This window comes from Lissotriton helveticus, chromosome 1_1 (assembly GCF_964261635.1).
Source record: "Lissotriton helveticus chromosome 1_1, aLisHel1.1, whole genome shotgun sequence".
NCBI classification, from domain to species: Eukaryota; Metazoa; Chordata; class Amphibia; order Caudata; family Salamandridae; genus Lissotriton; species Lissotriton helveticus.
In genome coordinates this window covers 1,201,505,654-1,201,649,832 of record NC_136057.1, presented here as the reverse complement: position 1 = coordinate 1,201,649,832, position 144,179 = coordinate 1,201,505,654, and positions in this window count along the sequence as shown.

Sequence of the window (144,179 nt, the reverse complement as noted above, 5' to 3'; positions counted from 1 at the left end):
ATGACGTGAGCCTGGTCGGCGTCTGAAGGAGCACAGTTTTCATTCTGCTTAAAGTATCAACTCTAATGGAAGAAATTTTCAAATTCGGCCATAACCTTGCCTCCCTGTCTGGCATTGCGCTGGGGAACAATACTCGTTCACAGCACATGACCTTCGCAGTCGTAGTTATGAGATAAGCTATTCCGGGCACTAAGCTACAACATCTGCGGTCTACAATTATAATGTAACTCCCGTTCGATAGTCTCCTAAAGAATGGTTCTATTTGTGTCGCAGGTGTGCCTAGCTGGTGACATGAAAGGTTATTTGAGGACCCTTCACATGCTCCGTGTAAACTAATACCATTACACAGAAGTGTACCGCTTAGTGACATTGCACAATTATTGCCACTAAGAAACACTTTCCGGCCTTTATTACTGACACATGCATGTGAATAGGGCAAGTTCCATGTTGACTTAATGTACCCTTTACCCAATTTTTCGTACATGCCAGCCTGTATATATTTTTGGCAGTATTGAAACCTGAAAGTAGATATTGGAATATTAATTATTCCATGTATTATCCACTCACTGACAGGTCGTTCTGACATTGTCAATGGTAATCTCTCGAGTTTCTCAATGCTCAGGATTGTATAATCAGCACCCTTCTGTGCCATACTGATTTGTTTATCAGTAAGGTTAAAGATATTGAACAGTGACGTTGTGTTGATTAAACGCCAAGGCACATAGCCTGAACGCAGATTTTGTAACGTCCAGCCAAGTTGTACAATAGAACGCAATTGGGACTGACCGTGTTGTAATAACAGTAAGTCCTGCGATATTATGTCGATTGCTGAAGACACAATGCTGTCCAAAGAGTATATTCTGGAGGACAGAGTCATTAACCCATTGTCCACTACAGAAAGTGATTTTTCCAAATTAATACGGTCAATTTCCCGTATTTTCTCTGATGTTTCAATTTGAGTTATTTTCCAGGCTTCGTTATAAGCTGCATATACAGAGGCTGCTATGAAGCGTTTTTGACGCTGTTTGCGCGGTCCCATAATGAAATCACGCAAGTCAGCACCATCAGTAAGTAAAGTTAGGTGTTGCTTAATTTCTGACAGTGTGGATGTTTGTAGCCATTGAAGGCAGAGCTTGCCCACACTGTACGTGGTAATTATCCCTGGGTGTTGTCTTTGGGAATATCTAGGGTCTGGCCTGGTCAATTTGAACCCCTGGATTTTGTTCAGGAATCTGTCTTGACAGTTATTAGTATCTGTGGGCCAGATCAACCACTTTTTCCAATCTGGATGTGTTCTGTTTTGACTTAATACATGGTTTACGTCTATCTCCTCATCTGTAGAGCTATTACTGTTCATTGTTGGCTTTGGAATAGACGGTTTGTTTAACTCTTTGATTTTGGCTAGGCCAAGACAGGTAGTTTGTTGAATAGTGTCATTCAAAAATATAATTTGTTCTGGGATCATGCAGGCTCTAAACAATGATTCTATACCTTGTACTTGCCATTCCTTTGTACCCCAAACACTTTTTACTTCAACATTTTTGTCCCAGTAATCAAAACCAAATGTACTAATTTGTTCAAAAAACGAGTCTGAATATATCAATTTAGTGTTTGTAAGCATGGTCTTTGTACCTGTCCTATTTGATAATTTGAAATAAAATGTTTCTGCATTACTTGTGTTGAACCCTGAAAAATATGAATATTTGTCATAAAAAGTTCTTGAGCTACCTTTTGGAGGGGTTGCACAGTGTTCCCATTGATTATAATTCAAAACATTTCTAGGTTGTGCAGATCTATGCAGATAATGATTACTATAGTGATTATAGCAGAACATTTTATCATAATTAGATGAACCCTGCAAATAATCATGTTTTGTAAATTTAGCAGACATCACTAGGTCAGACATCATATTATTAATGCTTTCAACGTCCCAATCATCAGTAACTGAGCTTGGTTTTACAAAGTCACTCAATGAGATCTTGATTTGATGTGGATATTTCAGGATTTCAACCGGACCATAGATTTCATAATCAGTATTGTCCCATGCTACACCGCCTGGTATAGGATTGGCTGTGAAGTTTACTGAAGAAAGTTCTCTTTTCTCGACGTGCGAGGACGTGTGTGGTTTCAGGATCAAGTTGATTTTCTGGCTTGCTGTGTCCATTTTAGCATATTTTCCCTCAATGAAGTGTCCCAAACACAGTACCATGATGAGCCAAAATATGAGGATAAGTGCACCTAAGGCCACCCAGAATTCAATCCATGGAGAAATCAGATAGGTTTCTTTCAGATGTTGAAAAAGTTCCTTAGCTTTATTTTTAAAGGTTTTTGTTGATGTTTGTTTCTTTGATTCACTCAGGTTTTCAGATGAATCGCTGAAGTTGATGAAGTAACCGGATGCCGTTCTGTCTATTGTTCCAATTGCTTCAGGATTGATATTTGCTTTATCAGTTTTTTTTGTTGCAGCAGAATAGTCATTTGTTACTTCATTGTAGATTGGTGTGTCTCTGCTAAATGTTTTTATTTGGGTTTTTAGAGGTTTAAGTTCCATAGCATTGTTGCATAGTCCTTGTTGTTGTTCTTTTGGCATTTCAAATGTGAGTAGCCTCTTAGATTGAACCTCTGTGTTTGTAGCAAACCTTGGTGTTCTACTACTCATCGGGAGTCCACTTGGCCTACTGTTTGTTATCGGCCACAAGATTGTGGTTTTATCAGGTCGATTGATACAACCCTGTTCTCCTTTTTACCAGCAAGGGGCGGTAGTACTACTGATCTTGTCCCGTTGATAGACAAGACAGGAACTGCTTTTCTGTAAGAAGGCCCAAATTCCTTCTTTACCGCGATCTTTTCTCTGACTAGATCCCCGACTTTTGGAATCCAGACAGGTCTTGCTGGGACAGGTGGTTTTTCTTCAGTGGTCGTTGGCTGTTGTTTCAACTTTATGTTGCTCAGGTCTTTCCTTGTTTCGTTTAAGTCCTGTAAAATAGCCAAACGATCTTTGATATCAAAGCTTTTTTCTTTAACCACTGAAGTCTGACTGTCAAGATCTAAGACCATCATTCTAGTTCCAAACAATAATTCGTACGGACTGAATCCCCTCAGAGAATTTCTTGGCAGGTTATTTAGACTACGTTGGACACTTATTAGATGTTTGACCCACCCAGCTCCCGAACCTAATACCTTCGCTGTTATAGATTGCTTTATGTCACGGTTTTTTCTTTCTACGATTCCGTTTCCCTCGGGATGAAATGGACAAGAATACCGCAATGCAATGCCCATGCTGGTCATGGCCTCCTTATAAGCTCGAGAGCTAAAGGCAGGACCCTGGTCAGAATGCAGCATGCCAATTGCGTATGTGCCGATAAAGACTCGCTGGGGCCACATCCATATGAATCTCGTGCATGAATCCACTGCAACCAAGATATATTTATAGTTACCATCCCTTTGTAAGGGACCACAGTGGTCCAGGTAAACACAAGCTAATGATTTATCCGAGATTAGAAGGGGCGTCTGAGCTGGTCGTCTCACTGTTGATACTTTCATTTTTTGACATATTTCACATTCTAGAACATAGTTCCGTGTTTGTCTTCTCATTTGTGGCCACCAGTATCTCTGTTTTAATAACGATACTGTGGCTGAGACCCCAGCATGTACAGAAGCAAGTCCTTCGTGTGCCGCTATGATAAGTCCTAACCTATGTTCCATGTTTGGAATTGCCCTATACCCCACTCCAGGGATTCGAGCAAACGGAACATTGTTTGTATCAGTCATATATGAGTATTTCACTGGAAAGCCTTTCGGGAGTGTTTTTATCGAATCTTTTCCTGTAGCGCTGACAGCTTGTAATATATCGCTGTCTATTTTTGTTTTTGACCGTGTGATGGCGGCTACGGAAGCCGTTTGCACCGCTGCCTTCGCTGCCTCATCAGCCAATGAATTCCCTGCAACGTGAACGCCATCACGTTGATGACTCAGTGTATGTATCACGTGAGTCTTTGGTAGTTCTTTTTGCAAATGAACTACTTGTTCCCAAAGCATTTTATGCTTGATTGTGCCTCCTTTTGCATCCTTAAAACCATTCTGAAGCCAGATCTGCAAGTATTCATTGTAAGACTGAACGCAATAATACGAATCGCACACTATGAGTGTGGGGAATTCTCGATCGGTATTTTCAAGCGCCATCTTGAATGCTAGTAGTTCAGCTCGCTGAGCTGTACAATCTCCTAGAGATTGTGTTTTAGTGACCGCTGGTTTAAATTTCCCTTCGTGCCAGCGACCTTTAACAATCGCGCACGCAGCACTGTAAGCTTGTTTACCCCCTACTGCGGGTTGTGCTGACCCGTCTGTATATATTATACAGCCGTAGTGTTCTAGAGGCAGAATTTCGATTGGCGGAGGACATTCAAATTCGTATTGGAGAAATTCTTGTGTTTTTAAGTTGGGATCAAATTCGTATACCACGTCTGTTGCAGCAAGAGAATTAGCCCACTGTATCCACCTTGGATGGAGTGCTTTAGCATTCGGAATGCTTGCCTTTGTTACCGCCTCCAGAGCTGGTATCGGTGTCACGATGATTATTCGTTTACCTTGTGCTAGGGCCCGCTCCTTTGCTACAGCAGTCTGTACCGCGGTCAGAATTTTTTCCGTTGGACTAAATTTCATTTCAGCCTTTGTGTACAAGTGTGATTTGTATGCAATTGGTACCTTTTCTCCCTCATTAGAGGTCAGGTATGTGAATCCACATCTTCCTGGGATGACTCGAATCACAAGATTACGTGTGTTATCACGTGTTTCTAATTTTGTTTTAATTAGCATGTCTGTTTGTAAAGATCTCAAAATTTCTGTGTGTTTTTGAGTCCAATTGATTCTTTTAAAATCTGGTTATATTAGATCATAAAGGGGTTTGACCCTTTCTGCGTAATTTGCAATGTATGTTCTTCCGAAATTTAGGAAGCCTAGAATTGATTGTAAGTTTTTTAGTGTTCTAGGAGCTTGGAGTACAGCACATTTCTCTGGGAAATTGTCAGCCAGGCTTTTGCCTTCACTTGATAATTCATATCCTAAAAACAGGACTGTTAGATGGGCAATTCTTGATTTTTTAAAGTTGAATTTGTAACCCTTTGCTGCGAACCCAAGTATTATGGTGTTCACTCTCTTCAAGTGAGTATCCAAGTCATCATCTGTTAGGTAAATGTCGTCGACATATGATAATGCCTCGTCATCGTATGTCTGTAGTAATTCTGTTACTCTCTTTGAGAATAATCCTGGGCTGTTCTTGTGCCCCTGGGGTAAACGGCAGAAACTTTTTTGAGAGCCATTTACCGAGAATGCAGTCAAATATCGGCTCTCTGGTGCTATATTTTGACAAAAAAATCCATTAGAGATGTCTAATGTTGTTTTGTATTTTTTTAGATCCTGTGAAAGGCCACCACAAATGTGGTAATTGCATATCGTGCCCCAGTACTATCGAAGGCACAACTTTCGAGCACAATACCATCAAGTGGACCCATGATGAGTTCACAAATTGTAAAAGCAAGAATGTTGTTTATGTAATAGTTTGTCCTTGTGACAAACTTTACATTGGGAAAACTAACCAGCAAGTTAGTCAAAGACTGTCCCAACACCGGTCAAGAATCAAGCAAAAAGTGCTGACCGCACCCATGGTCCAGCATTTTATTGATCTTGAGCACACTGAAAAAGATCTAAAATGGTCCGTCTTGTCAGGGGTAAAGGCTCCCCCACGTGGAGGCAATGTGGAGAGATTACTGTTAAGACGAGAAGCGTATTTGATTGCAAAGTACGACTGCGTGAGTGCAGGTTTGAACGAATATGGAGAGTGCTAAAATCATATATAAGGATCCGATGTAATATGACCACTGTTAACAATGCCCCCAATAATTCGAAAAGTGAACTGTAAATAACTTGCGTTTTTGGAATAAATCCCTGGACTACAAGTCCCATAACTACCAGCACACATGTCCCAATATAAACTCGGTCATGTGACCACCAACAAACACTCCCTTGAATGGATACCTGACTAGACGTTAACAGCGATACCGACACAGTGCAGGTAAACCAGGCAACTATTAGTGAATAGCGTGAGCAGCGCGTGACAAACAACCTTTCTAAAAACTTGCATTACCCTTTACATTCCGCAGCGCCCGCGGGAAGCAACATTTAACCAAACAAAAGAGGCGGTGACTCCCTCGATATGATGAAGTCCTGATAACCCACAAAAGCACGAAGTAAGTAAAAGTAAAAATAAACTATGAATAACGGGTTGATGAAATCTTTTAGAGCGCCAATCTGAGATCTCTCTGTTTAAACGTTGCAGCACTCGGTGATCGTGGGGGAAAGAGCAACTAAACACTAGAGACTGCGCCAGCTCCTAAACGATGGCGTCCCGCTAAACAAACCAAAAGCCAGCAGTAAGTAAAGGGGTTGAATATAAAAAGATGCACACGTTTAACATTCTGAGCTCTTTAACTAAAACCGCGCTGTTGTAACATTACAGCACCCGATGAGCTTCCCAACATTAGAATCTGCACCTAATTCAGCTTAAAGGACATGCGGTGGCAGAAACAAGAGTCATTAAAAATGTAAGTTATTCCGAATATTCCGGGCAATTAAACAGAAGCAGCAACACAGTGTCCCCAATGCAAAAAAAGATACATCCCTTGTGTTTTACTTTGCAGATTATAATAGTAACGCCAGTCAAGAGTCTTAGACAAGCTCAGCAGACTCGGTCATACAGTGCAAGAAGGTAATAAACAAATGTCAAACAACCTTCTTGAAAGTGACATGATATGTGAAGGTTCCACATTAAAGTATGTCCTCCCCTTGCTTTAACACAGGTACCCAACTAAGAAGCCCTGAAGAAAAGTCCGATAAATGAATTACGGACTTGGAAACGCGTCGGCTTTGAGACATTCCTAATTAAACGAATGCTTTGTTCCACATAAGGCTTGGTTAAACACCTCCATGAGTGTAATGGTATAAAAGAACGTATATTAAGTTCAAAGCCTTTGTGTGACCAGGTTTATAACACATATAAAAAGTTTTTCTTTTCAAACCTGGTAGAATCATTCAGTAGGGTACAACCTTGAAGTTAGAAACACTTTTGTTATTGTTTGTATAAATTGTGAAAAAAAGAAAAAAATAACTTATTTATAATTTTTGTATGTTATTGTGAATAAGGTTATAGTATATGTAAATATATGTTCTGTGCACGGCAATGAACAAACCTCAGACTTTGTTTCAAAATTTCCTTAAAAAAATGTGTTGAAATTTGTAATTATTCGAAAAAATAAAGCCAAAACATCCAAGGATTAATCAACCTTAGGGTGTGATTCTGCGTAAAATAAAGTATAAGCAGAACAAAACAGTGACCGGGTCCTTCTTATTCTATAGCACCTGTGGTAAACGGCAGAAACTTTTTTGAGAGCCATTTACCGAGAATGCAGTCAAATATCGGCTCTCTGGTGCTATATTTTGACAAAAAAATCCATTAGAGATGTCTAATGTTGTTTTGTATTTTTTGCGCACTATGTTATTCATTAGTGCAGCACTATGCGAGTTTTGCACTGCAACGGTTTTGCAACATGAGTTAAGGTGTCTGTAATCCAAAACTAGACGATATGAGTTGTCTGGTTTGGAGACAGGAAACAAAGGATTGTTCATTTGTGAGGTGCAAGTTTCAATCACCCCCTGGTATTCAAGTTGATCTAGGATCTCTTTTACCTGTTTTTTTGGCTTCTTGCTTAATTGGGTACTGCCTCTGTGCAGTAGGTTGTGATTTTAACTGGATTTTGTGAGGAGGAGAGTCCTCATCCCATCCTACATGATTTTTATATAAAGCAGGAGCTTGAGCTACTGCCCACTTTCTAGCAAGTGTATATTTTTTATGAATTGGAATATGATTTGAGAAGGCAGGCATAATTATTTCTTCGCCATGAGGGCACTCCCTGACAAACTCGGGTGGCCAGTCTCGTTCAGCTAGGAGGATGTCATAGCCCTGGGAGAGATTATCCCAAAAGAGACCCCTTATTTTTCTAGTCTTATCCCCCTCTATACGCAATGTAATTTCATATATTTTATGAGGTTTGCTAACTCTGGTATCTGCAGTTTCCACCTGAATGTATTCATTCGTGTCCACTGTCTCCAGATGATTCATAAGGACTTTGCGAGCTATGCTCACTTCTGCTGCGCTGTCTAGCATTGTCTGAGCCCATTCTCCGTTTTTCAGCTGTGTCCTCAGTATTCTCGGCATCTTTGACTACTTTAATACTGGCTACCTTCTTTTTTGGAAATTGTAACTTTTTATTTGGATGAGCAGGTTCCTTGTCTTTGGACTTGACGTGCTCGTCCCTGTGTTCTGATCGTCCTCTTCTTTCCGATTTCTGCGAGGAAGTCTGAAAAGATTGAGAGGGACGTGTATCATTATCTTGATATCTATCAGGTTTCTTTATATTATCCCTATTTCTAAGGTTGTATTTTTTCCCAGAGGGCTCACTTTGGGGAGACCTGCGTCCTTGGTTCGGAGATCTTTCTCTCCGCCGAGGAGACCTTCCTCTGGACTGGAATCTTTTTTCTTTAGGATTGGATTGTTTGTTTCCATCCCAGCTCTTTTTTTGAGTGTTTAAATTATTTTTAATAAATACCTTTTCAGGATTTTCAATCAGTTGAGGTTTTACCGGTATTCCACCCAGACTATCCCTTCCTAGTTCTTCATAGGATTTCTCTATGATTCTGGCAATTTCAGTTGGTTGGTCTGCTATGTCTGTCTCTTTTAACCTTTGGCGGATCGCCACGTTTGCTGCTTCTCCCTTTATGTTGGCTAATAATATAGCCGAGACCTGCTTGAAGTCTTTCAGTAATTTCATACCAAGAGTTAAAGCGGGTTCTGGACCATATTCATCTTGAATTTGTTTTAGCACATCTGGTATTACTGACATGGATGGTACACCATGTGTTTTCGTGTATATGGAAGCAAAGACTGTACCCCAAGTGTCACAGTCCTCCACGTGTGGTACGATTCCCGTTGGAAGACAGATAGTCAGAATCCTGTGTTTATCTACAGGGGTGCTGTCTGGAAACACCGCCTCTATTTGAGTGATTTTTTGTGCTAGCCAGAAAGGTATTTGTTCCCGTTTTGCGGGTACTTTACCTAGACAGGACTGTATGTTCTGTGGTGTAATTTTATTTGTGTTACCCTGATGAGGGGTCAGCTGTGGAATTTTACTTGCTGGTTGGATTGTTGAAGTCCGCATTACATATTGGACTAATTGTCTATGTATTTTGATTAGTTGTTTTAGCTGTATTAAAAGCTCTGCTGCAGACATTTCTTCAATGTCTGGATGTGGTGTATATCCGGCTAGGACCGGCCACGTTGCTCCTGGTCTACCTAGTGGACCGAGCCTGGTGATGTGATTATTATGTTTTAGGGCGCCATCAAACAAGAGCAGGTGCTCTTGGAATTTGAGTGGTACTTCCACCTCCTCGAAAGGAGTGTAGGTATCCGGTGGTTCCTCTATTTTATAATAGTGGAACTCTTTTGTTGCAGCGTTTGCTGCTGGAAAGTTCATCCATGAATAGAATACCTCTGTCTGCCGATATTCGTGTGCCTCAATTACGAATATGACTGTACCACCTCTCGATGTCAGTCCATTTTCTATAAGTTTTAAAGTTATAGATTTTCTTATGTTGACCGGGATGAGTTTTATATCCGGGTCATTTTGTAGCAGAGTATTATCAGCTGCTAGGAGTTCAGCTGCTAGTCTAACTGTCTCCCTTTCATCATCACTGTCTACCATTTTACCGACAGGAAGGTTATTCTGTTTGTTTGCAGATCAGGTTTCTATGGAAACAAAGATTAGATGCACAATATTTTGGAACAGTGTATCCTTCAACGTTGACTAAACCAAGAACCATACATAGGAGTCTCCTCCTGCGAGGTTTGGCGGATATGACCTTTCACCCACTCCAGACGTCTTTGGAGTATTATGGGAAAAAAGGGGTTCTGTGTGAAAAAGCACGACTGAGTTACTCTAATGTCTTGCGTTAGTTTTATCGCCTATCCAAACGTTTGGGCGCCATGTAGTGTAGTTCCTATTATCCCAATAGGCTCTGCGCATTGGAATAATATCTTCAATAGTATAGACCTAGGGTAGAGGTTAACTAGGTCTTCTACTGACGATATTAGACTTAAAGTTTTTGGTTTTGCCAGCTAGCTCAGAGTTCACTAGAAACTTTCTCGAATAGGCAAGGAGGAGTTTAACTTCCCTGGATAGACAAGAAGGGATTTAGTTTCTGACAACCATAGAACATGACAACTTTGCTCTCCCCTAATCAAGAGTGTATCTCTAGAGTCGTGTGAAAACAAAAGACAACTTATTTTACTCAGTCAGTACGTGCATTCTTAGTTTCACCAGATTGTAGAGAAAAGGAAGAGACGGGCGTGTTCAATAAAAGATGGTATTTATTGATCAGTCTCTTTTCTCGTACAAGAGAAATGAATCGATATTATTGCGATACTTATGGTTAAGTAAAGTGCATACAATAAAAGCAGAAGTATAAAATAATACTGCAGAAGCATTGATATGGTTTCTAAGCCATATGATATTTAAAATCGATAAAATAGATATATACATATATACATTGACTAATCGTACTCACCTGGTGCTTCTAACCACGCCTACCCCAGTGTACCTGACCTAAGCCTAATACGTGGGCGGGAGTAGATAAGTAGCAGTTTAAGTTAAGTTTGTTTTGCCAAGTGACTGACTGAAGAATTCTCTGTAAGGGGTTGTTCAGTTCTGTACCTGAGATCTAGAATGGTTGAGGGCTGGTATCTCTCGTCTCTGGTCTTGAAATTCCAGCTGCCTGCGAGGGCTGCTTGGAAGTGCCGGAGCTGGATTTCTCGGCAGGAGAAAAGCAGCGTCTCGTTCTCAGCGCGTCAGGAAGGCGGGGCAGCGCGTGTGGGCTTCGCTCTCTGCTGGGCTCCTCAGCGCGTCTCGCTGCTCCGATCTCGTCACCACCGCGTGTGTTTGCTTAAGGCAATGTCGGTAATATTTATACCTGTAAGGTGTCGAGATTGACGTAAGGATGGACATAGATACGTCAATAAGGATGTCATACGAACGGGCTTCTTCGCACATTCTTTTGCTGAAGTTCTCGGTGAAATCAAAACAATGGCCGCAGGGATTTTCCCAGGTTGTCATAGGTTTGATTTGTTTTGAGAACTCCGTATGCCTTATCAGGGGCTGGAGGAATAGTGCTTGTCTAATTAGATGGCATGCGTTATGACCTAATCAGATAACACGTTTCTGTGCCGTGGTGTGGCTTAATCAGATAACGGTTTTTTGCACCGTGGGTTGGCTGCTAGTTAATTATTAACCAGAACAGGGTCAGGAATAGGGGAATCGATACAGAACCTATAGGAATACATCACACTTGTTCCATTAACAACTTATTCGGTGCTGAGACACACTTGTCCTTGTAGTATGAGCAAACCCCCTTTGTCTACATACTGTCTAGCACGAACCATACACCTCTTTCGACTACTTGCGAGGTCCCTACGGTCTCTTGTTTTATAAATATAACTAAATAGACCGGGATCTTAAACCTTTCATTGTTTTACATCCAATTTTGTTGCCTCCCATGATTTCTAAGTTACGGCCTGTTTTGTTAAAAACGTGGGATATTTCACCGCTTTGCCAATGACTCCAGACGACATAATAATAGCAATATTAATATGGCTTTTGTACAAGCTTCCACCTGATACATTGCTCTGGGCACACTCCCCCCTACTTAAATTATCCCTTCTAATATGGCCGCCACTGTAGGGAAGCTCCATCCCTTCACGGATGTTTGACACGCGCTCACGCTACTGCGCATGCGCAGCCTGGGTGGTTCGGCCACGCCCACTGACGGGGCGCAAAGCGGCAGGTTCACGGCTTAACAGTATTTAATCCTGCCGGCCCCTCCGGGACTGGACCAGCTGTTCCGCGCTACCGGTAGGAGCGCCTCGCGTGGGGGGTAGGTCTTTCCACCCTTGCTGTTCACCGATCCAGGTAAGCGTGTTTGCGTGTGTGTGGGGATGCACGCAGTGGACACTGCGATTACGTGAATGGTCCTACCGGTGAGAGTGACATTGCGGTAATCCCTTCTCTGTGGTCTGGTGGACATGCACCTGACCGTCGGGTGCCCAGCAGAGGCGGCACACATTGGGACCGGGAGGGGCATTACCTTCCGCACCTTTGTGCCGGTGTGCGGGCGGGGACCACCCTTCCGGACCCAAACTGCCCCGAGCGCGGAGGCGGGGTTGGTCACACTCCTGATCCTCCTGCTGCATGCTGTGCAGGGCTATCCACTGGCAGGGCTGGCCGGCGGGTCAGGGAGGAGGGGGGACTGAGATGGTTCTCTCTGGTCCCTCCCTTCATTTACTCACAGTCCTTCCAGTCAGGCCGAGCGTCCGGTTACCCACCTGGCCTCACTGTGATAAACTATCCTTTTTTTGAACAAACCCTTGGGGTTCCTGTATTTGTTCCTCCTTTTACAGGTATTCTACCTCCTCGAACAGCCCCACGGGAACAGACTGCGGGGCCCTTCAGGGTTGTTTTTTAGGGTAAGCTCAAAACCAGTCATTAATTATTGTTGTGGTAACCTCTTTTTGTTTAGTGTTATTGGTTTTAACCCTGTATTGCACTGCCATAATTTTCATGAGTGGACATGTTACTAAAACCATGCCCACTATTGTGTAATTGGAGGTACATACCTCAAGGATTATTGATGCATGGGTTATGGAGCACTTTTTTGGATCCTAGGTTTAGTAGAAATTGTCTCCACTTAATGCTAAAGTGGTCTTCCTCTACATATTTCTTCTAGGTTCCCCCTTAGAGTAGGACCTGTTGGCTTGCTCCCTGATTGACCCAGTGAGGTTGTATCTTTTACTTCTAATTTTCATTAATACTTTCACTGTGTAGTACATAACTATCGAGGTCCTGAAGAATTGCCAGACAGGCATGAAACATGTCGACCTTTTAGAGGGTTGAGTCAGTCCACTGTCATTTAAACAGTTCCTTTCTCCCCTCCTACCCTTTTAATAAGGGAGTCAGCCACACGAATAAAAGTCCCTTGTGGACTGACTCACCTCCTTTTAAACCTCACTTTCCCCTCACGACTAAACTACCACCAGACCCCTCACACGCACTCAAACTATTGGCTGGAACAAAAGATCTCCAACAAAGAGTGCCTACGGCGCCCGTCAGACATTGCAGCGCCAGTCTGACGAGGAGCAGGAGACCAATGATGAAGCATGACACCTAGATATCTGGGTGTGTGAGGTCCCCTAGTTCCAACAAGGGAACATCCAGTTCCCTGACTTTGTTTTTGTCTCCACATTCCCATACCTCCTTCTTGTCTCCGGGGAACTTAGTATCCTTTTTTGCTTATAAAACATCATGGTGGCTGTCAATGTGGCTCGCAAAGATACACACCTGCCAAAAGTCTTTCCACTCAAGTACTCCTACAATTTAGAAGCACAAACCATTCTGTATGCTCACGTTCTAGGAGTGGGGATAGAGTTATACCACACACAGATTGGGATTAATACTAGCTGCACACAAGGGCCTGGGTTCAGCACATGTAGGGGTTACTGCTACAATTTCATTATTGAAGCAGCACTACTGGGGGCCTGGTCTAATTAAATAGACCAAGGACGTTGTCCTTAAATATGGCATCTGCTAGGGCTCCGGGTTCTAGCGGCAGTCTCTTTCTTTACGCAGGTGGTCCACGGAGAAACCCGAAGCCCTAGACGGACTGCGTAAAGAAAGAGACAGCTGCTAGAACAAAGACACCATGACCATAGAGGTGACTAGAAACTTAAGGATTACAACCATCTGACGAGGGTGCTTGGCACCATCACTTGACCTATGTCACTATTGGTTCAGAGAGACGGTACAATTCGGAAAATTGCAGTGTCCCACATGAACTCTTTTCCACCCTGATGAAGACCTTCAATCAAACCAATGTCTAGTCCTAGTATGAAGGTTGAAAGCGTTGGCATTTTCACCTTGAGGCCAAGACTAACCACAAGGGAATAAACAGACAGAACAGCGTTGGGTCTGGGTTTGATCAAATAAGCGCAGATATAGAGATCTAGATTAGCACTCTGACCTCATCAGGACCTTGAAAGCATACAGCATCGAGAATCTAAATACAATGGGTCCCGGTACTATACATAGGTTTGTAGGACAGAGGAGTCTCTTTTGATTTGTTTATGTATCATGTCCAACACTGTATCAAATTTGCAGTAGACCATTGATTTCTTCACATATTAATCTTGTCTCTAAACACTAGATTAATTGTTTGTGTGTCATGTAAATATTGTAATGTTTGTCTACACTGTTTTTTGTGAGTATCACAAATGATAAAGAGGTGTATTTTTAATTCAAAATATGTGAAAAACTGTATAAACATGAGGAAGAATATGAATTGATGAAGCTCAGAGTTAATAAAAAGGATTTCTAAGGCTAAACAATGTATGTTTTATCTATGGATGCAGAGGCATTTTTTGTATTACTAATATCATTCATTATTAGTAGCACAAGTGGCATAACCTGCCTCCCACACTTACATTTATGTAACATAGAATGACCAACCATCATGAGAAGCATGTCCTTACCCTAATATAACAATGATAAATAACCCAGATTGTGGCCGTGTGGGTTCAGGAAAGGCCAGTGACAGGCCTCATTACCATATACCCATGTGCATCTGAGGACAGATTTTGATATATGCTGTTCTGAATACATGGAATGTTACACATAGTCCATCTATCATATGAACCAGAGTACATTGTCTTCACAAATTCTAGGCATTGTTTGTATGTTGGACCTGTAGCACAAGGCACAGTTGGAATGCCCTTATGTTATTTCATGGTCCATTCACAAGCATGTTTCATGTAAAATAAATGTACACAATATGTTAACATGTGCGATTGCCTGCAGCTGTATTCTGGATGACTTGAGTCTTTACCTCCTCCTCTTCATCATCTTTCTCCATCGGGTCCTGCAGGGGTGTAACAAAGGCCCCCGCGGTGCAGGGTGCCCCGAGCTCCAGGGGGCCCCTTCAGTCCAGTACCCTGTTAGCAGAGCTTCTTGAGTGTGGTTTGAGGGGGCTCACTTCATACACTTTGCAGGTGGGCCCCCTCAAGTTTTGTTACGCCACTGGGGTCCTGAACTTGTAGGTCACAGTTCCAGGGAACATTATCCCATGCACAAATGTTTTGCCATATTGCACAGACCAAGGTGATCTTGCAGACCATTGGGGAGTCGGGCAATCTACCCCCCAAATCTACCCCCCGCCTGCATGCGGCCACGCCCCTTTTCTTGTGTGGCCTCCCCGCTCCCGCCTCCCAGCTGCTCCTCCCTCCCTCCCACTTCGCCATAAATGGCGACCGAGCGTACGCGCAGCGGGTGCGCCGATTGTGCGCCGAAGGCGTGCCAAAGGTAAGCCCGTCTGCGCCCGTCCGCGCCTGGACTGCGCCCAGTGCCAGGACCCCTGGCCCCCGCAGACACCAGCCCACCCGCCGGACCTACAGCTCCACCGACCTCAACGCACTCAACGCCGGCCGACTCCCGGATTGCTACCAAGCCACCCCAAGACGCACCCACGGACCCTTCTGCTGCCACTCCTGCAAGTTCACCTGCATCCGGACCTGCACCACACCAGCACCCACCAAACCGAGCACCAGCAGCAACCACCTGAAGTGCATCCTGCTCAACACCCGATCCGTCCACAGACACGCCGTCGAACTCTGGAACCTGCTCGACACTACATCACCAGACGTCGCCTTCCTCACGGAAATCTGGATGAACGCCTCCTCAGCACCCGACATCGCCATCGCGGACGGTTACAAGATCACCCGGAGGGACCGCGTTAACCAGACAGGAGGAGGCATCGCCATCGTCCACAGGAACACCATCCGCATCACGACCAACACCGACGACGCCCTCCCAACCGCCGAACACCTGCACTTCCAGATACACACCGACCCCAAGACCACCCTCAGAGGCACCCTCATCTACAGACCCCCGGGACCACGCACACAATTCAGCGAAGACATCGCCGACTTCATCAGCCCGCACGCTCTCCCCTCCGCTGACTACATCCTCCCCGGGGACCTCAACGTCCACCTGGAGAACAACAACGACCGCAACACCACCACCCTGCTGGACAACCTCGCCACCCTCGGCCTCAAGCAGCTGGTGACCTCCCCCACCCACTACGCCGGACACACACTCGACCCCGTCTTCTCCTCCAGCAAAGACATCTCCTTCAGCCACGCCACCGGACTCCACTGGACGGACCACAGCTGCGTCCACTTCAGCTTCAGAAGAACAACGGCCCACCAGCAACAGCTGGCACGCAGAAGCTGGAACAAGATCACAGCCGACCAGCTCGCCGCTTCCCTGAGCCTGGACCCTCCCACCAGCACAACGAACCCCAGCCAGGCCGCCAACAACCTCACGAAGTGGATCAGCAACTGCGCAGACGACCTCGCCCATCTGAGGACCCCGCCTAGCAGACCCGGCAGCAAGAAAGCCCTGTGGTTCACCGACGAACTCAAGAGCTCCAAGAAGAACTGCCGAGCCCTCGAGAAAGCCTGGCGCAGACACCCAACACCGGACAACATGACCACCCTCAAGCTCGCCACCCGAAAACACCACCAACTGATCCGCGTCACCAAGAAAACCGCATTCAAGGAACGACTGGACAACAACGCACACAACAGCAAGGAACTCTTCAACATCGTTAAAGAGCTCTCCAACCCCAACGCCGGAAACAACGACATCACCCCTTCACAAGACCTCTGCAACTCCCTCGCCTCCTACTTCCACAACAAGATCGCGGACATACACAACAGCTTCAACACTCAACCGACGCACGCCACGACCACACCATCACCACCCTCCGCGCTTGGACCCCGATCAGCACCGAAGACACCATCTGCACGATGAACTCCATCCACTCCGGATCTCCAACCAACCCCTGCCCTCACTACGTCTTCAACAAGGCCGACTCTGTCATCGCACCCCACCTGCGGGACATCATCAACACCTCCTTCGACACCGCTACCTTCCCGGAGAGCTGGAAGCACGCTGAACTCAGCACTCTACTGAAGAAACCATCAGCGGACCCCACCGAACTCAAAAACTACCGCCCCATCTCGCTCCTCCCGTTTCCAGCCAAAGTCATCGAAAAGACCGTCAACAAGCAGCTGGCCGCCTTCCTCGAGACAAACGGATCCCTCGACCTCTCGCAGTCTGGCTTCCGGTCCAACCACAGCACCGAGACCGCCCTCATCGCTGCCACCGATGACATCCGAGCCCTGCTCGACAACGGAGAAACAGCGGCCCTCATCCTCCTGGACCTCTCCGCGGCATTCAACACCGTCTGCCACCGCACCCTAGTACAGCGCCTCAGCAACATCGGAATCCAGGAGAAGGCACTGGAGTGGATCATCTCACCGGAAGGACACAGAGAGTCCGACTCCCCCCGTTCAGATCAGAAGCCACCGAAGTCATCTGCGGCGTCCCTCAGGGCTCCTCGCTCAGCCCAACCCTCTTCAACGTCTACATGAGCCCCCTCGCAGCCATCGCACGCCAACACAACCTCAACATCATCTCCTACGCCGACGACACCCAGCTGATCCTCTCCCTCACCAACGACCCCGCCACCGCCAGAGCCAACCTACACGAAGGGATGACAGACGTAGCCAAGTGGATGATGAACAGCCGCCTGAAACTGAACTCAGACAAGACGGAAGTCCTCATCCTGGGATCCTCACCCTCTGCCTGGGACGACACCTGGTGGCCCCCCGCCCTGGGCAGCGCACCCAAACCAACAGACCACGCACGCAACCTGGGCTTCATCCTGGACTCCTCTCTCTCCATGACCAGACAAGTCAACGCCGTCTCCTCGTCGTGCTTCAACATCCTGTGCATGCTCCGTAAGATCTTCCGGTGGATCCCCACCGAGACCAGGAAGACGGTCACCCAGGCCCTCGTCACCAGCCGACTGGACTACGGCAACTCCCTCTACACCGGAACCACCGCCAAACTCCAGAAGAGACTCCAGCGGATCCAGAACACCTCAGCAAGACTCATCCTCGACATCCCTCGACACAGCCACATCTCCGGCCACCTGAGAGACCTACATTGGCTTCCGGTCAACAAGAGAATCACCTTCCGTCTCCTCACCCACGCACACAAAGCCTTACACAACCAGACCAAAGATACCTCAACAGCCGCCTCAACTTCTACGCTCCCACACGCCAGCTTCGTTCGACCGGTCACGCCCTCGCCGCCGTCCCCCGCATCCGAAGAACCACCACAGGAGGAAGGTCCTTCTCCTACCTGGCAGCCAAGACTTGGAACTCACTCCCGACCCACCTCCGCCTGACCCAGGACCACCATGCCTTCAGGAAGCAGCTCAAGACCTGGCTGTTCGAGCAGTAGCGGACCCCCCCTCCCAAGCGCCTTGAGACCCTCCGGGTGAGTAGTGCGCTATATAAATGCTTGATTGATTGATTGATTGATTGATTGAGCAGAACCTGGCCTACAGCAGTCCAAATGTTCTTTCAACAATGTTCTGTATCCTGCTTAGAGCCTGGTTATAGGCCTTGATGGGCTCAGTCTGGGGGCGTCAAGACCCACGGCTGGATCCCATATCTTTGGTCAGCTGAAAGTGACTGAGCAAGGCATGATAGATCATACACTTTTATATCATGACTGTGATGTAGATCCTGTTATTTTCTGTGATCTCTCTTTGGAGTAGCTTGTGACCACTCAATGTTATATGTGCACACAACATGTGTGGACTTGCCGATTGTAGTACACATTTGGGTACTTGGTCCTAAGTGAGTATATGTTGACATAGGAGACGTGTCTTTCACTGACACATGCATACGTACATGGTTAAACATAGGTGTGGATTTTGGGATACATGACATGCCTGATGAACCATGGAAGGGGCATGTAGACACAACCACATTGGTAACTTGTGGGTTTGCCTGACACATGCACCATGATACATGGTGCATGATGAGTCCCACCCCTCTTACTTCTGTTCCTATCTGTGCCAACAGACGCAGTCAAGGGTATAATGTTATCCATTTCTAACTGTTTGTGGGTGTGCTAGGTATTTGACTATAGCTTATCTACAAGTAGGCCGTTCCCATGTTGTCCGTTCTGGAATCCGTCATTGATGATGCAGTGCCTGAATATGCATGCATCATTCACACTTCCAGAGTATTTGGCCAGCATGTTGGTAAAGTGGCCCTGATTGTACAAAATGGCCTGGATATTTATGGAGTGGGTGTGCTTCCGGTTTCTGCAGAGAAGGGATGTGGCTGCGGGGGGTACCAGTTGCACATGATTGCAGTCCATGGCACCCAGCATATGTGGGAAATCAATGATGACATAGAAGACTTGTTTGGCCTCCAGCTGCAGTTCCAGGGTGTTGGGAAATGTATGAGAAGAAAGATAGATGGGAGAGTCAGTCTACCCTTGCAGCTGTGGTCTGGAAGGAGCTAGAGGCCAGCATATGTAGTACCATTATGAGCTTCATGTTGGTAACCCGGTCAGTTGTTGGCTGAAGGCTTGGGGCAATCAGGTGCATCAGGTCTTCAAAGGACTGCCTTCTCAGCCGGTAATAGGTGATTACCTCATCCTCCCTGAGTCCTAATAGGTTGGTCCTCTGGCAAAATATATGCTCCTCCTCCTGTATTGCAGTAGTAGTTTGTGTGGGATGGATGATGGTGGTCAAGTCTATGCGACTCTCAGCTGCAAAATAACTACCTCCATGGTGGCAAAACTGTCCTGTTGAGGTTCTCTATCTATATTCAAATTGTCATTTCCTATGCATGGGTTTCACAGGAATTTTTAATTTACCATACCGCTGGAACACTTCTGTAGCCACTTCGTCACTTTTCAAAAATGTCATAAATATCCATGCATCACTTTTATCCTGGAAATTACGATGGAATCCCTATCTTGAATATATTAATTCTTATGTTGCACAGGCAATTCCAACGCAGGTTCCTTTTGGCTACAAGTCAAATAAAATGACACATCTTAAAGATACATCACCTTGTAAATATGGAGCAGTGATTGTGCCACCAACGCAAAAATTATGATGCAATGGTGGCACAAACTCCTCATAAATAACCCCTAAGTGGGCTCTTTCACTTTCTGCTTGCAAGGCTATAATCCCTTACATTAGGTGTGTCAAGGAGGGTGCTACTCACATCAGAGTTTAAGAATATTAATATAATATTAATTTACGTGTAATTAATCACAAAAGTTCTCATTGAGGAGTCAGGTACTATCCTGAAAATATGTCAGGCTTATCTGGATCTATGAACATATGTGTTTTATTTATGTTATTCTCAGGATACCAGTGTTCGCAGCTCACCAAGAAAAATCGGGGCATATTACCAACAACTAGCGATAATTTTTGTCTCTAACTTGTTTAGAGACAAAAATTATCGCCGCACATCGGCGATTTTTATCGCAGATAAACCTTGCTATCAGCAAGGTTTATCGCAAATGCGATAAAAAACGGCCGCAATGCATGAATATCGCTGAAAAGTCAGCGATATTCATGCATTACCGAGCTAATGCTCTTAGCCATGTTATCCACCTCCCATTGGATAACATGGTGAAGAACTGCTCAGGGCAGGTGTTAGCTTTTGGAGATATTCGCGCTTAGCGCGAATATCTCCAAAAGTTGGTAATAGTAGAAAGCGATGTTAGCGACTGTTTCCAGTCGCTAACATCTTGGCACGCCCACTTTGCATGTCATTAGTGATAAATATCACTGATATGCAAAGCGGGGCCCAAGATGGTCGCTATCTCCTATTAGCTGTCACTAACTGGTGTTAGCGACAGCTTGGTAATAGGGAGATCATTTTATCTCCGCTTTCTTGGCTTTTAAAGCCAAAAAAGCGGAGATAAACCCCCTTGATAATATGCCCCATCATCTTTTAGGGGGCCTTCCTATCAGAACTATCCAAGAATTTGTCTATACCACTGCATACGTGCTTTCAGGCTAGTCAGATCAATATGATTTATATAAATAACTTCCGTATGTGTGGCAGAAGTAGTGATGAATTGTGCATGGCCCAGTGTTTTGCAAAGCTTCATTATCTCCTGAAAATGTGCCTCTCTATCCAAATAATGTAGTTTTAAGTGACCTGCATTCACTTCACGTGACTACAACTAGGGAGGTGCCAAGGTGGTACTCTGTAAAACGTGTTCTCCCTCAAAACTCTGCAAAGTCATTCAACTTCACCAAGAAATTGTGAAATCAAAACAGGTTTCATGAGAAAAACGGCTACAAAATTAGCTTTTATAGGTAGGAATGCCTTCAAAAACTACATCTTAGAGGCAGAAATCGTTTTTATTGGAAGAAAATTCTGCATAATTGACACTATCCTCAAACAATGCCAAGTCTCTTAACTTCTGTGCAGTGGCATAATTTTAATTTATAATAAATGTTTTACTACTGTACACTATATTTTCTGCAGCCTCATTAAAGCTCATATCTCACCCTCCCACTTTACCAGTACGATTTTTGCAGTTAATGAAAATCTTGTGTCGTAAATTGGATCAGTATTTCAATATTAATTTTTACCTAGCCCCCTAAATTGTTAAGAGTTTGGACAGAACACAGCTGGAGTAGTATGTGTTGGTTTCTTGGTATTTTTATAGCGTTGAGGACCCAGCTTTGTGATAATGTTTGTGTTATATTTCACGACAAGATTTAGTGAAATACTTAAGTGATGTGGCATCACCATTCTGGATTCTCTCTCTCTCTCTTGTTAAAAACAGCTCGTCTGAACTCTCTGTTTAGGCGTGGGCACGCCATTCTTAGAATAAAAGGTGCTTCTTTGTGTCGAGTTTATGTAGAAAGGCCATAACTTGCACATAGTTTAGGGCCTATTGGATGCGTTCAAGGCTAGTTGGGATGAGGATAGGAACCCTCAGCTCATTGATCCCAGAAAACCGTCCTGCGACATCAACACACATGTCTCATCGTCACACACATCATTTGCTGCTGTACAGAATTATTGCTCCAGGACACAACACCCGGCGTGACATATAGACTGAATTATATTATTTTGGGATCTGGTAAATGACTACAAGAAACTCAAGCAATGAAAATCTTTATGCTTGATTCATAACCCCCCAACAGCAGCTCGCTACCAAGCGTTATCCACAATAACCAGTTACAACTATTATCCTAGTTCCCAACATTCTATAAGATTACACATGTCAGGGGGAGGAGACAAGGGGAAATGCCACACATTTCCTTTCATATATCTTACAAACATAAACTTGAGAATAACCAGCAAAAGTTTAGTACCATAAGAAGAAGAATTTAAACACAAGAAAAATAGAACTACATACTATTACACTTCAAAAAAAGCGATATACGAATCATAACATAAAAGATATTAAAAAAGGCTAAATAGTGCAACATGTTTAACAAGCAACTGACAAACTAAGTATACAAAATATTTACTGTTACTCTAAGTAATATAGGGCCAGATGTACAAAGCATTTTTGTGAATGCAAATGGTCTGACTCGAGGATTCATGCAGTTTGGAACCACAAAATCAAATTCAAATCCTGAATCGTTATGTTATACATGACTGTTTTGCAACCAAGTTCTGGTCTCAAAACAGTAATACTTTACCACCAGTTTAAAAGTGGTGGTAACCCAATTGCAAATGGGAAGGGGCTCTCTTGGGACTGAGAATGGTAAAAAAATTATTGCCTGCTCTAAAAAAAATTAACGAAAATGTTTACTTTTCTTTCTTTAAACTCATCCAGTTTCCTTTAAGGAAAATGGACTGTATTAAAAAAAATAAAGATTGATTCATTAAAAAGCAGTCACAGATATCGTGGTCTGTTGACCCCAGCAAGCACCATCCCTGTGATGGCTGTGATTCCTAATGGGTCACATATTGCAACTTTTGGCATTAATATTCATTATGTAGGTCCTTTTGAAACCCACTAGGAATAGCTATTTTAGAGTGGTATGTTTTCTTACATTAGGAAGTGCGATTTCTAAATTGCAATTTGGTAAGAATTGCAATTTGGAAATCACAATCCCTAAATTGTGTACATCTAGTCCATAGTCCTTAAAATTTCTAGGAGGTTGAGTAGGTTTAATACTTACTCTGCACAGTCAATCTCATAATAAATTTCCATCTGTACTCTCATCCACCCTTTTACTGTCACATGCCTTCTGAGAGTTGCTACTTCTGAATGTGTTTTTTCATTGACTCTGCCATGCCAGTAATGACACTAGGGTAATTAAATGTAACTACCCTCTACAAATTCCATATCTTTCCATCTGTAGTTTTCACAGCATTTAGAAACAATTTGAGTTCTCTCATGAGCTTGGAGAATTTTGACCATTGGTTATTACCAACAGGGCACTTCAGCACTTCATTTTTACCCAATATCGTGCCTTCAAATTTATCAGTTTTGCGTGATGATCCACATTATATGTCTTCTTCCTTATTCTTTGAAACCTTAATTCTCCCTGTGGCTAGGATTTTCTAGTTTTAACATCCATCCAGCCTTTCTGCCACTTTATCCAGGCTGGACTAATTTAGAATATTTCTTTGTAGTTGAAATGGTTTTTGTTGTTGTTGTTAGGTGTAGTATTATATGGAAATCCATCACCCTTGTAAATATTTTGTCCTTCCTACTTTCGCAAGTTGAATCCCATCTTTTATAATTTTAGTAAGTCTTTCCACCACAACATTGTTTTTGGGGTGGTAAAGCGCGCACAGGCGATGTTTGATCACAATTCTCTTAACTACTCTTGCATTTCACTTGAACCTAATTGTACCCCGTTGGCTGAGAAAATTGAGGATGATAACCCTTTCCTTTCAAATATCTCTTCCAGAAATGTTATTTTGCGTTTTAAGTTAATGTCACTTTTGGCCACCTAGAATATAAATCCTTCAGACCCACTATATACAGTGTGTTAACTTACTCTGTCATTGGGCTTATAATGTCAATAGTTAGATCATGACAGGGCTCATCTGGTAGCTTGTTGGAATTCGTTTGGGGTTTTCCAGTGCCCAGAAATGTATCGCTATTGTTGCATAATAAACAGTCTCTGATTATTCTCTCAATTTGGATATCCATGCCTGTTCATCAGAAATCATGTCTTAGTCTCTCCTTCATTTTGCAAACATCATAGTAGCACTCATATGCTTTGTCAATAAGTTTTTCCGGCATTTTCTCTGGAAGGATTAACTTTGTCCGATTAAATAAATAACCCTCCACATCTACTAGTTCATCTCTGATTATTCAATACGATCTAATCTTTTCACAATCCTTATTCCGATGTGATCACCCATTCGCTGTCATAAATCTCTATTGATCTAGGAAGTTATTGTTCTCCAATTCCTCAATCCAATCAATTTCTGTTGCCACAACATCTGTTACCTCACATACACTTTCTGGGAGAATTCCTCCTCATCTATTAACTCCATTCCACTTCCTTTAAGAGATGCTTCATCTTTAACCTAGAAAGACAATCTGCAGCCCAGTTCTTAATTCCCGGCAAATAATCTACTGCAAAGGTGAATTCTTGTAGACTAATGACCCACCTCCTGCTACAGCTACAGCTAGAGGTGAAATCCAAAACCTTTCTTCCAAATATTTCCTTGGCAGGCTCGTGGTCAGTCCCTATTTTAAAAGTGCTCCCCCAAAATAAAATTTCTAAACAACTTCATAGCCCAGACTGTAGCTAAGGCCTCCTTCTCAATTATGGAATTATGGAATTTTGCCTTACATAATGATCTGGCGGCAAAAGAAATAGTACTTTCTCCAATATATGTCTCTTGTGATAGAACAGCACCCAACCCATTAGACCTGGCATGTGTGGTGATCATATTTTGGTCCCAGGAACAAATGTTCCTAATTAGGGGACATCTTTCAAATTCTTTTTTATATTCTGAAACTCTTGTAAGTGATCACAACATTAAGGTTTTACATGCTAAATCCTGAATGAAATTCTGTTAATTGTTTTTTGTTTTTGGGTGCTGCCATCTTCACAATGGAATTTACAAGATCCTCTTTGGTTTATTTTCCTCTACGCTGAATTTATGGCCTAAATATTTGGGCTCTTAAAAACCAATTTTACATTTATCAATTTTTTACAGTCAGACCATACTCTCTGAGTTCTTGTAGAATGAATTTGACTTTTTCAGCAGGTTGTAATCTTGTATTACCACGTACCAAAACATCATCCTGATAATAGAAAATACCAGGTGTGGATTCCAACATAGAGGTCATGGCTCTTTGACATACTGATGCCGTGGACACCAAACAAAAGGACATACGCTTGAACCTGAATGCTCCCATGCATGTGATGAAGCAGGGTAGATCTTGGGAGTCCGGGTGAAGTTGTTTTGTATAACATGTATGTGCTACGTCAACGGTTGAGAAATTTTTGATACCCGCGATTGCTATGAACATCTCAGAAATAGTGGGCAAGGAAAAACTATCTACAATTAGTTATCCACTTAAAGCCATCAGGTCGACACACAGACATACTTTGTTATCCCCCTTGTGTGCCACAAAAATGGGTGCAAGTCATTCAGTAACTTCAACTGGTTCAATGATGTCTTGACTACACAAATATTCTAATTCATCTTTTACTGCATCCCATGTGTTTATAGGTAATCTTCTGACTCATGAAGCTACTGATACTGCTCCTTCCTTGATGTGTACATGTTGTAAGGCATCCAGGTTTCTTGCAGAACATGTCTGGGAACTTATTCACAAAATGTGTGTCATTTTATGCAGCATATGCATAGAGTCCTTTTGAACAGTGCAGCCTAGTATATTGTCCTCGTTATTGAATTGACACATATACTTTTGAGTGGGCTCTCTATCTCTGTACTTAATTTTACCTTGGAAATACCCCATCATAATCTCCCAGCTGTATATCTATATCATGCTAACCAAGTTGCCTTTGAAACCATCACTGTAAACCCATTCTAATATTATAGTCAACCTTGAGCATGAGTCTTCTACTTCCGCATTGTCTATTTGAATCAAATCCTTAAGCTTCCCTGCATAAATTGCTCATCTGTAACACAATTTTATTGCAAACCTCTGTTTCCTTTCGACTGCTAATTTTCTTGATTTTTTTTCACTTTTACATCATATCATATAATCTACCTTCTTCCCAAACTTATTGCTTGTAGCTTAACATGTATGACACTCTCTCAGGTTGGCCATGTTCCCTGTCTTGTCATAACTATATCACAGTCCCTACATACTCACTTGTTTTAAAGTGTTCTTTTTCCTTTCTCTGACAACCTTCACCTCTCCTAGTTCATCACTAGATTTATGCAGTTTCTTTTTTATCTCGTTCACACATATCAGCATATGCTACATCTGTTTTGACACTATAAGAACTTGATACAAAGGGGAATTGTCTTTTAGCCAGAGTTCTTAGTTTGTTCTGACTATATTGCATGTTAGTAAGAACTGGTCACATATGCATTCCTTTGTAGCCACCCCGAAATTACACATATGGCAGCTAGTTTCATTAGTGCTGAGACAAATTCTTCCACTGTCTCACCTTACTTTGCATACTCCTACCAAAATGTTATCTCTGTAATATTGTGCTTATACATGGTAGAAAATTAAGGTCTAACCGCTATATGTATCAACAAACCATTTTGCATTTCCTAAATAGCGAATTTTAAGGAATCGCTATTTAGGAAATGCAAAACGGTATGTATGTACAAAATCGCTTTCCAATAGCGATTCCTTAGCATTCCTAATTTGAGATTAGCAAATTGTCATTCGCAAATTACCCCTTCATTTCCATGGGCCAGGAGGCCCATAGGAATGAAAGTGCAATTTGCAATTAGCAATTTGCTGATCGCAAATTAGGGATTTTTCCAAGGGTGCAGGGGTGTCTCAAGAACACCCTGCTGCACCCCTGAAAAAGACATTTGGGGGCATATGGCGCACATACATGCCCTAAGGGCATGTATGGGCGTCATATGGCACCTTTAGTTTTTTTCAAAAAAGCTTTTTGATAAGAATTCGCAAATTACCACCAACTAGAAGTTGGTGGTAATTTGCTAATCCTTAATGGCATTTTTTCCATAATATTTGTTTGATACATTGCATTTAAGGAATCGCAAAATTTGCAATTCCTTAAGTGCAATCGCAAAATAAGGATTAGCAAATTTTGCTAATCCTTATTTTGCATCAAACTTGTTTGATACATTCCATTTGTCTATTTAGCATTCGCAAAGGCCGAAATTCGCAGAATTTCGGCCTTTGCGAATGCTAAATAGCTTGATACATATAGCGGTAATTTCTTTAAAGAGATTTCAAATGTATTTAACTCTCTTGAATCATCCCCACTTAACTTAGGTAAGTTTTCCAAAATGTCTTGCCCTTCCACCCCAAACAGTAGGCTAAAGTGCTACTTTCCTTTATATACCTAAATGTGGACTACACAAAGCTACATAGTTGTTGAAAATGTTTTTCCATTTAATCCATACTGTTGGCGGGTCTTTTGGATTACCATACAGAATGGTGGAGAGGTCATATTTTGCAGTGTGTTTTGTACGGAAATTTTTAAGTAGAGAGTAAGAAAATAAACAATCCTGTTGATAAAATGTAAAATTAATATTAGAGTAATCCACAATGACAATATGGATCACTGGATTTCCTAAATGTCGAAGTACTTCCCTTAACTCGTATTTACTGATGTACTGATGCATGGATTCAATCAAATAGTCATCTCACTGATAATCAACTGTAAATTATGGATCAGTGAATTTAGCAAACAAGTTGTTCAGCTCCAATCTTCCAGTAGATGGTGTGCACTTGGGTATTATATATGAAATCTCTGTGGTCATAGAGTTTTATAAAGTCATGTGACTCCTGAATGGGTGGAGGCTGTTGTGAGATGAACTGAAGAAGGTAAAATCCAATACGTATATTGTGTTGTGAAAGCTCCCAAATGAATGTAATATAAGCTGTCCTATCAGCGTTTGTCTACATACATGCACGTCTGGGGAAAACTGTGTGAGAGAGGATCGGCGCTTACTCTAGAGGTGTCGCACTTCATTGTACATCCCTGCACTTCTGAAGGAAATATGCAGCTTGCTCTCTCACTGTGGCATGCTGAAGGGAAGGAATGAAGGGCGTTCTTCACCTAAAAACAGTTTTTCCCTATTGGTGCTGAAGTTACACTTTTTTATACTTGAATTGTTCAGACGGAATGACCACTCAGAGTATAAAGGTGGCACCCAGATTAAAGTGTTGCTGAGCTGAGATCAGCACAATACCCCAAGTCCATAAATTATGACACCGAGGAGGCCACTTCAGATTGTGTTGCGTTTTCATGATGTCGAACTTCGCATAACGTTCCTAGTCGGCAGTGTGGGATCTGGTAAATCACTACAGAAAATTGAAGTGATAGAAATTCTTCAAGCGTTTTTCATGACACCTCAGCCGCAGCTCATTATCAAGTGCTATCTCAACAGGCTAGTTCCAACTGTCATTCTGGTTCCCAACATTCTATAGCCTGTGCCAGAAAATTCCACATGGAAATACCACATTTCTCTTCAGAACTGCTGCAAAAACTCGGCTTTTAATTAGTACATTTGGAAAATTGTGTTTAAAAAATGTGGTGTTTGGTCCTTTTTTTAAAATTTATCTTAGGGGAACCCAGGACCTGCCCACAAAACCTTCCTGGGTTCCACCACTTAGCTAATTCTGGGGACAGCTTTGATACAGTTATGCAGCTGCCTTATCATATAGAGGAGTTGGCATGTTTTGTATTTCAGGAAAAAAAACTGCTCTGTACCCAAAATCAAATAAATATTCAATAGCCCTGGTGTGCAGGGAGTTTTTCCATGCGCACTGGGGCCATTAGTGTATTTTCATGGCCGATACCACCATCCTTCTCATACTGGTCCAGGGAAAGAAAAATATGCATCGGAGGGCATGGCCCAACTACGACTGGGCTTCTGACGTATTGTACTTGGTGGTACAAAAGTGTGGCAGGGTATGCTCAGACGTGAGTCCCTTGCTCACTTTGCCACTGGATTCAAGCAAGCCGGGCTGAAGACGGCTGGAATGCCAGAAACCGGTCCTCAGAAGCTTGTTTCCGGCCCAGGGAAGGCATGGCTTGGCAGTTCGGGCTGGGCTTTTCCCATGAGGCACAGGGTCAGACTGATTTGCATATAGCCATGTCTGAACTGGGGTGGCAGAGTGGGCTAAAGAACGGTGATGGATTTAACCCAGATCTTTTGACTGGGTGTGAGTGTTTGATTGGTTCAGATTAACCCTGGGCATAGTGGGCGTAGTGGGGCTCCGCGGAGCTACGCGGAGTGGGCGAGAAGCTACGCCCACTCCCGCACTCCGCGTAGCCCCACTACGCACCTCCCTCCCGCTCTCCTCTACATACATTATTTAAGCAAACTACCATTAATAAAACAATTTTAAAGCACTTACCGTGTCCGTGGCTCGTCCGGAGCTCCCTCTTGCAATAGCGTCCCTTCATAGATACCAATGCGCATGCGCGGGCGGCCGCACATGCGCATTTCTCCCGAGAAATGCGCATGCGCGGCCGCCCGCGCATGCGCATTGGTATCTATGAAGGGACGCTATTGCAAGAGGGAGCCCCGGACGAGCCACGGACACGGTAAGTGCTTTAAAATTGTTTTATTAATGGTAGTTTGCTTAAATAATGTATGTAGGGGAGGGCGGGAGGGAGGCGGGTGGCGGCCGACTCGGCTACGCTCACGGAGTGGGCGTAGTGTTGCCGGCTACGCTGTCTACGCAAAATGCGTAGGAGGCAACACTACGCCTACTCCGTGGGCGTAGCCGATTCGGACGCCCAGGCTTAGTTCAGATGCCCCGTCCATCACCACCATCTTTTGTACCGCTTTGGCCGCCATAAGTGTGGCAGGGTATGCTCAGATGTGAGTCCCTTGCTCCCTTTGCCACTGGATTCAAGCAAGCCGGGCTGAAAACGGCTGGAATGCCAGAAACCGGTCCTCGGAAGCTTGTTTCCGGTCCAGGGAAGGCATGGCTTGGCAGTTCGGGCTGGACTGTTCCCATGAGGCACAGGGTCAGACTGATTTGCATATAGCCCTGTCTGAACTGGGGTGGCAGAGTGGGCTAAAGAACGGTGATGAATTAAACCCAGATCTTTTGACTGGGTGTGAGTGTTTGATTGGTTCAGATGCTCCGTCCATCACCACCCCCTTTTGTACCGCTTTGGCCGCCATAAGTGTGACAGGGTATGCTCAGACATGAGTCCCTTGCTCACTTTGCCACTGAATTCAAGCAAGCCGGGCTGAAGACGGCTGGAATGCCAGAAACCGGTCCTCGTAAGCTTGTTTCCAGTCCAGGGAAGGCATGGCTTGGCAGTTCGGGCTGGACTGTTCCCATGAGCCACAGGGTCAGACTGATTTGCATATAGCCATGTCTGAACTGGGGTGGCAGAGTGGGCTAAAGAACGGTGATGGATTAAACCCAGATCTTTTGACTGGGTGTGAGTGTTTGATTGGTTCAGATGCTCCGTCCATCACCACCCCCTTTTGTACCGTTTTGGCCGCCATAAGTGTGGCAGGGTATGCTCAGACGTGAGTCCCTTGCTCACTTTGCCACTGGATTCAAGCAAGCCGGCCTGAAGACGGCTGGAATGCCAGTAACCGGTCCTCGGAAGCTTGTTTTCGGTCCAGGGAAGGCATGGCTTGGCAGTTCGGGCTGGACTGTTCCCATGAGGCACAGGGTCAGACTGATTTGCATATAGCCATGTCTGAACTGGGGTGGCAGAGTGGGCTAAAGAACGGTGATGGATTAAACCCAGATCTTTTGACTGGGTGTGAGTGTTTGATTGGTTCAGATGCTCCGTCCATCACCACCCCCTTTTGTACCGCTTTGGCCGCCATAAGTGTGGCAGGGTATGCTCAGACGTGAGTCCCTTGCTCACTTTGCCACTGGATTCAAGCAAGCCGGGCTGAGACGGCTGGAATGCCAGAAACCGGTCCTCGGAAGCTTGTTTCCGGTCCAGGGAAGGCATGGCTTGGCAGTTCGGGCTGGACTGTTCCCATGAGGCACAGGGTCAGACTGATTTGCATACAGCCATGTCTGAACTGGGGTGGCAGAGTGGGCTAAAGAACGGTGATGGATTAAACCCAGATCTTTTGACTGGGTGTGAGTGTTTGATTGGTTCAGATGCTCGGTCAATCACCACCCCCTTTTGTACCGTATTGTACTTGGTAACACCCGGGCAGATGAGCTGTCTGGAAGGGTTTTCCTATACTAGTGCAAACTCCACACAGCTTTCATATTCTAGGGATGTCTGGCAGCAAAATGGCGCTCACCTAGACAGTCTGCAATTAAAAGTAGCACAGATTTTTTGGGAGTTCTCCTGTAGAACAGGCTCGTGAGAATTACGCCTATTTATTTGCAATGTGGCTTTAACAATAATCTCCAAATACGGTTGCTTCTCTTATGTGAGACTGATGAAACAATGTTGGGAATCGCTGCACTGAAACTGATTCTGTCAGACTTTTAATGTGCCTTTCCTGAGATGCAAATCTGTGAAGCCAGTACATAGATTTTTGATTTTCTGAAGTTCTACTTTCTTTAACCCTGCTGCCTCATGACATCTCATCAGAGCTGTTTTTCCGAATTGCAGGAGTGCTATCAGATCACACCCCCACCAGTGACTTTGAATGCTGCTAAATACAAGTTTAACAAATCGCCAGCATACTGACCTTACCAAGCATTCTAATTGCAATATATATTGATTGGCACCAGTGTAATCCGTTGCCCTTTGCATAGCTATTAGCATAACAATGCTTCTAAGAATCTTTGGGTCTGGGGCTTGTTGCTACAAAGATAAGTTGCTTATTTTTCATTAGCTCTGACACTAATCTGTTCCAGACAGCTTAGCATTGACTTTGACAAATGGTGCTCCACATTTGGAAAAAACGACTCATGTTATATTTGGATGAGGCTGTTAATATAATTGTGAATATGATTCATTCATTTTGCTAGTGTTGGTTTATTTTGTAGACACGTGGAGGCGTTGCCTATTGAAGCAGGTGTTTGTGGGTAATTTCCCTACATGGAACTTGGCTAAAAATTAGGCAATGAATATCAGTCCTTCAGTACAACATACCGTACAATGTAATGTTGCAAGAGTTCGAGAAAGAGGGCAGAGTGGCTGTTTCCTACTTTTTGCCTTGCCATCTGGGTGATTTCACTCCAGAACAGGTGTTCACCATGGCTTGGAAGACTGCACCACAGCATCCGCGCATGTTGTCTCTAAATAAACTGCCTCTGCTATGTACGTGCACGTTTAAGTCAGACATGAACTGCATGAGATAATGAAAGACAAGCATTTGCAATGCAATAGGTCTTGCATTTGCGAGAGTTTGAGCTATTGGCATTGTAAATGACAATACTTTTTAATTATGTGTTTTGAAAACCTGCAAGGGTGCTTAAACAAGCACTTTGTACATATAGTCCTTGCTTACAAGAAGCAAGCTGGCAGTAAAAGAGGCAAAGCAAAGGTACTGTCAGCCTTGCTTATCGTAAGCAACTACTATAACTACAAAGTGTGTGTTTACACACTGCTTGCAGGTTTCCAAAACACATAAATAAAAGGCATTGCCATATACAATGCCAAAAGCTCTTACGCTTGCGAACATGAGACCTATTGCATTGCATTGACAAGCATTTGCAATGCAATCAGTCTCACCTTTGTGACCTTATATGTATTTAGCTATGAAGCACTTTCGCCTGGCTGCTGAAACATCTAATGTGCTTTGACACCGAGGAAGAGTAAGCATTAAACTGTGGAACATGCCAGGTATGGGAACACATGGAGAGAAATACTGCTGTAGGCTCCACTTATTATAAATGTAATTAACCGCATGCGTGCGGTGCAGATTTCCGCGCTGCGCTGCATTCCGCGGTTCATGACGAGCTCAGCTCGTCATGAGTGTACGAGAGGTGTACCTCATGACGAGCTGAGCTCGTCATGAGTGTCGAAGGGGTTAAAGTTTATCAATAATTTAATTTAATAATCTTTAGACCACTCCTAAGAGCTCAAATACCAGGTTCACTGCCTAATCTACTGCCATACTTATAATCACTGTGACACAGTCCATTGCAGTAATGTGCTATAATATAATGCATGGCTAAATACTTATAAGAGCCCAAAGGTGAGACCTATTGCATTGTAAATGCTTGTTTTAAAATCCCCGGCATTGTGTGGTGTGCTTGGCAAAGTAAAAACATTTACAAAGAAGTATATGCAAAGCTCTCAAAAGAGAGACGTTTTCGGTGCTACTGATGGGTATATTTAAGTTTGAAACAACACGTTGTAGCCATCATACCACTGCCACACCACCCCATGCTAATACAGCTACACACTTTCTTCTCGCCTTACAAGTGCATCTCCAACTCATGCCTAGGCATGTAGGCACCACAAGCCCCCTCATGCACAGTGAAAGCCGTGGACGTCGTCCCTACAGGAGGAGACCGAATAGCACTGGAGCCTTCTCGTCCTGCGCACTGCAAGAGCACATTGCAAATGAAAGAAGCGCTGCAGCTTCCCCACAAAATCTTTGCTATTTTGGAGAAAGTCTGTGGAAGTCATTTCTCCTAGAAAGGGCTCAGTTTCCGTCTCAGACCAAAAGCTTCCACTTTTATCGGAAAGCACACATTTTTATTACCAAACAAGTGGCCATTCCGGCGCATCTCCCGACAGATCAAAACACTTTCTTTAGTTGTGAAGCTCAGGGTGCGGTAGCGTCTCCTTTCTCTGCCCACTTTTCCAAGCCACTTTGAACTGAGAACCTGACCGGTGCCCGGGTGGAACACTAAAATAAATGTGTGCGCTTCTGAATATATGTGTACCAGCCAGAGGTTGCATTGTGTGTGTTGTATTGTATTGTATTGTATTGTAATTGCATTTATATAGCGCTTACTACCCCTGACGAGGCGTCAAAGCGCTTTTTCAGCGAGTAGCACGCTACTCCGGGCCCCATAGAGGATTAGTGTTGAATTAGTATAGTGAAACATGCAAGTACATTTTAAGTGGTGGATAGGTTAATCAGTTATTTGGAATGATAGCAGAAGGATAGAGGAGGACAAAGGTTTGTATTTATATAGCGCTTGTTGACACAAGCTATTCAGGAAGCCTGTAAAGGATTAGTGGTCGATTAATATGGTGAAATATGAAGTAATTTCAGTGGTGGACATTAGTCAGTTACTTGGAGTGAGAAGAATAGCAGAGGGATAAAAGGGGAAGAAAGATTTGCATTCATATAGCACTTGTTCCCCTGAAGTGTGTTGAAGCGCTTTTCTGGCGAGTAGCACGCCCCTCCGGAACCCATAAAGGATTAGTGTTGAAAATTAGTATACTATAAATATGAAGTAATTTGAGTGGTGGATATGTTATTCATTTCATTAATCTTTATTTCGGTCAATTACAGCCATAAAAGATACATTTTAATATACAATGTTTACAATATCCAAAATGAATCCAAGAGTTGGGGTACAACAAAAAAGGGCATCAATTGCTATGCAATTTATATGATCCATTCCAAATATGCCGTAAAACCTATCTATAATCATAAATACATTTAAAAAGACATTTAAAAGCTAGGCATTATATTCCATGTTAAAAGTTTATCCAATCAAAAACTACAAAAATGCTGTCAGAGGGAGACGAGACATCAGTCACAGTAAACACAGCCAATTTGGAATGTGGAAGTGCAATACTCTTCTACACAACATTTGATAGAGGAGTATAAGCTTTTAACGCTAAAGCTTTAACCCAACTTTGTTCCAGGTCAGGTATACATTGAATAGAAACCTGATTACACAAAAGACGACCAGTTGTGACGTATCAGTCTTCAGTATGCGTTAAGCCTCACTGCAGCTTCTAATGCCCAAGTTCCTACAGAGAGATCTAATCCATTGTTTCCCTGTTGATTTATATGCGGGACAGAAAAAAAGTATATGCGCATCATTGTCTTTAACCTCTTTTGTGCATAAAGAGCACCAATCATGACTACTGTCCTCCTTGTTTTTGCCCCATCTAGATATATTTGCATTTGTTTGTAAGACCCCATATCTAAACTGCAGAAATAGGGATTTCGCTAGCTGGCTATGTACCTCATCCATGAAAGGTTCAAATTGAGCAACATCTTTAAAGGCTATAAATTTCAAAGTTAAGGACCCAACAGAAGAACTATGTAACATGTTGTTGTTTATATAGGTTCACAAAGTGGACTTTAAATGTTGCTTACAGGATGTCCTTACTTCGGTCAATCTTCATAATTTCCTCTAGGCCTTCTTTATAATGAGACAGCTCAGGAGTTGACCAGATCCTGACCCAAAATAGTAGTAGTCTTAATACTGCATAGTAGTCAGTACGTTTAATGTTAAGATCCATAACTACTGGGATTAAGGGCGTTCTAGTTGGGAGTTTTAATAGTTTCCGGACGAAATTATTTTCTTCCCGTTCAAAATTCATTTTGCAATATGGCCCCCAAATCTCTGCTCCGTAGAGCGCGGCTGATTGAGCTTTAAACTTAAAAACCTCCAAAGCAGGAGAAACAGCCTTAGAAACACTAGCCCCGTGTTTTTTCAATATCAGCAATGAATTTTGGAGCAACGTTATCCTATTCTTTTCCAATTGCTCCTTCAAGGACAGTTTACTATCCAAAGTAATCCCTAAATAGTTACAACTTTCCACATATTTCAGTTTTTAGTTGTTTAAAACTAGATTCTTCTTAAACGATTTGTGTGGGTTTATTGACATGTATTTAGTTTTACTTGAATTGATTTCAAGGCCCTTCGTGGTGCAATAAGTGTTAAAGGAATCCAATAGGCATTGCAATACCTTTGGAGTTTGCGAAATTAAAATGTATATGTTATTCAGTTATTTGGGTAGTATATTAGTATAGTTGAATATGGATTTTTTTTAGGTCTTAGCAGAAGGAGGAGGCTTTTGGATGAGTAAAATAGAGTTTTGGAGGGGAGGAGTCAAAAGGAAGAATTTAGAAAGGTTTGTTTTAGGGGATCGGTATAGTAAAATGAGGTGTCAGATGATGCAAGGAGGGGTAGAGTAGGAGAGAGTTTAGAAAGAGTTATTTTGGCGATCATAGTAGTGGTATGGGGTTTGGGATAAATGAGAGAGTGGATGTAGAGGATGTATTGATAGATGAATAGGATGAGAGATAGGGTAGTGCATTGGAAGGATTAGTAGAAAGAGTCAGAAGGTTGGGCTAGAAGATATATTGAACGAAGTATAGGCTGAGAAATAGGGTAGTGCCTTGGAAATGCTAAATTAGAAGAAAGTGATAAATATATGGATCCAAAAGTACATTGAAAGTGTATAGAGACATAAAGGAGGTACGCATATGTAGATTAAAGATATTGATAGAGACACAGGATGAGAAATAGGGTAGTGCATTGGATATGCTTTTTCAGGAGAAAAGTAACAGACACACAGATCCAAGTACATGGAAGGTACATAGATGCACAATGGAAGTATGTACATGTAGACCAAAGATGATTTTTATTTATTTATTATTATTTTTTCTCTTAACATATTATTATTTTACATGTTTATACAAAGTAATACACAACGATAGGTATATATCTATAGTGAAAACAAATGCCTCTATACAGAGGGATATGCTGTAAATTTCTGTTTGCGTATGGTGCTTATGTGGTGGAAGAGCCAAATCTTGAGTAGTTTTCTGAAGATAAGGTGGTTGTCGGTGGACCTTATGTTGGGGGTAAAGAGTTCCATAGTTTTGCTGCTTGAACAGAGAAGGATGTGCCACCCTGGTTTTTTTTCTTGTATGGTGGGATTTTGAAGCGAGATTCTCCTTTGGAGTGGAGGTTCCTTTGTTGAATGTGTTTGGTGATTTTATTCCTGATGAAGAGTGGTCCTATTCCATGTATTTTTTTGAGGGTGATACAAAGCAGCTTGAACGTGGATCTTCTGGCAACCGGTAACCAATGCAGGGCTTTCAAGGCAGGGGAGATTTGGTCTCGCGGTTTGATATGCAACAGTAGTCTGGCAGCCGAGTTCTGAAACCGTTGTAGTCTTTTCATGGTCGTTAAAGGTGATCCGTGGTAGAGGCTATTGGCGTAATCGAGTTTGGACAGAACAAGGGAGATGGTAGCTTGGACCTTGTGTGGAAATCCCAAATGAGGGAAAATTTGTCGCAGCGTTTTTATAGTAGCAATGCTTGATCTTGGTAGTTTATCCACTTGGGCATTCATCAACAGCTTGGAGTCCATGGTCATTCCGAGGTTTCTTACTTCCTTTAATACTTTAGGCAGTGATCCCAGTTCATCAGGCCATGCGGCAAGCGTGTTGTGATGTTTCCAATCGCCACACGTGAGTATTTCAGTTTTTGAAGCATTCAATTTGAGATGGCTCCGAGTCACGGCTCTGAGACAGCTGAAAATTGGTGATTTCCCAATGTCTGTGGGGCATTCCAGTTGAAGGAGTATTTGCATGTCAGCTGCATAGTTATAGCACGTGAGGTGAAATTTATTGATTAGTACTGGTAATGACTTCATGTACATGCTGAAAAGCATGGGCGAGAAGATAGAACCTTGAGGGACCCCTGCTTTTGTGGAGTACAGTTTGGATGAGAAAGGTGGGGTATGGATGACATTAGTTCTGTTTCGGAGGTAGGACGTGATCCAGTCTAGAGTAGTTCCCTCTATGCCGGCTTCATAAAGTCTTTGTTACAGAGTGTCATGGTCAACCGTATCAAAAGCAGCTGAGAGGTCCAAGAGAAGTAGCGCAGCAACTCCGTTGCGGTCAACTGTATTCTTTTGGTCATCCCAGATGGCAAGGAGGGCAGATTCAGTGTCTCTTCCCAGACGGAATCCTGTTTGGAAGTCTGAAAGTATGTCATTCTCTTCAATGAATTGTGACATCTGGGTGAACACTGCTCTTTCTATCAGTTTGCCCAGGAAAGGTCCATTTGTAATGGGTCTGTAGTTATCAGGGTTCAGCGGGTCTAAGTTTGTTTTCTTCAGTAAAGGGTGTATGTATGACTTTTTGAGTTCTTCTGTAAATATTCCGGTAGTTAAGGAATCGTTGATGATTCTTCTTACTGGAGTGGCAGCAGAGGTTGTTAAAAGAATTGTCTTGAAAGTTTGTGGCGGACAGGGGTCAGAAGGGCTGCCGGCAGGCCTGCTTGCTTTGACCAGGTCCATAAATTCATTGTGTGAGATGTATTGGAAGGAACGAAGAGGCTTGATTAGAGCATTCTTGGATTGTTGTTTTGTACAAGGGTTAGTGCTGGTGCTTTGTTTCTGTTTTAAGTACGAGTCCAACGTGTCTGCTTTATCCGTGTAATGATTTGCCAGTTTGTCTGTGAAATCTTGAGTAACAGGATGAGTTCCTTCTAGGCAATTTGGTTTGCGAATTCATTGAGTATTTTATAGAATTCTTTATTTGCACATTTAGCGTTTTGAATTCTGTCTGAATAGTACCTTTTCTTAGCTTTTTTGACAGCCGACTTGTATAATCTGTTAATTTTCTGTAGGTGAAGTTTGTCTTGTTTGGCGTTTGTTTTGAGCCAGGTACGTTGCAGCTTTCTAATTTGTTGTTTTATGTCTTTTATTTCTATGTTTCTCCAAGGCGCATATTTTCTTTTGTTCTGTTGTGTGGTTTTGAGTGGTATCAGGATGTCAAAAGCTTCCTGTAGCCACTCATATAGATTGTGAACAGAATTTATGGTTTCCAGATTTGTACTGGATGTTAGTTGTGTTTCCAAGTGTTCCAAATTGAGTTTGTTCGACGGCCGATAGGTGGATGGGTGTAAGGTAGTTTTAGGTGAGTCGCTTAGCCTTGTTTTATGTTGGAATGCAAGCAAGTGGTGGTCTGACCATGTGACTGGAGTTATAGTTTGAAAGGTAACTAGTTCAGTATTAGCAAAAATGACATCTAGGATATGTCCAGCGGTGTGTGTTGGATTGTGGACAATCTGATGCAGGTTCAATGCGTCTTGGCCGGTGATTATTGTTTTTGGATGGGTCATATTGGGTTTATTAAACCAAATGTTAAGGTCACCCAGAACGCATAGGTTGGAGTGTATTGTTATCAGGTTTGAGACTGTGTCTAGAAGTGCTTCTGGGAATGTTGCCTAGCTAGAAGAAGGTCTGTAAAGGAGCAGGAAGTTACAGGAGGAAGACAGTGTAGGAATGCATCTTGTTAGAAGAGCCTCACAATTCTTTATGGAGATAGTGTCAATTTTGGTGATATGTATTGTTTGCCTGAATACAACAGCTAGACCACCTCCTTTTTTGGCTATACGATTTTGGGTGATTATTTGAGAGCCTATAGAAATGGCTTCATGCAGGACTGGAGCCATATCCTCTCCCAACCATGATTCGGTTATGAATAGTATGTCTGGTTTTGCATCTGTGAGAAGGTCGTAGATGTTATACTTGTTTTTAGAGAGGGATCGAGCATTAAATAGTAGACAGTTTAGTGAGTGGCCTTTGGTGATAGTGGGACTTTGTTTTGTAGAAGAGTGATCAGTATTGTGTGGGTTTGTAGCAGGTGTATTTTTAGTGCTGGTATTAGCTGTATTAGGATAGCAATCGTGTAGCTGTTCTGTATCGTGTTCCTCATCCAGCATGTTAAGAAGGGATTTTGATGGGTCTGCATGCGTATAAGTTGGAGATGGTGTTTGAGAGTGAGTTGGAGTGCTGTGTTGCTTTTGTGGTGTAACATTGTTGTGAAGTAGACATGGGGAAGCAAAGTTGTGAGGTGTGGAATGTTGCTTATATTTTTTGTATGTGTTTAAGGCAGAAGGTGTATGAGTCAGGGGAGGTGAAGCAGCATGTGGGTCATGTAGTAGTGTTCTAAATTGTCCAATGGATAAGAGGCGGTTAGAAGAGAGGTGCTGTATTGCTGTATCTGTGTTAGGTGTGGTGGAAGAGTGAAAGCTTGGCATTGGAGTTTGTTCCTTTGTGTGGTTTTAAAGGTGGGTATATGTTTGTATTTTCTGATGGTAAGTATTATGAGGTGTTGCGCTTTGGAGATCTTGTTGTGCTGGTGTGTGTGATATGTTTTGCTTTTGAGGAGTAGTGAAAAGGGGTGCTGATGTATATGTTTCATGCAATGGATTTGGTTGTATAGTATTGTTTGTGAGAGGAGGTTGTGAGATAGAGGGGGTGGTGATGTGTTTATGAGTAGAGTGTATGTTGTGTGTAGGAGGGAATGAAGTAGAGGTGAGTGTGTTTATCTTAGATTGGTTTGTTGCAAGAGTTACAAAGTGTGGTGGTGTGCAGTGTGTGTGTTGTGCGTTAGTGTTATTATGGTAGAAGGGAGAGGAGGGTGTTTGTTGGACAGCTGATGGAAGGATGATTATATGTTTGTTAGTGATAGAAGGTGGTCTGTTAGGTGTAATTTCAGCAGGGAGAGTGTGTGTGAATCGGATGTAGTTATGTATGGTGTTGATTTGTGTTGTGTTTGTGATGAGTGTATTGGTTAGTGGTATAGGATAGAGTTCTGAACTGTTTGTAGGTGATGGTGGATATTTGTGGTAGTTGGGATAGTAGGGTGTGTAGGTGTGGTTTGGTTGGGTTTGTGGTGCATGCTGGTACATTACTCTGTGCATAGTGTTGTGCATGGTGTACATTTGGTGTGAGTGTGTTGCTCTGTTTGTGGCTGTGGATGGTGTGGGCTGGGCATTGCTAAATGAGAAAAAGGGCAGCATTTCTGGCCCTATTCCCGACCAGTCTCAAACAGGATAAACCAGGCAACTGCCCTTGTCCTCTCTGCCCTTAAGAGGCTCAAACAGGCAACTGCCCTTGTCCTCTCCGCCCTTAGCCTCGACGCCCGGGCTGTGACGCCCTAAACCTGGCCTCTTATAGCCCTAGTAATCAGGTGACCCCTTCAGCCAATGGGAACCCTAGCCCTAACACTATCCAATCACAACACTAGCCCTAACATCTACAACCAATAGGAGACCAGGACCGTACAGCCAATGCTAGCCCTAGTCCAAGCACCCAATAAGCTCAAAAACCATAATCTATACTTCCAATAAATGCCCTAGCCCTACCAGTAGTCCCAATCCACGTCCAAGCAACCAGTGGCACAGGTAGCCCTAGTCCCTACTTCCAATAGTTTGTGTTTGAGCGTGTGTTTTGTGTATGTGTGGTAGTGTGTGCATGTGTGAGTGTTAGATTGTACTGTGTTGTGCACGTAGCTGTCAGTGGAGGTGTTTTTGCCCGTTTCTGTATGTGTGCTTGTGTACAGGTGTGCACTTGTTGTGTGTGTGTGTGTGTGTGTGTGTGTGTGTGATATAGTCCAATGGGAATGAATACCCCACCCAAATGATTTGAGCTCCAACAGCATTCGCACCAGAATGTCTTGCCTTTTCTTAATAAGAATTAACCAGCACAAACACACCTCCAGGTGTCTCCCCTGTCCCTGTGCACCAATAATGCAGTTAGTATATATTGCCATTACTAAAATAAAATTACTATCATGGTTGGCTTGAATAAACTGCATATTTGTGAGATGTAAATACACTGTGAGAAGGGGCAGTCGATGACACATACGCAACTTGTTTGTAGCAGCAGGAGCTCGATGGCATCAAAGCAGCCCTCCTCACAGCCCCACAAACTCATAATTCTAAGCAGTCACCTCGCCACCTCTGGAATACACCTCCATTTCGGGCCAGGGATCCTCCAGCCCAGCAATTGCCATTCCAGGGCTGGCCAGGCATTGCCACTGCTTCTCCCTGCTGCCGCCACCTCCTCCAGTCCGTGAAGCAGCAGCCCTGCAGCACAAATAATTAACCACAGCAGCAGTGGCCTGGGAAAGCCGCCTTCTTCATCCAGGGTCATGCAACTCTCTGCCCTCTACCCCGCTGAATATGGCCGTGGCACTCCTACCTGTAGATCTAGTTACAATTGAAGTTATTTGCATGGCGGCCCGTGAAGGTTTTCATGCTGATTTTAAAAAATATATAAATAATGGAGGAAAAGCTTTAGCCCCGATACAGGAGGACAAAATAACGCACAACATAGAAAAAAGCGTGCGCCGTGCTAAGTTATGGGCATCACAGCCCATGAAGGGCGCCATACTGATAAAAAAAACATTAACTGAGGAAATTAAAAACAACAAAAGACAGAAGCGGCGCTGTGCTAAAACATATAGCGCGGCGCTCGTGCTCATTAAAAAGTTATATGCAGAGTGCCATGGTCATGGCATGGCGAAAAACAGGAAAAAGAGTACTCCCAAAAACCAGATTAGTAATGCAAGCAAAAGTTAACTGTAGTTGGTCGGTGCTGCTCTTCAGAAAATGGAAATGAAGTATCGCTACGTGAACCATTAAGGAAGCAGCAAAGAAGAGTTCCAATGCTTTGAACCAATGGGAAGGGTGCAGGCGGGACGTAAGTCTTTTTCTGACTACACCTGGTCTTCCAGACAACGCATTCACTGTCTAGGCTCGGCCTAAAAAAGGGAACTTGCTGCAATTTAGGATGCCTCCAAAAGATACAATCAAAATTGTTCTGAACACATTTTCAGCGTTGCTACAAAATGTAACAGTTTAAGCATATATATACGTTTTATACATTTGGACAGAAACGGATTTGCAACAAAACATGCAATGTAATGTCAGTCTCCAGTTCATATAAGAATTAAAATGATTTCCCTTTTTAAAATAGCGAGTTCCAAAGAGCAATTTGCAGCGAGTTATAAATAGTGAATAGTTGTATTGGAAAGTGCTGCTGACATCACTTACATACCCTGTTACATTTTCTGAATTGTAGTCAAGAAGTAGTACTTCTAAACATTCTAGAAAACAAAAAGCAATAATTGTCAGGCAGAATAATGCTGACGGTGGTAGAATGAGCAGGGCATGGGGGGGGCGTGGCTTGCGCCCGAAGGAGATGGCGGTGTTTCTTTAGCTCTCCCGTGAGGCGGAGACGGGGACCGGCCCGACGTGACTCCTACCTCCATGAACGGCATTTAAATCGAGGGATATGCCGTGGGAAGGTATCCTGCCTTTATCGTCTCCACCTGAAGGCTCTTGCTGGGCTTTCCTATGTTTACTCGACAAGTGAGTGCTGCGCGACGTAGCTGCGTGACGTAGCTGCGTGATGACCGCCATTATGTGCTGTCCGCTGACGGAGCGCTGCTCCATGCGGTCTTCTGTTTCGAGCTCCTGCCGCACTCCTGCCTCCTCAATTACCTCACTTTGGTTGGAACCTACGCCCCAATATATCTTTCCTTCGTGGGGCAATCTTCATACTTATTTATTTGACATGGTTGCTGTTGTTCAAACGGACTACCGCCATTTTGTTTGCCCAGAGCTGGCGATATCGTTTCAGATATAATGCCGTAATTTGCCCACGCCTTTGCAGTGCTGACGCATTTTTCACCTCTACTAATTTTCACACTCTATCTCTTCAGAGAATTGTTTGATGGACTTTTTATGGCCCAATCCTCCCTTATATAATGCTTATGCGACGCAGTGACTTCCTGTTACATATCCGATACTGCTGCCATTCCCCCCAACGCTCAAGCAGTTTTTTGTCAGTGATATTCCACCACGACCTGATTTTAACATGATTCAAGGATTGTGACTTTAATCTCCACAGACTCACTGCATATTATTGTTTTGATTTTCATTCAATTGTGCCTGTTCTTTGCACTATTATGCTTCGCTGTTGTTATTATTTTATGGGAAGGTTTCACCTAATTCTCTAACTAGTACAGGTTTGCTTCTGCATGTGTTATACAGCTTTATATACTACTTCATGAGTTTATTGTGTCTCTGAGCCTTCAGTTCCAATGTTATTTGCATATGCTCTTCTCTACATTCCTCATATTTGCTTCTAACATTTCTTTATTTCAGTGTTGATCTATAACCCATTCTTGCCTCTGATAATGTGGGTTTTATTGTCATAAATACCTATTATGCCTCCTTTACTATCGCATCTTCATGTTGTTGATCTTTTCAATGGTGGAAATGTTATTTACTCTTTAGGATTTTTGTTATTCCTGCTCCTAAGTTTCAATTATTTTTGAAGTGTTCAACTTCTGCATGGAGAGACCTCCCAAAGACCTACACAAACCCTCTTCCTCTGTATGAAAATATTTGGTTCACACGAGCTCTCGCTACCAGTGTTTATCAATGGAGAACCTACCTGACACTCCATCCTCTAAAGGATCGTCAGCATCCTCTACTCCATCGACATCTGGTACCAACAAAGGCTCCATTAAAAGAAAGCTCCTCCCTCTCCCCCTAAACAGTCTTCCCCAATCACGATGGATATTTTGCTCGACGAAATAAGGGCCTTGCGTCCTTTCATTGAGGAGACCAAATCTACACTTCAATTGCTCTTAGATAAATGGTCTACTGTTGATGAACGAGTCACCGTACTAGAACAAAACGTCGCTTCACTTGAGTCTTCTGTATCCAAGGTAGACCCGTTATGCTCACAAATCTCAGTTCTGCACAAACAGATTGAGAATTTAGAGAACAGAAGCAGAAGGAATAACCTTCGCATTCATGGCCTTGTGGAAGGGTCGGAGGGATCCTAACCTATTGCCTACTTCAAATTCTTCTTGCCAAAACTTCTTCAACTACCAGAAGGCACCAATCTCAACATACAGAGAGCACATCGCTTGGGTCCACTCCGTGGCATGATGTCTGCTTCGGCAACAAAGAGACCGAGAGGTGTTATCCTATATTTCCTCGAATATACCGACTTGCTTATGGTTTTATCTGCGGCAAGAGCTATGAGTCGCATTGCCTGGTCAGGTAACCCTCTGTACTTCTCACAGGATTATGCTAAATCAACGGCAGATCGACGTAAGGAGTTCTTGTCCTTTCGACCACAGTTACACTCTATGGGGGCACGCTTTGGACTCTTTCATCCCTGCCTCTTTAAAGTGACTTTCAATAATAAGACCACTACTTATGATGACCCAATGAAGCTGAAAAGTTTTCTTTACTCACACAACGTTGACAAAATGGATATCGCTTCTACATCGAGCTTTAAGTAGTCTCCTTTTCGTGAAGGTTTTACAATTCAAAAGTTTTGTAGTTACTATTCGTGCTTGCTACTCATATGTTCCATGATGTATTGTTCACGTTTTCTATTTGTTGTTCTTCCATTTTTTTGAGTCTCATAGTCTTTTCTCTCCACACAGATCTCCTTCCCGCACGTCCTTTTCCTACCCTATGTTTTTGGAGTCTGTTGGGATCGCTCTCCCCTTCCGTCCTCCCCTCTGAGCTTTGGACACGTCATTGTTCCATGTGGCCTCCACCCTCCCACCCCTTGTATGTTCTGGATGTTATGTAAGTTAATTTCTCTCTACTTTATCTTCACGTTTTCTGTCATTTTCCTTCTTCTCCTTCTTCTTTTTTTATTCATATTTCCTCATTAACCCTTTTTTCTATTCAGCTATGTTTTGCATCTTACCAAATCTTCATTTTCTTTCCTTGCTGCACTCCTATCTTCTTTCTCTCTTCTTTTTCTTGCTATCTTTTCTTCAATTTCAGTTCTCTCTTATTTCATACAGTTGGATGGTTGTAAAATTCAGTTATTGCTTTTTATGGATATGCTCTAATTGGCTTTTGCTATATTTTTACGATTTTTTCTTATGCCTTTAAAAATTGTATCTTGGAATGTTAGAGGTTTAGATTCACCTATTAAGAGACAAAGAGTCTTAACGCACCTAGCCAAACTCAACACAGATATTGATTGTATACAGGAATCTCATCTGTCGACTGAGGAGTCTGTTAAGTTGAAAAGGAGTTGGGTAGGGGAGGTTTTCTTTTCCCCAGGTGATGGTAAACGTAACAGTGTTCTTATTTTATTTCGGAAATCCCTTCCTGCCAAAATATTAACGAATTGCACTGAGCAATCAGGAAGATGGGTTTTAATTAAGTTCATAGTAGACAATATTCCTATTTCCCTTTTTAATGTTTATGCTCCTACGACTGGTGACGCCTCCTTCTGGACCTCCTTAGCTCCTCACATCACACAGCATTATGATGATAACTTTATCTTAGCAGGCGACTGTAATGAGGTTTTTGATCCTTTTTTGGATAGACATTCCTCTCGTATATACATTCCTCACAAATCACATAAATCTTTTACCCAACTCATTGATCAATACAAACTCATTGATGCTTGGAGGCTCTGTAATCCTACCCTACGAGAATATTCTTTTTACTCACCTCCCCATCAAACTCAATCTCGTTTAGACTATTTTTTCATTTCACACCACTTTTCCCAATCCCTTACTGCAGAGGATATTGGCTCTATTCTGATATCTGATCATGCGCCAGTTGCTATACATTTGGATATATTACATACACCCACCCTCACTCAGAAATGGCGTTTTAATAATTCCCTCCTTCTAGACTCGGTCTTTGTCTCTTCCTTTACTTCTTTTTTTCATGAGTACTTCTTGTTGAATGAATCTGATGATATTTCCTTTTCTGTAGTTTGGGATGCATTCAAGGTATCTGCTAGAGATTTCATTCTTAGATTTGTCTCACGTAAACGGAAAGAGCATAACAAATAACCAATGACTTATTATCTAAAAATTAAACAATTGGAGCATTCCTACTACACCTCTAAGTCAAAAGAATGTTTAACTGAACTCCTTGCTACTAAGTTTCAATTCAATAAAGACTCCACAAACAATGCCTCAAACTTTTTATTAAGATCTGGCGCTAAATTCTATGGTGGCCAGAATAAAGCTGGACAAATATTGGCCAGCTACTTCAAGATAAAACAAAACAAAATTAACATAGATTCCATTTATGGCCAAGATCGTTTACTGAAAAATAAAGATGATGAAATTCTAGATGAATTTCTTCAGTTCTACAAATCATTGTACTCTTCTGAAACTTCTTCATCTGATCAATCCATCTCCCAGTTTTTGTCCAAAATTCAGCTTCCTTCTGATAATCTTCCTGATCTTTCCCCATTGGAAACAGATCTTACACATAAAGAACTCCTTCTTGCACTAAAGACTCTTAAAAAGGAGAAAGCTCCGGGCCCGGACGGCTTTACGTTAGAATTTTTCTCATTTTTCAGATTTGCTCATTCCCAAATTACACACTGTTCTATCCACTTTTCTAACATCTGGCACTTCTTCCGGCTCCTTCTCGGACGCTCTCATCTGCATCATACCTAAACCTGGTAAAGACCCGCAATTCTGCAAAAATTATCGACCCATCTCTTTGGTCAACATAGATTACAAAATGTTCTCAAAAGCCTTGGCCCTACGTTTGGAATCCCACTTACCTGACCTTCTAGGAAAGGAACAGTCTGGCTTTGTTAAGGGCAGATTGCTTACAGACAATACACGATTATTTTTTGACATTCTCTCTAAAACTTCGCATTCCTCCCTTCCTCTTGCAGCCATAGGTTTGGATGCAGAAAAAGCATTTGATAGGGTTGAATGGCCTTATCTTTTTCATACGTTGAAGTGGTTTGGTTTTGGACCAAAAATTTCTACCTTGATTTATCTTCTTTATTCCCACCCAAGAGCGGCGGTTTCGGCAAACGGAGGCATCTCTTCATATTTTTCTCTTGGCAGAGGGGTGAGACAAGGATGTCCGCTATCTCCTTTTTTGTTTAACCTTGCTCTAGAACCCTTTTTATTGCGGATCCGCCAGAATGATAAAATTCATGGTTTCAACTTTCAAAAGACGACTGTTAATTTGGCGGCATATGCTGATGATGTTTTATTGTTTTTATCTCAACCCAAATTATCCCTTCCTGCTTTCCTAGACGAAGTTAACTCTTTTGCACAAGTCTCTGGTTATAAATTAAATAAAGATAAATGCGAGATTTTACCCCTCACTAAATGTACTTATAAAACTGACTTTACTGATTCGGGTTTTACATGGAATCCTAATTCTATTAAATATTTGGGTCTCTATTTTACTTCTTCCCTTTCGGGTACTGTCACCCGTTGTATGGAAGACTGTATACAAAAAATAACTACTCTAACCTTGAGATGGCATCCTTTATATTTATTCTGGTGGGGTAGATTAGATACAATTAAAATGATGCTTTCACCCATAGTTCTGTGTACAATTTCTAATATTCCATTTTCCATCCCTCTAAAACATTTCAAGAAAATTAATTCAATCCTGTCCGTCTTCCTTTGGGGTCACAAAAAAACACGCATGTCTATCTATGAATTGATCCGCCCAAAAACAGAGGGAGGGGTGAATTTTCAAGACTTTCCCCTTTATCATCAATCCTTTCTATTAAACCAGGCATCAAGGTGGTTATCCGACCCCTCAATGCCCTCTCCACTCTGGACTACCCTGGAACAATCTTTTATTTCTCCTTTTTCTTTCAAAGAATATCTTTAGTTTTCCCGCAAACGACAATCCTTATCTACTCCTATCCTCAAATTCACTTCCAAGATCCTTCCACCTCCTCTTTTATCCTCTTTTCTCAAGCAACCTCTTTGGCATAATACTTCTATTTTAATAAATCATAAACTGATCTTTTGGAAATCTTGGAGACAACGAGGCCTCATTTGGGTGCATCAATTGTTTCACCAAAAGCAGACTATTTCCTATTCACTAGCTGCTACCTCGTTTAATTTTCCTCCCACCTTTCGCTCAGAATATTCTTTGCTAACAGAGGTACTTCAACTCGCTTATACAACTCACATCAATTCCCCTTCTCCCCCATGTCTGGAACCTCCCAACATATCTACGTATGTCCCTTATTACTCCATAGTGCCAGAGCTTCCAAGATTTACACACTTCTCCATGCTCCATTAACACTATGTCCTAAAACGAAGACAGAAAAAGACTGAGAGGACGATTTGGATGTCTCTTGGTCTTTTGAGATATGGGACAAATTATGGATAAAATTACGCAAATCATCTAGAGCTGCAAACACCACTCAGACACTCTTTTTTATTTATAACCGACTTTTATTGTCACCACTTGTTCTTAGCAAACGACACTCTGATATTTTAGATAACTGTTGGACTTGCTCCTCACCATTTGCGGATTTACACCACTTGCTCTTTAATTGTACCCCAGTCCACATGTTTTGGGTTAAAGTATGGTCTCAAATCAACGCTATTTTTTCCTCTAATCACCCTTTTTCTACCTCTCATATTTTCATAGGTAGCGTTTCTCCTATTTGGAATCATTGTACTTTTAACATAAGAATAAGTGATCTGCTATTAGCAGTAGCTTTTCAGCAAATAACCAAACATTGGAAGGACTTTTCCAAAATGATCCTATCAATCGTGGTGGTATGCTGTTTGCTACAATCATAGATTAGACAAAACATTTGTTTACCCGATTAATTTGGCTCCAAAGCGAAAATACCTATGGGATCCAGTTACATCATTTATTGATATGAGTGCTAGACGTTACTTGTCTCAAACCCCTTCACAACAAGAAGTTGCTAAACCTCCATAACTTCCTTTTGGTTGATATCTTTTTTTATGACTTTATTCCTTTTTATTCTATTCAAATGTTTCTTATGTATTTAATTGATATGTATTTATTACCTGCCGATTATTTCTGCATATTTTTTTGTTACCCTTAATATTTCCTTTGCTGCCAATTTTAACTGCTATACTGTATGTTAATCTTATCCTTATTATTACTTTATTCTGTATGCTTTTATCTTATTTGTATCAATACATTTTTCTTGAACTCAAAAAAGAAAGAGCAGGGCATTCTTCAATGAGGAGCGTGAGAGCTTAGTTGAGGAATGTGTAAATGAACAGATACTTTATTTGGGCAGGCATCGGTCATTACACTTTCCAGCAGAGACTTAGTGGTAAATATTGCAGCGGGTCCAAAGCCATGTGACGGAGCACTGTGTTGTGGACGTGCTACGAAAGGGTTGGTGTGATGTCCAGGTATTGCAAAGGTACAACTGTCAGGATGACAGACGGAAACTATGAGACATTTAAAAGTGTTTGTATTGGCTCCCCTCAAACATCAATGCAATAAATTGTGGAGAAGTCCAAAGTACTGGAGCCAGTCAAGGACAACCACAGGTAGACACCTCAGCTGAGCATCCTGCACCAGTCACATCTACTGGGAAGAAGCACAAGCCGCCATAAGTGGGTAGTATAAGCCTCTCCCAAAGTGATGCATGATGCAGGGATGTCATGGTAAAACATGTTGTCTACATTTTAAATGGCCCCAAAATGGCTACAGAAATGTCATACCTGATTGGCGAATATCATGTCTCACAAACCATGCTGAAACTGGTAGTCAGGATACATTCCAATGAATATGTACCATGGCAATAACCCCAGTATTTAATCTTCAGTGATCATTCTGTTGAATTGACAGGAAGGCCATTGGGACAGATGTGCCTCACTCCATGATGAAACCCTCCCTCTATGGCATGCTCCACACTTATTGTGGTTGAGGATGCGGTGTAAAGCCCAGAATTGCTGATTTTGGAGCTGCTGACCCTGGTTAGCATTTTGGAATCATCTGAACATCCTGTGATTCTGGGCAAATCACTTAGAGCCTGATTTTGACTCCGGCAATGTGGGTGTGCCCCGCCACGCCAGCAAACTGGTCCCACACTGCCAAATGTCACTGTTGCCCGCCTGCCAGATAACGAGTTTCATCATGGTCTGGTGGGTGTTGCTTTGGCGACCCTGTGGCAGTGAGGTTCTAAGGCTTGTAAGTGCGCCTTTGAACTGCAGCCCCAACCGAGGGAGCACCAAAGCAAGGTCCTGCACAACATGGACTGGACAGTCCATACTGTGCAGGAACTGGACTGCATGAAAACGGGGGTACACCATGTACCCCCCTGCATAAACCCCTATGCATAGGGGCACCAGGGAGGCCTGTAGGGCCCGCCTTACTTTCCTGACCACCACACTTTTCTTGGCGGGATCAACACCATGTAAAGTGTGGAGGTCAGGAAAGTCGTGATATGCTTTGCGGTGCCGCAGCAGTACTGCCAGCATATTGCTGCCCCAGAATGTCACTTCACCTCCGACGGATCATGGATCCCTAGTGGTTAAGGTTGTCATATGGCAGTCCTATCGCCGTAGTTGTAATACAGCAGTCAGACCGCTGGTACAGTGGTCCCTAACCGCCACCTTACCGTCACTATGGGTTTGACGGTCTGAAGGACCGCCAAACTTCTAATCTGGCCCTAAATCTCCCCGTGCCTACAATAAACCAATGCCCCCTTGTGTAAAATAACTGGAGCTCATTTAAAGTGCTCCAATACCTTTGGGTTGAATTTGCTCTATATAAAACAGGAAAACAAAAAATTGCTCTTTTTAAAACTCACATGGCCTATTATTGTTTCTCTCATCCTCTCATCTCTTGATTCTTGACAGGCTGAGAAACCTCTTCAGCATCCGTGGTACCAATTCGCAACAGAGAACACAAAACAGGCATGTGTGGGTCCAGCACCATAAACACAACCACCAAACAGAATTACACAAATTCCTTTTCAGAGACTGTTTCTCTCTTCCTACATTTCCATTGAGTTCCTCTCATCAGACTTTCCTTTGGAAAAGTATAATGTGAATAACACTTTGATGGTTGGCCGTGGGGCATGTTAAGGGTGAGTTGAGCTTATGCACCTTCAGAAATCTGCATGGACTGCGATAAAAACCAATTAAGCACTGCATGGAGCATACTGTTCCTGTCTTCTTGGCTAGGTCAGTACAGTAGTCTGTATGGACTGTGATAAAGACCATCTGGTTAATGCAGATTGTTCGTCTATGCAGAATGAGCCTGGGAAGGGCCTTGTTAGGTCTCAGACATTTTCAGGTTGGGCTGGGGGAGGGACCTTGTGACATTGAGCTACATACCCCAGAGGGAGACATCCTAGGGTGGCAAGTTGAAGCCCGGTGAAGAAGGCATACTGACAGTTACAAGCAAGAGAATGGTGAGATAGAATCATCGAAGTCTGTGAGGGGCTGCCAGGGTAACAGCTGCTGCCCCTGGCCTAAACTTTGATATTTCTAGCAGAACCATTGCTACCAATGGCCTCACAGCTGATGAAAGCACTTTCCTTTCTTATTAAACAGACTGATCGGGTAAAGATAGGGCAATGGGTCTACATGATTTTGACTTTTATGATCAAACTGTGGCATTTTAGTGACTCAACGTGCATCTGTGGATGGATGTACTAAGGTGTAGTGAGGCACGGAATCAGGGAGAACCAAAACTGCTGCCTTTACCATGAGGTCTCCTACTTTTTCTGGAAGTTTAAAACAGGTGAACTCAGGGATAGCACCTTTTCTCTGCTAATTTGTATCTCTCATTAGCAGGTCATTGTCAGCCTCTTGATTTGGTTAAAGTTTTCATTGGAGCTAAGTTGCACTGTTATAGCAGTGGCTGCTGCCTCTAGAGTATTTAGTCAATCCAGGTTCATGGTGCGCATATGTGTGCAGGTGGTATTAGCCAAGGGGTCGGAGGGAGGAGCAGCGAGTGCATTGCCTCCCCCTTTTCTCAATAAGGAAGCAATTATGTTTGCTCTTTTTCTGTTGTTCCGAAAACGTACGGCCAACAGTGAAAACCTCATTCTACATGCATTTAAAGAAACAACAGTGATGGAGTGCGGGACATTATTATATTGAAATAAATGTATTATAGAGCCCCGTTTTCCATCTGGAAGAGCGCTCTACTCATTACAATTCAAGGCAGTGTTCGTTCTTTCCTATTCCGAGTAAACCGGATTCACGAAGGCTGGTTCTCCGGAGAGATTTTCCGTCTGCTTAGCATTCAGGTGTCAGTTTCCGAGAATTTTGCAGAAGACCCTGCCGGTGGGCGGAATGACTCACGCGCGCGGGAGCTGCGGTGCGAGGTATTCCGCGCGCGCGCTGCCCACGCAGCAGCCTACGTCAGAAGGGATCTCCTGCCGCAGAGCTTGTGTTATTCTCTTTGCTGTTTGCGCGACGTGTGTAGGTTATCAGATGAGGGGTGACAGCTTTTTTTTCTCAATAGCCTGCAGCTATTAATTTGCCGCAAGAGCAAAAACGTTTTCTGCGGGATCTTTGGTGCAAGGAGGAAGACAATTCATTTGGCAGAATTTAATGCCAATGACGTCTGAGTAAGTCAAGGATGAGCAAGAGATGAGTGTTCGAATACGGCGTATGACTATGAGCACCGAACACGCAACCGCAGTCGTGACATTTAATCTACCTGAAAGAGTGAATAATACATTTCTGTCGTTCAGCGTAGTTAGATTGAACCTTTCAAGCGTGCCCTAGCATCACAATTCCCATTTTTTTCCTTTTCTGCTCTTGTTGACGCTGTCTGTACGCCTTTGAGCATTCATGTTATTTAATTCAAAGGATAAAACATTGTTGATGCAAATCCACATTGAAAAACAAGAAAACCTTCCAAACAGACTTCTGAGGACAGCCTATTCTTCTCTCTGAGCACAGATTTCTAAATGTCATGGAAAATGAATGCAGAATATTTTTAGCCCAGGGACTTTGCTGTTCTGGAACATCTGCAGACAATACAAATAGGGAGTTTTTTTTTTACTATTTAAAAAGCACAACCATTTAGTGGGAGTAGATATCTTCTTGATATTTATCATTTTTTTGAATAAATGTTGTCGTTATAGAGAACAGTGGCATGTTATCTTTAAGCAGTCTTGCGCCTGTGCCCTTCCTGCCACGACCTCCTCTCCCTTCCTCTACCTTTCCATTCTCTCTCTTGCTCTCCTGCTTTCTCCCTCGTCTCACCACTTTCTCTCACTCTTTGCCCTTTCACCTTCTTCATACTCATTGTGCTCCTCTCTCTGACCTTTGCCCTTTCACCTTCTTCGTGCTCCTCTGACGCTCTTACACTTTAGACTCTTCTCCAAGACTCTTTCTACTTTGCCCTCTGCTCACTTTGACTGCTTCGCCCATTAATTTCTCTCTCATTCATTGTTAGCCTCTTTTCTCTGCTTTCCTCATTCATTCTTTGATATTTTTCTGTGGCTTTCTCATCCATTCTTTGCCACTTTTTGTGCTTTTCTCATGCATTCTCTGATACCATTTGTGGCTTTCCTTGCTGCTTTCTATTAACTCACCCACTCAATTTTTGCCTTTATGGTCTCTTTGGCCTGCACTCAGTCTCCGCCTTCACTCTTTTTTTGAATCTTCACTCTCTCAAGTGCGTTAATTTTCTTCCATTTTTCTTCCTTTCCCACTCTTTTTTCTCTTTCGCCGCCTTCTCCCATGTGGCACCCTTTCTCATCTCCACTCCTGCACCATGCTCAGCTCCAGTTTCCCAACGCATGCTTAGACCTGCCACCCACCCCTAAGCTCTTCCTCCTCCCACCTAATGGTGAACTCAGTGTGGACAAATCCATACCCAAGGCAAACCCATCCATGATTGCACGCTTCCTGCCTGCACCCAGCTCCAAAGTCCATTGTCCTCATCCTATCCAAAGGCCCCGCTGCTGATCCACCACTGCACTGCACTCCTCTCCCTGAACCACAGACACAACACCCGAAGGTGCATTCTCTTACCTCACCTGCCACTTCTGCATGCTTCCGCACCTGACTGATGGTGCTCGCACATCCCACACCGAACATACAACACACATACGACCAAGCACACTCAATCCCATTTGCTATTTACCTTACATCCATCCCTCTTTGATCTGCCTACACTTCAACACCTGCTGCATCACCAAACACACCATCAAAATCGGGGATCTGCTGCATGACCACTCACCAGACCTCTTCTTCCTGACCAAAATGTAATTGATTTCCTCATTGGCCCCCAACATCACCACAGCAATCCCTCCCAGATAAAAGATTGTTAGACAGGACAAACAGACCCAGAGGATGACTAGACATCATCTTCCGTGTGAACATCCGTCCCTGGGGTGCATGCTATTGGCTGCATTAAGCTGTGTGAGGGGCAGTCACCTTTTGGGTCACTCCCCGGTGAGTTTCTGGTAGGCGTCCACCTGTCAAACATTATTGAAGTGGAGATGTGTACCTGTGCTCTGATGAAATTGCAGCAACATTTTAGGGCAATGAAATATGTTGGCCATTCAGGTTATGATGGTCACCACATGCTGTCTTCTTTTAATTGGGTGTGAAGACTAGTCAAGAAAATTTCTTTTAATTGGGTGTGAAGACTAGTCAAGAAAATTTAAATATATGGGATAGATGGTCACAACCCTATTTTAATGGGGAGTTATGTTTACTCTTTTTTCACATTACGGGGCCTAGATGGTAGATGACACCATTAATTACACCTTACTCTTTCACTATTCAGGTTTCCACATTAGTCTGAGTTTGGTCACATTTCGTTTTGTTTTGTCAAGAAGGTGCCAATGATGATAGAGGGAGCAAACCGGTGAGTACCAACCAGTAGCTCCATGGTTGTTGCTTTCATGAGGCACTTTCTGACCCACCTCACATTTTTTCAAATGTTTTCAATGAGTTCTTTGTCAGCCCATCTTTGAGATCTTTGACTGATGGTTGTGCAACCTGAAATTATGTGGTTAATGAATTTGTAATAAATATTAACACATATGGGGGCATGACTAGAGAAGTAAGCCTGCCCCTTTTAGGAGTAATACATGATATCCATTTGATAAAGATTGTTTAAAGCTTTCATGTGTTCTCTATAATCAGGACGTTGTTTTTGGAATCATCTTCTAAGAGCCTATCCAATGCTCCACCATCTCAGAAAGCATCAGCAACAACATGGAACACTTCACTTTCAAACTCCACATCGCTTCCAACTACAACCTCAGCTGTTCCCTTGTCTATCGACCACCCGGACTGTGAAGTTTGACAATGCTTTTATGGATTTTGTCACCATCCCCAATTCTCAACTCCAGCACCTTCCTCTTCGTCGGCATCCTCAACTACTACCTGGGGGACCTCTCCGACCCAAACAAGACCAACCTCTTGGAGAACCTGAGACGCCTCAAACTCACACAGTGAATGGAAGGCCGCACCCAAAACACCAGACAGCCACTGGATTCCATTTTCTCCAACTTCAAGCCCTATTGGACCTGTCCCTATTTGCAGGGTTATTCCTTAACTTTTTGCCTTCCTCCGACTATGTTTCTGGCCTTCTTTTTGTTGGCTTTAGGACTCTGAGCACTTTACTACTGCTAATCAGTGCTAAAGTGTATCTGCTCTCTCCTCTAAACATGGTATGATTGGATCACCTGTTTTTCATATTTGATTTACTTGTAAGTCCCTTGTAAAGTGGTATCACATATACCCAAGGCATGTAAATTACATGCTACTAATGGGCCTGAAGCACTGCTTGTGCCACCCACAGACGCAGCCTTTCAAACCTGTCTCAGGTCTGCCACTGCAGGGCCAATGTGCACAGTTTACTACCACTTTGACTTGGCATTTAAATCTACTTGCCAACCCTTATAATTCCCTTTTATTACACATAGTCACCCTTAAGGTAGGCCCTAGGTAGCCCTATGGGCTGGGTGCTGTTTAAATAAAAGGTAGGACATGTGCCTTTATGTGTGGCGCGTCCTGGTAGTGACAAACAGGCTATTTTGTTTCTCACTGTTGTTAGTCCTACTCCTTTCATAGGCACGCATTAGGAATCCTCTTATATGTACTTAAGTGGTAATTCCTGATCTTGAAGGAGTAGCGTTGCCTTGTTTGATTTGTTTTGAATGGCAGTGATAAATTCTGCTCACTGGTGTAGTTGAATTTTACATTACTGTTTTAGAAATGCCACTTTTATAAAGTGCAAAAAGAACAATTGATGGAGAGAATGAAGAACAATGTCATACATTCACACCAGTACAGAGACCTGGGCCTAAATCCATGTTTTTTTTGCACCCCATGTCATTCCAGTTTGAACTCAGCTATATGCAAATCAGTCTTGATCCTGCGCCCAATGGGAGCAGTTCAGCCCGAACTGCCAGGCGAGGACCTCCCTGGACTGGAAACAAGCATCCTAAGACCGGTTCGGGGTTTCACCCCTCATCATACAGGATAGCTTGACTCCAGTGGCAGGGATAGCATAGGACCCACATCTGGGTACACCTGTCCCACTCGGGGTGACAAATGCAAAAAGAACAATTGATGGACAAAATGCAGAACTTTGGGCTAGATTCACAGAACTAACTTAAGACAAAATCCTAAACTAAACTACCATTTTGGTATTCACAGAAGGCACTTACTCATTTTGGTATTCACAGAAGGCACTTACTCATTTCGGTATTCACAGAAGTTAGGAGTCCTAACTTTAGGACTCCTAAATGCCTTCTGTGAATACCGAAAGTCTTAAAGTTAGGATTTCTCCCAATTTAGGAGTAGTAAAGTTAGGACTCCTAACTTTACTACTCCTACTCCTACTAGTGGAGAAGCGTGGCTCAGTGGTTAGAGGCGGCAGACCCAGAAGCTGAGATCAACCGTGGACCAGGGTTCAATTCCCCGCCTCGGCGGGTCTCGGGCTAAAAATTCCACGGACTCGACAATTCTTGCTCCGGTGCCTACTCGAATCACGGGGTCACACTCTGCAACTCTGGGCAATAGCTTGCTTAATCTCCACTACGGCCCCTCGCGGCGGGATGCCTGGCTTTCACCTTGTGGACACCCTGCCGGGGTTTCTCACAGGGGAATACCAGGACGGGTTCCCTAAGCAAGTGCCAGGATGCCCTTTGGGTGACAGGTTTGCGCTATATAAGTACACCTACATTTACATTTACATTTACTCCTAAACTGAGAACAATCGTAACTTTAAGACTTTCGGGATTCACAGAAGGCATTTAGGAGTCCTAAAGTTAGGACTCCTAACTTTAGGACTCCTGTTCATGTGTGGATATGCTCTAGGATTTTAGGACTTTTCAGGAATTTAGTTGACCTGATTTTTTTATGCCTATGATGATTCACTATCTTGCCCTGATGAAGTCTATGGCTTATAACCGTATAGACGAAACACGTGTTGGCATGGTCTGTGGCTTGAACAAAATGTTTTAAGAAGATGGATAACATGGAATCATACCTAAAAAACTTGAATAAAACAAGAAGAACTCACTAAGAATTGACATTTGGACTTTATTTGTTGCGTCTACTTGTGTGCTATCTGCTCAGGTTGCCAACTGCTAATTTTGTACGTTATTTTTTAATATTAATTTTATTATTTAACATATTTATTAGTTATTATTTTATTTTGTACATATATATATATATATATATATATATATATATATATATATATATATATATATATATATATATATATATATATATATATATATATGATTAGAAAGTGTTGTCCAAAGGGACGGAGCCCGCACACCCATCAAGGCTCCGAGCAGATGACAGGCTGAGATAACAGGACTTGGCCTCCAGCCTAACGCTTTTCGGATAAATATACCCTTGATCACAGGCAGCCAATTCAAATGTGCAGCATTTCACTCTAAACCACTGAAGGAGTTCAATGAGGTAGTCTTTTATTATTGTCATGTGACTTCACATAACATTGTGGAACTCATAGTGTGGACACAAAAACATTCGACCCAAGTGGGTGTTGCACTCTTCCAAAAAACATAAAAACATGTCCATTCGGACATGTGGGCAGAGAGCTTGTCACATTCAATAGTTTGTACAACTATATTTTTTACATCGATATTTTTTTCCAGATATTTTTGTACTTACCTGGTTAAGTATTGGGGCTTGATATTTATGCATTCTATATTTTTGCATAAATAGTTTTTTACTTCTATTTTTTTAAAATATATATTTTGTCAGTGAACCCTTCCTTACATACCTTTGGGAGCATGTGTGAAGTTGCATCAGAGAGCAGGGCGGGGTGACACTCCTCGATGGATGTCCCTATCCTGCTCACGTTAGGGTTGAAATTACTGTATAGTTCTAATAGAGAGCGCAAGGGTCTTGACGCCCTACACCTTAATACGGGACTTGCGCTAAGATGGGGATGCAAGTTAGTGTGCATTATGTAACTGCTGCCTTTTATTCCCTTATGTCATTATGCATATCGTTTTGGTGGTTTACAGGCTCAACCATAGACAGTAGAGATGATTTATGTTCCCTTACCTGCTGCAATTCATGTTCACACAGATATGTCATGTAATGCTTTGCATAGTCAGGATAAGGAGGACCATATAAAGTGATGGTGGTTTTATGACATGCGCAACATTAAAGTATTTACTTTAGTGCACTAACTGTGATGATTATGAAAACTACCTGGTGGAAAAGTGATTTATGATCTCTGTGAAGTTATGACCATTGCCTGGTTGGCAAAGGGATTTAAGCCATTGTGGTCTAATTTTGTTTTATATATAATACAAAGGACATTTCTATATAACCTTTATATAACCTTGTGTAGAGTTTCTTTTCTGTGGTGTGCCTAGCGTGTCACTGATGTGTGTATCTGTTGTGCAAATGCTTTACACATTGCCTCTGGGATAAGTGTGACTGCTTTGACAAGCTACAAAGGGATGCACAGGGGTTATATTGGGTGTCTAACTCCCTTACCCTGACTACAGTGGAGGGTTCTGCCTTGCTGAGGTGCATACCCTAGCCAACCAGAAACCCCATTTCTAACACACAATGCTTATGTTTGGCCTTGTTTTATGTATAATATACTATATATTTTTAGATAATCCTGTCTGGAGTTTCTTTTGAGGTATGTTCATTGTGTTTCTATGTGAGTGTGTGTGCAAACGCTTTACACATTGCCCCTGATGATAACCCTGCCTGCTCTGTGCCAAGCTACCAGAGAGGAGTACAGGTTATCTTTGGTGTGTACTTACTTGCCCTTACTGGAGTGGTGGTTTCTACCTGGCTTATGCGCATACCATAGTCAACAAGAAACCACATTTCTAACACGCCCAAATCAATCACCTGGTCTGACCTTGCTCTATTCCACAACATACACATGCAACACCACAGCAGAAATGCCAATGCCCAATCCTCAAGACTGGACAGCAACAAAATCTCAGAAGAATCCTGGTCCTCGGAGTTTCTACTCGACCAACCACAACAACATAGTGATCTCCCAAGATCCATCTCAAACTTAAATGGCTAGATCACTACCTACAGATGCTTCTTGAGTTTACATATGACCACCAAGGCCAGAAGAACCAGGCCACAAGACAGCTAGTATATGAAAGCCCCCAGAACGCATATGGAGACAAACTCAGGACAACAAAGATAAGAGCACTTACAGATCAGACCTTATACACTATCAGCAACAAATCAGAGCTACCAACCATTCTGCTCTCACTAACCCCATCAAATGAAACACTTAATTCTTCACCATTGTTAGACCTGGCATCATTGGCATGAGTCTCTCCTCCATTTTTTGTGTTTGCCTCCTCTGTTTACGATGTTTTTGCTGGAATATTGCTTTGGGCACTGTCCCACTGCTGATCAGTGCCACAGTGCAAGTGCTCCCTATGTGAAATTGATATTGATTGGATTCCATGTTTGGCTTATTTGGTTTACTGTCAGTCCCTAGTAGAGTGCACCAGGAGTGCCAGGGCTTGTAAATACAAATGCTGCTAGTGGGCTTGCAGCACGTGTTGTGCCACCCACAAGAGCGGCCTAGTAAAAGTATGTCTAAAGGTCTGCCATTGCTAGACCTACATGCAGTCTGGTACTGTCACCCAGGCTGCGCAAGTACACCTACTTGCCAGTCCCTAAACCTTCCCTTAACTTCATGTTAGTCACCCCTATGGTAGGCCCAAGGGCAGGGTGCATTGTAAGCCTAAGGTAGGACAAGCCTGATGAGGTTGGCATGTCCTAATAGTGAATTACAGCCATATTCGTTTTCACTATTGTAAGGTAATCTGCTCTCCATAAGTTAGAATGGGCTGCCAGGATTATTAATGGTATAATCCTAGCGGGCTCGGGGAGCATGGTGCAATGTCGAGTTTGGTATCCCTGAATTCAGGGTTTAATAACACATCCATTTGGGTGGATGGTTTTTGGGCTCAGTGTTTGAAAATAGCACTTTTAGAAAGTGATTATTTTCTTGTCTGACTGTCTACTGGTCTCTGCTGGTTTGGTGTGCGTGTGACAGGAGCTGGGTGGCTCCAGAGGTCTGAATGAGTCAGTGTGGGGTGAGTGGGGCATTTGCATTGAGAGTAGGGGAAGAGTAGCTCCTGATAGCCTGCCCTGCCTGACACAATGCTGGCTCCACCTCCTGCCAGGCGACAGATGACTCTGTGCCTGCCAGGGACGATCCTGGCCCCACCTCCTACCGGGCGACTGATGGCCCTGCCCCTGCCAGTGACAATGCTGGCTCCACTTCCTGCTGGGCGGCTGAAGACTCTGCCCTGCACAGTGAATAGGCCAGGTACCTCGGCCTGGCAACACCCACAACAAATCCAGGATGGGGGGAAATTCCCCTGCATGGACAAAGTGATCAAAGGCAAAAGGGATATAAGAGAAGGACCCCTGAACTTAGAATTTAGATCACTTCTGACAAGGAAACCTGAACCAAGGCCAAGAAGCCTGCTGATCCAATGACTTGCCTACCCCTTCTGCCAGTGTGCTGTTTGTTGGGGGAATCCTGCAGTTACTTCTTTATTTTTGCCAAGGAACCAGGAGAGAGGAACTGAGTGTGTACTCTCAAGCTTTGCCAAGGAAATCTCCAAGGGCTGGATGAGTGCCAGCCTCCTGTTGAAGTCACAGGGTCAAAGGACTTCATTTATTTGCTAAAAGTGCTTGTTGCTGGAACCTGAAAATCCAGCACCTCTGAAGAATCCAGCAATCTCGACACCGACGGACGCCGCCGAATCCAGCTCGACATCGTGAGTGCAGCTCCCGTGTCCCGCACCTTCGACGCCGGCCGCCGGGCCCGATCGACGCTAGTAGCGAAGCCGCCGCCGACGCCTCGACACCGAGCCCTCTCGACGCCGTGAGTGCTGCTCACTCTTGCAACATCACCATCGACGACGACGCCGTATCCAGCTTCACTTCGTGAGCGCTGCTCCTACCTGACATCTGTCGACGCCGCTGCAGATCGCCCCGACTCCGAGGCCCGATCAACGCCGAAGACGCGACGCCGGACATCTTGACGCCGCTAATCATCGTGTGCTTCACTTTTCCAAGGTACTGTGTTGTGGGGGTCTATTGCGACTCCGGGCTCGACGTAGCGCTCCTCGCGGTCGACGCCGAACCTTTGGATTAACTTTGCCTTGACGTCGTGTGACTCCTGTGGGGGTTACATTGTTGCCAAGAACTGTGATTTAAAGAAGACGAGTTGCTTTTGTTACTAAAGACTTTGTGCTAAGAAGAAACTACACTTGAACTATTATTTTTCCTTCCAAGAGTATTTATTAAGATTGTGGTATATTTTTGTCGTTATTTGGTCTTGTGCTAAGCCTTATATAAACATCCTTATTTTTGTAATACTACTGTGTCGTTTCCATTTGTAGTGTATTCACTTTATTACTGTATGTGGTCATAAATGCTTAACGCACTGCCTCTGAGATAGGCCTGTCTGCTTTGCCAAGCTACCAAGGGGGTGAGCTGGGGTTATCTAAGTGTGTGATCCCCTTGCCCTGACTAGAAAAGGTGTGTCCCTATTTGTCAGAAGTGTATACCTCTGCCAACTAGAGACAGCCACTTCTAACATTGGTGGGTCAGCGGTGAGTATTTGAACTTTGCATTTATGACCCATGTGCAGTGATTAGTGTGCGCTACATAGTGAAAGCAGACCATAGCGCAGCCACAATCTGTTTTGGTTGGATATTCTATATTTGTTCTCCGCTTTCCTGGAGCTTGATTTTTGAAAACTGCCAGTTTTGACCATGAGTGATGCTAGAGTCACTACTCCTGTTGTTGTGGAGGAATTTGATAGGAAATTGATAAAAGGCTACAAGAAAAAGCAGCTGGAAAATTTTTGCAAGCAGTTTAAAGTTCCTACAACAGGCCTCAAAAATAAGGAGGACTTTTTTAAAGCATTGGATGCCTGGTTAGAGGCCAGAAATCCCTCTGATCCGGTGGTGGTACCGTCAGGGGAAGGGGAAGAGGAGGTGCCAGTGAATGGGCCTGGGTCCTCTCCCGGCAGCAGTGTTTCCTCCAAGGGTCTTTCTCCTGAAGAATTGGAAGACAGGGCGAAGGAGCGAGCATACCAGTTAGAAATGGCAAAACATAAGATAGAAGGGCAGTTGGAGTTAGAAAATGCAAGAAGCAGGAGAGAAGCTGATATGGAGATCAAAAAGTTGGAGTTTGAAAGAGAAAAGTTAGCTTTTGAGCGTGGGAAAATGGTGAGGGAAATGGAGCTCAAAGCTAAGAATTTAGAATTGAATCCCTCTGGTGGCAGCATCCCATCTGTGCCTGCAGAAAGTAGGTTTTATTTTCCCCAAGATGTAATCAAAGATTTTCAGAAGAATGAAGATATTGGCCAATGGTTTAAAGCGTATGAGTTAGCATTGTTGGCCCACCGGGTCCCTGAGAAGGATTGGGGAGCGGGGTTGTGGGGTCGCTTTGTGAATGAGAGGAGAGATACCCTCTAAGAGATGCCTGTTGAGGATAGGATGTCTTATACTCATGTTGAAATTGGCATTATATATATACATAAGCGGCGTTCATTTGTGTTCACTGTACCCCTTGTTGTAAGCAGAACGAATATCGCTAAAACACTGACTGTGTTATCCCGCTAGCATAGACCCATGCACACACGTACACACAGCCATTTTAGGTATCATGGTCTCCCAGTTTGCGATCGATCACCAGCGCCCCTTCCCTGACCCTACAAGCTTCCCCCATGCACCCTGACCGCCCCCGCTATCACATGCACAAGTCACGAGCCCTCCCCTCCCGTATGACTCTGTCTCTGAGAATCGCACCCCGCGCCTGACCAACACCTCCTGTCCCTCCATGAATACCCCTCCTTTGATGACCTCTTCCTCTGAACCTAATTGTTTGCACGGACCGCTGGTCATCCCTTAGCCCGAGGATGCAGTTTATTGCCCACTACTGTATGCACTCGCCTCTCTTGAAAGGAGCCACTATTGATCATGACCACCCCACCCCCTGAAATTCGATCAGGAGCACACATTCCATCGGAATCAACAGCACACTCAGCTGCATGACAGCCCCCTCCTATTGTATGGAGGATAAGGGCCCTTACTGTAGCCACGTGTTGGAATATCTTTGTACTTTACAATGTCCTGATTGTAATGGAGGATGTGTGTGTGTCATAAACCTGTGTATAAAAGACGAAGCCTCAGAGAAACTTGTTAGAGCACCTCTTGAAGACACTATGCGAGCGTCCCAAATGACATGCTCTCCTCTGGAGTAATAAACTCTGTTTTTGTTTTCCTGCCTCCAGCGCCCGTCTCTTTATTTTGTAATTATTCAAGATGGAAACGAAGAGTCGCCCTGCACCAGCAGCCTGGGCATCGGGTGCGATATGGGCTGACTTTTCTACAATTGGCGTCCCAACGCGGGGTCCATCAGCGACATAAGGTCCGGTAAGAGAGGTCCAGACGATGGGGTGAACATCTAAATGATTGGAGTATACCTGCCTTGAGAGGGCCCTCGTCCGGCTGCCGATTGAATGAACTTCACCGATTCCGAACGGACCTCTCTCAAGTGACCTATTGTCCTGACTGGAATCCCACAGGACTGCTGCGGTAAAAACATGGAGAAAAGAGAACGATCGGGCGCTGGAAAAAAGGAAGGCGAAGAACTGTCCACATGGTCCGGTCCGGGTAAGGTCGTGACACACGACAAATTGCGAAATTGATTGATTGATTGTTTGAAAATACTAGTATTACTTATTGATTGCTTCTGAGAGATTCTCTATTTGCAAACAAGCACAGAGTCGCCATACTCTGTTTAGTCTTTGCAGATAGTGAAGGATAGGTAATGCAGACTTTTGTCCCCATTGTAATCCGTCATACCTATTTTTCTCCCCATTGATTGATTGATTGAATCGAGCATTGAATTGTTCGAAGTTGGTTCTCTTAAGGATCTTCTCTGCCTGCAAACGGGGAAGAATAGGAATATTCTCTCTCCCTTTGCCGATAGTGAAGGGTAGGTAACGCAAACCTTTAAGACGTCGTACCTATTTCATTCCTCATTGATTGATTGATTGTCCGAACATTGACTGTTTGGAATTGGTTCTTTTTGGAGGTGTTCTCTATTTGCAAACAAGCACAGAGTCGCCATGCTCTGTCTAGTCTTTGCAAATAGTGAAGGGTAGGTAATGCGGACCTTTGTCCCCTGTTGTAATCAGTCATGCCTATCTACTCCCCACTGATTGATACGCCAGTCTCACCCGGACTATTTACTAGAGGTAGGTCATCTGGCCCGACCAGAGAGCACCCCTAGTGAAAAGGACATATATAAAATAATAACGAAGTGATCACTATACCCTGTTAACAGAAACTTTAGCATGAAACAACCTGGAAAGAAAGGAATAGGAAAACGAAAATCAGTAGGCCACTGATGAACTTTTTATTAAATAACGAACAAAGGAAACGATAACAATACTTAATGATAAAACCTATGACTGTCCTAGAAACAAGAAACGTTAGAAAAAGTCCGTAATAAGAAACCTGAAAACAGTAAGAGAAACCAAGCGTGACATTGCAACGGTCACAAGGCAACGAGGCTTCACTGCCCCTCACTGCCCCAAACATGTCTGTCCCACCGCCTGCCAGGCCCAAATAACGGCAAAACTGGGAAAGATACAAGTCAGCAGACATCCGCCCCATTCTGGAAACTTCCAAAGTGCAACAGGGTTGCGGCTACGCCCAGCCGGAAACAACACATATAGGGCGGGTCCTGCTGCCAACCGTCGACAGGAGATCATCACGTAGGGTGTAGCCGGAGGAGAGGCCGAGGCCGAGGCCAACGGGACCCGGCCAGGGGGATTGCTACGACCACCCTGGAGAGTTGCAGGGGAGGGAATGTCCGTGTCCTCGACCCTCCCCTCCCTCTCCCTGTCCGGCCACCATCAACCAGAGGCCGAGGCCGACGGGATCCGGCCGCGGTGGCGGTAACACTGGAGAGTTGCAGGTTGTCCCTCTCTCTCTCCCAGTCATGGCAAGGAGCGTCTGGCCGCCATTAACCAGAGGCCCGGCCCAAAGACGGACGGGACATTTCTCTTCTCTTCCGTAATGGCCGCAACAACACTGGGGGGGGGGATGTCTTGCACATGCCTCCGACCCCCCCCTCGTCCTCATTGCCTGGTCCGGCCATAACAAATGTCAAGCGAGACGCCGTGGGGTGCACTGAGAGGGAGAGGCGGTGCGTACAAGCCTCTCCCACCTCCCCAGGTGGAGGCTTCCCAGCTGCACCCTCAGCGCTCCAGGCGCCCGGAAAAGGGTTCTTCCACTGTGGCGATGCTGCAACGCCTCGCCCGGCAGGGTGGAGCCCGTCCGCTCATTTGACCCCGCGATCGCCGGTAGCTGCCGAACTTTCAAAATGGCGATCAACCTGGCAAGAGCGGGCCCAGCATGAAGGAATGGCCCGGTCACTTGTTGACTCCACCACCATAGTTCTCCGCAACCTTGAAGATTCTAGAGGAGCCGCGGGAGTCCCCGACCCCCGCAGATACCCCCGATGGGGAATGACTGCCATGATTGCCTACGAAACAATGGAAATGTAGCCGCCGGACGTCGACACTTCCATGCTGTCGCCAGCCTCAGTTTGAATGACTAGAATCCTGCAGACCACAGTTCGGATCAGTTCCGGTGAAAGCACAGTATGACCCGGTAGGAACATTGTTGCCTCCCTCCCCTTTTGATTGATGGTTCAGACCACCGATCCCTTCTTTTACCCTTTAACGGAACTTTTGGACTGCCAAAAGAAGCTCCGGGCCAACCACGAGTTAGTAGACATTTAGACTATGCCTGGTTCTGCCTGGCTGCACCCAAAATGGCGCCGATGCAAATGAAACTTTCAACTCCTTGTTGTACCCCGATTGTTCAGCCCTGGTGTCATGAGATATGTATGGAGGTTTTCTTAACCACATGAATTGATATAGGATGTGTACTGATTACGTGTTCGGACAATTAATGGATTCAGGATGTGTACTGTCAGTTCGGGAAATGAATTGATATGGGATGGGAACTGGTTATAGGTTCGGACAATGAATTGATATTGGATGGGTACTGATTATGTGTTCAGACGGTAAATTGACATCAGATGGGTATTGATTGAACATTCGGACAATGAATTGTTGTTTAAGTTTCGCACATCATGATTATTGAAAGTTGGAAGCCCAACACTTATGACACTCGCTCACACTGAAGTCTCGACATGATTTATTGCGCTTTTCGCACTTTTATTATGAAATAAACGACCACTGACTCCACTAAAGTTTTACTAATAAAGTATCCCCGCATCTACAGTTCCAGCCTGCTCCGTGGCCGGCCCACGGGGTTGTAGGCCCATATTTATGCACCGACATTCTTATTAAAGATTTTTGGAAAAAGCAAACATAGTTGTCACGTGTGAATTGGTAAATTTCGAATAAATGACCACTGTTTAAAGGATTAAAAAAATATAGTACGGAGAAATATTGCAAAAATGAAGGGTCCAAGTTTTCGTTGTGTGCGTTTTTCCTTTTTGTACAGCCAAAAAGCAACCACTAAAGATCCTGGTGTTTAGCCTATACTTTATGTGCTATCTGTATAAAAAGAGTCACACTAACGGTCCACCCGGGCTTGAACGCCCAGTTGGCAGGGACTGCATCCCGTGGAGATAGGCCGAGTATGCAGTAAGTAAAAGCCTTTCTGGGTTTATGCACGCTAAATGTGTCTATCAATATAGCCCCTGCCCCTTCTTTTTCCCTCTCTCTGCAGGTCGCATCGGAATATCGACCAGTGTATGAAAACGGTGGTCTAACGGACGAAGAGAAGGGAAAAAGGGTTTGATTATGGTACCTAACCGCAACTAGCAAACCATGACTATTTTCTCTCCCTGAACTTAGCGCCTGGGAGGGCAGCCTGAAGGGAAAACCACAAAATATAACTTCGCTTGGCACCCCGAATAGTACAACTAAAATGACGTGCGCTAATGAATAAGCATCCCACAATTAATTGAATGGGGAAGGTTAAGGAATATTTTGAGGTGAGGTACATTTAAAATCTACTGCATCCTTCTTCGCACCCTCCTAGACATGTAACTTCAAGCTGCCCCATTGTTCTCCAACTGACACCAACCGTTGTCTCAGCCTGGAAACGCATTTGCTAAAAATAACTCGAATAAACCACCGTGAGCATTAGCCTGACCAGGTTAGTTCATGACCAATTGCCCAAGGCGTAAGTGTGTACAATCAAAGCCACCAGTAAGGGCAACCGATGGTTAAAAGAGAAGAAAAAGGTAAAAAGAGCTTAGGATGCTAAAAACGCGCAGCATGCAGAAAGGGATAATTTTGGCCAATATCTGTTTTATGTTTTGTCTTGGATTTTTGTATATAATACATGTATTGTCTCCCCGTCTGAGTTTGTGTGTACTTGATGCATGAATCCTACGTCATCCCTCTGCCTGTGTTTCCGTGTTACTTAACCCCTGTTGTTCTGTGTTGTGCGCGCACTGAACGGTCCATTATTATACCCGTCTCTCTCTCTCTCACCCTCTCTCTTCCTCTCCCCATGTCATACGTGTACCGAATGGACCATTTAGGGTGCGGTCTCTCTCTCTCTCTCTCTCTCTCTCTCTCTCTCTCTCTTTCTCTTTCTCTTTCCAAAGGCCCCGTTTTCTCTTTTCGTGTATAATGACGTTGTGCCTCTCCAGCACAAAAACATTATTGGATTTTCCTCGAACGCAAAGGTGTTCAGCAAAATTGACCAAAACCAAAACAATTGTGACTTGCCATATTACTACCTCTCCTTTCTGCAAAACGATAAAACCCGAGTTGGTAATAAAGGAAAGGACAGATATGACGACGGATGTCCCCTAATCTGGTTTTTTCTAAGGGAACTATAACGTCAATGGCCTTCTGTTTCTCAAGCTCGGTAGGAATACGATCCCCAATGCCCCGATTGTCCCACCCCCCTGCACTTAAATGTGGATGTCCAGAATACCCCACTTCTCCCGATCGACCCCGGCTCCCTGTCCAAATCGTCCCCTTTCCCCCGATTAACCCCAGCTTCATGTCATCTACCCTCGAAAGCGAAATTGATGACTTTGATTAACGTTCACTCCCCAAAAAGAGCATGTTTTACGTCCACCCCCTTCCCCTTCTTCATGACGATAACGCCCCACTTACAAGGGTTAGCCAACCCCGAAGGGAAATGTAAGAGTGTCGATACTTGGGTTAAAGGGAAGGGCGAGTCTCTACATAAGGACTCGATTTTGAGATTGATATAATACACTGTGTATAAAGGTCCAATTTCTCTCCACGTACGTCACGAATGGGCACCGAACAGAGTTATGAATTCCGTAGCAATGCACTCCTACAGACTCCATAAATGACAACTTCTGACTGTGACCGATGAACTTATTCCCCACCTACATAAGATTGGGGACAGAATTGAGATGTATAAATGTCTTCTCCTGCCAGTTTTTCTAAAACTTGTTTTCTACCCATTCAAAGATCCAATTACCGGAGGAGAGGAGCTGGACGTGACGCACAGCCTGGCCACAGATCGTGGAACACGTGTGACCACAACCAAAGGTGGAGCCGCAGAGCAATGAGACGCGGGACGAGGCATAACGTTCAAACTCAGCAGATGGAGGAATGAAGGGCTGCCTTGAAGCCCTCGACTCGCTGACCCACTCGTGCCTGAAGTCCCCCGTCCCCTTTTGAGTCCGACTGTTGGGCTCGCCTGCTCGTCGTCTTTTGCTCCCTTGGTCCCTTGGTATGTTCAAAGATCTGGCCCCACTCCGCCCTCTCTTCCCTCGATTATTCAACAAACTCTTTCATATAAACTTTGACTATGGACTGGGATTTTGCCACGGAAAAAGAAAGACACGCAGGTGCCCAGCACGAGGCACCCCTAAGAAAATGAGTTAGGAAACAGGACTGTGATCTAACAGCAGAGGACTGATCGCACCCTGCAACGCGTAAGGATGATTCCGAGCTGGACTTATAGCTCCACCGCCGGTGCTCAAAAGCGCCAACGAAAAGAAAAACGGACTAACAGAGTCTACCAGTAGTGGTTCGTCGTTGAAAAAGACATTTTCACTAAGACCCCCTTCCTGAACTTTCTCTCTCAATTCTTGTTGCTTTCAAAATGTTTTTGGTCACTTAAGTCCAAAGGTCTCATATAGCACTTTTTACTATATGTTGATGTCATTGAAAAGAAAGTCAGAACCTGAGTCTACAATATGTCGGAACGTTTTTTCCTGATTGCCCTCGACTACGTGTTATGCCGACCTATGAATAACGCAGCGAATGTAAATTCATATGTACCGTATTCCACCAATTGTATCGACTGCATATGGCTGCACGCAATTTGCTAGCATTCGACGAACGTTATTTCATTGGCCCCACATGACTATATGTACACTCCATCAGTTGGGGTAAACACAAATGTACTAGCTATGTTTAAAAGCGGCGACTGTTGAAATTGGCATTATATATATACATAAGCGACGTTCATTTGTGTTCACTGTACCCCTTGTTGTAAGCAGAACGAATATCGCTAAAACACTGACTGTGTTATCCCGCTAGCATAGACCCATGCACACACGTACACACAGCCATTTTAGGTATCATGGTCTCCCAGTTTGCGATCGATCACCAGCGCCCCTTCCCTGACCCTGCAAGCTTCCCCCATGCACCCTGACCGCCCCCGCTATCACATGCACAAGTCACGAGCCCTCCCCTCCCGTATGACTCTGTCTCTGAGAATCGCACCCCGCGCCTGACCAACACCTCCTGTCCCTCCATGAATACCCCTCCTTTGATGACCTCTTCCTCTGAACCTAATTGTTTGCACGGACCGCTGGTCATCCCTTAGCCCGAGGATGCAGTTTATTGCCCACTACTGTATGCACTCGCCTCTCTTGAAAGGAGCCACTATTGATCATGACCACCCCACCCCCTGAGATTCGATCAGGAGCACACATTCCATCGGAATCAACAGCACACTCAGCTGCATGACAGCCCCTTCCTATTGTATGGAGGATAAGGGCCCTTACTGTAGCCACGTGTTGGAATATCTTTGTACTTTACAATGTCCTGATTGTAATGGAGGATGTGTGTGTGTCATAAACCTGTGTATAAAAGACGAAGCCTCAGAGAAACTTGTTAGAGCACCTCCCGAAGACACTATGCGAGCGTCCCAAATGACATGCTCTCCTCTGGAGTAATAAACTCTGTTCTTGTTTTCCTGCCTCCAGCGCCCGTCTCTTTATTTTGTAATTATTCAAGATGGAAACGAAGAGTCGCCCTGCACCAGCAGCCTGGGCATCGGGTGCGATATGGGCTGACTTTTCTACACTCATATGAAAGATGCTTTAATGTTAAGGTATGACCTAACCCCAGAAAAGTACAGACAAGCCTTTAGAGAATGTAAGAAATTGCCTGGTACTACGTGGGTTGAATATGTGTCATTTTTTTGCAGAGCCATGAATGGTTGGGTAAAGGGCAGCAAAGTGGAAAGTTATGATGCTCTTTATGATTTGTTTGCTTGGGAGCACTTGTCTAATAACTGTTTTACAGAGCTGCGCCAGCACCTTATTGATAGCAAGATATCTAACCCTAGAAAACTTGCTGAAGAGGCGGACCGCTGTGTCAGTACCAGGGTCCACAAGGGTCCAGTGGGAGACTCAGCCAAAGGTGGGCAGGGTCCCCAGCAGAAGAGTGGGGGGGACAAGGGTAAACAGAGGGAGTTCCAGAAAGGGCCCCAAAGTAATCCCCAAGGGAACCAAGGGAAGGGTTCCCAGCCTCCCCCAGTGAAGAAGTCAGAGGCCCCGACAGGTAAATCTGTTCATAGGGGCCCAATGACCTGCTACGCTTGTAAGCAGGTGGGACACCGTTTTTATGATCCCCAGTGTCCCCTGAAGAACTCTAATGCACCACCACGTGCACCCCCCGTCAGTTGGCGAGTGTTGCCCTGGGAGGGGAGGAGATGGTTGCCTCTGATGGGGAGGGTCCCGCAGAGATGTCCCTGGTCTCTTTAGGAGACATGGAAATGGTCCCTCCACCCCCTCTGCCTAGTAACACTAAGAAAAATAGGCAGTGGGTGACCATTAATGGCCATAGGGTGGAAGCTCTCAGAGACACCGGAGCAAGTGTGACAGCTGTCAAGTGTCACTTGGTGTCTAGAGAGCAAGTGGTCCCTCATGCATTCTATCCCATGGTAGCTGCTGACAACAGAGAGAGTGTGAGGTAGCTCAGGTTCCCTTTGAATGGGGGGGGTTTCAGGTACTCTTCAGGTTGCTGTAAGGCCCACCATGCCTGTTGATTGTCTCCTGGGCAATGATTTAGAGAACTCCCCCTGGACTAGGGTGGAGAGGGAGACACATTTGAAAATGTTGGGCATGCCAGAGTGGGTGTGCGCAACCACTCGATCGATGACAGCAAGTAAGGGTGTTAATGGGGTCCCGGAGCCTGAAAGTATGGCCCAGGACCCAGCTGTGAAGAGAAGAGGCAGGAGGCACGGGAAACCGCCCCCCATAGTTCCCGTGGTCCAGGAGGAGGCAGACCTTGAGGGGGATGCCCTGGAACCCACAGGGGAACAAGTTGCTGAACTGGGAGACCTGCCCGAGCTGACTCACTGGCAGCAGGATGGTGGTCCCTCCAAGGAAGAATTTTGTGCTGAGCAAAAAGTGTGCCCTTCTCTTGTGGGTATGAGGCAGCAGGCCTCAGCCCAGACAACAGGTGATCAGTCAGGGTCACATTTGGTCTACTGGGAGAACGATTTCCTGTATAGCGAGCCTAAGGCTGCTGAGCCTGGGTCAGCCCGTGTGCTGGTGGTACCCCAGCGCTTCAGAGCCTTCCTACAGGGTTTGGCTCATGACGTTCCGTTAGCTGGACATCTGGGGCAGGACAAGACCTATGACAGGCTTGTCACCCATTTTTATTTTCCTCAGATGAGAAGGGATACAGATATCCATTGCAAAACCTGTCAAACTTGCCAGGCAAGTGGGAAAAGCGGGCAGAAGGCTCCCCTCCAACCTTTTCCCGTCGTCAGTACCCCCTTTGACCGGGTGGGGATTGACATTGTTGGGCCCCTGGACCCCAAGACAGCCATGGGCAACAGGTTCATCCTGGTCTTGGTGGACCATGCCACACGGTACTCGGAAGCCATCCCTCTCAGAACAGTGACGGCCCCCGTGGTGGGACAGGCACTGATGGGTGTTTTCTCCCGAATGGGGTTCCCCAGAGAGGTGGTGTCAGACCGGGGCACCAACTTCATTTCCAATTATATGAAGTCTCTGTGGAAGGAGTGTGGGGTAACCTACAAGTTCACCACTCCTTACCACCCTCAAGGTAATGGGTTGGTTGAGAGATTCAACCGTACCCTTAAAGGCATGATTATGGGTCTTGAAGAACCAATGAGGCATAAATGGGACGTCCTCTTGCCATGCCTGCTGTTTGCTTACCGTGAGGTGCTACAGAAGTCTCTAGGGTTCAGCCCCTTTGAGCTTTTGTATGGACACCCGGTAAGAGGACCTTTGAGTCTGGTCAAAGAAGGCTGGGAGCAATCTCCCAGGAAACCTCCCCAGGATGTATACAGTTACAGGCTGGCCTTTAGGAACCAGACTAGGCGCTTCAGAGATCTTGCTCAGGCAAATCTGGAGGCCAGCCAGGAAGAGATGAAGCGGTGATACGACCGGAATGCCACTCTGGTGGAGCTTCAACCTGGTCAGAAGGTTTGGGTCATGTCCCTTTTGGAACCTTGTGCGCTCAAGGACAGGTGGACTGGACCATTTGAGGTTGTGGAGAAAAAGAGCGATGTCACCTACATGGTGGACTTGAAGTCTCCCAGGAACCCCTTGCGGGTCCTGCATGTCAACCGTTTAAAGCCCCACTTAGAAAGGTCCGAAGTGGGCATGCTCCTAGCTACAGATGCTGGAATGAAGGAGGAGAGTGAGCCTCTTCCTGACCTCCTGTATGCAAAAGAGCAAGATGGGTCAGTGGATGGTGTTGTCCTCTCTGACACACTGACCCCTGAGCAGCAGCAAGATTGTCGCCAACTGTTGGGACAATTCCCTGATCTGTTCTCCTTGATTCCTGGTGTCACTCAGTGGTGTGTCCATGATGTGGACACCGGGGACAGCACTCCTGTGAAGCACAAGGCCTACAGAGTGACTGACAAGGTCAGAGCATACATCAAGGAGGAGGTCTCCAAAATGTTTGCCTTCGGGGTGGTTGAGTCCTCTAGCAGTCCTTGGGCCAGCCCAGTGGTCTTGGTCTCGAAGGCTGTAGCGCCTGGTGCTTCACCAGAACTGCGGTTCTGTGTGGATTACTGAGGACTCAACTCAGTCACCAAGACTGACGTGCACCCCATCCCCAGAGCTGATGAGCTCATAGATCGGTTAGGGGCTGCCCGGTACCTTAGTACGTTTGATCTAACATCTGGGTACTGGCAGATCGCCTTGACTGATGGGGCAAAGGAGAGGTCAGCATTCTCCACACCAGATGGGCACTACCAGTTCAGGGTTATGCCCTTTGGGATGAAGAATGCCCCTGCCACCTTTCAGAGGTTGGTCAACCAGGTGTTGGCTGGACTGAAGGATTTCAGTGCCGCCTACCTGGACGACATAGCAGTGTTCAGCGCCAGCTGGGAGGAACACTTGCGCCACCTCCAGGAAGTGTTGTTGGCCCTGCGCAGAGCAGGCCTCACAATCAAAGCCAGTAAGTGCCAGATTGGGCAGGGTTCAGTGGTGTACTTGGGGCACCAAGTAGGGAGCGGCAAGGTGGCCCCCCTGCAACCCAAGATTGATACCATCCTGGCTTGGGCACCACCCAAAACCCAGACTCAGGTAAGAGCCTTCTTAGGTCTCACGGGTTACTACAGGAGGTTTGTCAAGGATTATGGTAACATTGTGCACCCCTTGACTTCGCTGACTTCCAGGAAGCAGCCAAGACTTTTGATCTGGACTGACGCCTGTCAGACGGCCTTTGACACCCTGAAAACTGCAATGTGCACAGCGCCTATACTCCAGGCACCCGACTTTTCTAAAGAATTTGTTGTCCAGACGGAAGCTTCAGAGCATGGCGTGGGGGCTGTTCTAGCTCAGGTGAATGAAGAGGGCCGAGACTTACCTGTAGCCTTCATCAGTAGGAGGTTACTTCCCAGGGAACAGAGGTGGAGTGCGATATAGCGAGAAGCATTTGCTGTGGTCTGGGCACTGAAGAAGCTAAGACCCTACCTGTTTGGGACTCACTTCCGGGTTCAGACAGACCACAGGCCCCTCAGATGGTTGATGCAGATGAGGGGTGAGAATCCAAAGCTGTTGAGGTGGTCCATTTCCCTACAGGGGATGGACTTCACCGTGGAACACCGCCCTGGTACAGATCACGCCAATGCTGATGGTCTGTCCAGATATTTCCGCCTTAGTGATGAGGACTCCCTAGGGTAAGGGTAGTTCTCCCCACATTTCAGCTGGAGGGGACACGTGTTAGACCTGGCATCATTGGCATGAGTCTCTCCTCCATTTTTTCTGTTTGCCACCTCTGTTTACGATGTTTTTGCTGGAATATTGCTTTGGGCACTGTGCCACTGCTGATCAGTGCCACAGTGCAAGTGCTCCCTATGTGAAATTGATATTGATTGGATTCCATGTTTGGCTTATTTGGTTTACTGTCAGTCCCTAGTAGAGTGCACCAGGAGTGCCAGGGCTTGTAAATACAAATGCTGCTAGTGGGCTTGCAGCACGTGTTGTGCCACCCACAAGAGCGGCTTAGTACCAGTATGTCTAAAGGTCTGCCATTACTAGACCTACGTGCAGTCTGGTACTGTCACGCGGGCTGCGCAAGTACACCTACTTGCCAGTCCCTAAACCTTCCCTTAACTTCATGTTAGTCACCCCTATGGTAGGCCCAAGGGCAGGGTGCATTGTAAGCCTAAGGTAGGACAAGCCTGAGGAGGTTGGCATGTCCTAATAGTGAATTATAGCCATATTCGTTTTCACTATTGTAAGGTAACCTGCTCTCCATAAGTTAGAATGGGCTGCCAGGATTATTAATGGTATATTCCTAGCGGGCTCGGGGAGCATGGTGCAATGTCGAGTTTGGTATCCCTGAACTCAGGGTTTAATAACGCATCCGTTTGGGTGGATGGTTTTTGGACTCTGTGTTGGAAAATAGCACTTTTAGAAAGTGATTATTTTCTTGTCTGACTGTCCACTGGTCTCTGCTGGTTTGGTGTGCGTGTGACAGGAGCTGGGTGGCTCCAGAGGTCTGAATGAGTCAGTGTGGGGTGAGTGGGGCATTTGCATTGAGAGTAGGGGAAGAGTAGCTCCTGATAGCCTGCCCTGCCTGACACAATGCTGGCTCCACCTCCTGCCAGGCGACTGATGACTCTGTGCCTGCCAGGGACCATCCTGGCCCCACCTCCTACCGGGCGACTGATGGCCCTGCCCCTGCCAGTGACAATGCTGGCTCTACTTCCTGCTGGGCGGCTGAAGATTCTGCCCTGCACAGTGAATAGGCCAGGTGCCTCGGCCTGGCAACACCCACAACAAACCCAGGATGGGGGGAAATTCCCCTGCATGGACAAAGGGATCAAAGCCAAAAAGGGGTATAAGAGAAGGACCACTGAACTTAGAATTTAGATCACTTCTGACAAGGAAACCTGAACCAAGGACAAGAAGCCTGCTGATCCAAGGACTTGCCTACCCCTTCTGCCAGTGTGCTGTTTGTTGGGGGAATCCTGCAGTTACTTCTTTATTTTTGCCAAGGGACCAGGAGAGAGGAACTGAGTGTGTACTCTCAAGCTTTGCCAAGGAAATCTCCAAGGGCTGGAAGAGTGCCAGCCTCCTGTTGAAGTCACAGGGCCAAAGGACTTCATTTATTTGCTAAAAGTGCTTGTTGCTGGAACCTGAAAATCCAGCACCTCTGAAGAATCCAGCAATCTCGACGCCGACGGACGCCGCCGAATCCAGCTCGACATCGTGAGTGCAGCTCCCGTGTCCCGCACCTTCGATGCCGGCCGCCGGGCCCGATCGATGCTAGTAGCGAAGCCGCTGCCGACGCCTCGACACCGAGCCCTCTCGACGCCGTGAGCGCTGCTCACTCTTCCAACATCACCATCGACATCGACGACGACGCCGTATCCGGCTTCACTTCGTGAGCGCTGCTCCTGCCTGACATCTGTCGATGCCGCTGCAGATCGCCCCGACTCCGAGGCCCGATCGACGCCAAAGACGCGACGCCGGACATCTCGACGCCGCTGATCATCATGTGCTTCACTTTTCCAAGGTACTGTGTTGTGGGGGTCTGTTGCGACTCCGGGCTCGACGTAGCGCTCCTCGCGGTCGACGCAGAACCTTTGGATTAACTTTGCCTCGACGTCGTGTGACTCCTGTGGGGGTTACATTGTTGCCAAGAACTGTGATTTAAAGAAGAAGAGTTGCTTTTGTTACTAAAGACTTTGTGCTAAGAAGAAACTACACTTGAACTATTATTTTTCCTTCCAAGAGTATTTATTAAGATTGTGGTATATTTTTGTCGTTATTTGGTCTTGTGCTAAGCCTTATATAAACATCCTTATTTTTATAATACTACTGTGCCGTGTCCATTTGTAGTGTATTCACTTTACTACTGTATGTGGTCATAAATGCTTAACACACTGCCTCTGAGATAAGCCTGTCTGCTTTGCCAAGCTATCAAGGGGGTGAGCAGGGGTTATCTAAGTGTGTGATCCCTTTGCCCTGACTAGAAAAGGTGTGTCCCTATTTGTCAGAAGTGTATACCTCTGCCAACTAGAGACAGCCGCTTCTAACAACCATCATGAAAGATTTCCCCTCTCCAGCAGCCAGCTCCACCAGCGTTAACTCTTCTCAGGACCTGCAAACCAAGTTTTCCTCTTATTCAGCAACAGGATCCCAAGCATCTATGACAATTTCAAGCCCAAATTAGATCAATCTACCCTCTCAGCATTCTTGCCCATCACCAGCAACATTCATAGAGACATCTCAAAAACTTGGCCCACCATCACCACTTAAGAAACTACAGCAACCATGCAATTCATTCACTCCGGCCCCCTCGGATTCCTGCCATCACCAAATCTTCACAAAAAGACAGGACCCCATTAGTACAACCATCACACCAATCCTGAATGACTCAAACAACACAGGCCTGTTTGCCTAAAGCAAAAAATAGTACTTCCCCTCCTAAAGAAACCCTCAACAGAGCCATTAATGATAGCCAACTGCTAACCCATCTCCCGTCTGCCCTACCCAGAAAAAGTCACAGAAAAGATAAACAAACGCTAGCCACCTACCTCAATGACAGCCACCTCGTTGACACCAGTCAATCTAGATTCAGAGACAATCACAGCACTGAGAGCCCATTCATACCGCCACGGACAACATTTGACTGATCATGGACAGAGAAGAGACCAACACCCTTACCGCTCTGAATCTTTGAGCCACCTTCAACACTGTCTCCTGCTCCATCATCATTCAACAGCTGCATGAAAGCGGGGTTCAAAGACCCACGCTCCACTTGATCTGCTGCTTTCTTACAGGCTCACCAAGTTTGTCAGCCTGACACCTTTCACCTCATCTGCAACCAACCTCATCTGTGGAGTTTCAAAAGGATCATCGCTTATCCCCACCCTGTTTAATGCCTACATGGCCGCACTTGCCAATATAAATAACACACAGCTCATCTTCTCCCTCTCTGACCAATCGCCAAACACCCTGACCATCTTCTCCATTTGCATGTCTTAAGTCACCAGATGGATGAAAATCAACTGCTTCAAGCTCAACAAGACAAGACAAAAGTAGTAATCTTTGACAAAGACATGGGACTCCACCTGTTGGCCCCCTGAGTTCGGATTATGCTCCACCCAGCAACCCAGGCATCAAAACATGAAATAGTAGTTGACAACCAGCTCACTTTAACCAGCCAAGTAAACCCATCTCCTCTGTTAGATGGCCATTAAGGTCATTGTCGACATTGTTAAGTTAGCATGCGCTCTGCTGCCATGATGTTGCTTTTGCGCACGTTACTACATGACTTTATTTTTGCAAGACTCTGTTTGTGCCTTTCACATGAGAGCTGTCTGCTTTCTGCATTCTCTGCCTGTTCCTGGAGTTTAGTCTGAACACGATGTGCAAGGTCGATAAACAATGCCCCTTGTTATTCTGTTTTTGTCAGTCCCTAGCACCTAGACAAAATATGCTAACACCGCTGCACTGCTGGAAACTCGTGCTTTGATATGGCGTGGATGCATGCTGTTCACACACACTTGGAGAGGAACCTTTCCAGGGAGAAGAGCTATGCTGTTGCTATGATGTAAAACTTCCATCTAGGCACTAAGGTATGGGGTCTGCTGACAAAGCCCAGAGATCTTCCTTTATATAATAAACTTCAACTTACCAAGGGGATGGTGGTTAGGCCTTATAGTCCTTTTTTCACTCTCTGTATATGATGACATCCCTCTTTATATTCTATGGAATTGTAACAATGCTAACTGTTTTAGGGCTATGCATTTTGCTGCTGGTAGTGGCTCGTATACTGCATTATAGAGCGTGATAGTTAAAATAAACATTTTGAACTATAACCGTGACTCTGACAATTCTTATTGTGGACAAGTATGAGTGAGTGAGCGAAAGGGTACGTCTGGCTACTGCGATTCCCGAGAGAGTCAGGAGTGTTGTGTTCTGGGTTGTCTAATCATTTGCAGCTTTGTAATTATGTAGGAGAATGAATGAGACACTATAGCTAGTCGGTTTTGGGATTTTGGGTACTAAGGTGAAAGGAATATACAACCCCTATACACTGATGTTCTGTTTTCCAGCGCATAGTTCTGTGTATGTGCAGAATTCCAGCAACATGGCACAGCCAACGTTTGGTCTGGTTATTATCTGCGAGATGCCTGAGTAGTGCTTGTGCATGTTCCCAAACCCCTCACTTCCTTTTCTGGAGACGGTTGTGATGGTGTAGCCTTCTATATTGTGATATTTTATAGGTTTTTCAAGCTTGAATTTTAAAAGGTCTTTCTCACTCTTTTTACCCATTGTTGCTGTGACGCTCATAACTTGTTATTCTACTATTGATTATGGCGGTTGCCATAACACCTCCTAACCGCGCCACGGTCACAGCATATGTGACTCAATATGACATCCCTGATGCTGGTGTTGCGCTTATTTTTGGTGTTGAAGTGGATGCAGCTTCGAGGTCTTTTATTCTTGAGTCACCATTCCGGCGGTCGATGGAAGAGATACATTGTTTCCTGAGTATACTGCCATGGCCCTGCCTCAGAATTATCGACCTTATTGGTCTCTAAAAGTTCTGCTAACGGCTTGGCAACATGCAATATGGTTTAATGACACCCTTGCATACCCAATAACACTGGTCCGTTTAGGCCCCTTATCAATAGATGTGGCCACATGGCCTGTTTTGGCTGGGTATACCCCACACCCAAATTATCTCAATGCTACGGTCACAGAGCTCTGCGTATTGCAAAATGTGTTAATATGTGTCAATAGAGCTGTTATTCAGTTCATGTTGTGGAACTTCCAAGTGGGACCACCTGCCGTAGCTGCGCAACCACCAGCACCTAGTGTTGTAATCATCAGTCCATTAATGGTTAATTCTGTGATGGGCAAGCGTCCAAAAAATAAGGATGAATTTCCTTATTGGCTTGCTGAAAATTTTGGACAACTCGAAGCTGTTTTTCCAAATACCACGCCTGTGGAGAAACAGGATCCTGACGGTGAGTTTACCTAATGGCCTTGATCCCGAATTAGCTGATTGTAACACTTGGGGCAGAGTGTTTGCAGTGGTATATTCAATGTGTTTTGGCACCCCCTCAATGACCGCCCTCCCATCTGTGATTAAACTTTTTCAGGATGAGCATGGGGCTGAGGTGGCCCTGGAATTGGGAATGAGACTGGTGGGGGTGTTTGATATTGTTTGCGATATGCACCTTGCTAATATTAAGGGTGATGCAGTGAGCTTGCAAGTGGCGCAACGCTTGGAGGTGGTAGCTGACGCAGACAAACAGAGTGAATTGCCAAAGATTTTTGCTAAAGCTTATAAAACAGTAGGGTGCAATAGTCTGGGAATTAAGCCTTTTACTCAACCGCAAACTCAAACACAAACTCAACAAAAGGCCCAGACTGAGATAGATAGGTGTCCATTATTTCCTATAATGAACTGGAGAAATAAAAAACTGGGGCAGCAACAGCAGAAGCAGCGTTTGCATGCTGGTTCACTGACAACTGAGTCTTCTGAGCGCACTTATGACTTGCGCGACTGCGCAAAAATTAAGACTCCTGATAGATTTCAAGTCCCTGATCAGCGCTCTCCTCTTTCTTAATAGGACACTTTGGACTCCCAAGTCAGTGGTGGGGAATGACAGGATTGTGGCAAATGTCTGACCACACAGCAGGGACGGGATCAACCTTGACAGTTTGATGTTAAAGCCAAACAAGAGGATCTGCCTCATGTTAGACCCCGTATCAGAAGAAAAAAGTTGCAGCTTTAACAGCGAAGTATGCCTCAGATGGTGAGAACACGACTTCTAGATTGGACAACATGGGCGGTGACTCTGCTCAACAGCGCGGCAGAGGTTACCATAGTGCGGGAGGCACTGCGTCCCCGTCTGGAGGTGAGAGTAACTGATACATTTATTACAGTAGAAACAGCTGATACCCGAGTTGCTCTCCCCGATAGACTATATGAAGTAGTCTTCGAAATAGAGGGTGATATACAACGTACAATTACAGCGTTCTTTGGGAAAAATCTGACTTCCTCTTATGACAGTTTGTTGGCGGAGGCGGATTAGCTTCTACCATTTGTTTTGTCTGCTTCTACAGGAAAGGAAATGATACTTCCTTGTTTTTCACCATACCACCCTGAGGAGCATGCAAAGGCTTTTGCAGCTGAGTGGGCTTTGGCCCTTGCCACGGCGGTGTACCTAATCAAGTGGGCTGGGATAGAGATTCACCGGCACACAAGATTAAATTACAGTCTATGCCGCAGCCACAACCACAATATCCAATCAGACTGGAGGCAAAGGCTCCTGTTTGTGACATTCTGACTCAATTGGAATATCAAGGTGTAATTGAATCTGGTATATCTCCTATGAATAATCTGCCTTTTCCAGTATTATACCGGACGGTTCCTATCGTATTGTATTAGGTTATCGAAATTTGAATAGTCATTGTCGTACATTTGTGGTACAGAACCCCACAGCTCTGTGCTAGTGAACAGCATAGTTCGTAAAAAATATAAGACAACATTGGATATATCCAATGGTTTCTATAGTCACAACTTGGCTCCTGAGAGCCGTGACTTGACAGCATTTACCGCCGTCGGGATTCTGAAAAAGATCCCTTATCCATATCCCAACCTACAATCCCAAAACAAAGCAAACATTGCCTCTTGTCACCCCTTTAACATCCATGTTGGTGCCAACAAACATCCTTAAAATATCTGAACCATAATACCTGGCCTCCTGCCACCATAACTAACTCCAACCTATCCTCACACTTTAATTTTCCTACCACTCTCTTACCAAGTGATTGCAGCCCCTACTGCCTTAGCATGAACCAGTGTTGCACACAACAGCAGATCCGGACAGAATGGTTGGCATTGTCTGTGCCTACAATGACACCAAGTAGCAGACAGTGGCGGTTTTACCATTTGAGCGGTGAGCGGTGCCCCACTAATAATTATCGGGCAATTTATTGGAGCGGCGCGTTAATAAAACTTTTATTAATTAACGCGCCGCTCAAATAAATTGCCCGATAATTATTGCCCTGCGGCCGGCGTCAAGCGTCATGTCTGACTTGAACTTCATCAAATAAATTAATCACTGAGTCAGACTGTGGGTGGCGCTGGAGTGCCGGCACAGTGCGCACTGAGCATGTGGTGTTTGCCCGGCTGCCTTTCCGCAGCTAGGATCCCATTGGCTTTTGAAAAGCAAGCACCCGCTGAGTACGGGGTTTGCCTAATGCCACAGACCCCAGTGGTTGCAAAATGAGCAGTGTTTTTTTAATGCTCAGTCCAATCCTGATGCTGCTCTCTTTAGAGAGCAGCTCTCCTCTGAAGAGAGCAGTGTCAGGATTGGCTACTGTAGACCAGCATGTAGTAGTGTAGTACTGTACTAGACAGTACTACTGTGTGTTGTTCCCAGTCTAGTCTCGCACCGCGGGGGTGGGAGCATCCAACGTGGGGCAATGGCAATGCCCAATCACTGTACTAGCTTAGTGTTAAGCCATTAAGTGATTGGACATTCTTAGTTGCTGGGCAAATCGGGCTGGCCCACGGCCAGTCACCCTTCCTCCTCCATGCTTTTTGTCGGGACTCGTGAGTCGTGACTCGTGCGCATGAGGAACAGACTGGCCTGAGGCCTCACCTAGCCTCACCTTCACCTAGCCTCACCTAGTCTCACCTAGTCTGAGTCACCTGCACTAGAATATTGGAGCGGTGTGAGTTAGACCGGGGACGTGTGGTGTGAAATTCCGACCTGTTACATTAACATAACTGTGAGTATGCGAGCACTGCAGTCCGCGCGGTCTGACATTTTTACAATGTTTTTGGGACGGGTGGGTGCGTGCATATAGCGCCATGCTCCAGCCAGAGTTATTTCACCCTGCAGCTGAGGTGGAGCCGGTGGGGCTGGGCTGGCTGGCCTTTCATTCCACCTGCTGGAGCCAGAGGTCGGCTTGGAAAGTCCTGGGCCGCAGCCGGGGCTTCAGGTCCACACTTAAATTGCAGCGGGCACGTGAGGCCTAAAGAAGGGAGAGGGCAGAGGAATGGGAGACAAGGAGCGGTGAGAGGGGGAAAAAGAGAGGGAGGAAGGAAGCGGAAAGAGAATGGATGGACTGAAAGAGACATACATAGAGCGAGCAGATGAAGCGAGCAGGGGGGAAGGGAGATTTTTTGGCCCACTCGCTTTAGTTGAAGCTAGCAGGGGGTTAAGATTTTTTGCCCCACTCGCTTGGGCAGAGACATGCTTTTCTCACATGTAAATTTAAAAGCACAGAAACGAAGACCGCTGTGTGAGGAAATATATACACGTTTTGCATATTACTCAAATTATTGTTGAGTTCATTTCATGAATTACTAATAGCAGCTTCAGCCAATGTATGTTCACACACTTGGAGATGACACACGCATCTATGCATGCACAGGTGTGTTGCAGCCAGGGTAATGTCTGCCATGTGCATGAGGCCCCGGGCACACTGGGCAGAGGGCTGCAGCTGAATAGCATTGCTGTGGAACTCAGTCCCATAGCGGTAGGAAGAGGCCTGTGAATTTCAATAAACACTTTCTACAAAAGTAACTAACATGAGCTGTGAAAACCGCTAAAGCTGTCTAGTCTGGGCACACCTAAAATAGGCTGACCCTGTTAGGTGTCCGTCCTTTCCAGTGAGTTCACATTGCATGTCTGTTCTTATTCAACCATTCCTCCTTTCGCTGGTTTGGACCGGACGTCTGCCAGCAATAATAAGCAGCTACCGATGTTACATGACACCACTTTATTAATGTAATAACTGCACTTTCACAATTGCTTTATTAACCTTCCTGCTTTCTCAAATTTGCTTGAAAATGCACCATTTGTCCACTCTTTTTTTATAAATTTTTCTCGGGGAGAAATTTCCCCCCGAACCCTCCTTAGGGGGTTCGGGCTCGCTCGCTACGCTCGGTCGCTCGCTACGGTGCAGTATGATTATCATTTTATGCACCACCACTTTCAAATGTCACCAGCCGCCACTGCTAGAAGAGTAAGGTGTGAGGTGAGGTGTGGAGCATTGAAAACTAACATGCCTGCTGTGCCACCTCAAAAAATATATACTAAATGTCTGGTCTTGCATACCTCCACCCAAAACATATATGTAAAATAAAACATGCTCACCTTCCCAACATGCACACAAACAAATAAAAAATGTGGCCTCGACACCCACTGCAATCTCACCTCACTCTGGGCCTCATTATAATATCGGACGGACCACCGGACATCTAATGCAGCAGTCTGACCGGATTACAGTACTAGTGATTGGAGAACAGAGGGTGGGTGGAAAGATGGCTGCCTCCGACAGGCTCAATCACTAGCCCATCAGGACAGCGGTTGGACTGTAATCCCTACAATGCGCTAGGTGCATGTGCATACAACGCCGTAGGGATTGCGATGTTCCTTTCCCTCTGCCTTTACATGGTGGTCTCACCACCATGTAAAGGCAGATGGAAAGGGACTTTGGGAGCCCAAAGCAGAGCCCCTGTCGCCCATGGGCCACTGGAATGCGGCCAGAAGGGCACATGGTGCCCTAACCCAAATATCCATGCACAGTCTGCCAGGCACCACATGGTGCTGGCACACGGTGCATGGATGTTTAAAAACATCTCTTTTAACTACTAAGGCTTGTGCTGCAGCCCTTTTTCAGGCTGCAGCACAAGCTGCAATAGAAAAAGACATGTTACAGTGGTCGTATCATAATATGTCAGGTGGGACCACCGACTACTTGTCAGTCGGTCACACTACCGCTGCGATGGGTTTCGGATGCTCATCCGACCACCGTCGTAATGAGGCCCTCTGTTTTTTATCTCCCACTTTCTTATATACTACTAGTAAATCTTGCTCTTTGGAAGATAATAGTAGAAACGTCTGCACTCAGCATTTCAGCAAAGATGATAGGCATATTTAAAGAGTGGTCTAACTTCCTATGAGTTCCTCTGATCACTAGGGACTGCCAGTGAAATCCAGTTTGAGGTTATGCAGCAGAAACTCCTTTCAGGTCATTTCAAACTCTAGAAGGAAGAAAAGGGCATCAGAAAGCAATGGTGCACTCCTTATTTGTGAGGAATTAAGCATTGCAGCAGACAGCACTATAAAACATGCTTTTATTTCTCCTAATCAGTTTTTTAGAGCACACCAGATAGAGAAGGTGCTGGCCGCCACCTTCACCTGCTTCTCCCAAATTAGTAAGACCCATAACAGTAATTGAAAAGCAACTTAAGGCTATGTGTTTGTGAATTGGTGTAATGTTACGGGATTTTACAATGGCTGCAGGAAACACTGTGTGATATAACAGCTTCCAAAAAAATGTATATCTAACAGAAGTTTGGTCTCTAAATGGGGGTGGTTTCTAGTTGGACTTTGTCAAGGGCAACAGGCTATGACTTTGGCCACCATGGGTTGATTGAGGCGGGGAGAGGCTTACTATTATGTAAGGCCTCTGAATTCTCCTGGAGACACAGTATCTGTAGTATTCTGGCACCCTCACATGCATTTCTTGCTATTGTCTTCTTTATCACACTCAAAGGAAAATAATACATTTATTTTAAATAGGGACATGAAAGCCCCACAATGGTTCGTTATCTGTCTGTCTGTTTATTTATGTTTGTAAACATAAGTCAGAATTCAGCCAACCCCATCCTAGCCACAAAACACCCTGCACCATGCAAGAGGTAGGTTTAACTGATGAGTACAGAGTGAGGTGTAGATGCATTGATGAAGGGAGAGAATCAGGAGAAGGTGGGATTACCAGCTGCGGTCTATCATCCATAGTGTTGCTGTTGCATATCTATGTAATGTTACTTGAGGAGTAACATGGGGCATATTACCAACAAAGTGGCAAAGAGAGGTGCTAGCCGCCTTGGCTTAACGCCTTTCTTCGCCACTTCGGAAACGCTAGGCTGCACCATATTACCAAGGATATGGTACAGCCTAGTGTTTCCCCCTGCAATGGCGATAAGTTTTACAACTTAACGCCAACGCATGCAGGGAAGGTTTGTTTATGTACAGGAAGGTGTTCCTTCCTGCACATAAACAAAGCTTAAATGCCATTTTGGAACTTACATGTGTGCTGCTTCATGCAGCACACATGTAAGTTACAAATTGGAATTTTTAAAAAGAGGTTTGTTTATGTACAGTAAGGGACACCTTCCTGTACATGAACAAACCTTGGCATTTTGCTTTTTCCATGTGTGCTGCACAATGCAGCACACATGGAAAAAGCAATAACGAGGAGAAATGAAGCATATATCCTCGTTTCGCCACCTTAAGAACAGCTCTTTCCTGTTCTTAAATTCGGCGCTGCCACCTATTATCGCCTCTCTTGATAATAGGTGGCAGCGTCGAAGTGAATGGGTGTTGCGGTGGAACGCCCACCGCAACACCACTGCACGCCCCCTTTCACAATGAGTTTATCGTGAAAGGGGCCCTATTACCAAGGCAGCGTCAAGTCAATTAACGTGGCTTTGAGCCACGTTAATTGACTTAACGCTGCCTTGATAATAGGGCAATGCAAATATCGCCGCGTTATCGGCAGAAAAGTGCCGATGATGCGGCGATAAAGGACTTGATAATATGCCCCATAGTTTCTTTCTGAAGCGTAGAAGGGGAAGAGTTTGCTAAATCTGCAAAAAGAGGGAATCCTAGATCCTTGATGTCTGGAATATCCCCAGCATCCTGCATTCTTTATCCTGAAAATCCCTTGTCTCGATCCTGATGAGGTACTGCTATGGGTGTTTTGATGCTAAAGTGAGAGGGCTATCAGATGTGATTTTGGAATGTTGGTGACTAGGGCATTTTCTGATGAAGGTGAGAAAGAACAGGGCTCAACTTCTGTGAAATCTCCTTCAGTAAGAATACCTTTCACTTTGTGGAGCATGAAGAGATGGTGCCATGTAGCTTTTGCCTATTTTGAAATATTCAAAAGCCTCGAGTGTTGTTGTTGTATTTCTATCTAGGACCCTAATTCAATATTCCTAATTTATGCCCTTGTATGGCTATAATAAATAATTTCCTTATAAAGATATAAGCATCATATCCATATTTAGTCATAGCCCATGCAGCCCAAATTAAGCAAGGCTACTTCCCCAGACTCCTAGAAAGTACAACGCGTTCTTTAAACAAAGCAAACCTCCAGCAACCTGGGAAATCCCCATGCTTCTGTTTTGATTTGTCCTAGAACTCCTGTGAGCACTGAAAGAACGGCCAGTTCTTAGTGACATCTTTATTGACGTCTTATGTCCAAACTTACGTCAAACCCGGCACCTTTCAGGTATAAATATACCAACGATGCCTTAAGCAAACACACGGTGGTTTGGAGCAGAGCGGCTATCTACTTGCCCGAGAGCCCAGCTGATGCGAGAGCCCACGGACGCCGCCCCTCCCCTTTGACGCACTGAGAGAGATGCTGTCTTTTTCTCCAGCCGAGAAAATCCAGCTCCGGTGTTTTCAGCCGCCCTTGCGGGTTGCTGGGATATCGAGTCCTGAGAAAGAGATACCAGGCCTCCTGCTTTCTATTACCCAGGTACGGAGCTGACTAAACCCTTAAAGAGAATTCTTGATTGAGAATCTTGGCAAAACCAACTTAACTTAAACTGCTACTTATTTACTCCTCCCCACGTATTAGACTTAGGTCAGGTACACCGGGGTAGGCGTATTTAGAAGCACCAGTTGAGTACGTTAGTCAATGTATTTATGTATGTATATATTTTATAAGAAACCATATCAATGCTTTTACAGTATTATTTCATAATACTCCTTTTACTGTACGCACTTTACTTCATGTTAAGTATTGCAATTGTGGCAATTCATTTCTCTTGCATGAGAAAGAAGACTGCTCAATAAATAACACCTTTTATTGAAAACGCCCGTCTTTCTATTTCTCTGCACTCTGGTGAAACTAAATACGCCCGATTGACTGAGTGAAATAATTGTCTATTGTTTTCACACGACTCTAGAGATACACTCTTATTCTGAGGGAGCAAAGTTGTCATGTTTTATGGTTGTCAGAAGCTAATCCCTTCTTGTCTATCCAGGGAAGTTAAACTCCTCCTTGTTTATTCGAGAAAGTTTCTTGTGACCTCTGAGCTAGCGGGCAAAACTAATTAAGTCTAATATAGTCAGTAGAGACCTAGTCGACCTCAGTCCTACGTCTATACTGCTGTTTATATTATTCCAATGCGCAGAGCTTATGGGGAATATAGGAACTACACTACATGGGGCCCAACATTTGGTAAGGCGATAATCTAACGCAAGACATTAGAGTAACTCAGTCGTGCTTTTTCACACAGACCCTTTTCCCATAAAAACTCCAAAAGACGTCTGGAGTGGGTAAAAGGTTAAAAAACTTAGTAGGATGAGAATCCTATGTATAGTTTTTGGTTTAGTCAACATTGAAGGATACAGTGTTCCAAAATATTGTGCACCTAATCTTTGTTTCCCTTGAAACTTGATCTGCAACAAAAAACTTTCTGTCAGTAAAAATGGTAGAAAGTGAAGACGAAAGGGTGACAGCTAGCGGATGACACAAGTCTCCAAGAAAATGACCCGAATGCTATAATCATTCCGGTAAATGTAAGGAAAACTATAACTATTAAACTTATAAAAAATGGACTGACATCACAAGGTGGTACAGTCATATTCGTGGTAGAGGTCCATGAATATCGGCAGACAGAGGTATTCTACTCATGGATAAACTTTCCAGCAGCAAACGCTGTAACACACAAATTCCACTATTACAAAATAGAGGAACCTCCGGATGAATACACTCCTTTCGAGGATGTTGAAATCCCACTAAATTACCAAGAGCACCTGCTCTGGTTTAAAGGCGCCCTAAAACATCAAAATCACATCACCAGGCTCAGTCCACTAGGTAGACCAGGAGCAACATGGCCGGTTCTAGCCAGCTACACACCACATTCAGACATTGATAAAATGTCAGACCGAGAGCTGTTAGCTCAACTAAAACTGTTAATTAAAATACACAGACAATTGGTCCAATATGTCATGAGGAATTCAACAGTCCAACCGGCAATAAAAATTCCAGAGACCACCCCTCACCAGGGGAACACAAATAAAATAACACCACAAAATATACAATCAGCCATTGGCAAAGTACCTACAAAACGGGAACAAATTCCATTCTGGTCAGCTCAGAAAATCACTCAAATAGAGGCAGTATTTCCTGATACTACGCCTACTGAAAAACACAGAATTCTGACTATCTGTCTTCCAATGGGGATCGCACCACATGTGGAGGACTGTGACACTTGGGGCACAGTCTTCGCTTTCATCTCCACAAAAACACATGGTGTTCCGTCTATGGCGGTTATACCAGATGTGCTAAGACAGATTCAAAATGAATACGGTCCAGAACCTGCTTTAACTCTGGGTATGAAATTACTGAAATACTTCAAGCAGATCTCGGCTCTATTGTTAGCCAACATAAAGGGAGAAGCAGCATCTGTGGCGATCCGCCAGAAATTCAAAGAAACAGATATAGCAGAACAACCTTTTGAACTTGCCAGAATCATAAAAAAATCCTATGAAGAACTAGGAAGAGATAGTTTGGGTGGGAAACCAGTAAAACCCCAACTAACTGAAAATCCTGAAAAAAAAATTATTAAAAATAATATGAACACTCCAAAAAAGAGTTGGGATGGAAATAAACAATCCACTCCCAAAGAAAAAAGATTCCAGTCCAGAGGAAGGTCTCCTCAACGAAGAGATAGATCTCCAGAACGAGGTGACAGGTCTCCCCAGAGGGAGCCCTCTGAGAAAAGATACAACCTTAGAGATAGGGATAAATTGAGAAAACCTAACAGATATCAAGATATTGATACACGTCCCTCTCGATCTTTTCAGACTTCCTCGCAGAAATCGGAAAGAAGAGGACGGTCAGAACACAGGGAAGAGCACGTCAAGTCCAAAGACAAGGAACCTGCTCATCAAAGTAAAACATTACAATTTCCAAGAAAGAAGGTAGCCAGTATTAAAATAATTAAACATGCCGAGGATACTGAGGACACAACTGAAAAACGGAGAGTCGGCCCAGACAATGCTAGACAGCGCAGCAGAAGTGACCATAGCTCGCAAGATCTTGATGAATCTTCTGGAGACAGTGTACACGAATGAATACATTCAGGTGGAAACTGCAGATACCAGAGTTAGAAAACCTCATAAAATATACAAAACAACATTACGTATATAGGGGGACAAGACTAGGAAAGTAAGGGGTCTCTTTTGTGATAACATTTCGAAAGGCTGTGACATCCTTTTGGCTGAGAAGGACTGGCCACCAGAGTTTGTCAGGGAGTGCCCTCATGGCAAAGAAATGATTATGCCTGCCTTCTCAAATCATATTTCAACTCATAAAAAATCCATATATGCAAGAAAATGGGCAGTGGCCCAAGCCCCTGCATTATATAAAAATCATGTAGGATGGGATGAGGACTCTCCTCCTCACAAAATCTAGTTAAAATGTGAACCCACTGCACAAAGACAATACCCAGTTAAACAAGAAGCTAAAAAGCAAGTCAGGGAGATCTTAGATCAACTTGAATATCAGGGGGTGATTGAAACATGCACCTCACAAATGAAGAATCCTTTGTTTCCTGTCTCCAAGCCAGACGATTCATATTGTCTAGTTTTGGACTACAGACACCTTAACTCATGTTGCAAAACGTTTGCAGTACAAAACTCACACAGTGCAGCACTAATGAATAACATTGTGCGCAAAAAATATAAAACGACATTAGACATCTGTAATGGATTCTTTTGTCAAAACATTGCACCTGAGAGCAGGTATTTGACCGCTTTCTCAATAATGGGGTCGCAAAAACACTTCTGTCGACTCCCACAGGGATTCAAGAATAGCCCAGGATTATTCTCAGCAAGAGTAACAGAGTTACTACAAATATATGATGATGAAGCATTATCGTATGTCGATGACATCTATCTCACAGATGATGACCTGGATACTCACTTGAAAAGAGTGAACACCATAATACTTGGGTTCGCAGCTGAGGGTTACAAATTCAACTTTAAAAAGTCACGAATTGTCCATCTAACTGTCCTATTTTTAGGATATGAATTATCAAGTGAAGGCAAGAGCCTAGCAGACAACTTCTTAGAGAAGTGCGCTGTACTCCAAGCACCAAAAACGCTGAAGAACTTACAGTCAATACTAGGTTTCCTGAATTTCGGAAGAACATACATTCTAAATTATGCAGAGAGGGTTAAACCTCTCTATGAATTAATAAAACCTGATTTCAAACCAATCAATTGGACTCAGAAACACACAGAAATTTTAAGATCATTACAAACAGACATGTTAGCTAAAACAAAATTGCAAACACGCGAAAACATACGCAACCGTGTAATCCGAGTCATCCCAGGAAGATGCGGATTCACGTACCTGACCTCTAATGAGGGAGAAACGGTACCAATAGCTTACAAATCGCACTTGTACACACAAGCTGAAATGAAATTCAGTTCAACTGAAAAAATTCTAACTGCGGTTCAGACTGCTGTAGCAAAAGAAAGAGCCCTAGCACAAGGTAAACGAATAATAATCGTTACCCTAGTTCCTGCTCTAGAAGCAGTAACAAAAGCAAGCATTCCAAATGCTAAAGCACTACATCCGAGATGATACAATGGGTTAATTCTCTTGTTGCAACAGACGTAGTATACAAATTTTATCCTAATTTAAAAACACAAGAATTTCTACAATATGAATATGAATGTCCTCTGCCTACCGAAATCCTGCCTCTGGAACATTACGGCTGTATAATATATACAGACGGATCAGCACAACCCGCAGTTGGGGTAAACAAGCTTACAGTGCTGCGTGCCCGATTGTTAAAGGTCGTTGGCACGAAGGAAAATTTAGACCATTGGTCACTAAAACCCAATCTCTAGGAGATTGTACAGCTCAGCGAGCTGAACTACTAGCATTTAAGATGGCGCTTGAAAATACCGATCGCGAATTCCCCACACTAATAGTGTGCGATTCATATTACTGCGTTCAGTCCTACAATGAATACTTGCAGAACTGGGTTCAAAACGGTTTGAAAGATGCAAAAGGTGGCACAATCAAGCATAAAACGCTTTGGGAACAAGTAGTTCTTTTACAGAGGGAACTACAAAAGACTCACGTGATCCATACACTGAGTCATCAACGTGATTGCGTTCACGTTGCGGGGAATTCATTGGCTGATGAGGCCGCGAAGGCAGCTGTGCAAAGGCTTCTGTAGCTGCTATCACCCGGTCAAAAACAAAAATAGACAGCGATATAATGCAGGCTGTCAGTGCTACGGTAAAAGATGATATAAAAACACTCCCGAAAGTCTTTCCAGTAAAGTACTCATACATAACTAATGCGAATAATGTTCCTTTTTCTCGAATCCCTGGAGTGGGGGATAGGGCAATTCCAAACATGGAACACGGGTTATGACTAATTACAGCGGCACACGAAGGGCTGGCTTCTGCACATGCTGGCGTTTCTGCCACAATATCGTTATTAAAACAGAGATATTGGTGGCCGCGTATGAGAAAACAGACTAGGAACTATGTTCTAGAATGCGAGATATGCCAAAGAATGAAAGTATCAACAGTGAAATGACCAGCACCGACGCCCCTTCTAATCTCAGATAAACCATTAGCGTGTGTTTACCTGGACCGCTGTGGTCCCTTACAAAGGGATGGCAACTATAAATATATCATGGTCGCAGTGGATTCCTGCACGAGATTCATTTGGATGTGGCCCCAGCGCTCGGCTGACGCCAGAACTGTTATAAAAGATTCGCGAGTCTTTATCGGCACATACGCAATTGGCATGCTACATTCTGACCAGGGTCCTGCTTTTAGATCTCGGGCTTATAAGGAGGCCATGGCCAGCATGGGCATTGCATTGCGGTACTCTTGTCCATTCCATCCTGAGGGAAATGCGGTAGTGGAAAGAAAAAACCGGGACATAAAGCAATCTATAACGGCGAGGGTATTAGGTTCGTGTGATGGGTGGGTCCAACATTTAACAAGTGTCCAACGTAGTCTTAATAATCTGCCAAGAAATTCTCTAAAAGGTCTCAGTCCGTACGAACTATTGTTCAGTACTAGAATGCACATTCAGGACCTTGATAGTCACACTTCAGTGGTAGAGGAAAAATGCTTTGATATCAAATACCGTTTGGCTGTGTAACAGGACTTAAATGAAACAAGACGAAACCTGAGCAACATAAAGTTAAAGCAACAGCCAACAGCCACTGAAGAAAAACCACCTGTCCCAGCAAGACCTGTCTGGATTCCAAAGATTGGGGATCTGGTCAGAGAGAAGATCGCGGTAAAGAAGGAATTTGGGCCTTCGTACAGAAAAGCAGTACCTGTCTTAGCTGTCAGCGGAACAAGATCAGTTGTACTACCGCCGCTTGCTGGTAAAAAGGAGAACCGAGTTGTATCCTTCGACCGGGTAAAACCACAATCATGTGGCCAATAATAAGTAGTAGGCCCAGTGCACTCCCAAGAAATAGCAGAACACCAAAATTTGCTACAATACAAGAGGTTCAAACTGAGAGACTAATCACATTCGATAAACCTGCAGTGAATAAAAAAGGACTATGCAACAAAGCCATGGAACTTATGCCTCTTGAAACCCAAATTGCAACAGTTCTTCAAGAAACACCAGTCTACAATGATGTAGCCCCAGACTATGCTAGTGAAACAAAGAAAAATCCAAAAGCAAATGAAAATTCGGAAGCAATTCCAACAATTGACAGAACTGCATCTGGCTACTTCATCAATTTCGATGACTTTTCTGATGATCCAAGTGAACATGAAGAAACGCCAGCAACAAAGACTTTCAAAGACAAAGTAACAGAACTCTTTCAACAACTCAAAGAAACCTATCTGATTTCTCCATGGATTGAATTTTGGCTTGTGTTAGGTGTGCTTTTCCTCCTGCTTTGGCTCATCATGGTTCTTTGTTTGGGAAAATTCATTGAAGGAAAATACAGTACAATGGACACAGCAAGTCAGAACATCAACTTGGTCCTAAAACCTCACAAGTCATCACACATCGAGAAAAGAGAACTATCATCAGTGATCGTCACAGCCAATCCAATTCCCGGTGGGGTAGCATGGGACAGAACTGAATTTGACATTTTTGGCTCGATTGAGCTCTTGAAATATCCACACCAGTTTAAGGTTTCATTAAGTGACTTTGTAAAACCAAGTACTTTTTCTGATGATTGGGACTTTGAAAATATTAATAATATGATGTCAGATTTAGTAATGTCAGCCAAATTCGCAGAACATGATTATTTTCAGGGTTCATCAAATTATGAAGAAATGTATTGCTATAATCATTTTGGTCATCACTATTTCCATAAATCTGCAAAGCCTAGAAATTGTTTTAATTATAATCAATGGGAACACTGTGCAACACCGCCTAAAGGCAACTCGAAAAATGTTATGAGAAATTCCCATACTTCTCAGGGTGATGCAGAAACGTTTTATTTTAAAATGTTAAATAAGACAGGAATGAAAACAATGCTGACAAATACTAAATTGATCTATTCTGAAACATTTTATGAAAAAATGATTACATTTTTTTTGAATTCTGGAAAAACAACATTGAAACAAAAACTATCTGGGGTACAAAAGAATGGCAGGTCCAAGGTTTAGAAGCATTGTTTAGAGCCTGCATGATCCCAGAACAATTAATATTCTTGAATGACACCATTCAACAAACAACCTGTCTTGGTCTAGCCAAGATAAAAGACTTAAATAAACCGTCTATTCCGAAGCCCATACCTGATAGTAATAGCACTACAGATGTGGAGATAGACGTATCCCATATTTTACACCAAAACAGAACACATCCTGATTGGAAAAAATGGTTGATCTGGCCCACAGACACAAATAACTGTCAAGATTGATTCCTGAACAAAACACAGGGGTTTAAACAGACCAGCCCAGACCCTAGATACTCCCAGAGACAACATCTAGGGATAGTTACAACATACAGCGTAGGGAAACTATGCCTCAAATGGCTACAAAAATCCACACTGACAGACATTAAGCAACACTTGACTTTACTTAAAGACGATACTGACTTGCGTGATTTCATTCTGGGACCACGCAAACAGCGTCAAAAAGTTTCATAGCTGTCGGTATATTCGCTGCATACAACGAAGCATGGAAAGTAATGCAAATTGAAACAGCAGAAAAAATACGAGAAATTGATCGTATTCATTTGGAAAAATCACTTTCTGTTGTGGACAATGGGTTAACGACTCTGTCCTCCAGAATGTATTCACTGGACAGTATTGTATCATCTGCTATTGATATAATAGAGCATGACTTACTAATGTTACAACATGGTCAGTCCCAATTACGTTCTATTGTACAGCTTGGCTGGACGTTGCAAAATCTGCGTTCAGGCTACGTACCATGGCGTTTAATCAACACAACGTCATTATTCTCTATCTTTAACCTTACTGATAAACAAATCAGTTTGGCACAAAAAGGAGCAGACTATACGATTCTGAGCATTGAAAAACTTGAGAGATTACCATTGACAATGTCAGAAAGACCTGTAATTGAATGGATAATACACAGAATAATTACAATTCCGATAACAACATTCCAATTTAAATATTGCCAAGAGTATATACTAGCGGGCCAGTATGAAAGGTTGGGTAAAGGGTACATCAAGTCAACATGGAAATTACCTTATACACACAAATGTTACAGTGAAAAGAAAAAGGATGTATTTCTTAGTGGTAAAAATTGTAAAAGATCACTAAGTGGTACACTCCTGTGTCAAGGTATTAACCTGCATGGAGCCTGCGAAGGGTCTTCAAATAACCTTTCATGTCACCTGCACGGCACTCCTGCAACACAGATAGAGCCATTCTTTAGACAGCTTTCTAACGGGAGCTATATTCTAATAAATGACCACAGCTGTTGTGGCATGGTGCCAGGGAAAGCCTATCTCGTAAGTGTTAGTTCCATGGTCACTTGCTGTATGCAAGTATTGTATCCAAACAGCACTCCAGACATGGAGGCGGCAATTTGACCTTATTTGAATATCTCTTCTATTCGAATTGATACTTTAAGCAGAATGAAATCCATTCTTTTACAAACAACTGTGCCTTTAACATGGTCTAAAGAAACGTATGATCTGCAAGTCGGAAGGACAACAGCAGAGATACATTCCTTATTATCAACAAACTGCCCCGTGCATTTCGTAGAAATGTTAAGGAAAATCTTAAACATGTCAGATACCAGTGGCATCGCACATGTATTTAAGACCTTTTTTTCGGGACTGTTAACACCCTTCGAAACAGTTCTGGGCATTTTTCCCAATTTTGTCAATTCTGTCTTTGGCGGCCTACCTCTACTTTTGGGACTCGTGGCAGGAATTTTATTTTTGATCTTTCCGCTCCGATATGGCAAGCCAAGTCGCAGACAAGACTCCAGCAACGATGGAAGAAACGATCCTAGCTATACGCTATCGGGACCGCATAACTAAAGTCCTTGGATTAGCCCGGCTAAGAGATCTGAATATGACCTGGTTTCTTTCATTCAGACCAATCTGGCAAAATTGCATCTTACCTGTGCTTCGATGTATGCTATGCGGAGAAGAATGCGTGTTGGACGTCTGTCTTACACTACCATCAGCAGTACCAATGGATACAGATACCTTGCTAGGTCCTGTAACGGCTCATGCATTGTGTTGTCCCCAGCGGCTACCCATTCTGATGACGGCATTCGTTGAGACTTCACCACTACGAGTATGTGGCAGTGAAGTACGAGATGAGAGCAGCATCACACAGGTACAACTTTCTGTGAGCATTGCTGATCCTGACATCGATGATAGCAATCATTCTCACACATGCACTGTTTCGGCATTTTCAAACTTGGTCGAACTTTCACCTGATGTCGTAGACCAATTTTTTGCGAGTCCGTCTGAAATGATGTTCTCCCCTGAACAGAAAGAATAACTTTTTAAACAACAAGCACACAGCATTCCCTGAACTCTGAATTCGGCCTTCAGCTTTGATAAACAAAAGCTACTGAAAACATGTGGAACTGCTTTTTCCCCTGAAAGCGAAATTATTCTTTTCTCACTTCCAAAATATTTAATTTGTTTTTGGCACAGAGTACTCTGCTTAAAGTAGAACTATTGTTAGAGAACAGAGCTTCTATTTTAGGAACTCTAGAGACAATATTTTACCTCAGCCTCTAGCATATGTACAGCATTTGTATTAATATGTGATGGAATGGTCTCGACCTTCTTTTCTGTATTCAGAGCCATTTCATGTGTAATTTTTGCAAATCGTTCAGCTGATATATATTTACATTTTAACTGAATGATACCACTGCTTGAAAAGCGTACAGTACCAATACTCATTTTTCGTGTATTTACCATATACCATTTCAGATGCAAATTATTTATTTTGGGGTGGGTTGGAAAACACATGCACCATTATATGTTTACTATTGCTTAGTTTTAGTAATGAGGGACATTAGATCGCGGAGTGGGTGTTGTATTTCTATCTAGGACCCTAATTCAATATTCCTAATTTATGCCCTTGTATAGCTATAATAAATAATATCCTTATAAAGGCATAAGAATCATATCCATATTTAGTCATAGCCCATGTAGCCCAAATTAAGCAAGGCTTCTTCCCCAGACTCCTAGAAAGTACAACGCGTTCTTTAAACAAAGCAAACCTCCACCAACCTGGGAAATCCCCATGCTTCTGTTTTGATTTGTCCTAGAACTCCTGTGAACACTGAAAGAACGGCCAGTTCTTAGTGACATCTTTATTGACGTCTTATGTCCAACCTACGTCAAACCCAGCACCTTTCAGGTATAAATATACCAACGATGCCTTAAGCAAACACACGGTGGTTTGGAGCAGAGCGGCTATCTACTTGCCCGAGTGCCCAGCTGATGCGAGAGCCCACGGACGCTGCCCCTCCCCTTTGACGCACTGAGAGAGACGCTGTCTTTTTCTCCAGCCGAGAAAATCCAGCTCCGGTGTTTTCAGCCGCCCTTGCGGGTTGCTGGGATATCGAGTCCTGAGAAAGAGATACCAGACCTCCTGCTTTCTATTACCCAGGTACGGAGCTGACTAAACCCGTAAAGAGAATTCTTGATTCAGATTCTTGGCAAAACCAACTTAACTTAAACTGCTACTTATTTACTCCTTCCCACGTATTAGAATTAGGTCAGGTACACCGGGGTAGGCGTATTTAGAAGCACCAGTTGAGTACGTTAGTCAATGTATTTATGTATGTATATATTTTATCTATTTAAAAGTATCATATGGCTAAGAAACCATATCAATGCTTTTACAGTATTATTTCATAATAGTCCTTTTACTATATGCACTTTACTTCATGTTAAAAATTGCAATTGTGGCAATTCATTTCTCTTGCATGAGAAAGAAGACTGCTCATTAAATAACACCTTTGATTGAAAACGCCCGTCTTTCTATTTCTCTGCACTCTGGTGAAACTAAGTACGCACGATTGACTGAGTGAAATAATTGTCTATTGTTTTCACACGACTCTAGAGATACACTCTTATTCTGAGGGAGCAAAGTTGTCATGTTTTATGGTTGTCAGAAGCTAATCCCTTCTTGTCTATCCAGGGAAGTTAAACTCCTCCTTGTTTATTCGAGAAAGTTTCTAGTGACCTCTGAGCTAGCTGGCAAAACTAATTAAGTCTAATATAGTCAGTAGAGACCTAGTCGACCTCAGTCCTACGTCTACACTGCTGTTTATATTATTTCAATGCACAGAGCCTATTGGGAATATAGGAACTACACTACATTGTCAATGTGGAATACTACAGATTTGACACCACTGAAAACTTGTGAGGTGAGTCATAGATGTTTATCAATGAGAGCCAGTCATACGTGAGCTGAATTTTATTATTACAGAAAAAAAAAAAAAATTCTGGTTATTGAGCTGCATTAATTTCTAAGACTTCTTGGCTTGTAATGTGCCAAATCAGTCTATCATCTGGCTGAGGCCAGTGACCAATGTGACTTTTATATAATTCTTGGCCTTGTAAGAAGCTGGTGCATAATAATGTTGGAAAGAAAAACTTCAAGGAGATCCATGAAGTGGGTGGAAAGCCCCAGAGACAGATTGGAGTCCTGACGTTTATAGGGATGGGAGTAAATTTGGAGGCGTTCGGCTGCAAACCATGATGTAGTTATAATTTGGTCAGCATTTTCATAGAAAGGTTGTTTCATGTTTTGCTAATATCTTTGGCATCATTTAACTAATCTTCACAAAGCGATCCCAAAAAAAGTTAAGCCACCTCGGCCCCTTCATTGAAAGTTTTGCACTGATCCAACAAGCAGATTATTAAAAATATGGCTAACAAAAATATGAAGTGTGTATTTTTTGCTAATGAAATTCCATATTTGGTCACATAATCATCAAAAATGGAACGCTACCTAAAACAAAATTGGTATAAGTGGATAAAGATGCATTTGCATCATAAACTAAGGAGTAACTTCAGTAACAGTCCTGTCAAGTATCACGCATCAGGTGTGACACTCCCGCATTTTAGTGCAGTGTTCCGCATCACCGCACTGAAATGCATTGTCACGTAATTTTTGCCGACTCGTGCCACCCTGCTCCCGAGTCCGAGAGACGTGCTGCAGTCAGTGCCAGCAGCTGCTCCAGCAGTTCATAAATAGTTAATCATGTCTGTTCTCAGCTCTTGGGCTGAGTGAGAGCGGGGCAGCGCTAGGCGGCTACAATGTAACAAACTGTTCCAATCCTCGGTGCTGGCTCCAGGCTGGCGCTGTAATTTCCTGCCACGCCGCGGCTTAAGTTTGTCAGACACACACAGTTAACTACAAGGAGGGGCGCCCTCTCAGCGATGCCGTAACTGGCTATAATCCGAATATTTTTTTATTACTAATGCAACGCAAACTTGGTCTTGACGTCACGTCCAGAGGAAGTAGTGCAAGTGTGAGCACACACTGTGAGGCAAAAGCGGCGGGCTATTTAAATTAGTTGGAAGTCCTCGCCGTCTTGGCGTGCTGCACTGCTCTGCTGTCTTCGTTGCGCGCAGCTGAGCGCCGCAAATAAAAACCGCGATGGCCAGCGAGCCCAGAGAGACCGGCGGGGACTCACTCAATGACCCCCCCAACACCTCCCCCCCGAGTGAAATGTAACCAGCGGCAGCGCGACAACAGTGCCAGGAGGAGGACATACTGACACAGACACAGTATCGACTCGCCGCCGGCGCCCGCCACGCAAGAAGAGGCATTTGTGATGATCGCGGGCAGCTGCATGTGGAATAGCTGGTACAGAAATCTGAGCCCAGAAGACTCGGTCCATCAAGATCAGGTGAGCGCCTCAATAATCTTAGATTTAATTATATTAGTTTATAGTGTGAACGCATGAGACAAGCAGTTCACGTCTGGTTTGTATCAACAACCTTGTGGCCTGTTCTATTTACTTGTGATTGCTGAAGTACTTCCAAGTCAGTCCATGTACGCACTTCAGCAATCACGAGACAATAGAACAGGCCACTAGGTTGTTGATGCAAACAGCGGGAGGCTTGAAGTGCTTAGCTCATGTGATCGGCGCAGCAGGCACAGCCTCATGCTGACAGCAGAGCACTAGATGCTGACACTGCGGGGGGTGCATTTAATCAGGACACTCGTGAGCTTTTCTTCGAAAGTTGAGGCTTCTATGTGGAGAATATTCTAGTCCCCTCCAGAACACCAGGCAGCTGCAGATTGAAACCAAGACTGACTAATTGTGATAATTTATTAACAGGCAACTGAGATCATGCGCACTGGGGCCTCTCACATCCTGTTTGGGTCAGTCAGTCTCAGTTCCCTTCCATTCCTGGTGCTGTTTTTAAGCAGTTTTAAGATGATCCTATAGTTTCTCATTGCTCAAATAGTTGTAGTTTTTATATCTTTGCCTCGTCTTCATAGCTTTGATTTTGCTCGCGTGAAAGTGTCACTCATAATCATTGAATGTCACTCATAATTACATCGAAATTATGAAAATGTCACACATAAGCAATCTGAAACCTTGGCAGCTATGCAGTAATTTCTTGAAATCTGTGAATAATAGTTGAAGTTGGTTAGAAAATACTCAGCCAGTATTTTCAGGAGCTATCATGAGAAAATATGCAGTATTTATGTATTCCGACAGTGGGGCGTGATAGAAATGTTCACCTTTTGATGCCAGTGAGTTAGGTGTAGCGGACAAGTTATCTCAGTGTTAAGGTTAAGGTGATAGTGTGTTGGTCTTGCATTAACGTAGAGTGAACACAACTACACTGTGATTGACTTAGGGGAGTTTAGGCGGGCAATTATTTAGGACACAAGCCTATAGTAGAAAATTCGATCTTAGGGCAGATCAGAATTTGCCAGTAAAGTATCTTCAAGGCGTGAAGAACTACAGTCAAAAGGTAAAGGAACAATTATGTTGTGTGTTTTTTTAACAGCGGCCTATAGCTAAAGACAAAAATGTGCAAAGGTCAGCAGGATGTTTTGGTTGCATGTGTACAGCAATGCAAATTATCGGCCGAAAAGTGCAGATGACGCGGCGATAAAGGACTTGATAATATGCCCCATAGTTTCTTTCTGAAGCGTAGAAGGGGAAGAGTTTGCTAAATCTGCGAGAAGAGGGAATCCTAGATCCGTGATGTCTGGAATATCCCCAGCATCCTGCATTCTTTATCCTGAAAATCCCTTGTCTCGATCCTGATGAGGTACTGCTAGGGGTGTTTTGATGCTAAAGTGAGGAGGGCAATAAGATGTGATTTTGGAATGTTGGTGACTAGGGCATTTTCTGATGAAGGTGAGAAAGAACAGGGCTCAACTTCTGTGAAATCTCCTTTAGTAAGAATACCTTTCACTTTGCGGAGCATGAAGAGATGGTGCCATGTAGCTTTTGCCTATTTTGAAATATTCAAAAGCCTCGAGTGTTGTCAATGTGGAATACTACAGATTTGACACCACTGAAAAGTTGTGTGGTGAGTCATAGATGTTCATCAATGAGAGCCAGTCATACGTGAGCTAAATTTTATTATTACAGCAAAAAAAAAATCTGGTTATTGAGCTGCATTCATTTCTAAGACATCATGGCTTGTAATGTGCCAAATCAGTCTATCATCTGGCTGAGGCCACTGACCAATGTGACTTTTATATAATTCTTGGCCTTGTAAGAAGCTGGTGCATAATAATGTTGGAAAGAAAAACTTCAAGGAGATCCATGAAGTGGGTGGAAAGCCCCAGAGACAGATTGGAGTACTGACGTTTATAGGGATGGGAGTAAATCTGGAAGCGTTCGGCTGCAAACCATGATGTAGTTATAATTTGGTCAGCATTTTCATAGAAAGTTTGTTTCATGTTTTGCTAATATCTTTGGCATCATTTAAAGAATCTTCACAAAGCGATCCTTAAAAAAAGTAAAGCCACCTCGGCCCCTTCATGGAAATTTTTGCACTGATCCAGCAAGCAGATTATTAAAAAATATGGCTAACAAAAATATGAAGTATGTATTTTTTGCTAATGAAATTCAATATTTGGTCACATAATCAGCAAAAATGGAATGCAACCTAAAACAAAATTGGTATAAGTGGATAAAGATGCATTTGCATCATAAACTAAGGAGTAACTTCAGTAACAGTCCTGTCAAGTATCACGCATCAGGTGTGACACTCCCGAATTTCAGTGCAGTGTTCCGCATCACCGCACTGAAATGCATTGTCACGCATTTTTGCCGACTCGTGCCACCCTGCTCCCGAGTCCGAGAGACGTGCTGCAGCCAGTGCCAGCAGCTGCTCTAGCAGTTCATTAATAGTTAATCATGTCTGTTTTTAGCTCTTGGGCTGAGTGAGAGCGGGGCAGCGCTAGGTGGCTACAATGTAACAAACTGTTACAATCCTCGGTGCTGGCGCTGTAATTTCCTGCCACGCCGCGGCTTAAGTTTGTCAGACACACACAGTTAACTACAGGGGGGGGCGCCCTCTCAGCGATGTCGTAATTGGCTATAATCCGGATATTTATTTATTACTAATGCAACGCTAACTTGGTCTTGCCGTCACGTCCAGAGGAAGCAGTGCAAGTGTGAGTGCACACTGTGAGGCAGATGCGGCGGGCTATTTAAAAAAGTTGGAAGTCCTCGCCGTCTTGGTGTGCTGCACTGCTCTGCTGTCTTCGTTGTGCGCAGCTGAGCGCCGCAAATAAAAACCGCGTTGGAAAGCGAGCCCAGAGAGACCGGCGGGGACTCACTCAATGACCCCCCTGCCACCTCCCCCCGAGTTAAATGTGACCGGCGGCGGCACCACAACAGTGCCCAGTCCTGTCAAGTATCACGCATCAGGTGTGACACTCCCGCATTTCAGTGCGGTGTTCCGCATCACCGCACTGAAATGCATTGTCACGCATTTTTGGCGACTTGCGCGACCCTGCTCCCGGGTCCGAGAGGCGTGCTGCAGCCAGTGCCAGCAGCTGCTCTAGCAGGTCATAAATAGTTAATCATGTCTGTTCCCAGGTCTTGGGCTGAGTGAGAGCGGGGCAGCGCTAGGCGGCTACAATGTAACAAACTGTTACAATCCTCGGTGCTGGCTCAAGGCTGGCGCTGTAATTTCCTGCCACGCCACGGCTTAAGTTTGACAGACACACACAGTTAACTACAGGGGGGGGGGCAGCCACCCTCTCAGCGATGCCGTAACTGGCTATAATCCAGATATTTTTTTATTACTAATGCAACGCTAACTTGGTCTTGACGTCACGTCCAGAGGAAGTAGTGCAAGTGTGAGCGCACACTGTGAGGCAGAAGCGGCAGGCTATTTAAATTAGTTGGAAGTCCTCGCCGTCTTGGCGTGCTGCACTGCTCTGCTGTCTTCGTTGCGGGCAGCTGAGCGCCGCAAATAAAAACCGCGATGGCCAGCGAGCCCAGAGAGACCGGCGCGGACTCACTCAATGACCCCCCCAACACCTCCCCCCCGAGTGAAATGTAACCAGCGGCGGCGCGACAACAGTGCCAGGAGGAGGACATACTGACACAGACACAGTATCGACTCGCCGCCGGCGCCCGCCATGCAAGAAGAGGCATTTGTGATGATCGCGGGCAGCTGCATGTGGAATAGCTGGTACAGAAATCTGAGCCCAGAAGACTCGGTCCATCAAGATCAGGTGAGCGCCTCAATAATCTTAGATTTAATTATATTAGTTTATAGTGTGAACGCATGAGACAAGCAGTTCACGTCTGGTTTGTATCAACAACCTTGTGGCCTGTTCTATTTACTTGTGATTGCTGAAGTACTTCCAAGACTGTCCATGTACGCACTTCAGCAATCACGAGACAATAGAACAGGCCACTAGGTTGTTGATGCAAACAGCGGGAGGCTTGAAGTGCTTAGCTCATGTGATCGGCGCAGCAGGCACAGCCTCATGCTGACAGCAGAGCACTAGATGCTGACACTGCGGGGGGTGCATTTAATCAGGACACTCGTGAGCTTTTCTTCGAAAGTTGAGGCTTCAATGTGGAGAATATTCTAGTCCCCTCCAGAACACCAGGCAGCTGCAGATTGAAACCAAGACTGACTAATTGTGATAATTTATTAACAGGCAACTGAGATCATGCGCACTGGGGCCTCTCACATCCTGTTTGGGTCAGTCCGTCTCAGTTCCCTTCCATTCCTGGTGCTGTTTTTAAGCAGTTTTAAGATGATCCTATAGTTTCTCATTGCTCAAAAAGTTGTAGTTTTTATATCTTTGCCTCGTCTTCATAGCTTTGATTTTGCTCGCGAGAAAGTGTCACTCATAATCATTGAATGTCACTCATAATTACATTGAAATTATGAAAATGTGACACATAAGCAATCTGAAACCTTGGCAGCTATGCAGTAATTTCTTGAAATCTGTGAATAATAGTTGAAGTTGGTTAGAAAATACTCAGCCAGTATTTTCAGGAGCTATCATGAGAAAATATGCAGCATTTATGTATTCCGACAGTGGGGCGTGATAGAAATGTTCACCTTTTGATGCCAGTGAGTTAGGTGTAGCGGACAAGTTATCTCAGTGTTAAGGTTAAGGTGATAGTGTGTTGGTCTTGCATTAACGTAGAGTGAACACAACTACACTGTCATTGACTTAGGGGAGTTTAGGCGGGCAATTAATTTAGGACACAAGCCTATAGTAGAAAATTCGATCTTAGGGCAGATTAGAATTTGCCAGTAAAGTATCTTCAAGGAGTGAAGAACTACAGTCAAAAGGTAAAGGAACAATTATGTTGTGTGTTTTTTTAACAGCGGCCTATACCTAAAGACAAAAATGTGCAAAGGTCAGCAGGATGTTTTAGTTGCATGTGTACAGCAATGCAAATATCGCCGTGTTATCGGCAGAAAAGTGCAGATGACGCGGCGATAAAGGACTTGATAATATGCCCCATAGTTTCTTTCTGAAGCGTAGAAGGGGAAGAGTTTGCTAAATCTGCGAGAAGAGGGAATCCTAGATCCGTGATGTCTGGAATATCCCCAGCATCCTGCATTCTTTATCCTGAAAATCCCTTGTCTCGATCCTGATGAGGTACTGCTATGGGTGTTTTGATGCTAAAGTGAGGAGGGCAATAAGATGTGATTTTGGAATGTTGGTGACTAGGGCATTTTCTGATGAAGGTGAGAAAGAACAGGGCTCAACTTCTGTGAAATCTCCTTTAGTAAGAATACCTTTCACTTTGCGGAGCATGAAGAGATGGTGCCATGTAGCTTTTGCCTATTTTGAAATATTCAAAAGCCTCGAGTGTTGTCAATGTGGAATACTACAGATTTGACACCACTGAAAAGTTGTGTGGTGAGTCATAGATGTTCATCAATGAGATCCAGTCATACGTGAGCTAAATTTTATTATTACAGCAAAAAAAAAAATCTGGTTATTGAGCTGCATTCATTTCTAAGACATCATGGCTTGTAATGTGCCAAATCAGTCTATCATCTGGCTGAGGCCACTGACCAATGTGACTTTTATATAATTCTTGGCCTTGTAAGAAGCTGGTGCATAATAATGTTGGAAAGAAAAACTTCAAGGAGATCCATGAAGTGGGTGGAAAGCCCCAGAGACAGATTGGAGTACTGACGTTTATAGGGATGGGAGTAAATCTGGAAGCGTTCGGCTGCAAACCATGATGTAGTTATAATTTGGTCAGCATTTTCATAGAAAGTTTGTTTCATGTTTTGCTAATATCTTTGGCATCATTTAAAGAATCTTCACAAAGCGATCCTTAAAAAAAGTAAAGCCACCTCGGCCCCTTCATGGAAATTTTTGCACTGATCCAGCAAGCAGATTATTAAAAAATATGGCTAACAAAAATATGAAGTATGTATTTTTTGCTAATGAAATTCAATATTTGGTCACATAATCAGCAAAAATGGAATGCAACCTAAAACAAAATTGGTATAAGTGGATAAAGATGCATTTGCATCATAAACTAAGGAGTAACTTCAGTCACAGTCCTGTCAAGTATCACGCATCAGGTGTGACACTCCCGCATTTCAGTGCAGTGTTCCGCATCACCGCACTGAAATGCATTGTCACGCATTTTTGCCGACTCGTGCCACCCTGCTCCCGAGTCCGAGAGACGTGCTGCAGCCAGTGCCAGCAGCTGCTCTAGCAGTTCATTAATAGTTAATCATGTCTGTTTTTAGCTCTTGGGCTGAGTGAGAGCGGGGCAGTGCTAGGTAGCTACAATGTAACAAAGTGTTACAATCCTCGGTGCTGGCGCTGTAATTTCCTGCCACGCCGCGGCTTAAGTTTGTCAGACACACACAGTTAACTCCAGGGGGGGGGGGGGCGCCCTCTCAGCGATGTCGTAACTGGCTATAATCCGGATATTTATTTATTACTGGAGTGGAGAAGTGTGGCTCAATGGTTAGAGCGGCAGACCTTGATGCAGAATGCTGGCCAGGGACCTGGGTTCGATTCCCGCCTCGGCGGGATCAGGCTTAAATTCCTCTGACCGGATATTCACGCCTCAGTGCTGAATCTAAGCATGGGCCCCACGCTGCAACTCTGGGCAATAGCTTGCTTAGTCTCCACAACGGCCCCCGATGCACAAGGGATGCCTGGTTTCACCATGGGATGCCCAGGAGTGGACACCTCACAAGGAAAAGCCAGGAGGGGTTCCCTTGTGGTAGGAGTACAAGCGCCGGGATGCCTCCGGGTTACTGTTCGCGCTATACAAATACAACACATTTACATTTACATTTACATTACTAATGCAACGCTAACTTGGTCTTGCCGTCACGTCCAGAGGAAGTAGTGCAAGTGTGAGTGCACACTGTGAGGCAGATGCGGCGGGCTATTTAAAAAAGTTGGAAGTCCTCGCCGTCTTGGTGTGCTGCACTGCTCTGCTGTCTTCGTTGTGCGCAGCTGAGCGCCGCAAATAAAAACCGCGTTGGAAAGCAAGCCCAGAGAGACCGGCGGGGACTCACTCAATGACCCCCCCGCCACCTCCCCCCGAGTTAAATGTGACCGGCAGCGGCGCCACAACAGTGCCCAGTCCTGTCAAGTATCACGCATCAGGTGTGACACTCCCGCATTTCAGTGCGGTGTTCCGCATCCCCGCACTGAAATGCATTGTCACGCATGTTTGGCGACTCGCGCGACCCTGCTCCCGGGTACGAGAGGCGTGCTGCAGCCAGTGCCAGCAGCTGCTCTAGCAGGTCATAAATAGTTAATCATGTCTGTTCCCAGGTCTTGGGCTGAGTGAGAGCTGGGCAGCGCTAGGCGGCTACAATGTAACAAACTGTTACAATCCTCGGTGCTGGCTCAAGGCTGGCGCTGTAATTTCCTGCCACGCCACGGCTTAAGTTTGACAGACACACACAGTTAACTACAGGGGGGGGGCAGCCACCCTCTCAGCGATGCCGTAACTGGCTATAATCCAGATATTTTTTTATTACTAATGCAACGCTAACTTGGTCTTGACGTCACGTCCAGAGGAAGTAGTGCAAGTGTGAGCGCACACTGTGAGGCAGAAGCGGCAGGCTATTTAAATTAGTTGGAAGTCCTCGCCGTCTTGGCGTGCTGCACTGCTCTGCTGTCTTCGTTGCGGGCAGCTGAGCGCCGCAAATAAAAACCGCGATGGCCAGCGAGCCCAGAGAGACCGGCGCGGACTCACTCAATGACCCCCCCAACACCTCCCCCCCGAGTGAAATGTAACCAGCGGCGGCGCGACAACAGTGCCAAGAGGAGGACATACTGACACAGACACAGTATCGACTCGCCGCCGGCACCCGCCACGCAAGAAGAGGCATTTGTGATGATCGCGGGCAGCTGCATGTGGAATAGCTGGTACAGAAATCTGAGCCCAGAAGACTCGGTCCATCAAGATCAGGTGAGCGCCTCAATAATCTTAGATTTAATTATATTAGTTTATAGCGTGAACGCATGAGACAAGCAGTTCACGTCTGGTTTGTATCAACAACCTTGTGGCCTGTTCTATTTACTTGTGATTGCTGAAGTACTTCCAAGACTGTCCATGTACGCACTTCAGCAATCACGAGACAATAGAACAGGCCACTAGGTTGTTGATGCAAACAGCGGGAGGCTTGAAGTGCTTAGCTCATGTGATCGGCGCAGCAGGCACAGCCTCATGCTGACAGCAGAGCATTAGATGCTGACACTGCGGGGGGTGCATTTAATCAGGACACTCGTGAGCTTTTCTTCAAAAGTTGAGGCTTCAATGTGGAGAATATTCTAGTCCCCTCCAGAACACCAGGCAGCTGCAGATTGAAACCAAGACTGACTAATTGTGATAATTTATTAACAGGCAACTGAGATCATGCGCACTGGGGCCTCTCACATCCTGTTTGGGTCAGTCCGTCTCAGTTCCCTTCCATTCCTGGTGCTGTTTTTAAGCAGTTTTAAGATGATCCTATAGTTTCTCATTGCTCAAAAAGTTGTAGTTTTTATATCTTTGCCTCGTCTTCATAGCTTTGATTTTGCTCGCGAGAAAGTGTCACTCATAATCATTGAATGTCACTCATAATTACATTGAAATTATGAAAATGTCACACATAAGCAATCTGAAACCTTGGCAGCTATGCAGTAATTTCTTGAAATCTGTGAATAATAGTTGAAGTTGGTTAGAAAATACTCAGCCAGTATTTTCAGGAGCTATCATGAGAAAATATGCAGCATTTATGTATTCCGACAGTGGGGCGTGATAGAAATGTTCACCTTTTGATGCCAGTGAGTTAGGTGTAGCGGACAAGTTATCTCAGTGTTTAGGTTAAGGTGATAGTGTGTTGGTCTTGCATTAATGTAGAGTGAACACAACTACACTGTCATTGACTTAGGGGAGTTTAGGCGGGCAATTAATTTAGGACACAAGCCTATAGTAGAAAATTCGATCTTAGGGCAGATTAGAATTTGCCAGTAAAGTATCTTCAAGGAGTGAAGAACTACAGTCAAAAGGTAAAGGAACAATTATGTTGTGTGTTTTTTTAACAGCGGCCTATAGCTAAAGACAAAAATGTGCAAAGGTCAGCAGGATGTTTTAGTTGCATGTGTACAGCAATGCAAATATCGCCGTGTTATCGGCAGAAAAGTGCAGATGACGCGGCGATAAAGGACTTGATAATATGCCCCATAGTTTCTTTCTGAAGCGTAGAAGGGGAAGAGTTTGCTAAATCTGCGAGAAGAGGGAATCCTAGATCCGTGATGTCTGGAATATCCCCAGCATCCTGCATTCTTTATCCTGAAAATCCCTTGTCTCGATCCTGATGAGGTACTGCTATGGGTGTTTTGATGCTAAAGTGAGGAGGGCAATAAGATGTGATTTTGGAATGTTGGTGACTAGGGCATTTTCTGATGAAGGTGAGAAAGAACAGGGCTCAACTTCTGTGAAATCTCCTTTAGTAAGAATACCCTTCACTTTGCGGAGCATGAAGAGATGGTGCCATGTAGCTTTTGCCTATTTTGAAATATTCAAAAGCCTCGAGTGTTGTCAATGTGGAATACTACAGATTTGACACCACTGAAAAGTTGTGTGGTGAGTCATAGATGTTCATCAATGAGAGCCAGTCATACGTGAGCTGAATTTTATTATTACAGCAAAAAAAAAAAAGAAAATCTGGTTATTGAGCTGCATTCATTTCTAAGACATCATGGCTTGTAATGTGCCAAATCAGTCTATCATCTGGCTGAGGCCAGTGACCAATGTGACTTTTATATAATTCTTGGCCTTGTAAGAAGCTGGTGCATAATAATGTTGGAAAGAAAAACTTCAAGGAGATCCATGAAGTGGGTGGAAAGCCCCATAGACAGATTGGAGTCCTGACGTTTATAGGGATGGGAGTAAATTTGGAGGCGTTCGGCTGCAAACCATGATGTAGTTATAATTTGGTCAGCATTTTCATAGAAAGGTTGTTTCATGTTTTGCTAATATCTTTGGCATCATTTAACGAATCTTCACAAAGCGATCCCAAAAAAAGTTAAGCCACCTCGGCCCCTTCATGGAAAGTTTTGCACTGATCCAACAAGCAGATTATTAAAAAATATGGCTAACAAAAATAAGAAGTGTGTATTTTTTGCTAATGAAATTCAATATTTGGTCACATAATCAGCAAAAATGTAACGCAACCTAAAACAAAATTGGTATAAGTGGATAAAGATGCATTTGCATCATAAACTAAGGAGTAACTTCAGTAACAGTCCTGTCAAGTATCACGCATCAGGTGTGACACTCCAGCATTTCAGTGCAATGTTCCGCATCACCGCACTGAAATGCATTGTCACGTAATTTTTGCCGACTCGTGCCACCCTGCTCCCGAGTCCGAGAGACGTGCTGCAGTCAGTGCCAGCAGCTGCTCTAGCAGTACATAAATAGTTAATCATGTCTGTTCTCAGCTCTTGGGCTGAGTGAGAGCGGGGCAGCGCTAGGCGGCTACAATGTAACAAACTGTTACAATCCTCGGTGCTGGCTCCAGGCTGGTGCTGTAATTTCCTGCCACGCCGCGGCTTAAGTTTGTCAGACACACACAGTTAACTACAAGGGGGGGCACCTTCTCAGCGATGTCGTAACAGGCTATAATCCGGATTTTTTTTATTACTAATGCAACGCTAACTTGGTCTTGCCGTCACGTCCAGAGTAAGTAGTGCAAGTGTGAGTGCACACTGTGAGGCAGATGCGGCGGGCTATTTAAATTAGTTGGAAGTCCTCGCCGTCTTGGTGTGCTGCACTGCTCTGCTGTCTTCCTTGCGCACAGCTGAACGACGCAAATAAAAACCGCGTTGGCCAGCGAGCCCAGAGATACAGGCGGGGACTCACTCAATGACCCCCCCCCCGCCACCTCCCCCCCTGAGTTAAATGTAACCGGCAGCGGCGCGACAACAGTGCCCAGTCCTGTCAAGTATCACGCATCAGGTGTGACACTCCCGCATTTCAGTGCGGTGTTCGGCATCACCGCACTGAAATGCATTGTCACGCATTTTTGCCGACTTGCGCGACCCTGCTCCCGAGTCCGAGAGGCGTGCTGCAGCCAGTGCCAGCAGCTGCTCTAGCAGTTCATAAATAGTTAATCATGTCTGTTCTCAGCTCTTGGGCTGAGTGAAAGCGGGGCAGCGCTAGGCGGCTACAATGTAACAAACTGTTACAATCCTCGGTGCTGGCTCAAGGCTGGCGCTGTAATTTCCTGCCACGCCACGGCTTAAGTTTGACAGACACACACAGTTAACTACAGGGGGGGGGGGGCAGCCACCCTCTCAGCGATGCCGTAACTGGCTATAATCCAGATATTTTTTTATTACTAATGCAACGCTAACTTGGTCTTGACGTCACGTCCAGAGGAAGTAGTGCAAGTGTGAGCGCACACTGTGAGGCAGAAGCGGCAGGCTATTTAAATTAGTTGGAAGTCCTCGCCGTCTTGGCGTGCTGCACTGCTCTGCTGTCTTCGTTGCGCGCAGCTCAGCGCCGCAAATAAAAACCGCGATGGCCAGCGAGTCCAGAGAGACCGGCGCGGACTCACTCAATGACCCCCCCAACACCTCCCCCCCGAGTGAAATGTAACCAGCGGCGGCGCGACAACAGTGCCAGGAGGAGGACATACTGACACAGACACAGTATCGACTCGCCGCCGGCGCCCGCCACGCAAGAAGAGGCATTTGTGATGATCGCTGGCAGCTGCATGTGGAATAGCTGGTACAGAAATCTGAGCCCAGAAGACTCGGTCCATCAAGATCAGGTGAGCGCCTCAATAATCTTAGATTTAATTATATTAGTTTATAGTGTGAACGCATGAGACAAGCATTTCACGTCTGGTTTGTATCAACAACCTTGTGGCCTGTTCTATTTACTTGTGATTGCTGAAGTACTTCCAAGACTGTCCATGTACGCACTTCAGCAATCACGAGACAATAGAACAGGCCACTAGGTTGTTGATGCAAACAGCGGGAGGCTTGAAGTGCTTAGCTCATGTGATCGGCGCAGCAGGCACAGCCTCATGCTGACAGCAGAGCACTAGATGCTGACACTGCGGGGGTGCATTTAATCAGGACACTCGTGAGCTTTTCTTCGAAAGTTGAGGCTTCAATGTGGAGAATATTCTAGTCCCCTCCAGAACACCAGGCAGCTGCAGATTGAAACCAAGACTGACTAATTGTGATAATTTATTAACAGGCAACTGAGATCATGCGCACTGGGGCCTCTCACATCCTGTTTGGGTCAGTCCGTCCCAGTTCCCTTCCATTCCTGGTGCTGTTTTTAAGCAGTTTTAAGATGATCCTATAGTTTCTCATTGCTCAAAAAGTTGTAGTTTTTATATCTTTGCCTCGTCTTCATAGCTTTGATTTTGCTCGCGAGAAAGTGTCACTCATAATCATTGAATGTCACTCATAATTACATTGAAATTATGAAAATGTCACACATAAGCAATCTGAAACCTTGGCAGCTATGCAGTAATTTCTTGAAATCTGTGAATAATAGTTGAAGTTGGTTAGAAAATACTCAGCCAGTATTTTCAGGAGCTATCATGAGAAAATATGCAGTATTTATGTATTCCGACAGTGGGGCGTGATAGAAATGTTCACCTTTTGATGCCAGTGAGTTAGGTGTAGCGGACAAGTTATCTCACTGTTAAGGTTAAGGTGATAGTGTGTTGGTCTTGCATTAACGTAGAGTGAACACAACTACACTGTCATTGACTTAGGGGAGTTTAGGCGGGCAATTATTTAGGACACAAGCCTATAGTAGAAAATTCGATCTTAGGGCAGATCATAATTTGCCAGTAAAGTATCTTCAAGGCGTGAAGAACTACAGTCAAAAGGTAAAGGAACAATTATGTTGTGTGTTTTTTTAACAGCGGCCTATAGCTAAAGACAAAAATGTGCAAACGTCAGCAGGATGTTTTAGTTGCATGTGTACAGCAATGCAAATATCGCCGTGTTATCGGCAGAAAAGTGCAGATGACGCGGCGATAAAGGACTTGATAATATGCCCCATAGTTTCTTTCTGAAGCGTACAAGGGGAAGAGTTTGCTAAATCTGCGAGAAGAGGGAATCCTAGATCCGTGATGTCTGGAATATCCCCAGCATCCTGCATTCATTATCCTGAAAATCCCTTGTCTCGATCCGGATGAGGTACTGCTATGGGTGTTTTGATGCTAAAGTGAGGAGGGCTATAAGATGTGATTTTGGAATGTTGGTGACTAGGGCATTTTCTGATGAAGGTGAGAAAGAACAGGGCTCAACTTCTGTGAAATCTCCTTTAGTAAGAATACCTTTCACTTTGCGGAGCATGAAGAGATGGTGCCATGTAGCTTTTGCCTATTTTGAAATATTCAAAAGCCTCGAGTGTTGTCAATGTGGAATACTACAGATTTGACACCACTGAAAAGTTGTGTGGTGAGTCATAGATGTTCATCAATGAGAGCCAGTCATACTTGAGCTGAATTTTATTATTACAGCAAAAAAAAAAAATCTGGTTATTGAGCTGCATTCATTTCTAAGACATCATGGCTTGTAATGTGCCAAATCAGTCTATCATCTGGCTGAGGCCAGTGACCAATGTGACTTTTATATAATTCTTGGCCTTGTAAGAAGCAGGTGCATAATAATGTTGGAAAGAAAAACTTCAAGGAGATCCGTGAAGTGGGTGGAAAGCCCCAGAGACAGATTGGAGTACTGACGTTTATAGGGATGGGAGAAAATCTGGAGGCATTCGGCTGAAAACCATGATGTAGTTATAATTTGGTCAGCATTTTCATAGAAAGTTTGTTTCATGTTTTGCTAATATCTTTGGCATAATTTAAAGAATCTTCACAAAGCGATCCCAAAAAAAGTAAAGCCACCTCGGCCCCTTCATGGAAATTTTTGCACTGATCCAGCAAGCAGATTATTAAAAAATATGGCTAACAAAAATATGAAGTGTGTATTTTTTGCTAATGAAATTCAATATTTGGTCACATAATCAGCAAAAATGGAATGCAACCTAAAACAAAATTGGTATAAGTGGATAAAGATGCATTTGCATCATAAACTAAGGAGTAACTTCAGTAACAGTCCTGTCAAGAATCACGCATCAGGTGTCACACTCCCGCATTTCAGTGCAGTGTTCCGCATCACCGCACTGAAATGCATTGTCACGCATTTTTGCAGACTCGTGCCACCCTGCTCCTGAGTCCGAGAGACGTGCTGCAGCCAGTGCCAGCAGCTGCTCTAGCAGTTCATTAATAGTTAATCATGTCTGTTCTCAGCTCTTGGGCTGAGTGAGAGCGGGGCAGCGCTAGGCGGCTACAATGTAACAAACTGTTACAATCCTCGGTGCTGGCACTGTAATTTCCTGCCACGCTGCGGCTTAAGTTTGTCAGACACACACAGTTAACTACAGGGGGGGCGCCCTCTCAGCGATGTCGTAACTAGCTATAATCCGGATATTTATTTATTACTAATGCAACGCTAACTTGGTCTTGCCGTCACGTCCAGAGGAAGTAGTGCAAGTGTGAGTGCACACTGTAAGGCAGATGCGGCGGGCTATTTAAATTAGTTGGAAGTCCTCGCCGTCTTGGTGTGCTGCACTGCTTTGCTGTCTTCGTTGCGCACAGCTGAGCGCCGCAAATAAAAACCGCGTTGGCCAGCGAGCCCAGAGAGACCGGCGGGGACTCACTCAATGACCCCCCCGCCACCTCCCTCCCGAGTTAAATGTAACCGGCGGCGGCGCGACAACAGTGCCCGGTCCTGTCAAGTATCACGCATCAGGTGTGACACTCCCGCATTTCAGTGCGGTGTTCCGCATCACCGCACTGATATGCATTGTCACGCATTTTTGCCGACTCGCGCGACCCTGCTCCCGGGTCCGAGAGGCGTGCTGCAGCCAGTGCCAGCAGCTGCTCTGGCAGGTCATAAATAGTTAATTATGTCTGTTCTCAGGTCTTGGGCTGAGTGAGGGCGGGGCAGCGCTAGGCGGCTACAATGTAACAAACTGTTACAATCCTCGGTGCTGGCTCCAGGCTGGCGCTGTAATTTCCTGCCACGCCACGGCTTAAGTTTGACAGACACACACAGTTAACTACAGGGGGAGGGGCAGCCACCCTCTCAGCGATGCCGTAACTGGCTATAATCCAGATATTTTTTTATTACTAATGCAACGCTAACTTGGTCTTGATGTCACGTCCAGAGGAAGTAGTGCAAGTGTGAGCGCACACTGTGAGGCAGAAGCGGCGGGCTATTTAAATTAGTTGGAATTCCTGCACTGCTCTGCTGTCTTCGTTGCGCGCAGCTGAGCGCCGCAAATAAAAACTGCGATAGCCAGCGAGCCCAGAGAGACCGGCGTGTACTCACTCAATGACCCCCCCAACACCTCCCCCCGAGTGAAATGTAACCAGCGGCGGCGCGACAACAGTGCCAGGAGGAGGACATACTGACACAGACACAGTATCGACTCGCAGCCGGCGCCGGCCACGCAAGAAGAGGCATTTGTGATGATCGCGGGCAGCTACATGTAGAATAGCTGGTACAGGAATCTGAACCCGGAAGACTCGGTCCATCAAGATCAGGTGAGAGCCTCAATAATCTTAGATTTAATTATATTAGTTTATAGTGTGAACGCATGAGACAAGCAGCTCACGTCTGGTTTGTATCAACAACCTTGTGGCCTGTTCTATTTACTTGTGATTGCTGAAGTACTTCCAAGTCTGTCCATGTACGTACTTCAGCAATCACGAGACAATAGAACAGGCCACTAGGTTGTTGATGCAAACAGCGGGAGGCTTGAAGTGCTTAGCTCATGTGATCGGCGCAGCAGGCACAGCCTCGTGCTGACAGCAGAGCACTAGATGCTGACACTGCGGGGGTGCATTTAATCAGGACACTCGTGAGCTTTTCTTCGAAAGTTGAGGCTTCAATGTGGAGAATATGCTAGTCCCCTCCAGAACACCAGGCAGCTGCAGATTGAAAACAAGACTGACTAATTGTGATAATTTATTAACAGGCAACTAAGATCATGCGCACTGGGGCCTCTCACATCCTGTTTGGGTCAGTCCGTCTCAGTTCCCTTCCATTCCTGGTGCTGTTTTTAAGCAGTTTTAAGATGATCCTATAGTTTCTCATTGCTCAAATAGTTGTAGTTTTTATATCTTTCCCTCGTCTTCATAGCTTTGATTTTGCTCGCGAGAAAGTGTCACTCATAATCATTGAATGTCACTCATAATTACATTGAAATTATGAAAATGTCACACATAAGCAATCTGAAACCTTGGCAGCTATGCAGTAATTTCTTGAAATCTGTGAATAATAGTTGAAGTTGGTTAGAAAATACTCAGCCAGTATTTTCAGGAGCTATCATGAGAAAATATGCAGCATTAATGTATTCCGACAGTGTGGCGTGATAGAAATGTTCACCTTTTGATGCCAGTGAGTTAGGTGTAGTGGACAAGTTATCTCAGTATTAAGGTTAAGTTGATAGTGTGTTTGTCTTCCATTAACGTAGAGTGAACACAACTACACTGTCATTGACTTAGGGGAGTTTAGGCGGGCAATTAATTTAGGACACAAGCCTATAGTAGGAAATTCGATCTTAGGGCAGATCAGAATTTGCCAGTAAAGTATCTTCAAGGCGTGAAGAACTACAGTCAAAAGGTAAAGGAACAATTATGTTGTGTGTTTTTTTAACAGCGGCCTATAGCTAAAGACAAAAATGTGCAAAGGTCAGCAGGATGTTTTAGTTGCATGTGTACAGCAACTGACTGTTCACAACAGTGATGTGCTAGTCTGCGAGCTTTGGAGAGAAAAAACAAATAAGCACTCTACGCTGAAAAAGTTAAAACAGTTTGTAAAGAACGAATACCCAACAGGAATAAATATTCTAGATGCCTTTCAGTCACATGGAGAAATTGAAGCAAATCTGTAATTTGTGAATTATTAATTTTAGTAGATAAAAGTATGGTACCAACTGGTAGGTTGACTGAAAGTGTAATAAAAAAATAAACTAAGGGCCATTTATGCCACATATGCTTAGAACAGAAGCTGAGCGAACAGTACTGGTGGCCCAGACAAGGCAAAGAAAGTTCTATCAAAAGGATTTTGTCGAGCTTGGGACATGGTGTTAGTATCAAAGATGAAGATGGCCCTGACATAATATACTATTTGTGTGAAGTGGGTTGTGGTTTTCTATCGTCTATCGATTGCCTTATTCGTAGTTCAGACAGCAGTATCAATAATGACAGAGGCTTGAATCTCGAATGTTGCATCAACCCAACAATAAAGCCATGAACTAGTAACCCAACAATGTGTTTATTATGTAAAAGCATGCATGGGCAATTGTTACTGATAACGTGGTCTAATTTGACCTATACCCATGGGAAATATTTAAAGTTAAGTATATGCACGCCTCCTTGTACCGAAATATTTACTAATCTTTTTTTATAAAAGTTGTTCTTGTTATCTTTCAATTACTTGTGGCGTCACATTGTAGATCAATGTGGGAACCTGTGACGTTGTGTAAATCACTAATAAAAAGGGGGAAAGGACTGCAGTTCTTCGCACAAAGGCAGTGTGACCCAACACTAGCACAGGCAAGAATCTTCCGTCTAACGTTTCCTGAAAGACATGGTTTTATAGCATCACAGACCGAACTGACACAGAATGTTTTGAAATAGAGATAGCATCTGATTGTTCATGACAATATTATTTGTAAAGACCCTTGCCAAGTATTGAAACATTTGAATACTACTCGACTGTTATGACGTCAATTCCAGGGTATGCTTTTTTATTTTTGGGGGAAATATTTTTATTACAACAGCACAAACTGCATAACATCAGTGATACAAGTGATGTTTTGACCAGTTTGTTCACATTTAACATTTCGTCGTTTTGGAGAATATCACCATGAGGATGGGCAACCATTCCCATTAATTTCAAACCCCATCACAGCCCTCGAGATGCCTGCCACTGTCCCCAGATTTTCTCCTATTTTTGGGACATCCACTATTTTGGTATATTGTTCGTTCTGCTAGCCAACACCAGTCTAAATCCGCTTGCCAGTCTCTCATTCTTGGGAGTACCCTAGCTCGCCAGCACCTGACCAGGTTGTGCTTTGCCACCACCCCACAAGTGCCAGCCATATCTGGGCCAGTCCTCCTCTCTGGGCATCACTAATAGGAACCATTGCGGTGTCAGGGGGATTTTCAGCCTGGTCACCAGTGACATGATATCCCTGATTCATCCCCAGTATTTCGGGGTTTCCCGGCACTCCCAGAGGAGGTGATAAAATGTGCCTTCTTGTCCACACCCCTTGTGGTATATGGATGATTCTGCCCTGCCCAGGTGGCATAGCAACCCACGGGAGCAGTATAATATGTGTAGGACCTTTCAAGTGAATCAGGCAGAAACTGGAGCTTGTAGCTTCTTCTCTGGGACCCTGGAGGGCTTCCACCCAATCTGTGTCTTCCATTGTACCCACATCACCTTCCCATACTAATTGTAATGTACTGTGGGATCTGAGGCATTATTCATTATTTTTGCACATTAGTGTGGTATCCTTTTCCCCCAGGGGGTTCATCAGAAGCCTTTCCTCTAGGGGAGCTGCCTCCACCAGGTCCTCACCCTTGCAGATATCTCCCCGCACTGCATGGCCCAATTGTAAATATCGCACCCACTCCCCCGGGCTCATTTCATACTTTTGATGAAGGACCTGAAATGATGGTCCGATCCCTCCAGACATTCCCCAATTTTTCAAACTCATGGAGTTCCCATTTACTGAAACCGCTTAGCCTGCTAACTTCTGCAAGTTGGTCGCCGGCCCACAAGGGAGTCATTGCCGTCAACCTGCCCTTCCAGCCCAGGTATTTAGTTGCTTCCCGGTAAATTGTGCCCACCGTTTGTATATGTGCTAATAGACCCCGGATTCCCTTCTCATCATAGAGTAGACAGCAGTATCCCTTGGTTCCCATATATAACCTGTCCACTTTATAAGCTGGCTTCATCTGGTCTCTAAAAGCCCAGCGGTTCACTGTAACCAATTGGAATGCCCAGTAGTACAGTTTTTCATCCAGCATCACCAGCCCCCTTCATAGACACCCCTTACTAATTTGTCTAATGCTATACTTGCAGCCCCTTCACTCAACAGCAAGACATGCTACTCGGCCTCCATTAAATAAAATAATTGTGTTGAGATTTGGTAGGGGGCATTCTGCAAGACATATAATAACAGTTGGAGTATCAGAATTTTGAATAATGCCGCTCGGCCCATTAAGGTTAAAGATAGCACTCTCCACCTCCGGTCATTGCTCCTATATCTGTCCAACTGGGGCCGTAGGTTCTGATCATAATAAGTTTGGGGATTCCTTGTTATATGTATCCCCAGATATTTGAACCCCTCTAGCTCCAGGGTGACCTCGCATCTAGATGTTAATTTGGGTACCCCCCTGCTAGTGAAAATAGTATGAATTTATCCCAGCTGATGCGTTAACCGGAAAAATCTCCAAAGATACGAAATATTTGCAGAATTCCATCTATTGATTGCCTTTGGTGTTGTACATATAGCAGGATGTCATCCTCATATAAGGATATGCGGTCTTCCTACTCATCACCCACAGGACTGCCTCATATCAAATGGTCCTGCTGGACCCAAGCCGCCAATGGCTTAAGGGCCAGGGCAAATAAGATAGGCGACAGAGAGCACTCCTATCTTGACCCCTTCTGTAAGGGAAGCTCTCGAAAAACTGTCAAATTGACCCTCACCCTGGTGAGTCGTTCTTGGTACAGCAACCTTATCCAACCAAAACACCTCGGCCCAAATCCCATGCGCCCCAGCACCACCCACAAGTAGCTCAGTTCCACACTGTCAAACGCCATTCTTGCATCTAGGGACAAGAGAGCCCCCGGCACAGATGGGTTTAGCGTCATTTCATGTAGGATTCCAAATAGTCTACAGAGATAATGGGGAACATGCATCATTGTAAATTGCATTCGCAAATGGTGCGAATTGCAAAATTCGGCCGTTTGCGAATGCAATTTCAACTTTTGGGATGCATCATCATTTTTGTACTTTTCGCAATTTAAGAAATCGCAAAATTGCGATTTCTTAAATTGCGAATGCATTTAAGGAATCGCAAATTGAGATTCCTTAAATGCAATGCATCAAACTTAAAAAATTACCATGAAGTTGACCTTCATGGTAATTTGCGAAAACATTTTCAAAGTTCCATTTTACACACACACACATGCCCTTGGGGCATGTGTGTGTACAAGATGTACTTATAGGCAGATTTCAGGGGTGCAACAGGGTGTCCTTTGCATTCTCAATTTGCGATTCTCTAATGGAGAATCTCAAATTGAGAATGTCTTCCCATTCATTCCTATGGGCCTCTAGGCCCATAGGAATGAATGGGGAGGTATTCCTTAATTGTGATTCTCAATTAGAGAATCGCAATTAAGGAATTTTAAGAAATCGCTATTTTTTTTGCGATTTCTTAATGCATTGCAGCTTGCAATTCCTTAATTGCGATTCCTTATTTTTCGCAATTAAGGAATCGCAAAAAGCAATATTGATGCATGTGCCCCTAAGTCTGGTACCCCGGTGTGGCATAAATTCCAATTGGTCTGTGTATATTAGGGATGACATTTCTGTGGCCAGCCATGATGCAAGCACCTTAGCCAGCACCTTTATTTCAAAGTTGAGGAGAGATATTGGTCGATACGAATCACAGTGTATTGGGGGTTTACCTACCTCGGGTATCACTACTATCATTGCAGTCCACTGGTCATGGGTCAGTATTCCTTTCTGACCAGCCTCTTGGAACATTGAGAGAAGGTGTGGTACCATCGTGTCAAGTATACATTTAAACAGCTACAGTGGGAGACTCTTTGGCCCAGAGGCATTCCCAAACTGTAGGACACATGCACCCGTTGCGATTTCTTCCACTGTCAGTTTGCACTCTAAGCTATCCCTCTCAACCACCGACAGGCCTGGTAGATTGATATCCCCTAGGAAATCAAAGTAGTCTGCTTTTGTGTATCCCAAGGTGGATGTATATATGTTTTCATAATATGATGCAAACACCTCTGCAATCTCTTGACCGGTCACATGTCGCTCCCCCGATCTCCTAGAATCTCCGGGACCTACCTTGCGGACATCTTGCGCTTGTCGAGGCAAGCAAACAATTTGCTAGCCTTATCTCCTATCTCGTAAACCCTATATCTAGATGCTCTGGCGAAAGCCCGGATCTCCTCCTCCAACAATTCTCTCAGCTCTCTTTGTCTTAAGGCAAGCCGGTGTGCCAGCTTTCCAGGTGTTCCCTCTTGTCGCACCACCCAGGCTTCCAGGTCCAAGATCTCCTGCTCCAGAGTAATGAATTTCAACTTCTTTTCCTTTTTGGGAGCCCCCACCTCCGCCTGGACATGGCCTCTGATGACTGATTTAAATGCTTCCTATAAAGTCTCCCCTGAGTCAACTGACCCCAGATTCTCGACAAAGGAGTGGTCGGAACATGTTCTAACACTGTCCTTAAAGTTTGGCTCTTAGAGGTGCTAAAGGTCGATTCACCGGGGCACAACGTTATCTCGTATGGGACCCTTTAATGTGGCCACAACTGAAGAGTGATCAGATATCCCTGGGGCCACATATCTGGCCTCCTTGACTGGCCCATTGCTCACGTGTGTGTAATCAAGTAGTCTTGTCTTGCAAGGCTTCAGTGCGCCGCGGACTGGTGAGTATACTGTCGAAGACCGGGGTGGTGATGGTGCCAGATGCCGCCAAGCCCAATGGTCAAGAAAAAGTCTCCCAGTGCCCCGGCCTTCCTCCCAGAGGATGCACCTCCCAGGACATCCAGCTCCAATCAAATTAGATCATTCATATCAAACCTCCTCAAGATCAAAGTCCCTTGTCGGAGCTCTAGTAGGAGTGATCCCACTGCATCCAATGTTGTGGATTGAAGTCTAGGCAGGGCATACACTGACCACAGATGAATAGTATTGCCCTCCCATTGGCCATTTAACACCACATATCTTCCCAGAGTATCCGCCCATGTTCTCCCTGGAATAAAAGTGAATGCCTTTCTACACAACACCCCTACCCCCCTGACACCCGTGGTATATCCTGCCTGTGCCAGTAGAGTATAGTGGTATCTATCTAATGCCTTACATTGATTTCCTCTTAGATGTGTTTCCTGGAGTAGGATAATGTCCGGAGCATGTTGATTAATGAATTGTAGGACAATTGCTGTGTTTCAACCTGCCGTTTAAACCGTTCACGTTACAGAACCATACCATCAGTGATTGAATTAGGCAATTAGATATTGGAATATAATTTGCAGATTCTTCCCCTGATGGATATACTTGGCTGTATGAGGTTGCAGACCCTACTCCCAACTTCCTCCCATTCCAACCTGGTCCCTCTTTTTACATGGTAGTTGATCACTGACTTGTCTGCCTATATCAAAAAGTAAAGTATCCCCACTCCCCCTCCCCTCCCACCACCCTTCCACCCTGCGAACCTGAATGCAAATTTACCACCTACCCAGCTTGCAGAGTGCCTGTTGCCTATCATCTAACATTTCAGACCTTCAACTGGGGGGAACTCATCCCACCAAGATAATCAATGAACAATGCCAATTTCACTCCCTCCAGTCTCTTTGTGCCCCATATGGGGTGCCTCCCAGCTGACAGTCCCGTTCTAACTCTAAATCAATGTCGCAGTTCTCCTGCCCTTAGCCATGGCCTGCATCAAGGGACTACCCTCAGACTCACTCAGCCTTACCTCTGTAGTGGCCTCACCCACTTATATTTCTAAGTCACATTGTCTGTGGGTGGGCTTTCGGATCCTAGGACTGTGGATTGGTGGCTTCTCCAGGCTCCATCCTCCTTACCACCTTTGCTTGTTACTTGTTCACTACTTGGATCTTTGTCTCTGTCTCGGCCAACTGTAAGCCAGCCCTACAGCCACTCCCAGGCTTCCTTTGGGGATGCGAAATGCCAAGATTTCCCGTCAGCGATGACCCAGAGCCATGCCGGAAAGAGCATCATGTCTATGGCTCTTAGTTCTATTTTCACTGGCTCAAAGCCTCTTCTCTATCGCTGTACTTGAAGAGTAAAGTCTGGAGAAAATCTGATCAGGGTATTCTCATAGATTTTAATGTAACAGAATCTTTACAGCTCATGCCGTTTCAGAATGTTCATACACAAGTGTAGTGAAATCACATCCATGGTCCCAGGAGCTTTTGTAGCAGTGTATCCATCATGGAATGTGTAAAGAAAGGTTCGGAGGATGCCATAGTGCTGGAGAGCAGCAAGCTCTTGTGAAGGAACTGTGGGAGTGAAGCATGCTCAATGTCAGCACTTCCATGTGCTTGGTTAGTTTCTCTTCTTGTAGTTCTCCATGTTAGACAATATCCAGCCAGAGAAACCAAGAAAGGCAACACGAAAGCAGATATACCGACGAGAATATCCATACCAGACACGTTGCCCTTGGTGGGCTTGGAGGAGATACCAGCCCGTGGAGGCATGGCAACTCTGCTTCCCTTCAGGAAAGGAGCCATAAGGTGAGTCACAGCGGAGGACATGATGTTCAGCTATGGCAGAAGGGCAAATGACAGGAAGTGTAGAGGACGTCATAGCGTATGTCCCCGTTCGCCCTGGCCGCTTGGAGGATTGCGTCTCTATCGGGTAATTGAATATTTTTACAATAACCGTGTGAGGCGGGCCCTGGGTTTAGCGTGTGGCACAGGAGCTCTGTGCACCCTCTCAATGGAGAAGAACTTTGATAGTCTTAGGGGCTGCAGTTTGTTTACAATAAAGTCTTCCAGAAATAGATCAACGCTGGGTTCCTCATCCCTTCTGGAACCCCAACCACCCTTATGTTGTTCCTTCCCACCCTTTCCTCTTGGTCCTCCAGTCTCACAGCCATGTGTGAAGTCTACTGCGTCAGCTTGAGCACCTGAGACTCCAGGTGTTTTGCTGTGGATCGGAACTGAGCAAAGTGGGTCTCTACAGTAAAGACTTTCTCACTCAGTTTGGAGCGATCCACTCTGATCAGTGTGACTTTGATCAACACTGAGTCTATTTTCAGTTCCATGTAGCCCTTTACATCCCTAATCACCATCATTATAGCTGCCAGTGTGGGATCCTCGCCCCCCCTCCACCACAATCTTAGTGGACTTTGTGATAGCAAAATTATCCATCTTATTGGGTTGGGTAGGACCCACGCCCTTGGGTTTCACCATCCTCGCCCCAACCGTTGCCAGGTTTTACTCAGATTGTTTCCGTGGAACAGGGCCTATGGACCCCCAATCCTCCAAAACAGGGATACCAGTCAAAAATCTCGCTGCAGGTGCATTTGCGTCTCTGATCCCGAAGATCAGGTGTCACAAGGTGCCCACCAGTGTGGGTTTTGCCTAAGCCCCCCACTACCGATCTCCAGGCCAGTTATATTGGGCACTGTCCTTGATTGGTCCACTGCTTTGTCCCAGCCTTGTGGGCTCACCACTCTCCTAAGGCCACTCCGGCACAACCCCAAGACCAAGGTCTCCAACCATCCTGGGTCCGGGACAACCCGATTCAAGTAAGCGGGAAGTCTGGTAGTCTGGCGGTCTCCACTTTTACTGTCACTCTGGTGCACCTTCTTCCAGTATAGGTGTGGTGCTGGAAGGCCACAGGGTCCCATATTGAGGGAGCCCTCCCTCTCACACCCCGGGCAAGTCTACCTCAAGTCAGCAGCACTAATGTCCTGCTGTCGCCCTGTCCAATCTCAGTAATCAATTCTCTGACCCACGCTGCTCACCTGGCAGTCCTGCCGAGCTTCCACCTTGGCTCCCAGTCACAGCAGCTGGCCCGCACCTCTCTACAGGGGTTAAACTCCAAGCTCCCCACGCCGAATCCCAGATTGCCACGGATGCCTCAACAGTGCCTCGCGGGACTCAGAGCCCCACCTGCTCATTGCGGGGCACCCCGCCAGCTGGTCCACTAACACAGCACTCCGCCCACCTCCATCCAGTATGGCGCCAAAGCTCTCGGGCAAGTTTTAAGGGCCATGGCCACGCCCATCGCCGGTTGGGCCGCAGCCTAGCTCTGGGGACACAGGGCCTATAGAGCACATCGATGCCTCAGCAGCCACCACCCAGGGCCTCTGGCAAGCCCGGCATCACGCCTCGCATAGAGACCGGATTAGGGGGAAAAGAAACACGGGGCGGCCTCCTCATCTCTCCCCAGCTCCTCAGGCAGGATGTGTGTCCCACTGGGCCCAGAATTTGGTCAGATGATTTAGTCTCGGCCTGGAGCTCCACTACATTGCGGCCATCTTGGTCCACGGATCCAACTATTAATACCTTGAAATTGTACTTTTTCAATACAGTTAAGAACCATTCTGTGCAATGTGTTGTAATCTATTGAGCAGATCTATATTTGTAATGAAATATTAAAGCCCTATATCCTTTTCCATAAAACAGAATCAGTCTTTCAGCATGCCGGCAAAACAAAAAAAAACTACTAATTATAGCACCCATAACTTTAGGTAGGAGTTACCTCAAAATGATTGCTCAGAAAATCAGAGGTACCATGGATTTTACTACTAGGTGATTAATACTATAAATCTGAAATACTTACTGAAAACAGCTGCTATTTAACTTTTTTCGTTTTGTAATGCCTGTTTGTTTATGTGATGTGTTTTTTTTAGTATTTTACATAAAACTAGGTTAGTGTTATGCCAGTTTGCTAAACAGTTTGCTTCTACCACCACAGGGGATGTATAGCATGTACTCTAAACATCTGTTCGGCTAAAAGCTATTGAACGCTAGTGCCCCCACGTTTCCGTCATTTGAAATTATACAGCATTAACCTTGAAAAGAGAGAAGGCAGCACTAAGGAAAAACAGCCCGGATAGTAGTAGTCTCAGCAATGTAGATCCAGTCATACAGATATGAAGGTCACAAATGATGACGCTTAAATTCTCTACAACTCACACAACATTACTGAGAAGGGGCATAGCCCTGCAGGCAGGAGGGTCTCCCTCCACTTCATAAGTAATGTATATTTGACATGGCAGTGCAAAGAAGGACCACTACACATAAGTTAGATCTGGGGTACGGCATTATGGTCTTAGGACCCCTGACACAGCAGAGAATGCCTGGTTACTCACCGGTAATATTCATTACTCTGAGTCTTGGTCTTCCCGTCCCATTCCTTATCAGTGAGCAGCTAGTCTACTCCCCAGAACCCTATACCTAGCAGCAATTTTTAGCACTTGCCATAATATGGCGCCACAAATCTGGCGAGCATATAGGGGGAAGTGCGTCACACAACTTCCTGAGAATACCAAAGAAACCCCGAAAACAAAGAAACAATCGCCCCACAAAGAAGACCAAGGAAGGGTGGTAAGGGCTCAGGAATGGGACGTGAAGACCAGGACTCGGAGTACTGAATATTACTAGTGGGTAACCGGGCATTACCTCCTCGTCCCATTCCTTATCAGTGAACCCATACCCAAGCACACTGTGATTGAAAGAATAAAGACCAGAAATTGAAGCAAAATAGGTCAATTTATCCAAATGAAAGAAGTACAACTTATCATCATGTACAGCTTACAAAACATCAGAGCCAAAGGCAGCCGAGGCCGCCATCCCCAACTGAAGATGGTAATGAGAGACAAACGTATGGGGAGAGGCCCAAGTGGCAGCATTACAAATGTCACACAAGGATGTACCCTTAAACATAGCCCATGAGGAGGATACACCCCGGGTAGAATGACCCTATACCAAAAAAAGGAGAGGACAGTGAGCGGATTCATAAGCGGAAACCACAGCACATTTTACCCAACGTGACAAGGTGGATAAGGAAGGATGAAGCCCCTTCGTGGAGGTCCCATAGGTAACAAACAAAGAATCAGCCTTACGAAAGGTACTGGAGCTACCCAAATAAATGCGGAGAGCTCGCAATACATCCAAAGTATGCAGGACCACCTCCTCCAGGGAGGAGGGGTTCGGAAAATAGACAGAGAGGAGGATATCCTCCTGACAGTGGAAAGTAGACAAAACTTTGGGCAGAAAGAACTGACACGGACGAAGAATCACTTTGTCCAAGCAGAAACACAAAAAAGGGGGAGAGGCCATCAAGGCACCAATCTCACAACCCGCCGACCAGAAAAACAGCCACCAAAAAAACAACCTTAGCCATAAGGAACTTAAGGTCCACCGAAAACAAAGGCTCAAAGGGGGGCCCAGTCAAGGCCTGCAGAACATGGGGAAGATCCCAGGCCGGGACAGGAGAGTGAGATATAGGACACTGAATCAAAAAACTCTGCAGAAGGCGGGCCACCAAAGGGGGGGACAGAAGACACATCAGAACCCCGAAAAGCAAGAATGGAAGCCCATTGCACACAGAGCGTAGAAACAGTGAGCCCAAGGACAAACCAATCATGCAAGAATTCCAGCACCCATGCAGCCACACAGGTGGAGGACAACAAACCCTTCCCAAGGCACCAGGAGGAGAAGTTATTCCAATGACGGTCGTAAGACTTCAAGATGGAAGGACGCCTAGACAACTGGATCCTCTGGGCCACTTCATCAGAACAACTCTGGACCAACAAATTCAACATTTTAAGTGCCAGATCCCGAGCCAGAGGCGGCGCAGAGAGGATATCCGGAGAAGAGGAGTCCGCAGAGGGGACGGGCACAGAGGAAACTGCCAATGGGGGCAAACCGGAAAGGACAACAGAAGGGGAAACCAAGGCCACTGGGGCCACTCTGGGACCACCAGAAGAATCTCTGCCCGATCCAACCGAAGTTTCCGGAGGACCCGGGGGATAAAAGCAAAAGGAGGGAAGGCAAACAGAAGACCCAGGGACCATGGAACAGTGAAGGCGGCGATCGCCCAGGCAAGCCGAGAAGGAACCAGGGTGCAAAAATGGGGGAGAAGGGCCGACTCCTCCGAGGCAAACAGATCCAGTCAGGGAAGGCTGAACCGGAGGACAATCTGACTGAACAGAAGAGGAGACAGACATATCACCCCCGAGGAAGGGAACACCCTGCTCAGAGAGCCCGCAGGCCCATTCTCCGTCCCCGGAAGATACACCGCCATCAGAGACAACAGGTTGCGCTCGGCTCAAAGACCGATCGTCCTGGAGAGGAGAAACAGAGACCGGCACATGCCCCCTTGGAGATTGACATAAGCCCAAACAACCTGGTTTTCGGTCTGCACCGAGACAGCACGACCCAGAAGAACACGAGCAAACCACAGGAGAACCAACCAAACCGCCCTCAACTCCTTCCAGTTCTACGACTGGCGAGACTCGAAAAGGGACCACAGACCCTGAGCCTTGGAAGGACCCATGCCCGTCCCCCAACCAATGGCACTGGTGTCCGTTGACAAAACAGAAGAAGGTAGAAGCCCCGGGAAAGAGACTGAGGGGGCAACCACCACTCGAGGTCAGCCAGAATCCACGGGGTATCAGGAACAAGAGCCTCGTAGTCCTGAGAGGCAGGATCCCAGTGGGCCCGAAGGTGAGCAGCCGTCACAGCACACCCACACGTGAAGAAAAATCACAGGCGGCCTCTAGAGCAAGCCGCATAAACAGCACATAAAACACAAGGCAAAACAGCTACAAAAGCACAGAAGAAGGCAGCTGCTATAGCAGGCCGCCGAAAAAGACCAGAATAAAAATAAAGGAACGATACACTTACTGGACTCATGTCCTGCTAGGCAAAGAGACTGCGAAGGCAGAAAAAAGAACAGGAAGTTGTGTGACGCACTTCCTCCTAAATGCTCGCCTGATTGGTGGCACCATATTGGGGGGAGAGCTAAAAAGTTCTGCTAGGTATAGCGTTCTGGGGAACAGACCAACTGCTCACTGATAAGGAATGGGACGGGAAGACTGGACGAGGAGGTAATGAATAGAATACAGTGCTTGCTAGCTCCACCTGGTAATGTGGCAGAATTTTTATCACATCTTGTCTACAGAAAGCACTGAGCTGGGTCAATTAATTGTAGGGCACAAGCAAGACATCGCAACTTCCTGTGAAGCAAAGCCGCACAGACTAGCTTCCCAGCAAATGGGTCAGAGCTGGGTCAATGCACTACTGGGTACGTACACAGTCCTTTGCACATCAATCAGAGCTGGTAAATTGCCCATTAACATATGAGTGCAACAGGCTGCCTCCATTACACATCAGAAAGCAATACAACCTGGGTCTGCTGATATCACCTGGGTCCGTCACTGCACTATGGCATAGAGGGCATGCAGCCTTGCAGAATATATTCTGCACTGTCTTTCCTATCAATATGAGCACAGAACCAAGACAGTATAGGTGCCTGCCAAGAAGCAGCACTTAGAAATCCGCAGAGGATACCTGTTAGTTCAGCACATCACCAATCACAATTCATATCACCTGCCTCATACCACTCCTGCATTTCCTTTCAGTTCCAAAACCTCTTTTTATGCCACTGGGCTCTTCACTTTTCAGCAGGAATAATTCCTCACATTTTCTTAAATAGCACTATCTTTACTTCTCAAACTCAGCAGCATCTGCTGTTTGATACATGCATCAGTGTGCGCTTCCCACTCCCTGCAGCTGATTATCGGAAGGAGAGGTGCTGATTGGGAAGGAACTTTCCGACTTTGTAGAATGTGGCATGAGGGCAAATGACTGGTCTGTTTAAGAAATGGAGTAGAAATGGGATGCCCAGGGACAGTTCATCGTTTCAAATGTGGAGGCCACTGTGGAGTTTGCCCTTTTTATAGGCACTACTACTCATAGTCTGAGTAGAGTAAGAATTTGCAGAAGCTGTTTAAAACGTATAAATTCAAAAATGTGTCTTCCAGATATTAAACACGTTTTTGTAATGATATTTCAAAAACACTTCTTTTGTTTTTGTTTGCTCTATTCTGTTGCTTTGCTATTGACCTTATTTTGAATTCCCTGATCTAAGATGGCCGTTACATTTACACACCACTAGAGATAGGGGCTTCTAGTCAAAGAATTTAAGCATAATATCCTCACAATCTGGAATTAGCTCTTTATTAACCCAGTGTTCAGTAAGTTGGCTTAGCTTGAGCTTATTGGTAAAGTTTAAATGCACTTAATATGAAACAAAATAGTTCTATTTAATGTTCAAATGATTAGTCCAGTTTCTTCTTTCAATAAGACTTACCACCATGCTGTCAATCAACATCAACCAATAACATGTGTTACTAGTGTATGAGTACTGATCCTCAGACTAATTTCATTAATGTCCCGCTGTGAGAGATTAGGTTACTGGTTGAGGGGGTGAAACCCTACTCAAGCAGCACCCAGAATCATTGTCATGGTGAGGCACAAGCAAACCTCAAATAAAGCTGAGCTCATTCTTCTGGTAGCTAGGCACAGAGCAGTCACACTTAAACTAGAGATAATGTGTAAAGTATTTATACAGCACTTCAAAAAGTAGTAAAGTGAAAAAACAACACAAAAACCCACATCTATTTAGAAGAATAGAGCAAAATGTAGTAAATAAATCAAGATCAAAACAACAAATATTCAAATCACTAGAACCAGAGTTATCCTATTTTAAAGATATAACTGAAAATAGCATAAAAAAGCCCAAAGCACTACTATCTGATCATGTGATATCAGGAGAAAGCCCAAAAGTTCTGATCGAACGTAGTGGAGCACGGGCCAGATACAGGGACCTGGTTAGTCTTGCTGAAAAGTTACCCACTCAGTCCAGCGCAAAGAGTCCCATATGCGGTGGAAGGGGCTGCAAGGAACTTGGAAGTATTGTGGATGGTCATTAATGTAGCGTGAAGAGCAGGCCTGGTGTCAAGAATAATCATTGCTGGAGCACAAAGATCCTGTTGTAGTCACAATAAGTCAGGCCAGAACTTCGCGGTGGTGCTCCCCACGGGCGGTTGATGCTGTAGTGCGAAGGGTCCAGTTGCATTATAATTAGAATCACAGAGTTACCGCTAATGGCAGTGTTAAGTTAGTTTTAATGGAAGACCACATCTCCTTCCGCACTGTGTTCTGTCCCATTGGGAGCTGGAATAAATGCATGAATGTCCTTAATCAGAGAGACAGTAGAAACCAGAGGCCTCATTTATGAGGCTGTGCGTCACTTTTAGGCCGCCGGTGCGTCACATTTTGTGACGCACCAGTGGCGTAAAAAATGCGCCTTGTTGCGCCATATTTACAAAGTGACGCATCTAGGTAGATGCGTCACTTTGTAAACCCCTGCGCCACATTATACCTGCGCCAGGTATAATGTATGCAAGGGAGGCGTATTGACGCAAGGAAGTGTCGTAGAAGTGACGCAGTGAAATCTATGAGATTTCACTGCGTCACTTTTAGGACGCTGTTGCGTCAAAATCTTGCGCCTGCCTCACAGCAGGCGTAAGACTGACGCAGGCCCTTTCACATGGGGCTTGCCCCATGTGAAAGGGCGCATTGCTGGAGTTGCGTCACTTTTGTGACACACTCCAGCAATGCGTCACTTTTGCGCCATACAGATACGTCAGAAATACTGACGTATCTGTAACTCCTTGCGACATGATGCGTTATACATTAAATATGACGCATCAGGAATGTCGCAAGGAGTGCGCACTGAGAAGTGACGCATCGCTGCTTTCACGCAGCGATGCGTCATTTCTCATAAATGAGGCCCCATATACCTGAGACCACATGCCTGGGAGTGAAGGAGAAATGAACGGTGAAGGTTTCCAGGGAAGAAAGTGATACCTGTTACTTAGTAGATAAAGAAACCGACAAATTAAGTTATATCAGAGCTTCACATGGTCGCGCATGACCCTTTGCGAAGACACCCCTTTGCCTGGCATTTTTCTATGTCAAACCTACAAGAAAGCAAATTGTATAGCTTCAAATGTGCAAGGTATTACAACGGTAGAGAGAACACTGACTCAAAATATGAAATAGTATAATTGATTTGCATGTACACAAACATTAGACTGGTGAAAAGTGTGATGGTAAATGGATTTGCCGAATCACACGCTGGTTACGCATAACTTTACAGGTTTATTCGTCAATAATCAGGATCTCCTATAACATGAACGTTTCCCCAACGTGTACCTCCAACCGTTTCCCGGGCCTTCGAGCCCACGGTCAATTTATAGCACCACTGTCAACCCAGTCCTCATCACGCTTTGATCTCGAGTCAAACGTATTAAAGAAGAATATATCTCAGACAGGGACTCTTATTTTTCCCCCAACAATAGAGAGATTGCAAAAGGAACTAAAGCCTGCACGAAAACTAAAGAACAGAACAAACATTAACGCACATACAATAACCATTAAAGCAAATACAGCAGGAAACATAGAGTGATATACTTTCTAAAGAGACATACAAATGACAAAATTATCATTAAATTTTACAGGAATCCTACGTGAAATATGCTCATTGAATAGTGCGGGAATCATTAAACCTGCATGGGAAATTCGTAACATATTCCTGCTTAAGTTGTAAGTCCCAAATAAGGATACCGGGATAATAATACTGCACTTTTTTTCTTTTTTAGGTAGCTCACATCACGTGTGCCCGAAAAAAAAGCTGTGTCTATGTGTTATTTTTTGAAGAAGGGAGTGAAACAGCATCCTGGTACTGGAATACTTGAAAAGTGCTTCTCTCAGTTATCTATGTCAAAGCAAATTATTATCATTGCAGCTCAGCCAGGAATTGTACTGGCGTACCCTGACCTTGCCTTTAAGTTCACGATAATTGAAAGCTCCTACAATCAAGTACCTTTTCGCATTGGTAATTGTTCCCTCTACCAGGAAGCAACGTAGACCTCTGCAGAGCAAGGGCCATCCCTGCAGAGAAGAAATTGCTCACAGATTTCCCTTTTGAATCAATATTATTAATTTGAGAAACTGCTCACCGGGTTCAGTTTAATGCCGGCGGGGTTGCTGGTTAGGCCTGATGTCATACTGATGCAAGTGGTTTCCAGGGAAACGTCAACATGAATGCACGTGCGCATTTCTCTCTGGTTGCTTCAAGTGTTTTTGATCACGGTTCTTTAGTGCTCCTCTGCTGTCAATATGCATTGTTGATACTGTTACAAATGCAGTTCCTTTTGAAGTGCCAGTAACTGAATCAAAGAATACTAATTTACTTTCTTTCCTAGAGAGTATCACATAAAAATATCCGGTTCTAGATTTCAAATACATTTTTGCAAGATGTGAGCCGTATTCTTTTTTATTGATTTATTTGGCACATCGATTTATTAAATTAATGAACAACATACAACAAATAATAACGCATAATAAAACATTGCAATTATAAAAATATAAAGTTGCAACAAAAACATTTCTTAATAAGAATAACTCCTCGAGTTTATAAGCAAGTTAGCAGACTGATAAACATTAATCAATCAGAAAAGTATCCAGTGCAAAAATAGTGCATATATAAAGGAGCAAAAGGTGCAGTTTCCTAATCAATGTTTGAGTTGTTTTAATCTTTATACTAAGCTGTCTGAAGGAAAACATTTTCACGCAGAGAACACCACCATATAGAATGGATTGGGGTCTGTTTTACAAGTCCTCGCTACTTCTCAATAATGTTTAAACCCCAAAGATCAACAAAGAGGCATAATCCGTTTTAATCGCATAATCCGTTTTAATCGCTCCTACCTATACAGGGGGCAGAAGAGTATTCACTTCACCATCGTCAGGTCGTTATAATGACATCTTTGTTCTTTATGTTGAAAAGTTTTTTTTTGTTTCTATTAGGTTTATGTAGGACTATGTATGTGACTTTGTTAGCAATTCCAACATCCTAGAGATGTGTTTTTTAAAATCTTTTTAGTGAAACACACAAAAGGCGATGAAAGTGATGCATGCAAGTAGTATAACTATTGGCATTTGGTCTGGCTAGCATTACAACCCATCGTTTTTTTTTTCTCACTGTACTACTCTATATAACTAGCGTAAATGTAATCCTGATGATCCATGGCACTTATTGTGAACTTCTACCAATGTCTATTTTATACTGATACATGAAGAACTTTCCTGGAATCTACTATTACTATTTATTGTTTTGGCCATATCGGGGAGTCTGTCTGTCTATCTTGTTATCCTGCATTGCTCACCACAAGCCCACCTGTCACAGCATTAATGTTCCCACATCACAACTCTATCCAACATCTCTCAATCACAACCCCAAATCTTCCTCTCTCCTCCATTTCCATTTGCTGACTACAAGATATGCAGCAAGCTGCCTGTTTTTATCGCTGACAATAGTGAAAGGGAAAAGGATGTGAATTCCAAGTGTTGCTGATTGGTTTTTTTCCAACAAAAGTTTCAGTTGTCAACAGGTTTGTACGACAGTATACAGAGAACAACATGGCACCAGGCTATTGTATCAAAATGTCATTTACAAAATTGTCAAGTTTATATACTTTGTATCTAAATTACCAAACTATAGAGTCAAATGTATGATGGAACAGAATATTGACAAACAAAGGTAAGTATATCGAAATATATATATATAAGCCCGCACCTGGCTCAGATTTCCAGGAGTGATACTACACCAATTTTGAGATTTAAAATAACTGTAAAAGTAGGTTCAGGCAGAATTTTACAACTCCATCTGTATTTTCAAACTTTTCATTGTAAATCAGGCTCATATTCTTAAATACAGGTCTTCGCTAAGAAAAACATCACAATGGGGTTGATTCACAAATGTACGTTTGCATGTGTAGATTTACTCTTGTGTAGATTTAACCCTACACATAGGAGTTGAGTTCTACTTTTTTGCTCTTCACTATTTACAGGTAGAGATTTACACCTAGATGTAGATTTCAATATCTCCACCCCCTCAAATAAGGGAGTGGAGATTCCTACCACTGCCTTTACAAGTGTAAAGTTACTATTATTAACTATTGGGAATAATTACTATAAAATGGGTTGGGTTTTTGTAAATTTAAGTAGGGGTATAGTGAGGGACAGAACACACACCTACATAAGAGTAAGGGCCTGATTATGAGTTTGGTGGACCTTGGACTGCTGAACCCGCTGTGGCGGTCTAACTGCCGTATTCTGAGTACGGCGGTCAGACCGCAACCAGCCCAATACAACACTGCCGCAACCAACGTATATATTACGAGTTGCCTTTCAGACAGCCTTTTCATGGCCAATGAATCCATAGTCAATAGTCCAATAACTGTCGTATAAACTGTTAATGTTGAGTGTTGAGGGAACACTCAACATTGACGGTCAATCGAGACGGCGGATGCTTCTCACACACTTCTCTACTTGATCTAGATTTTAAGCACCGGCTTGGAGTCTGCGAATTTAGGACCTGAGAAAACAAATACACTTACAGATAGATTGTTCTATGCCAGTTCTGATTGATGAGGTTGGAACCACGACTTGGGAATGGTGGCTGACTCAGAGAGTTTATACCACAGATATTGGACTATTGACTTTGGCCACTCAGTCTTGGGACTTTGTCAGATGACAATTGTACTGAGGAGTCCCCGTAACTCAACAGGGGTCGAAATGTTGACATGTGTTTCACTTGGTTGCTTTGACTATTGATTAGCTTACATGCTGTTATGTGATACTCACATTTCTTTATCATCCATACAAAGAACCAGTGAACTTTTTGTTTTGTGTCTTTTGTGTATATGTTGTATATGTTCTTCACACTAGAGCACTGCATCACCGCACTTATGCTATTAATTATACAGTCACCTACATATGATAAGTAATATGTTCTGACAAATAATACAGATAAATAACCACAGAAACCATTGTCATTTTCTTAAACAAAAATTGTTTCATTCCCTTTTACATTAGAAAAACCCAGAGTGTGTAGATAACACTCAGAATTTACGAGTGAATACATTGAATGCAAGCCTCCACAAACAAAGGTAGAGGGTGGCTCATGGTTTTGAAAAGAGTCCCATGGTGGACGTTGTTTGCACTTTCTAAAAGTGGCATTTCCAAAAATGTAGTTTAAAATCTGAATTTACCACTAAAGAGGATTTTACATTACTATTAAAATGAGTGAAAGAAGTATTTTCCTACCTGCTCCCATACTGAATTTATCAATTATTAAATGTAAGAAGGCAAACCAATGCACTATTCTTTGTCTTAGCTTCTCTGCAATGGGTGACATTGTTGTCTCCATGTTAGAGTTGCAGGAGAGAGGTCCTGAAAGAGTGGTGTAAGAAATTGGGTTATTGTTTGAGGGGGTGAAAGCCCCACTGAGGCAAAAACCAAAATCCTTGTTACGGTTAACCACAAAAGTCACTAAACATTGGCTTAACTTTCTACAAAGCTAGAGTTCAAGGTTATTGTGTTTCACTGTTCTCCTGGGCATGAGCTGCAGCTAGGACTTTGTCTTTTCTCTGAAAGTCATGAAATGTGACTAGGATATCTCACCGTTTTCCAGTTTCCCTGTCTCTCTGAGTGACCACTCTGTGCACTCTGTCAGATTGCAATTTTTTTAGGTCATCCCAATTAGAGTTCAAAAGACTCAGTGACAAAGTCTTTCGGATCTAGCCTTCCATGTTTTCTTGTAGTTCCTAATCCACAGATTGTTGGGTCTAATTTGCTTTCCAGGAGGTCTTCCTGCTTTAAAGTTGCTGCTTCAGCCTGTATTTGTAGGTTATGTACCCATTCCTCAAGGATGGATAAATCATCACCAATAATTGAATCTTTTATTCTGCTTCAAGCACTCTCATGCCGACTATATCCTCTGCACCACATAGCTTTGCTCACTGAGGTCTGAACACAGGCGCACCAGAACTTTCGTAAAGTCTTTTCTATCTCCCATCTCAGTTCCCCTTGAACATGTGCAGTGTGTCTACGAAGTCAACCTTTGTCAGTACCATATTGTCACTGGTGATTGAGTTGTTATATTTTTGTGGTGTCTGGTGAGATCCTTTACTACTACATCCTTTCCTATGTCTTATCATGCAAATATTTGTTATCTTTTTGCTTCTTGCAATGGAATCTACATTTTCACATTAACATCACCTGTTCTTTGTAATCTTATTGTCTTTAGAAATCTCGTGCCTGTAAGTAAATAACTCATGAAAAGCAGGTATGTAGATGATAATCTAAACTATAAATCCCTGTTCACCGTCCTTCAGAGATTTCGATGTCTAATTTATGGAGAACTACTACTATATATTTAGCAGTTTGATTATTACCATTTTCTTCTGGTTGTTCTAATCAGCTTGTTGCAGACACAAAAGTTGCATTTGAGCGGCAATAATGCATTTTCAATCATGCTCAGATTTGACTGACTCAATATTTATTGTTTTTTTCATTCACATCAACTGTGAAGAAAGTGAGTCCTTCAGAAGTATGCTCATTCATTTTTGCAAAGGAGCTCTGATGTTTCTATCATGACATGAGATTAACCCTTAGCTGCTGAGCCTTTTCCCACCCCAGTGCTAAGCCTTTTTTTTTTATGTATGGAGCACTTTGCAAATTTTTACCCAATAACTTTCTTTCCACTAAATGTACCCAGGCCACATTTGCACAATATTTTGCACATCTTGGGGATTCTAATGATATCTAGGTTTTGTGGATTGCACTATATGGTACCAAGCAAATAGCCAAAGTATAGCAACTTGTTTTGGTTTTTTTAGAAATGGGAAGAGTACTAAGAAGGAAAGTGTATGTTGTTCTTTACTAACAATAGTATCAACAAAAGATTTGCATAGTCTATTTTTTCTATTTTTTTGTGGTTTCAACCTACTTGCAGTTTGTAATGGAAACATATGTAAATCTATGGTGAACCTAGAAAGCTCTACCTTTTTGAACAGTAATCAATATTTGAATTTCATCAAGGGGCCATTGTTTAAGATCATCCATGATTTTGCCAAAGATAGTAATGTTTGAAATAAAAAAGAACTCTAAAAAATTGAAATAGCTGACAATGATTTCACCTGCAATTTTTTCCCATGGCTGAATTGCAAAAGTAATACACCAATAGATACATAAGACCCTTTGTGCCACATAAATATTTAACCTTGGTTGGTTATCCAAAAACACTGAATACACAAAGCCAACTAAACAAAGGAGTTACAGCTTACCATGATTTTTCATTGTGTACTAACCATGCAGCATTTCTTATAGCAAAATACAATGATTAAAAAAAGGGTATAAAGGCATCTTATGTATTTTGAAATGCGCACAAGTTACTGAGTTTGGAAATAATGTTTATTTGCACAGCACTGAATTTGGGGTTACCCATCCGATCATGTGATTCAAAGGGCATTTTGTAAAATGTGCTTTTTCTTCCACACTGGCTTAAATTTGGACGCCAACTAATTGGAAAGAAATCCAGTAGATACTAGTTTTTTGTTTTTACTATTTTTTAGTCCACACTTCCCCTGATAAAAACAGTGCCGCACATGTGTGTCTTAATGCCCTCAACGGGAAAGGCCTCAAAATGCATTGTGGTTGTGTATACCACAAGTTTCAGCGTGCAAAACAACACTTTTTGGTGATGTGGTAGTTGTGGAATTTGGGCCAGCGTGCAGTCACCACCCAGGGAAACATCACAAACCCAGGTATTTGTTTTAACTAGACATCTAGGGAAGTTTGGGGAGGTGAAACTTGCTAGGATATTGCTATGTATTCCTATCCACAATGCTTTGTAAACCTCCAACGTTTGCTAAAATCACACATTTTCCTCATATTTCTGTGATGATAAGCTCCAGAATCTGTGGGGATACACAAACTACCATTATTCTCACATTTCTCACTTGTTTGGCTGAGCCTAGCGCCTGTGACTGCAAAATCCCCAAAATGTTCATGTGGAAACATCACATTTGTGTCATGAAAGTAGGCCATTTTTGATGGGGAAATTAGGCTAAGGCTAGACCCCCACACATGAAAAATAGAATACAAGGGGAGTCATGGGTGGTGCAACTTGTGTGGATCCCTCTATTTTTTCTTACTCACAATTGAGATAAAAACAGAACCCTTTAGTGTGATTGGGCCTTTCTTTCTTGATGTAGTGAACAAACCTTTACCGTCCTCCACATGAGTGAGGTAACGCTCATCCATTGAATTTAAACAGTTAAAGAGAGGGACATCACTCAAGTAAAGTATTTGGAATCTGAGTGAAATCTTGGTTTCTGCCATTCATCCCCACACCAATGAACACAGCCAACTGTACTAAGTGATCTCATTTTTTGTAAAAGTTCAACAACAGAAATGTGGCCAGGATGCACTATAATTTAATTTATTTCCTAAACCTGGGATAGAATTTTTTTAACAACTTCACTTTAATTGCAACCCTTACTATTGTTTCAGCAAACAGCTAGTGTGCTATATTTCTTAGACATTCAGGATGTAACTGTTTAAGTAAGACACATGTAGAATGGCAATACTCACAATTTTAACAGTAGAATATTTCAAATATTTAATTATAGCTTCATATTTTAAAGGAAAAATACATGCAGCAGATTCCATGGGAGCATTTTATTTTAATGGCCGTTTTTCACTTTTAATGCAGGCAATGTACAAACCACTTATTTATTTTCTGAAATTGAGGATGTTTTCGATCAACAAAGCTACAATATGCACTTCTCATGTGAAAACATATATTTTAACAGTAAAAACAGAGAATATTGTTTTCGATAGCTATAGAATTTGAAAAAGAAATCTCATGGATCAGTTTCCTTAGAGGCACGGGACTGTATTTTCTTACTTTAAAATGTGCGATGTGTATATACCCCTTCTCTTTAATCTCTTGTATTCCCTTTGATCATTCTAATGAAATGGAATTCATGTGGGCAGTGGCATCACAGGACTCCACAGAATAAGATACAAAGGGATGTAATTCGAAATCACCTTCATTTCCATTCAATCCTAGTGCCTTGCAGCAGCAACTTCGCTCCCTAGGCTACAACATACCGCCCCCATGCTTCGGATATTTCCCCTGCTCTGTAATCCAAGATGTTCCCTCCTGGTGCCTCTTTCTTCTCTACAAAACATATGTGCAATGAAGCTTACAAACATGTATTATTGTTCACTGTCCTGATATTTGGGTCTTGCTTTTTCCGCTTTCTTAAGTTACCTTTGTATGTATCATTAACATGTTTTGGCAGAGCATTGGAATAAGCCTTCATTTATATTGACATTTTCAATGTGAAACATTTATAGAACTCATTTTAGAAACAAAGTTGTGTCGTTTTTAAACGACAAAATAGTTCTATTGTTGTCTTTCTTATAAAGACACATCTCTAAAGGGGGATGTGGCTCTGCCGAGGCATCCACAAGCATTTATGTATGTATTTATTTATTTATGTACAGTTCTGGGTTTGTGTTTTTTTAGTGTGCTTCCAGATTGCTGGTGGTGCAGACAAGAGAGTGATACAATTACGCCCTTTTTATCTTCCACCAAAATGTCTCCCTAGTAAAGAGAAAGACTACACTCTGATCAGGGGCGGCTCATCCGTAATGGCGGAGAAGCTTCACCCCAATACCCAGAGCCAGCAGATGATAAATAAAATGATAATAACACAATGTTATTTTGATTTTATTTATTGCAGTCTGAGCTGCACAATACATATAGGGTGGGGCAGGGCCAGGCATGGCAGGGAGGAGTAGTGTGCACTTATAAGCGCGCATGTCTGTTTGACCGGCCATCCCACGCCGGCCAAACAGACATGCGCACTTATGTTTCTTCAATCCAGCTGTGTTGCACAGGCAGGATGGAGAATATCCACAGCCTCCAGGACACTGTCTGAGCAGCAAACAAGGCTGCTCATACCATAGCATGACCTGCTGACATGCTATGAGAGCAGTGTCTGGATTGGGTGGGGAGCCTGTGCCTTGAGGTCCTTTCAAATCCATGCCAGACAGGAGGAGCAACGAGGCGGCTGGGAGCGTCAGCAGGAGCAGAGCGGCAGATAAGTCTTTTTTTTATTTATATTTTATTAACGATTCCAAACCCCCCCCCCCCCCACCCTACCACCCTAGGTAGATGGCCACCACTGACTCCTAGCTAGAGAATATTTCATTTAGTTGAAAAACAGCTCTTGTCACAGGAAAGCATTTCGGCTGTTTACTCAGCCTTTGCCAACCAGAGTGTAATTTCTTCCACAGTTTAAATATTCTCCACATGCGTGCAATCACATACACATAAATGAGATACTATCTCCTTTAAACAAATAAGTGGTTAATAGTTCATACCCACTGTTTGCAAACACGTTAGAAAAGAAAAACAAAACCATGAAAAAAAAATCAGCAATAGTTCTTGCAGTTTAAAGTGCAGTAGTTGGAATAGTTGATAGCTTAATTTCAGTATCCGGTGCCTATTGCACTCGAGACTGTCACAAAAAGTACATTTCATCTTTCAACATGTGGCTCCATCAAGAGTGATATTCAACCTAATTCCTGAACGTTATCAGTTAATTGTGCACTCTGCATCTCAGAAATGTAAAATCCTTGGCTCAAAAATTACTTCATATTAAAAGAGCGAATGATCTATGAATAGCTGCCTGAGCGCTGCAATCCAAACTCAAGCGCAGTATTTATTTAGGTATGTATGTGCTATTTCCATTGGGTAAACTAAGCCAAAAGACAGCGGAGGTCTAAGATTAGCAAGTGGCATGCCATTTGATGACATAACAAGCAAGTATACGAGGGACCGATGTAAATTAGAGGGTTACGACACAGAGCGCAGAGTATGCTGCTGTCCCACAATGGGCGATATGCCGGAAATCCAGCTAAGAAATAGGTTTGAAGCCCATTCCTAGCTCAATTAGCAGGAATGACCTTTGGAGTTAAGGGGTGGTGAGACAGTAGCGATAAGAGATAGGGAGCGCCCTAAGGAAACCCTGAGCCAACTTAGGCTAATTAGCTGGAATGTGGTGGCGGCAAGGTCCAGTCTTGATAGTGATCTGGAGATTCAAATGCTGTGATATTCTCAAACTATGAGGCCTATTAGGATGGCGCACGGACCTGCGTCCATCCGCCACCCCCGAGGTGGAGGGACTGTCCGCAGGGGCAGCAGCGGTCCCTCCGGTGCAATTAGGATGTGAACGCCACCCTGGCGGTCACATCCCGTATCTTTAACCTTGCGGCGGGTGCTGCTTGAAGCAGCACCCGCCGCAAGGTTAAAAATGCATGCTTTGCATTTACATGCACAAAGCGACAGGCACCACGTGGTGCCTGCCGCTTTGTACATGCAAATGCAGGGGGGTACAATAGGTACCCCCACATGTGCACCCCCGCCCCCCCTTCACCCTGAGGGCCCGCAACGGGCCCCCAAAGAAAAGACCGTATGCCTTTCCGTGGCAGCATAGCCGCCACGGAAAGGCATGTCCTGAAGCACATCCTAATATGCCTGGCAGTGTCTGATAGACACCGCCAACATATTAGAGCTTTTCCGCCACGACCGGAAGGCGACCGAGGCAGAAAAGCGGCGGATGGTCTTCCCGTCCGCCGATGACCCCCCAGCCATCCTAATGTGGCGGGGGGTCTTTTCATGTACCGCAGTGGTGAATCCGCATCCTCCGGGCCGGCGGTGGCTTCCACTGGCCCGGAGGATGCGGATTCACCGCAATCCTAATCGACCCCTAAGTGTCTAGCTGTCAAACCGTAGGGGGATTTGCTACCTTTGTTAGTTTAGCCCTAGACGACAAGATGGAGTTGGCATTAGTTTGGTAGCTATGTCAAGGTAATTTAAAATAAAATATTATTTACTTAAATGTTGTTGAACCTTGCTTTGACAAATAATACGGTAGAGGTACACCATCACACAACCTCCACAGCAATCAAGACAAACACATCAAATGTCTGATTGCTAATAGTATAGGGCTAAT